The 144,179-nt window shown below is 41.0% G+C and overlaps 4 protein-coding genes across 4 annotated transcripts; 2 read left to right on the top strand and 2 right to left on the bottom strand.

Annotated features, from left to right (window-relative positions):
* Window positions 1-45,489: 45,489 nt before the first annotated feature.
* Window positions 45,490-122,428, bottom strand: snx7 (sorting nexin 7). Its single transcript, XM_083778595.1, has 9 exons — window positions 122,155-122,428; window positions 113,553-113,768; window positions 111,233-111,343; window positions 109,986-110,144; window positions 106,956-107,154; window positions 106,115-106,323; window positions 103,566-103,652; window positions 86,822-86,974; window positions 45,490-45,854 (listed from the first exon to the last, which is right to left on the bottom strand). Exons 1-9 carry the CDS (start codon window positions 122,299-122,301, stop codon window positions 45,777-45,779), a joined length of 1,359 nt encoding a protein of 452 aa, XP_083634721.1. The 5' UTR covers window positions 122,302-122,428; the 3' UTR covers window positions 45,490-45,776.
* On the top strand, window positions 57,207-58,337 carry LOC310868251 (actin, cytoplasmic 1-like; the record flags this gene model as incomplete). The annotated part of the gene is made up of 1 exon (XM_083778596.1): window positions 57,207-58,337. One exon carries the CDS (start codon window positions 57,207-57,209, stop codon window positions 58,335-58,337), a length of 1,131 nt encoding a protein of 376 aa, XP_083634722.1.
* Window positions 65,337-66,995, top strand: LOC310868120 (general transcription factor IIH subunit 1-like; the record flags this gene model as incomplete). Its single annotated transcript, XM_083778382.1, has 1 exon — window positions 65,337-66,995. One exon carries the CDS (start codon window positions 65,337-65,339, stop codon window positions 66,993-66,995), a length of 1,659 nt encoding a protein of 552 aa, XP_083634508.1.
* Window positions 122,429-138,404: 15,976 nt separating the features above from the next.
* On the bottom strand, window positions 138,405-139,358 carry LOC310867573 (chemerin-like receptor 1; the record flags this gene model as incomplete). The annotated part of the gene is made up of 1 exon (XM_083777688.1): window positions 138,405-139,358. The coding sequence occupies one exon, from the start codon at window positions 139,356-139,358 to the stop codon at window positions 138,405-138,407; it is 954 nt and encodes a 317-aa protein (XP_083633814.1).
* Window positions 139,359-144,179: the final 4,821 nt, after the last annotated feature.

Genomic DNA, 144,179 nt, shown 5'->3' with positions numbered 1-144,179 from the left:
AAAAACAAAAAAAAAAAAAAACATGGGTTATAGTCCATCGTTTTTTGAAATTTTGAAGAAAAATGTTAACCTCGTTTTTCATCATTTTCGACCATGGGCTATAGCCCCTACCGTACGGCATACTATAGCACGCCGTTTTTCATCATTTTTGAGGATTTGAAAAAAATGAAAAAAAAAACAAAACATGGGTTATAGTCCATCGTTTTTTGAAATTTTGAAAAAAAATGTTAACCTCGTTTTTCATCATTTTCGACAATGGGCTATAACCCCTACCGTACGGCATACTATAGCACGCCGTTTTTCATCATTTTTGAGGATTTGAAAAAAACAAAAAAAAAAACAAAACATGGGTTATAGTCCATCGTTTTTTGAAATTTTGAAAAAAAATGTTAACCTCGTTTTTCATCATTTTCGACCATGGGCTATAGCCCCTACCGTACGGCATACTATAGCACGCCGTTTTTCATCATTTTTGAGGATTAAAAAAAAAAAAAAAACATGGGTTATAGTCCATCGTTTTTTGAAAAATTGAAAAAAAATGTTAACCTTGTTTTTCATCATTTTCGACCATGGGCTATAGCCCCTACCGTACGGCATACTATAGCACGCCGTTTTTCATCATTTTTGAGGATTTGAAAAAAAAAAAAAAAAAAAAAAACATGGGTTATAGTCCATCGTTTTTTGAAATTTTGAAGAAAAATGTTAACCTCGTTTTTCATCATTTTCGACCATGGGCTATAGCCCCTACCGTACGGCATACTATAGCACGCCGTTTTTCATCATTTTTGAGGATTTGAAAAAAATGAAAAAAAAAACAAAACATGGGTTATAGTCCATCGTTTTTTGAAATTTTGAAAAAAAATGTTAACCTCGTTTTTCATCATTTTCGACAATGGGCTATAACCCCTACCGTACGGCATACTATAGCACGCCGTTTTTCATTATTTTTGAGGATTTGAAAAAAAAAAAAAAAAAAAAAAACATGGGTTATAGTCCATCGTTTTTTGAAATTTTGAAAAAAAATGTTAACCTCGTTTTTCATCATTTTCGACAATGGGCTATAACCCCTACCGTACGGCATACTATAACACGCCGTTTTTCATTATTTTTAAGGATTTGAAAAAAATTAAAAAAAAAAAAACATGGGTTATAGTCCATCGTTTTTTGAAATTTTGAAAAAAAATGTTAACCTCGTTTTTCATCATTTTCGACCATGGGCTATAGCCCCTACCGTACGGCATACTATAGCACGCCGTTTTTCATCATTTTTGAGGATTTGAAAAAAATGAAAAAAAACAAAACATGGGTTATAGTCCATCGTTTTTTGAAATTTTGAAAAAAAATGTTAACCTCGTTTTTCATCATTTTCGACCATGGGCTATAGCCCCTACCGTACGGCATACTATAGCACGCTGTTTTTCATCATTTTTGAGGATTTGAAAAAAATGAAAAAAAAAAAAAAACATGGGTTATAGTCCATCGTTTTTTGAAAAATTGAAAAAAAATGTTAACCTCGTTTTTCATCATTTTCGACCATGGGCTATAGCCCCTACCGTACGGCATACTATAGCACGCCATTTTTAATCATTTTTGAGGATTTGAAAAAAAAAAAAAAAAAAAAAACATGGGTTATAGTCCATCGTTTTTTGAAAAATTGAAAAAAAATGTTAACCTCGTTTTTCATCATTTTCGACCATGGGCTATAGCCCCTACCGTACGGCATACTATAGCACGCCGTTTTTCATCATTTTTGAGGATTTGAAAAAAATGAAAAAAAAACAAAACATGGGTTATAGTCCATCGTTTTTTGAAATTTTGAAAAAAAATGTTAACCTCGTTTTTCATCATTTTCGACAATGGGCTATAACCCCTACCGTACGGCATACTATAGCACGCCGTTTTTCATCATTTTTGAGGATTTGAAAAAAATGAAAAAAAAACAAAACATGGGTTATAGTCCATCGTTTTTAGAAATTTTGAAAAAAAATGTTAACCTCGTTTTTCATCATTTTCGACCATGGGCTATAGCCCCTACCGTACGGCATACTATAGCACGCCGTTTTTCATCATTTTTGAGGATAAAAAAAAAAAAAAAAACATGGGTTATAGTCCATCGTTTTTTGAAAAATTGAAAAAAAATGTTAACCTTGTTTTTCATCATTTTCGACCATGGGCTATAGCCCCTACCGTACGGCATACTATAGCACGCCGTTTTTCATCATTTTTGAGGATTTGAAAAAAAAAAAAAAAAAAAAAAACATGGGTTATAGTCCATCGTTTTTTGAAATTTTGAAGAAAAATGTTAACCTCGTTTTTCATCATTTTCGACCATGGGCTATAGCCCCTACCGTACGGCATACTATAGCACGCCGTTTTTCATCATTTTTGAGGATTTGAAAAAAATGAAAAAAAAAACAAAACATGGGTTATAGTCCATCGTTTTTTGAAATTTTGAAAAAAAATGTTAACCTCGTTTTTCATCATTTTCGACAATGGGCTATAACCCCTACCGTACGGCATACTATAGCACGCCGTTTTTCATCATTTTTGAGGATTTGAAAAAAATGAAAAAAAAAAAAAACATGGGTTATAGTCCATCGTTTTTTGAAATTTTGAAAAAAAATGTTAACCTCGTTTTTCATCATTTTCGACAATGGGCTATAACCCCTACCGTACGGCATACTATAGCACGCCGTTTTTCATTATTTTTGAGGATTTGAAAAAAAAAACAAAAAAAAAAACATGGGTTATAGTCCATCGTTTTTTGAAATTTTGAAAAAAAATGTTAACCTCGTTTTTCATCATTTTCGACAATGGGCTATAACCCCTACCGTACGGCATACTATAACACGCCGTTTTTCATTATTTTTAAGGATTTGAAAAAAATAAAAAAATAAAAAAAACATGGGTTATAGTCCATCGTTTTTTGAAATTTTGAAAAAAAATGTTAACCTCGTTTTTCATCATTTTCGACCATGGGCTATAGCCCCTACCGTACGGCATACTATAGCACGCCGTTTTTCATCATTTTTGAGGATTTGAAAAAAATGAAAAAAAAACAAAACATGGGTTATAGTCCATCGTTTTTTGAAATTAAAAAAAAAAATGTTAACCTCGTTTTTCATCATTTTCGACCATGGGCTATAGCCCCTACCGTACGGCATACTATAGCACGCCGTTTTTCATCATTTTTGAGGATTTGAAAAAAAAAAAAAAAAAAAAAACATGGGTTATAGTCCATCGTTTTTTGAAAAATTGAAAAAAAATGTTAACCTCGTTTTTCATCATTTTCGACCATGGGCTATAGCCCCTACCGTACGGCATACTATAGCACGCCGTTTTTCATCATTTTTGAGGATTTGAAAAAAAAAAAAAAAAAAAAAACATGGGTTATAGTCCATCGTTTTTTGAAATTTTGAAAAAAAATGTTAACCTCGTTTTTCATCATTTTCGACCATGGGCTATAGCCCCTACCGTACGGCATACTATAGCACGCCGTTTTTCATTATTTTTGAGGATTTGAAAAAAAAAAAAAAAAAAAAAAAAACATGGGTCATAGTCCATCGTTTTTTGAAAAATTGAAAAAAAATGTTAACCTCGTTTTTCATCATTTTCGACCATGGGCTATAGCCCCTACCGTACGGCATACTATAGCACGCCGTTTTTCATCATTTTTGAGGATTTGAAAAAAAAAAAAAAAAAAAAAAACATGGGTTATAGTCCATCGTTTTTTGAAAAATTGAAAAAAAATGTTAACCTCGTTTTTCATCATTTTCGACCATGGGCTATAGCCCCTACCGTACGGCATACTATAGCACGCCGTTTTTCATCATTTTTGAGGATTTGAAAAAAACGAAAAAAAAACAAAACATGGGTTATAGTCCATCGTTTTTTGAAATTTTGAAAAAAAATGTTAACCTCGTTTTTCATCATTTTCGACAATGGGCTATAACCCCTACCGTACGGCATACTATAGCACGCCGTTTTTCATTATTTTTGAGGATTTGAAAAAAAAAAAAAAAAAAAAAAACATGGGTTATAGTCCATCGTTTTTTGAAATTTTGAAAAAAAATGTTAACCTCGTTTTTCATCATTTTCGACAATGGGCTATAACCCCTACCGTACGGCATACTATAACACGCCGTTTTTCATTATTTTTAAGGATTTTAAAAAAATTAAAAAAAAAAAAACATGGGTTATAGTCCATCGTTTTTTGAAATTTTGAAAAAAAATGTTAACCTCGTTTTTCATCATTTTCGACCATGGGCTATAGCCCCTACCGTACGGCATACTATAGCACGCCGTTTTTCATCATTTTTGAGGATTTGAAAAAAATGAAAAAAAAACAAAACATGGGTTATAGTCCATCGTTTTTTGAAATTTTGAAAAAAAATGTTAACCTCGTTTTTCATCATTTTCGACCATGGGCTATAGCCCCTACCGTACGGCATACTATAGCACGCTGTTTTTCATCATTTTTGAGGATTTGAAAAAAATGAAAAAAAAAAAAAAACATGGGTTATAGTCCATCGTTTTTTGAAAAATTGAAAAAAAATGTTAACCTCGTTTTTCATCATTTTCGACCATGGGCTATAGCCCCTACCGTACGGCATACTATAGCACGCCGTTTTTAATCATTTTTGAGGATTTGAAAAAAAAAAAAAGAAAAAAAACATGGGTTATAGTCCATCGTTTTTTGAAAAATTGAAAAAAAATGTTAACCTCGTTTTTCATCATTTTCGACCATGGGCTATAGCCCCTACCGTACGGCATACTATAGCACGCCGTTTTTCATCATTTTTGAGGATTTGAAAAAAATGAAAAAAAAACAAAACATGGGTTATAGTCCATCGTTTTTTGAAATTTTCAAAAAAAATGTTAACCTCGTTTTTCATCATTTTCGACAATGGGCTATAACCCCTACCGTACGGCATACTATAGCACGCCGTTTTTCATCATTTTTGAGGATTTGAAAAAAATGAAAAAAAAAAAAAAACATGGGTTATAGTCCATCGTTTTTAGAAATTTTGAAAAAAAATGTTAACCTCGTTTTTCATCATTTTCGACCATGGGCTATAGCCCCTACCGTACGGCATACTATAGCACGCCGTTTTTCATCATTTTTGAGGATTTAAAAAAAAAAAAAAAAAAAAAACATGGGTTATAGTCCATCGTTTTTTGAAATTTTGAAAAAAAATGTTAACCTCGTTTTTCATCATTTTCGACCATGGGCTATAGCCCCTACCGTACGGCATACTATAGCACGCCGTTTTTCATTATTTTTGAGGATTTGAAAAAAAAAAAAAAAACATGGGTCATAGTCCATCGTTTTTTGAAAAATTGAAAAAAAATGTTAACCTCGTTTTTCATCATTTTCGACCATGGGCTATAGCCCCTACCGTACGGCATACTATAGCACGCCGTTTTTCATCATTTTTGAGGATTAAAAAAAAAAAAAAAAAAAAAAAACATGGGTTATAGTCCATCGTTTTTTGAAAAATTGAAAAAAAATGTTAACCTCGTTTTTCATCATTTTCGACCATGGGCTATAGCCCCTACCGTACGGCATACTATAGCACGCCGTTTTTCATCATTTTTGAGGATTTGAAAAAAACGAAAAAAAAACAAAACATGGGTTATAGTCCATCGTTTTTTGAAATTTTGAAAAAAAATGTTAACCTCGTTTTTCATCATTTTCGACAATGGGCTATAACCCCTACCGTACGGCATACTATAGCACGCCGTTTTTCATTATTTTTGAGGATTTGAAAAAAAAAAAAAAAAAAAAAAACATGGGTTATAGTCCATCGTTTTTTGAAATTTTGAAAAAAAATGTTAACCTCGTTTTTCATCATTTTCGACAATGGGCTATAACCCCTACCGTACGGCATACTATAACACGCCGTTTTTCATTATTTTTAAGGATTTGAAAAAAATTAAAAAAAAAAAACATGGGTTATAGTCCATCGTTTTTTGAAATTTTGAAAAAAAATGTTAACCTCGTTTTTCATCATTTTCGACCATGGGCTATAGCCCCTACCGTACGGCATACTATAGCACGCCGTTTTTCATCATTTTTGAGGATTTGAAAAAAATGAAAAAAAAACAAAACATGGGTTATAGTCCATCGTTTTTTGAAATTTTGAAAAAAAATGTTAACCTCGTTTTTCTTCATTTTCGACCATGGGCTATAGCCCCTACCGTACGGCATACTATAGCACGCTGTTTTTCATCATTTTTGAGGATTTGAAAAAAATGAAAAAAAAAAAAAAACATGGGTTATAGTCCATCGTTTTTTGAAAAATTGAAAAAAAATGTTAACCTCGTTTTTCATCATTTTCGACCATGGGCTATAGCCCCTACCGTACGGCATACTATAGCACGCCGTTTTTAATCATTTTTGAGGATTTGAAAAAAAAAAAAAGAAAAAAAACATGGGTTATAGTCCATCGTTTTTTGAAAAATTGAAAAAAAATGTTAACCTCGTTTTTCATCATTTTCGACCATGGGCTATAGCCCCTACCGTACGGCATACTATAGCACGCCGTTTTTCATCATTTTTGAGGATTTGAAAAAAATGAAAAAAAAACAAAACATGGGTTATAGTCCATCGTTTTTTGAAATTTTGAAAAAAAATGTTAACCTCGTTTTTCATCATTTTCGACAATGGGCTATAACCCCTACCGTACGGCATACTATAGCACGCCGTTTTTCATCATTTTTGAGGATTTGAAAAAAATGAAAAAAAAAACAAAACATGGGTTATAGTCCATCGTTTTTAGAAATTTTGAAAAAAAATGTTAACCTCGTTTTTCATCATTTTCGACCATGGGCTATAGCCCCTACCGTACGGCATACTATAGCACGCCGTTTTTCATCATTTTTGAGGATTTGAAAAAAAAAAAAAAAAAAAAAAACATGGGTTATAGTCCATCGTTTTTTGAAATTTTGAAGAAAAATGTTAACCTCGTTTTTCATCATTTTCGACCATGGGCTATAGCCCCTACCGTACGGCATACTATAGCACGCCGTTTTTCATCATTTTTGAGGATTTGAAAAAAATGAAAAAAAAAACAAAACATGGGTTATAGTCCATCGTTTTTTGAAATTTTGAAAAAAAATGTTAACCTCGTTTTTCATCATTTTCGACAATGGGCTATAACCCCTACCGTACGGCATACTATAGCACGCCGTTTTTCATCATTTTTGAGGATTTGAAAAAAATGAAAAAAAAAAAAAACATGGGTTATAGTCCATCGTTTTTTGAAATTTTGAAAAAAAATGTTAACCTCGTTTTTCATCATTTTCGACAATGGGCTATAACCCCTACCGTACGGCATACTATAGCACGCCGTTTTTCATTATTTTTGAGGATTTGAAAAAAAAAAAGAAAAAAAAAAACATGGGTTATAGTCCATCGTTTTTTGAAATTTTGAAAAAAAATGTTAACCTCGTTTTTCATCATTTTCGACAATGGGCTATAACCCCTACCGTACGGCATACTATAACACGCCGTTTTTCATTATTTTTAAGGATTTGAAAAAAATTAAAAAAAAAAAAAACATGGGTTATAGTCCATCGTTTTTTGAAATTTTGAAAAAAAATGTTAACCTCGTTTTTCATCATTTTCGACCATGGGCTATAGCCCCTACCGTACGGCATACTATAGCACGCCGTTTTTCATCATTTTTGAGGATTTGAAAAAAATGAAAAAAAAACAAAACATGGGTTATAGTCCATCGTTTTTTGAAATTTAAAAAAAAAATGTTAACCTCGTTTTTCATCATTTTCGACCATGGGCTATAGCCCCTACCGTACGGCATACTATAGCACGCCGTTTTTCATCATTTTTGAGGATTTGAAAAAAAAAAAGAAAAAAAAAAACATGGGTTATAGTCCATCGTTTTTTGAAATTTTGAAAAAAAATGTTAACCTCGTTTTTCATCATTTTCGACAATGGGCTATAACCCCTACCGTACGGCATACTATAACACGCCGTTTTTCATTATTTTTAAGGATTTGAAAAAAATTAAAAAAAAAAAAAACATGGGTTATAGTCCATCGTTTTTTGAAAATTTGAAAAAAAATGTTAACCTCGTTTTTCATCATTTTCGACCATGGGCTATAGCCCCTACCGTACGGCATACTATAGCACGCCGTTTTTCATCATTTTTGAGGATTTGAAAAAAATGAAAAAAAAACAAAACATGGGTTATAGTCCATCGTTTTTTGAAAAATTGAAAAAAAATGTTAACCTCGTTTTTCATCATTTTCGACCATGGGCTATAGCCCCTACCGTACGGCATACTATAGCACGCCGTTTTTAATCATTTTTGAGGATTTGAAAAAAAAAAAAAAAAAAAAAACATGGGTTATAGTCCATCGTTTTTTGAAAAATTGAAAAAAAATGTTAACCTCGTTTTTCATCATTTTCGACCATGGGCTATAGCCCCTACCGTACGGCATACTATAGCACGCCGTTTTTCATCATTTTTGAGGATTTGAAAAAAATGAAAAAAAAACAAAACATGGGTTATAGTCCATCGTTTTTTGAAATTTTGAAAAAAAATGTTAACCTCGTTTTTCATCATTTTCGACAATGGGCTATAACCCCTACCGTACGGCATACTATAGCACGCCGTTTTTCATCATTTTTGAGGATTTGAAAAAAATGAAAAAAAAAACAAAACATGGGTTATAGTCCATCGTTTTTAGAAATTTTGAAAAAAAATGTTAACCTCGTTTTTCATCATTTTCGACCATGGGCTATAGCCCCTACCGTACGGCATACTATAGCACGCCGTTTTTCATCATTTTTGAGGATTTGAAAAAAAAAAAAAAAAAAAAAAACATGGGTTATAGTCCATCGTTTTTTGAAATTTTGAAGAAAAATGTTAACCTCGTTTTTCATCATTTTCGACCATGGGCTATAGCCCCTACCGTACGGCATACTATAGCACGCCGTTTTTCATCATTTTTGAGGATTTGAAAAAAATGAAAAAAAAAACAAAACATGGGTTATAGTCCATCGTTTTTTGAAATTTTGAAAAAAAATGTTAACCTCGTTTTTCATCATTTTCGACAATGGGCTATAACCCCTACCGTACGGCATACTATAGCACGCCGTTTTTCATCATTTTTGAGGATTTGAAAAAAATGAAAAAAAAAAAAAACATGGGTTATAGTCCATCGTTTTTTGAAATTTTGAAAAAAAATGTTAACCTCGTTTTTCATCATTTTCGACAATGGGCTATAACCCCTACCGTACGGCATACTATAGCACGCCGTTTTTCATTATTTTTGAGGATTTGAAAAAAAAAAAGAAAAAAAAAAACATGGGTTATAGTCCATCGTTTTTTGAAATTTTGAAAAAAAATGTTAACCTCGTTTTTCATCATTTTCGACAATGGGCTATAACCCCTACCGTACGGCATACTATAACACGCCGTTTTTCATTATTTTTAAGGATTTGAAAAAAATTAAAAAAAAAAAAAACATGGGTTATAGTCCATCGTTTTTTGAAATTTTGAAAAAAAATGTTAACCTCGTTTTTCATCATTTTCGACCATGGGCTATAGCCCCTACCGTACGGCATACTATAGCACGCCGTTTTTCATCATTTTTGAGGATTTGAAAAAAATGAAAAAAAAACAAAACATGGGTTATAGTCCATCGTTTTTTGAAATTTAAAAAAAAAATGTTAACCTCGTTTTTCATCATTTTCGACCATGGGCTATAGCCCCTACCGTACGGCATACTATAGCACGCCGTTTTTCATCATTTTTGAGGATTTGAAAAAAAAAAACAAAAAAAAAAACATGGGTTATAGTCCATCGTTTTTTGAAATTTTGAAAAAAAATGTTAACCTCGTTTTTCATCATTTTCGACAATGGGCTATAACCCCTACCGTACGGCATACTATAACACGCCGTTTTTCATTATTTTTAAGGATTTGAAAAAAATTAAAAAAAAAAAAAACATGGGTTATAGTCCATCGTTTTTTGAAATTTTGAAAAAAAATGTTAACCTCGTTTTTCATCATTTTCGACCATGGGCTATAGCCCCTACCGTACGGCATACTATAGCACGCCGTTTTTCATCATTTTTGAGGATTTGAAAAAAATGAAAAAAAAAAAAAACATGGGTTATAGTCCATCGTTTTTTGAAATTTAAAAAAAAAATGTTAACCTCGTTTTTCATCATTTTCGACCATGGGCTATAGCCCCTACCGTACGGCATACTATAGCACGCCGTTTTTCATCATTTTTGAGGATTTGAAAAAAAAAAAAAAAAAAAAAACATGGGTTATAGTCCATCGTTTTTTGAAAAATTGAAAAAAAATGTTAACCTCGTTTTTCATCATTTTCGACCATGGGCTATAGCCCCTACCGTACGGCATACTATAGCACGCCGTTTTTCATCATTTTTGAGGATTTGAAAAAAAAAAAAAAAAACAAAACATGGGTTATAGTCCATCGTTTTTTGAAATTTTGAAAAAAAATGTTAACCTCGTTTTTCATCATTTTCGACCATGGGCTATAGCCCCTACCGTACGGCATACTATAGCACGCCGTTTTTCATTATTTTTGAGGATTTGAAAAAAAAAAAACAAAAAAAAAACATGGGTTATAGTCCATCGATTTTTGAAAAATTGAAAAAAAATGTTAACCTCGTTTTTCATCATTTTCGACCATGGGCTATAGCCCCTACCGTACGGCATACTATAGCACGCCGTTTTTCATCATTTTTGAGGATTTGAAAAAAAAAAAAACAAAAAAAACATGGGTTTTAGTCTATCGTTTTTTGAAAAATTGAAAAAAAATGTTAACCTCGTTTTTCATCATTTTCGACCATGGGCTATAGCCCCTACCGTACGGCATACTATAGCACGCCGTTTTTCATTATTTTTGAGGATTTGAAAAAAAAAAACAAAAAAAAAACATGGGTTATAGTCCATCGTTTTTTGAAATTTTGAAAAAAGAAATAACCTCGTTTTTCATCATTTTTGAACATGGGCTATAGCCCATACCGTACGGCATACTATAGCACGCCGTTTTTCATCATTTTTGAGGATTTGAAAAAAATGAAAAAGAAAAAAAACATGGGTTATAGCCCATCGTTTTTTGAAAATTTGAAAAAAAAAAATAACCTTGTTTTTCATCATTTTTGAACATGGGCTATAGCCCATATCGTACGGCATACTATAGCACGCCGTTTTTCATCATTTTTGAGGATTTGAAAAAAATGCAAAAAAAAAAAAAAAACATGGGTTATAGCCCATCGTTTTTTGAAACTTTGAAAAAAGAAAAAAAAACTCGTTTTTCATCATTTTTGAACATGGGCTATAGCCCATACCGTACGGCATACTATAGCACGCCGTTTTTCATCATTTTTGAGGATTTGAAAAAAATGAAAAAAAACAAAAAAAACATGGGTTATAGTCCATCGTTTTTTGAAATTTTGAAAAAAAATGTTAACCTCGTTTTTCATCATTTTCGACAATGGGCTATAACCCCTACCGTACGGCATACTATAGCACGCCGTTTTTCATTATTTTTGAGGATTTGAAAAAAAAAAAAAAAAAAAAAAACATGGGTTATAGTCCATCGTTTTTTGAAAAATTGAAAAAAAATGTTAACCTCGTTTTTCATCATTTTCGACCATGGGCTATAGCCCCTACCGTACGGCATACTATAGCACGCCGTTTTTCATTATTTTTGAGGATTTGAAAAAAAAAAAAAAAAAAAAAACATGGGTTATAGTCCATCGTTTTTTGAAATTTTGAAAAAAGAAATAACCTCGTTTTTCATCATTTTTGAACATGGGCTATAGCCCATACCGTACGGCATACTATAGCACGCCGTTTTTCATCATTTTTGAGGATTTGAAAAAAATGAAAAAGAAAAAAAACATGGGTTATAGCCCATCGTTTTTTGAAAAATTGAAAAAAAATGTTAACCTCGTTTTTCATCATTTTCGACCATGGGCTATAGCCCCTACCGTACGGCATACTATAGCACGCCGTTTTTCATTATTTTTGAGGATTTGAAAAAAAAAAAAAAAAAAAAAACATGGGTTATAGTCCATCGTTTTTTGAAATTTTGAAAAAAGAAATAACCTCGTTTTTCATCATTTTTGAACATGGGCTATAGCCCATATCGTACGGCATACTATAGCACGCCGTTTTTCATCATTTTTGAGGATTTGAAAAAAATGCAAAAAAACAAAAAAAACATGGGTTATAGCCCATCGTTTTTTGAAACTTTGAAAAAAGAAAAAAAAACTTGTTTTTCATCATTTTTGAACATGGGCTATAGCCCATACCGTACGGCATACTATAGCACGCCGTTTTTCATCATTTTTGAGGATTTGAAAAAAATGAAAAAAAACAAAAAAAACATGGGTTATAGTCCATCGTTTTTTGAAATTTTGAAAAAAAATGTTAACCTCGTTTTTCATCATTTTCGACAATGGGCTATAACCCCTACCGTACGGCATACTATAGCACGCCGTTTTTCATTATTTTTGAGGATTTGAAAAAAAAAAAAAAAAAAAAAAACATGGGTTATAGTCCATCGTTTTTTGAAATTTTGAAAAAAAATGTTAACCTCGTTTTTCATCATTTTCGACAATGGGCTATAACCCCTACCGTACGGCATACTATAACACGCCGTTTTTCATTATTTTTAAGGATTTGAAAAAAAAAAAAAAAAAAAAAAAACATGGGTTATAGTCCATCGTTTTTTGAAATTTTGTAAAAAAATGTTAACCTCGTTTTTCATCATTTTCGACCATGGGCTATAGCCCCTACCGTACGGCATACTATAGCACACCGTTTTTCATCATTTTTGAGGATTTGAAAAAAATGAAAAAAAAAACAAAACATGGGTTATAGTCCATCGTTTTTTGAAATTTTGAAAAAAAATGTTAACCTTGTTTTTCATCATTTTCGACCATGGGCTATAGCCCCTACCGTACGGCATACTATAGCACGCTGTTTTTCATCATTTTTGAGGATTTGAAAAAAATGAAAAAAAAAAAAAAACATGGGTTATAGTCCATCGTTTTTTGAAAAATTGAAAAAAAATGTTAACCTCGTTTTTCATCATTTTCGACCATGGGCTATAGCCCCTACCGTACGGCATACTATAGCACGCCGTTTTTCATCATTTTTGAGGATTTGAAAAAAAAAAAAAAAAAAAAAAACATGGGTTATAGTCCATCGTTTTTTGAAAAATTGAAAAAAAATGTTAACCTCGTTTTTCATCATTTTCGACCATGGGCTATAGCCCCTACCGTACGGCATACTATAGCACGCCGTTTTTCATCATTTTTGAGGATTTGAAAAAAAAAAAAAAAAAAAAAAACATGGGTTATAGTCCATCGTTTTTTGAAAAATTGAAAAAAAATGTTAACCTCGTTTTTCATCATTTTCGACCATGGGCTATAGCCCCTACCGTACGGCATACTATAGCACGCCGTTTTTCATCATTTTTGAGGATTTGAAAAAAATGAAAAAAAAACAAAACATGGGTTATAGTCCATCGTTTTTTGAAATTTTGAAAAAAAAAGTTAACCTCGTTTTTCATCATTTTCGACCATGGGCTATAGCCCCTACCGTACGGCATACTATAGCACGCTGTTTTTCATCATTTTTGAGGATTTGAAAAAAATGGAAAAAAAAAAAAAACATGGGTTATAGTCCATCGTTTTTTGAAAAATTGAAAAAAAATGTTAACCTCGTTTTTCATCATTTTCGACCATGGGCTATAGCCCCTACCGTACGGCATACTATAGCACGCCGTTTTTCATCATTTTTGAGGATTTGAAAAAAATGAAAAAAAAACAAAACATGGGTTATAGTCCATCGTTTTTAGAAATTTTGAAAAAAAATGTTAACCTCGTTTTTCATCATTTTCGACCATGGGCTATAGCCCCTACCGTACGGCATACTATAGCACGCTGTTTTTCATCATTTTTGAGGATTTGAAAAAAATGAAAAAAAAAACAAAACATGGGTTATAGTCCATCGTTTTTTGAAAAATTGAAAAAAGATGTTAACCTCGTTTTTCATCATTTTCGACCATGGGCTATAGCCCCTACCGTACGGCATACTATAGCACGCCGTTTTTCATCATTTTTGAGGATTTGAAAAAAATGAAAAAAAAAAAAAAACATGGGTTATAGTCCATCGTTTTTTGAAATTTTGAAAAAAAATGTTAACCTCGTTTTTCATCATTTTCGACAATGGGCTATAACCCCTACCGTACGGCATACTATAGCACGCCGTTTTTCATTATTTTTGAGGATTTGAAAAAAAAAAAAAAAAAAAAAACATGGGTTATAGTCCATCGTTTTTTGAAAATTTGAAAAAAAATGTTAACCTCGTTTTTCATCATTTTCGACCATGGGCTATAGCCCCTACCGTACGGCATACTATAGCACGCCGTTTTTCATCATTTTTGAGGATTTGAAAAAAAACAAAACATGGGTTATAGTCCATCGTTTTTTGAAATTTTGAAAAAAAATGTTAACCTCGTTTTTCATCATTTTCGACCATGGGCTATAGCCCCTACCGTACGGCATACTATAGCACGCCGTTTTTCATTATTTTTGAGGATTTGAAAAAAAAAAAAAAAAAAAAAAACATGGGTTATAGTCCATCGTTTTTTGAAATTTTGAAAAAAAATGTTAACCTCGTTTTTCATCATTTTCGACAATGGGCTATAACCCCTACCGTACGGCATACTATAACACGCCGTTTTTCATTATTTTTAAGGATTTGAAAAAAATTTAAAAAAAAAAAAACATGGGTTATAGTCCATCGTTTTTTGAAATTTTGAAAAAAAATGTTAACCTCGTTTTTCATCATTTTCGACCATGGGCTATAGCCCCTACCGTACGGCATACTATAGCACGCCGTTTTTCATCATTTTTGAGGATTTGAAAAAAAAAAAAAAAAAAAAAAACATGGGTTATAGTCCATCGTTTTTTGAAATTTTGAAAAAAAATGTTAACCTCGTTTTTCATCATTTTCGACCATGGGCTATAGCCCCTACCGTACGGCATACTATAGCACGCCGTTTTTCATCATTTTTGAGGATTTGAAAAAAATGAAAAAAAAAAAAAACATGGGTTATAGTCCATCGTTTTTAGAAATTTTGAAAAAAAATGTTAACCTCGTTTTTCATCATTTTCGACCATGGGCTATAGCCCCTACCGTACGGCATACTATAGCACGCTGTTTTTCATCATTTTTGAGGATTTGAAAAAAATGAAAAAAAAAAAAAAACATGGGTTATAGTCCATCGTTTTTTGAAAAATTGAAAAAAAATGTTAACCTCGTTTTTCATCATTTTCGACCATGGGCTATAGCCCCTACCGTACGGCATACTATAGCACGCCGTTTTTCATCATTTTTGAGGATTTGAAAAAAAAAAAAAAAAAAAAAACATGGGTTATAGTCCATCGTTTTTTGAAAAATTGAAAAAAAATGTTAACCTCGTTTTTCATCATTTTCGACCATGGGCTATAGCCCCTACCGTACGGCATACTATAGCACGCCGTTTTTCATCATTTTTGAGGATTTGAAAAAAAAAAAAAAAAAAAAAAACATGGGTTATAGTCCATCGTTTTTTGAAAAATTGAAAAAAAATGTTAACCTCGTTTTTCATCATTTTCGACCATGGGCTATAGCCCCTACCGTACGGCATACTATAGCACGCCGTTTTTCATCATTTTTGAGGATTTGAAAAAAATGAAAAAAAAAAAAAACATGGGTTATAGTCCATCGTTTTTTTAAATTTTGAAAAAAAAAGTTAACCTCGTTTTTCATCATTTTCGACCATGGGCTATAGCCCCTACCGTACGGCATACTATAGCACGCTGTTTTTCATCATTTTTGAGGATTTGAAAAAAATGAAAAAAAAAACAAAACATGGGTTATAGTCCATCGTTTTTTGAAAAATTAAAAAAAAATGTTAACCTCGTTTTTCATCATTTTCGACCATGGGCTATAGCCCCTACCATACGGCATACTATAGCACGCCGTTTTTCATCATTTTTGAGGATTTGAAAAAAAAAAAAAAAAAAAAAAACATGGGTTATAGTCCATCGTTTTTTGAAAAATTGAAAAAAAATGTTAACCTCGTTTTTCATCATTTTCGACCATGGGCTATAGCCCCTACCGTACGGCATACTATAGCACGCCGTTTTTCATCATTTTTGAGGATTTGAAAAAAATGAAAAAAAAACAAAACATGGGTTATAGTCCATCGTTTTTAGAAATTTTGAAAAAAAATGTTAACCTCGTTTTTCATCATTTTCGACCATGGGCTATAGCCCCTACCGTACGGCATACTATAGCACGCTGTTTTTCATCATTTTTGAGGATTTGAAAAAAACAAAAAAAAAAACAAAACATGGGTTATAGTCCATCGTTTTTTGAAAAATTGAAAAAAGATGTTAACCTCGTTTTTCATCATTTTCGACCATGGGCTATAGCCCCTACCGTACGGCATACTATAGCACGCCGTTTTTCATCATTTTTGAGGATTTGAAAAAAATGAAAAAAAAAAAAAAACATGGGTTATAGTCCATCGTTTTTTGAAATTTTGAAAAAAAATGTTAACCTCGTTTTTCATCATTTTCGACAATGGGCTATAACCCCTACCGTACGGCATACTATAGCACGCCGTTTTTCATTATTTTTGAGGATTTGAAAAAAAAAAAAAAAAACAAAACATGGGTTATAGTCCATCGTTTTTTGAAAATTTGAAAAAAAATGTTAACCTCGTTTTTCATCATTTTCGACCATGGGCTATAGCCCCTACCGTACGGCATACTATAGCACGCCGTTTTTCATCATTTTTGAGGATTTGAAAAAAAAAAAAAAAAAAAAAACATGGGTTATAGTCCATCGTTTTTTGAAATTTTGAAAAAAAATGTTAACCTCGTTTTTCATCATTTTCGACCATGGGCTATAGCCCCTACCGTACGGCATACTATAGCACGCCGTTTTTCATTATTTTTGAGGATTTGAAAAAAAAAACAAACATGGGTTATAGTCCATCGTTTTTTGAAATTTTGAAAAAAAATGTTAACCTCGTTTTTCATCATTTTCGACAATGGGCTATAACCCCTACCGTACGGCATACTATAACACGCCGTTTTTCATTATTTTTAAGGATTTGAAAAAAATTAAAAAAAAAAAAAACATGGGTTATAGTCCATCGTTTTTTGAAATTTTGAAAAAAAATGTTAACCTCGTTTTTCATCATTTTCGACCATGGGCTATAGCCCCTACCGTACGGCATACTATAGCACGCCGTTTTTCATCATTTTTGAGGATTTGAAAAAAAAAAAAAAAAAAAAAAACATGGGTTATAGTCCATCGTTTTTTGAAATTTTGAAAAAAAATGTTAACCTCGTTTTTCATCATTTTCGACCATGGGCTATAGCCCCTACCGTACGGCATACTATAGCACGCCGTTTTTCATCATTTAGAGGATTTGAAAAAAATGAAAACAAAACAAAACATGGGTTATAGTCCATCGTTTTTAGAAATTTTGAAAAAAAATGTTAACCTCGTTTTTCATCATTTTCGACCATGGGCTATAGCCCCTACCGTACGGCATACTATAGCACGCTGTTTTTCATCATTTTTGAGGATTTGAAAAAAATTAAAAAAAAACAAAACATGGGTTATAGTCCATCGTTTTTTGAAAAATTGAAAAAAAAATGTTAACCTCGTTTTTCATCATTTTCGACCATGGGCTATAGCCCCTACCGTACGGCATACTATAGCACGCCGTTTTTCATCATTTTTGAGGATAAAAAAAAAAAAAAAAAAAAAAAACATGGGTTATAGTCCATCGTTTTTTGAAAAATTGAAAAAAAATGTTAACCTCGTTTTTCATCATTTTCGACCATGGGCTATAGCCCCTACCGTACGGCATACTATAGCACGCCGTTTTTCATCATTTTTGAGGATTTGAAAAAAATGAAAAAAAAACAAAACATGGGTTATAGTCCATCGTTTTTTGAAATTTTGAAAAAAAAAGTTAACCTCGTTTTTCATCATTTTCGACCATGGGCTATAGCCCCTACCGTACGGCATACTATAGCACGCTGTTTTTCATCATTTTTGAGGATTTGAAAAAAATGAAAAAAAAAACAAAACATGGGTTATAGTCCATCGTTTTTTGAAAAATTGAAAAAAAATGTTAACCTCGTTTTTCATCATTTTCGACCATGGGCTATAGCCCCTACCGTACGGCATACTATAGCACGCCGTTTTTCATCATTTTTGAGGATTTGAAAAAAAAAAAAAAAAAAAAAAACATGGGTTATAGTCCATCGTTTTTTGAAAAATTAAAAAAAAATGTTAACCTCGTTTTTCATCATTTTCGACCATGGGCTATAGCCCCTACCGTACGGCATACTATAGCACGCCGTTTTTCATCATTTTTGAGGATTTGAAAAAAATGAAAAAAAAACAAAACATGGGTTATAGTCCATCGTTTTTAGAAATTTTGAAAAAAAATGTTAACCTCGTTTTTCATCATTTTCGACCATGGGCTATAGCCCCTACCGTACGGCATACTATAGCACGCCGTTTTTCATCATTTTTGAGGATTTGAAAAAAATGAAAAAAAAAAAAAAACATGGGTTATAGTCCATCGTTTTTTGAAATTTTGAAAAAAAATGTTAACCTCGTTTTTCATCATTTTCGACAATGGGCTATAACCCCTACCGTACGGCATACTATAGCACGCCGTTTTTCATTATTTTTGAGGATTTGAAAAAAAAAAAACAAAAAAAAACATGGGTTATAGTCCATCGTTTTTTGAAAATTTGAAAAAAAATGTTAACCTCGTTTTTCATCATTTTCGACCATGGGCTATAGCCCCTACCGTACGGCATACTATAGCACGCCGTTTTTCATCATTTTTGAGGATTTGAAAAAAAACAAAACATGGGTTATAGTCCATCGTTTTTTGAAATTTTGAAAAAAAATGTTAACCTCGTTTTTCATCATTTTCGACCATGGGCTATAGCCCCTACCGTACGGCATACTATAGCACGCCGTTTTTCATTATTTTTGAGGATTTGAAAAAAAAAAAAAAAAAAAAAAACATGGGTTATAGTCCATCGTTTTTTGAAATTTTGAAAAAAAATGTTAACCTCGTTTTTCATCATTTTCGACAATGGGCTATAACCCCTACCGTACGGCATACTATAACACGCCGTTTTTCATTATTTTTAAGGATTTGAAAAAAATTAAAAAAAAAAAAAACATGGGTTATAGTCCATCGTTTTTTGAAATTTTGAAAAAAAATGTTAACCTCGTTTTTCATCATTTTCGACCATGGGCTATAGCCCCTACCGTACGGCATACTATAGCACGCCGTTTTTCATCATTTTTGAGGATTTGAAAAAAAAAAAAACAAAAAAAAACATGGGTTATAGTCCATCGTTTTTTGAAATTTTGAAAAAAAATGTTAACCTCGTTTTTCATCATTTTCGACCATGGGCTATAGCCCCTACCGTACGGCATACTATAGCACGCCGTTTTTCATCATTTTTGAGGATTTGAAAAAAATGAAAAAAAAAAAAAACATGGGTTATAGTCCATCGTTTTTAGAAATTTTGAAAAAAAATGTTAACCTCGTTTTTCATCATTTTCGACCATGGGCTATAGCCCCTACCGTACGGCATACTATAGCACGCTGTTTTTCATCATTTTTGAGGATTTGAAAAAAATGAAAAAAAAAAAAAAACATGGGTTATAGTCCATCGTTTTTTGAAAAATTGAAAAAAAATGTTAACCTCGTTTTTCATCATTTTCGACCATGGGCTATAGCCCCTACCGTACGGCATACTATAGCACGCCGTTTTTCATCATTTTTGAGGATTTGAAAAAAAAAAAAAAAAAAAAAACATGGGTTATAGTCCATCGTTTTTTGAAAAATTGAAAAAAAATGTTAACCTCGTTTTTCATCATTTTCGACCATGGGCTATAGCCCCTACCGTACGGCATACTATAGCACGCCGTTTTTCATCATTTTTGAGGATTTGAAAAAAAAAAAAAAAAAAAAAAACATGGGTTATAGTCCATCGTTTTTTGAAAAATTGAAAAAAAATGTTAACCTCGTTTTTCATCATTTTCGACCATGGGCTATAGCCCCTACCGTACGGCATACTATAGCACGCCGTTTTTCATCATTTTTGAGGATTTGAAAAAAATGAAAAAAAAAAAAAACATGGGTTATAGTCCATCGTTTTTTGAAATTTTGAAAAAAAAAGTTAACCTCGTTTTTCATCATTTTCGACCATGGGCTATAGCCCCTACCGTACGGCATACTATAGCACGCTGTTTTTCATCATTTTTGAGGATTTGAAAAAAATGAAAAAAAAAACAAAACATGGGTTATAGTCCATCGTTTTTTGAAAAATTTAAAAAAAATGTTAACCTCGTTTTTCATCATTTTCGACCATGGGCTATAGCCCCTACCATACGGCATACTATAGCACGCCGTTTTTCATCATTTTTGAGGATTTGAAAAAAAAAAAAAAAAAAAAAAACATGGGTTATAGTCCATCGTTTTTTGAAAAATTGAAAAAAAATGTTAACCTCGTTTTTCATCATTTTCGACCATGGGCTATAGCCCCTACCGTACGGCATACTATAGCACGCCGTTTTTCATCATTTTTGAGGATTTGAAAAAAATGAAAAAAAAAAAAAACATGGGTTATAGTCCATCGTTTTTAGAAATTTTGAAAAAAAATGTTAACCTCGTTTTTCATCATTTTCGACCATGGGCTATAGCCCCTACCGTACGGCATACTATAGCACGCTGTTTTTCATCATTTTTGAGGATTTGAAAAAAATGAAAAAAAAAACAAAACATGGGTTATAGTCCATCGTTTTTTGAAAAATTGAAAAAAGATGTTAACCTCGTTTTTCATCATTTTCGACCATGGGCTATAGCCCCTACCGTACGGCATACTATAGCACGCCGTTTTTCATCATTTTTGAGGATTTGAAAAAAATGAAAAAAAAAAAAAAACATGGGTTATAGTCCATCGTTTTTTGAAATTTTGAAAAAAAATGTTAACCTCGTTTTTCATCATTTTCGACAATGGGCTATAACCCCTACCGTACGGCATACTATAGCACGCCGTTTTTCATTATTTTTGAGGATTTGAAAAAAAACAAAAAAAACAAAACATGGGTTATAGTCCATCGTTTTTTGAAAATTTGAAAAAAAATGTTAACCTCGTTTTTCATCATTTTCGACCATGGGCTATAGCCCCTACCGTACGGCATACTATAGCACGCCGTTTTTCATCATTTTTGAGGATTTGAAAAAAAACAAAACATGGGTTATAGTCCATCGTTTTTTGAAATTTTGAAAAAAAATGTTAACCTCGTTTTTCATCATTTTCGACCATGGGCTATAGCCCCTACCGTACGGCATACTATAGCACGCCGTTTTTCATTATTTTTGAGGATTTGAAAAAAAAAACAAAAAAAAAAAAACATGGGTTATAGTCCATCGTTTTTTGAAATTTTGAAAAAAAATGTTAACCTCGTTTTTCATCATTTTCGACCATGGGCTATAGCCCCTACCGTACGGCATACTATAGCACGCTGTTTTTCATCATTTTTGAGGATTTGAAAATTTTTTAAAAAAAACAAAACATGGGTTATAGTCCATCGTTTTTTGAAAAATTGAAAAAAAATGTTAACCTCGTTTTTCATCATTTTCGACCATGGGCTATAGCCCCTACCGTACGGCATACTATAGCACGCCGTTTTTCATCATTTTTGAGGATTTGAAAAAAATGAAAAAAAAAAACAAACATGGGTTATAGTCCATCGTTTTTTGAAATTTTGAAAAAAAATGTTAACCTCGTTTTTCATCATTTTCGACAATGGGCTATAACCCCTACCGTACGGCATACTATAGCACGCCGTTTTTCATTATTTTTGAGGATTTGAAAAAAAAAAAAAAAAAAAAAACATGGGTTATAGTCCATCGTTTTTTGAAATTTTGAAAAAAAATGTTAACCTCGTTTTTCATCATTTTCGACAATGGGCTATAACCCCTACCGTACGGCATACTATAACACGCCGTTTTTCATTATTTTTAAGGATTTGAACAAAATTAAAAAAAAAAAAAACATGGGTTATAGTCCATCGTTTTTTGAAATTTTGAAAAAAAATGTTAACCTCGTTTTTCATCATTTTCGACCATGGGCTATAGCCCCTACCGTACGGCATACTATAGCACGCCGTTTTTCATCATTTTTGAGGATTTGAAAAAAAAAAAAAAAAAAAAAACATGGGTTATAGTCCATCGTTTTTTGAAATTTTGAAAAAAAATGTTAACCTCGTTTTTCATCATTTTCGACCATGGGCTATAGCCCCTACCGTACGGCATACTATAGCACGCCGTTTTTCATTATTTTTGAGGATTTGAAAAAAAAAAAAACATGGGTTATAGTCCATCGTTTTTTTAAAAATTGAAAAAAAATGTTAACCTCGTTTTTCATCATTTTCGACCATGGGCTATAGCCCCTACCGTACGGCATACTATAGCACGCCGTTTTTCATCATTTTTGAGGATTTGAAAAAAATGAAAAAAAAACAAAACATGGGTTATAGTCCATCGTTTTTTGAAATTTTGAAAAAAAATGTTAACCTCGTTTTTCATCATTTTCGACAATGGGCTATAACCCCTACCGTACGGCATACTATAGCACGCCGTTTTTCATTATTTTTGAGGATTTGAAAAAAAAAAAAAAAAAAAAAAACATGGGTTATAGTCCATCGTTTTTTGAAATTTTGAAAAAAAATGTTAACCTCGTTTTTCATCATTTTCGACAATGGGCTATAACCCCTACCGTACGGCATACTATAACACGCCGTTTTTCATTATTTTTAAGGATTTGAAAAAAAAAAAGTAAAAAAAAAAACATGGGTTATAGTCCATCGTTTTTTGAAATTTTGAAAAAAAATGTTAACCTCGTTTTTCATCATTTTCGACCATGGGCTATAGCCCCTACCGTACGGCATACTATAGCACGCCGTTTTTCATCATTTTTGAGGATTTGAAAAAAATGAAAAAAAAACAAAACATGGGTTATAGTCCATCGTTTTTTGAAATTTTGAAAAAAAATGTTAACCTCGTTTTTCATCATTTTCGACCATGGGCTATAGCCCCTACCGTACGGCATACTATAGCACGCTGTTTTTCATCATTTTTGAGGATTTGAAAAAAATGAAAAAAAAAAACAAACATGGGTTATAGTCCATCGTTTTTTGAAAAATTGAAAAAAAATGTTAACCTCGTTTTTCATCATTTTCGACCATGGGCTATAGCCCCTACCGTACGGCATACTATAGCACGCCGTTTTTCATCATTTTTGAGGATTTGAAAAAAAAAAAAAAAAAAAACATGGGTTATAGTCCATCGTTTTTTGAAATTTTGAAAAAAAATGTTAACCTCGTTTTTCATCATTTTCGACCATGGGCTATAGCCCCTACCGTACGGCATACTATAGCACGCCGTTTTTCATCATTTTTGAGGATTTGAAAAAAATGAAAAAAAAAAAAAACATGGGTTATAGTCCATCGTTTTTAGAAATTTTGAAAAAAAATGTTAACCTCGTTTTTCATCATTTTCGACCATGGGCTATAGCCCCTACCGTACGGCATACTATAGCACGCTGTTTTTCATCATTTTTGAGGATTTGAAAAAAATGAAAAAAAAAAACAAACATGGGTTATAGTCCATCGTTTTTTGAAAAATTGAAAAAAAATGTTAACCTCGTTTTTCATCATTTTCGACCATGGGCTATAGCCCCTACCGTACGGCATACTATAGCACGCCGTTTTTCATCATTTTTGAGGATTTGAAAAAAAGAAAAAAAAAAAAAACATGGGTTATAGTCCATCGTTTTTTGAAATTTTGAAAAAAAATGTTAACCTCGTTTTTCATCATTTTCGACCATGGGCTATAGCCCCTACCGTACGGCATACTATAGCACGCCGTTTTTCATCATTTTTGAGGATTTGAAAAAAAAAAAAAAAAAAAAAAACATGGGTTATAGTCCATCGTTTTTTGAAATTTTGAAAAAAAATGTTAACCTCGTTTTTCATCATTTTCGACCATGGGCTATAGCCCCTACCGTACGGCATACTATAGCACGCCGTTTTTCATCATTTTTGAGGATTAAAAAAAAAAAAAAAAAAAAAAACATGGGTTATAGTCCATCGTTTTTTGAAAAATTGAAAAAAAATGTTAACCTTGTTTTTCATCATTTTCGACCATGGGCTATAGCCCCTACCGTACGGCATACTATAGCACGCCGTTTTTCATCATTTTTGAGGATTTGAAAAAAATTAAAAAAAAAAAAAACATGGGTTATAGTCCATCGTTTTTTGAAATTTTGAAAAAAAATGTTAACCTCGTTTTTCATCATTTTCGACAATGGGCTATAACCCCTACCGTACGGCATACTATAACACGCCGTTTTTCATTATTTTTAAGGATTTGAAAAAAATTAAAAAAAAAAAAACATGGGTTATAGTCCATCGTTTTTTGAAATTTTGAAAAAAAATGTTAACCTTGTTTTTCATCATTTTCGACCATGGGCTATAGCCCCTACCGTACGGCATACTATAGCACGCCGTTTTTCATCATTTTTGAGGATTTGAAAAAAATGAAAAAAAAACAAAACATGGGTTATAGTCCATCGTTTTTTGAAATTTTGAAAAAAAATGTTAACCTCGTTTTTCATCATTTTCGACCATGGGCTATAGCCCCTACCGTACGGCATACTATAGCACGCTGTTTTTCATCATTTTTGAGGATTTGAAAAAAATGAAAAAAAAAAAAAAACATGGGTTATAGTCCATCGTTTTTTGAAAAATTGAAAAAAAATGTTAACCTCGTTTTTCATCATTTTCGACCATGGGCTATAGCCCCTACCGTACGGCATACTATAGCACGCCGTTTTTCATCATTTTTGAGGATTTGAAAAAAATGAAAAAAAAAACAAAACATGGGTTATAGTCCATCGTTTTTTGAAATTTTGAAAAAAAATGTTAACCTCGTTTTTCATCATTTTCGACAATGGGCTATAACCCCTACCGTACGGCATACTATAGCACGCCGTTTTTCATCATTTTTGAGGATTTGAAAAAAATGAAAAAAAAAAAAAACATGGGTTATAGTCCATCGTTTTTTGAAATTTTGAAAAAAAATGTTAACCTCGTTTTTCATCATTTTCGACAATGGGCTATAACCCCTACCGTACGGCATACTATAGCACGCCGTTTTTCATTATTTTTGAGGATTTGAAAAAAAAAAAAAAAAAAAAAACATGGGTTATAGTCCATCGTTTTTTGAAATTTTGAAAAAAAATGTTAACCTCGTTTTTCATCATTTTCGACAATGGGCTATAACCCCTACCGTACGGCATACTATAACACGCCGTTTTTCATTATTTTTAAGGATTTGAAAAAAATTAAAAAAAAAAAAACATGGGTTATAGTCCATCGTTTTTTGAAATTTTGAAAAAAAATGTTAACCTCGTTTTTCATCATTTTCGACCATGGGCTATAGCCCCTACCGTACGGCATACTATAGCACGCCGTTTTTCATCATTTTTGAGGATTTGAAAAAAATGAAAAAAAAACAAAACATGGGTTATAGTCCATCGTTTTTTGAAATTTTGAAAAAAAATGTTAACCTCGTTTTTCATCATTTTCGACAATGGGCTATAACCCCTACCGTACGGCATACTATAACACGCCGTTTTTCATTATTTTTAAGGATTTGAAAAAAATTAAAAAAAAAAAAAACATGGGTTATAGTCCATCGTTTTTTGAAATTTTGAAAAAAAATGTTAACCTCGTTTTTCATCATTTTCGACCATGGGCTATAGCCCCTACCGTACGGCATACTATAGCACGCCGTTTTTCATCATTTTTGAGGATTTGAAAAAAATGAAAAAAACAAACAAACATGGGTTATAGTCCATCGTTTTTTGAAAAATTGAAAAAAAATGTTAACCTCGTTTTTCATCATTTTCGACCATGGGCTATAGCCCCTACCGTACGGCATACTATAGCACGCCGTTTTTCATCATTTTTGAGGATTTGAAAAAAAAAAAAAAAAAAAAAAACATGGGTTATAGTCCATCGTTTTTTGAAAAATTGAAAAAAAATGTTAACCTCGTTTTTCATCATTTTCGACCATGGGCTATAGCCCCTACCGTACGGCATACTATAGCACGCCGTTTTTCATCATTTTTGAGGATTTGAAAAAAAAAAAACAAAAAAAAACATGGGTTTTAGTCCATCGTTTTTTGAAAAATTGAAAAAAAATGTTAACCTCGTTTTTCATCATTTTCGACCATGGGCTATAGCCCCTACCGTACGGCATACTATAGCACGCCGTTTTTCATCATTTTTGAGGATTTGAAAAAAATGAAAAAAAAACAAAACATGGGTTATAGTCCATCGTTTTTTGAAATTTTGAAAAAAAATGTTAACCTCGTTTTTCATCATTTTCGACAATGGGCTATAACCCCTACCGTACGGCATACTATAGCACGCCGTTTTTCATTATTTTTGAGGATTTGAAAAAAAAAAAAAAAAAAAAAAAACATGGGTTATAGTCCATCGTTTTTTGAAATTTTGAAAAAAAAAATAACCTTGTTTTTCATCATTTTTGAACATGGGCTATAGCCCATACCGTACGGCATACTATAGCACGCCGTTTTTCATCATTTTTGAGGATTTGAAAAAAATGAAAAAGAAAAAAAAAACATGGGTTATAGCCCATCGTTTTTTGAAATTTTGAAGAAAAAAAAAAGAACTCGTTTTTCATCATTTTTGAACATGGGCTATAGCCCATACCGTACGGCATACTATAGCACGCCGTTTTTCATCATTTTTGAGGATTTGAAAAAAATGAAAAAAAAACAAAACATGGGTTATAGTCCATCGTTTTTTGAAATTTTGAAAAAAAATGTTAACCTCGTTTTTCATCATTTTCGACAATGGGCTATAACCCCTACCGTACGGCATACTATAGCACGCCGTTTTTCATTATTTTTGAGGATTTAAAAAAAAAAAAAAAAAAAAAAAAACATGGGTTATAGTCCATCGTTTTTTGAAATTTTGAAAAAAAAAATAACCTTGTTTTTCATCATTTTTGAACATGGGCTATAGCCCATACCGTACGGCATACTATAGCACGCCGTTTTTCATCATTTTTGAGGATTTGAAAAAAATGAAAAAGAAAAAAAAAACATGGGTTATAGCCCATCGTTTTTTGAAATTTTGAAGAAAAAAAAAAGAACTCGTTTTTCATCATTTTTGAACATGGGCTATAGCCCATACCGTACGGCATACTATAGCACGCCGTTTTTCATCATTTTTGAGGATTTGAAAAAAATGAAAAAAAAAAAAACATGGGTTATAGCCCATCGTTTTTTGAAATTTTGAAAAAAATAAATCCTCCGCAACACTCCGCAATTCCTCCGCATCCTCCGCAACACTGCTTTGAATGCCAGCATCAGAGTTTTGTATTCTGTGACTACCGGCCGTTAGCAAATTGCGGAGTGTTGCGGAGGAATTGCAATTAACCTCGTTTTTCATCATTTTTGAACATGGGCTATATAGCCCATACCGTATGGCATACTATAGCACGTCGTTTTTCATCCTTTTTGAGGATTTGAAAAAAATGAAGAAAAAAAAACAAAACATGGGTTATAGCCCATCGTTTTTTGATTTTTTTTATTGTATAGCAGTGGCTCACAGCCTCAGCCTGATGACCTCAAAAGTCTCATTTCTCCCCTGAGCCATAGGCAGTTGCTTTGGCTTAGTGGTTAAGATGTTGTCCTTCAGTGCAGGTGACCTGTGTTCGATTCCTGGGTGTTACACTCTGATGAACGTGATTCTATGTTCAACTCTTGATTCTTTCAACTTTACTATCTGAAGGCTAACATACAAAAGATCGCTTCAACAGTACAAAGAGGCAGATGTTACTGAGTGATGGTGTAGTAGGGGTTATTCCGCACAGAGAGTTCATTTTCAAATCCCACTCTTCCTAAAGTTTAATGCTAGTTATTGAGCTTCATTTACTGCTATTCTAGCAGTGGCTCACAGCCTCAGCCTGATTACCTCAAAACTCTAATTGTCGTAGTGGTTAAGATGTTGGCTTTCCACGTGGGAGACCAGGGTTCGATTCCCGGCTGTTACACTATCATATAAAAGAAGACCTCAACAGCGCTAAGAAACATCTGATTAATATGATTCTGTGTTATTTAAACTTTACTAACTGAAGGCTAACGAACAAAAGATCACTTCAAAATGACCAGGAGACTTTGCCTGAGACTTTGCCTGAGAGTGTCTGACTGATGGTGCAATGGTCTAATCATCAGGCTTTCAGTACAGACATTCCATGTTCAAGTCCTGTTCCTCCTACAGCTCAATGCTGCAGTAATTTGAACTTTTCAAGGCTTGAATGAAAAATAAAAACTCAAAAGCACCAGGAGACATCTGCTGAATGCCCAAAGGTGCCTTGGCGTAATGGTGTGGAGCGCTTGACCCGTTGCCTCTGCTACAGGCAGTTGGCAGGTTCAAGTCCCATGTCATGACATCAAGGTGCTGGAGGACCATCGGGAGAGGGTGCTCTCTCCCCCTGTTTCCTGAGATGTAACGGTTGGGGCTTATGTCTGAAAGAACCCTGTCCAGCTAACCTTTTACCATGAAAATGTCCAATTTAACATACTCTTACCACCTCTCAGTTTGCCCTTTTCCAACTGGCCTGGAAGCCAGACATAAAAGAGGGACTTTCCAACCAAGTTTTGGCCCAGTATGCAAATACACAGACTATTCTTTCTGTCAGATGATGGGCCAAATTGCTATTTTATTTTTAAACGTTTGACCTAATTCTTATCTGTAAAATTTTAGGTGGACAGGGTTCTTTCAAACATAACCCCCAACTGCTACTTTTCAGGAAACAGGGGGAGAGAGCACCGTCTCCCGATGGTCCTCACTAGTACCTTGCATGGGACTTGAACCTGCAGGCAGGTGGTAGCAGAGGCTACCGATCAAGCACACCACACCATTGAGCTAAGGCACCTTGGGGCAATCAGCAGATGTCTCCTGGTGCTTATGAGTTTTTATTTTTTATTCTAGCCTTGAAAAGTTCAAATTACTGCAGCATTGGTTGAGTATTAGTTTTGAACCAGTAACCTTTGGATTATGAATCTCAGATTTATCTTTTGAGCCACATCGGCATGTAAGGTACAATCGGGAACTTATATTTAACCAGCCGTTTAGAATTTAGATGGACAGTGAAAATGTTCTTCAGGAGAATTGAACCCGGAATGTTCTGCTTATAAACCCCAGGTTTATCTACGGTGCCACAGTGGCATGTGAGGTACAATCGGGAACTTATATTTAACCATCCGTTTAGAATTTAGATGGACAGTTCTGTTTATAAACGTCTAAAACAAGTCTAAAAATAGACGTGTTTTAGACGTCTGTTTTGAGGATATGAAAAAAAAACAAAAAAACATGGGTTATAGCCCATCATTTTATGAAACTTTGAAAAAAAAAAAAAACTCGTTTTTCATCATTTTTGAACATGGGCTATAGCCCATACCGTACGGCATACTATAGCACGCCGTTTTTCATCATTTTTGAGGATTTGAAAAAAAATAAAAAATAAAAAAAACATGGGTTATAGCCCATTGTTTTTTGAATTTTTGATTTTTTTTTAACATCGTTTTTCATCATTTTTGAACATGGGCTATAGCCCCTACCGTACGGCATACTATAGCACGCCGTTTTTCATATTTTTTGAGGATTTGAAAAAAAAGAGAAAAAAAAAACATAGGTTATAGCCCATCGTTTTTTGAATTTTTGATTTATTTTTTTTTACCTCGTTTTTCATCATTTTTGAATGCAAACGTCTAAAAATAGACGTCTAAAACACGTCTATTTTTAGACGTCTATTTTAAGACGATTTTTATCCCATTTTTAGACCCTCGTCTAATAGCCCATATCGTACGGCATACTGTAGCACGCCGTTTTTCATCATTTTTGAGGATTTGAAGAAAATGGGAAAAAAAGAAACATGGGTTATAGCCCATCGTTTTTTGAATTTTAGATTTTTTTTGAACATGGGCTATAGCCCCTACCGTACGCACGCCGTTTTTCATCATTTTTGAGGATTTGAGAAAAATTTAAAAATTCAAAAAACATGGGTTATGGCCCATCCTTTTTTAAAAAATTTTAAACGCCGTTTTTCATCATTTTTGAGGATTTGGAAAAAAAGAGAAAAAATAAAAGATCGTTTTTTGAATTTTTGAAAAAAAAATTAACCTCGTTTTTTATCATTTTTGAACATGGGCTATAGCCCCTACCGTACGGCATACTATAGCACGCCGTTTTTCATCTTTTTTTTTTTTTATTAAAAAAACATGGGTTATAGCCCAACGTTTTTTGAAATTTTGATTATTTTTTTTAACCTCGTTTTTCATCATTTTTGAACATTTTACCGTACGGCATACTATAGCACGCCGTTTTTCATCATTTTTGAGGATTTGAAAAAAAAGAGAAAATAAAAAAACATGGGTTATAGCCCATCGTTTTTAGAATTTTTGAAAAAAAAATTAACCTCCTTTTTCATCATTTTTGAACATGGGCTATAGCCCCTACCGTACGGCATACTATAGCACCCCGTTTTTCATAATTTTTGAGGATTTGAAAAAAATTCAAAAATTCAAAAAACATGGGTTATAGCCCATTGTTTTTTTAATTTTAGATTTTCTTTTTTAACCTTGTTTTTCATCATTTCTGAACATGGGCTATAGCCCCTACCGTACGGCATACTATAGCACGCCGTTTTTCATCATTTTTGAGGATTTGGAAAAAAAAAAAAAATTCAAAAAACATGGGTTATAGCCCATCGTTTTTTGAATTTCTTTTTATCCTCGTTTTTCATCATTTTTGACCATGGGCTATAGCCCATATCGTACGGCATACTGTAGCACGCCGTTTTTCATCATTGTTGAGGATTTGAAAAAAAAGAGAAAATAAAAAACATGGGTTATAGCCCATCGTTTTTTGAATTTTTGAAAAAAAGAATTAACCTCGTTTTTCATCATTTTTGAACATGGGCTATAGCCCCTACCGTACGGCATACTATAGCACCCCGTTTTTCATCATTTTTGAGGATTTGAAAAACAGAGAGAAAAAAAACATGGGTTATAGCCCATCGTTTTTAGAATTTTAGATTTTTTTTTCTAACATCGTTTTTCATCATTTTTGAACACGTGCTATACCCCCTACAGTACGGCATACTATAGCACGCCGTGTTTCATATTTTTTGAGGATTTGAAAAAAAATCTAAAATTCAAAAAACATGGGTTATAGCCCATCGTTTTTTGAATTTTTGATTTTTTTTAACCTCGTTTTTCATCATTTTTTAACATGGGCTATAGCCCCTACCGTACGGCATACTATAGCACGCCGTTTTTCATCATTTTTGAGGATTTGAAAAAAAAAAACATGGGTTATAACCCATCGTTTTTTTAATTTTTGAAAAAAAAAAAAAAAAAATGTTTTTCATCATTTTTGAACATGGGCTACAGCGCCTACCGTACGGCATACTATAGCACGCCATTTTTCATAATTTTTGAGGATTTGAAAAAAAATCAAAAATTCAAAAAACATGGGTTATACCCCATCGTTTTTTGATTAAAAAAAAAACATTTTTGACCATCCCACTGAGCAATAGCCGGCTATTAGACTTGCGTCTAAAAATGGGATAAAAAACGTCTAAAAATAGATGTCTAAAAAACGTCTAAAAATAGACGTCTAAAACACGTCTATTTTTAGACGTCTATTTTTAGACGTTTTTTATCCCATTTATAGACGCTCGTCTAATAGCCCATATCGTACGGCATACTGTAGCATGCCGTTTTTCATCATTTTTGAGGATTTGAAAAAAATCAAAAATTCAAAAAACATGGGTTATGGCCCATCGTTTTTTTAATTTTTGAAAAAAAGAATTACCTCGTTTTTCATCATTTGAGACCATGGGCTATAGCCCATATCGTACGGCATACTATAGCACGCTGTTTTTCATCATTTTTGAGGATTTGAAAAAAATGAGAAAATGAAAAAAACGATGGGTTATAGCCTATCGTTTTTTGAATTTTTGAAAAAAAGAATTAACCTCGTTTTTCATTCAACAGCCCATTGGGTACCACCGGTTTAGAATTTGCAAATAATGCAGGAGGCAGCAGGAGGTTGCTTTACTGATAACGAGTGCTTCCAAACTCTGACATTGATTATTTAAATATAATCATCTTCAAGGAATTTCTTGACAGGAAGTTTTTCATAACATGTCTACAGTGGATTATTATGAAACAAACACAGTAAGATGATAATTCAAGCTTTCCGTACAGCTGCAATGTTGGCGAGTTTGACGTTATTTAATACAATTAAATAGCACTTTTCTGTTTGGATGAATGGGCTGTCCATGGGAAGTTGCACCTAGGTAGCACCTTGCTGGCAATATGGCAGCTGTGTGCATATCATCAATTGGTTCTAGTTCTTGTGAATAGAAATAATAAATAAATAAGGCATAAGGCAACACAATGAGCAGAAAATAAAAATAAACCATGTAAATACAACACATTGAGCAGAGCACTGCAGGGAGTTGAACCCCGTTCCGGTAAACCAGAAGTAGGCCTACCACAACCAGTGCCTTAGTTTTTGTTTTGTTGTCATTTACAGGTCCAGTCATTGAAATGTAATTTTACATTTCAACAGTAATATATAAAGAAGAAAAACACAGAAGCACAAAACTAACATTTTCAAATTACCTGTATTTGCTATGACTTTTTAAATGTTCTCTTGCCAACCTTCCACTTTTCATTCGATGATTAACAAAAAAACAGTGTTGGGCCTGTAAGGGTCCATTTGGTTCCATGTGCACACTCTCAGTGTTACAGACCTTATAAGGATCCATTTGGTTACACGTGCGTGTGTGCACGCTTCGATGTACCATTTTTTTTGTTTTTAAGTGTACAGTTCCTCATGGGATTCGTGGTACTTGGTAGAGTAACAGAGGTTGTGTGAGCCACGTACAGGCCCACCAATGGTGCTATAATCATTAATTAAGTCACAATGTCACAAGAGTGCTCTCGTTTTGGCATCGCACGCTGTTTTTAACTCACATATTGAAAATGTGGATGCAGTGGTGGTGGGTATATACCCAAACTGCAGTTTGGACTCCTTGCAGCCACTGCGCCACTGAAGAATTAGGGCCCTAATGCTCTTCTAATGGCACGGCCAGAAGTCATCCAATATCATTATGAGGAAACAAATGGTTCACTCCTGCCTCTCTCTCTCTCTCTCTCGCCTCGTCTGGATTCTCACCAAGGCCCGCCGGCCTCCAGAGCCCTGAGGCCAGTGAGACGGCACAGCGGGATGTGTTGGCGTATCCATCTCAATAACCGTCGCCAGCGTCCACATCCAATCTACCCGCTCTCACTTTGTCTTGCTTAATGTTGGTATACAGTAGATTGTGGATTACTGCAGAGGGGAGCCGCCGCAGAGTCCGTAGGACAACAAATAGTGCTCCGTAACGGGCATAGGTAGATGTACTTGCGTATCCTACTGTACGCAAGTACATGTTTGGAGAATATACTACACTGTACTATTTCTTGGGATATATATATATATATATATAAATAGATTTCATTTCAAAGACATATATATTTGTATAAACATTGCACTAAATAAATATTTGAAAAACCACATATAGAGCCTACTTTTGAATTTGACTTCAGTTGACTAATATTATTTGACCAGTACCAATACTTCATTCAAGAAAGTGACGTGGTTATATCTGCATAGAACTAAGCCATTTCAACAAATGCATTTGATTCGCCAGCCAAATAAGTGGCAATACAAAGTAAAGCTATCAAAGTGCAATCTTCCCTCCAAGGTGGGGTTTTTGATTTGGATCACACACACAGAGACATGCTAGAATGAACTGGCACAGAGATGAGGTCATGTCACCGCATAGTGGGCTGTTGCTGCTGCTGCTGTGGTCATTACGTCCTATCATGTCACGGTGACTAAGGAGCTGCATGGGCACTCGACCTGCCTCGGGGCGCACAGCGCAGCGAGGGTCCTTCCATTCATAATATGACGGCAGAAACACAAAGAGAAGAGACAAGGTGGTCTGTGGTTGGCACTGAGATAACCGCATAAAGCACAGAGATTGGACGAGGTGTTGTCCTGAAGAGTGAAGATAGGCTATCACATGAAAAAGCAATAACAAAAAAAAGATATATCGTTGCTGCCGGGCGTGTATGTCCAAAACCCTTCTCAGGAAATGGAAAAAAAAGGATCAAATTTTATTCTTCTTCTTTTCACACACCTGGGGCCCCCTTTGGGCCCTGGCACAACACAATTATTTTCTGACAAGCTTCTGGAAGTTATATTAACTATATTAACTCATTTTGCTTTTGTCCCCTTGGAACCCGCTCCTCCCTCAAGGACCCCACTTTGAGAACAACAGCACGAATGCATTGCACGGCAGATTGGATTTGACCGGACACGCCCACAGGCCCTGGCGTCCGTGTCAGGTTCACACCAGCCGCTGCAGTAATTACATGCACCCGCACCTGCACCCGCACCCCCACACACACACACACACACACACACACACACACACACACACACACACACACACACACACACACACACACACACACACACACACAGCGTTAACTAGGAGCAGTGCATGGTTAATTTACTTGAGTACCGAAGTAAGTACACGGTAAAGACTTGAGTAATCATTTCAAAGGCAAATATTGTACTTTTGACGTTACATTATGAATTAACCACTAAAACAGTGAAAACTTACAGGCTCGTCTTTAGCAAAGAACATGGACAAGATGATGAGGAATAGAATAGAGGAAACATATTTTTCATTCCTTCCCCAGGGCCACACTTGTTCTTCTTTCTTTGTAGACTTTCCCTTAAAATAAGTATGTTTGACAAAATGTTTTACTCAAAACCCATTTCTTCTCCCTGGCTTTCAATGTTTGACCTAATTAACCTGTGTACTTTTTTGTGTTGCTTTGATTTTGTTTTACTATGTTACTTGTGTCATGTTTCCTGTACAGCACTTTGGTTGGCCTCCTGGTCTTTGAAAATGTGCTCTATAAATAAACTTTGATTTGATTTGACAAAGCTGAAGAATATATGCCTCTCTTGGGTCTTTTGTTTAGCGATGGATGAGGGAAAGAGATGCCTTTTTGCCAGTGGAATGACAAGAATCAATGGAGTGTGCGATGAAAGCCAGTGGGTACACTGTTCAGAACATGTAAGTGGCCAGCTTTGTGCGATCAATAGCTTTCGACTTTAAAATTATATTTTGCAGAAGCATTAGGTTTGGAATGGCGTTTTGGTTTTCCTTCTCTCTGTTGTGTTTTTCAATATTTTTATTAAACAGAAAAATACATGGACAGTACATGAACTTATGACACATGGACACAACATACGACACTTAACCCATTCTGGGCGGGAACCCCCTTTTGTAACAGTTCTTTTCCCTCTATCAAACACTTGAAGGTTCTCAGAGGGTTTAGATCAAGATCTATAAGACATTCATGAGATCAACCATAATCCCAAATGGGTTGACAGTACAATAACAGGACATAAAAACAAAAACAAAAAGTGTATGCAAATCATAAAATACATATGCCAAAGGACAGAAAGTATATACAAATCACAAGTAGGCCTACATATATTTACATTTTCACACCTAATTGAGTATATTAGACATCACAATATAGCTTCTACCATCATCTCTTAGTTTATGTAAGTCTAACCCCTACCTCCCCATTGGTATGTCATCTGACTGGCCTCCTCGGTCACTCCAATACACATAGCATCTGACCACTCCTCGGTCACTCCAATACACATAGCATCTGACCACTCGTCCCCGTATGGCAGCCATGCTTCCACAAATTCGTCCAGGTTGCCCCGAAGGACACATGAGAGCCTCTCCAGTGGCATTAAGCGTAGCACTTTTTCAAACCATAATATAACACTAGGAGGGCTGTCATCTATCCATTTATGAAGAATTGACAGCTGAGCAGCATAATGCAAGGCTTGTATACTAGATGTTGGTGACTTTTAGTTAGTGTGGTATTCATGTCTGCCCCTAAGATGTAGTGAATTGGATCTAATGGTATACAAATTCCAATCAGTTTCAGAATTTAATCTTGAATAATGCAGACAGACAGACAGACAGACAGACAGACAGACAGACAGACAGACAGACAGACAGACAGACAGACAGACAATACAGACACTAGTAGTAGACTCATCAACTCTACAGGACTTGTAGCAGGCGTTCTTAATCCAGAGCGATTTACAGTATATATATATATATATATATATATATATACACACACATCAAACAGAATTAACCCTGGACAACCAACAACAGGGTAAATACTAGTCACATGTACAGGCACGAACTGACCTCATGCTTTCCTTCAATGCACAAGGAGTCCAAGCCGCTTCTTTTTACTTGACAAGTTTCCCCGGTTGGACGTAGCAATACGTTATTCCGACCAGTTCCTTTCCCCTCCATCAGGCGCCCCGGCTGGCCAGGGGGAGGCAGTTTAGAGACCAGGATTACTCCATGTTTTTTGTGAGGGTACTTACCCTATAGGGGGACACAGGGAGAACATGTGAGGGTACCTACCCTAGGGGGACACAGGGAGAACATGTGAGGGTACCTATCCTAGGGGACACGGGGAGAACATGTGAGGGTACCTACCCTAGGGGACACAGGGAGAACATGTGAGGGTACCTACCCTAGGGGACACGGGGAGAACATGTAAGGGTACCTACCCTAGGGGACACGGGGAGAACATGTGAGGGTACCTACCCTAGGGGACACGGGGAGAACATGTGAGGGTACCTACCCTAGGGGACACGGGGAGAACATGTGAGGGTACCTACCCTAGGGGACACGGGGAGAACATGTGAGGGTACCTACCCTAGGGGACACGGGGAGAACATGTGAGGGTACCTACCCTAGGGGACATGGGGAGAACATGCAAACTCCACACAGAAAGGCCCTTTTGCCTTTCCACCACTGCCAGGAATAATAATATACTTTTCATGACACTCAAAGACGCTGTGTTGGGGGGGGGGGGGGGACGAGACGACAAGAATGCAGTGCAGTGCTATAGGTTAATCTGTGTCGAATATATAGCATCTGTCTGTCTGTCTCATTGAACCGTGGCTCTGTGTTAACTTGTGAGTGACATTATGTGACAGTTACAACTGCAGGAGTTAAATAATTACTTATTCTCTATGATTTGTCATCAGATTATTGGCTGTTATTGTTTGCTCGTTCTCGATGTCATAACTGAATAATCTATTTTGACGTTTTGAAGACCTGGCTGTATATAGTCTCTAAACTAAATTGGGTTGGATCATGTCAGTGTCAATAAAACGCCGGCGTTCAAACCACTCTGCATAATCTGCACACTATTCAGCTCAGGGATTTTATTATCCTAATGGGGGGGATTCTAGCTCACTCTGGGAAAGGTGTGGATTGAGCGCATCATTATGTGTGTATACGTATATGCATGCGTAGCAGCAGCAGCTATGTTTAACCCCCAAAGTGGGTTACCCCACTCGGCTTTAATAATCACATTCAATATTAAACCGAGTTATTCGAATGAAGCGCTGCCTTCGCATAAGCCCCCTAATGTGGAGCGATGCGGGGGCAGGGGCTGCCTTACGCCTCTGTGGGCATTTTAGCTGAATAATGCAGCCTCACTGAGGTTGGTGTAGTAGGCTACATTCAACACTGTGATAGCATGGCTGTCATGGCATGTAATAGCATGGCTCTCTCTCTCTCTCTCTCTCTCAAACACACGTTTGAATTTCTATACTTGTGAGGACGGTATTGGAGATAGTATTAAAAACAGACAATATTGTCCAAAAAATAGATAATCAACAAGCTCACAACAATAAGCGCAGTTGTTTGTTTTTGGCGTGTGACATTATAGCACATGACTATAAGTATAATGTAAAACGTATGTAAAACTACACCACCAAACAGAACCTCTATCTAAGGCTGGCTAACCCCAAGCTGAATCTTAAGGGGGGGGATTCATAATTTACTATGATGAAGAGGGGGGAAAGAATGAGAATCAAACGGAAGAGGCAGAATCCTCATTGGCTCTGCCGAGCATGGCTGAGCGTTGGCCATAAGGAAATGAATATTCCATTAGCCTAGATGAGCTCTCGCCAGGAGGGCGTACGTTCCACCCCCCCCCCCCCCCCCCCCCCCCCCATGCTTTGTGTTTGTGCATGCGTGCACTTGTTTTACTATGCTTGTGGACACACAGTGGAGAACATTCCTTTTGGGGCTTTTTTATTGATAGGACTATAGGATGGTAGACTGACAGGAAATGGGGAGAGAGACAGGGAGTGACACGCAGCAAAGGTCAGGATTCAAACTCGCGACACGCCCGCCGCGTAGTCAAGCTGGCATTGCAGGCCTAGGGGGGCCCGGACAATCACCGACCACCATATGCTCGTGGGCCGGGCCCATATTTCAACTATTTAAACAGTAGGAGGCTCTCAGAAACTCGCCTAACAGTGACATTTGAAACAAGATTATTATATGATTTTTTTTGAGTAGCCAATTTCTTTTCTCACTCCATTTTCTTCCCAATGTAGTCGTAATGCTTTAATTAATTCCTCACCACACACATTTCGTGTCGTCTCTGTCTTTATACCAACTCACCTGCCAGTAGCAGCTACGTATAAAGACACGTAGCTGTGTCTTTATATCCTACCCAAGCCATCTAATAGAAGAGTTACGATATAGAGGGGGCAGACACGAGTGCTCGAGCGCTGTTCATGCAGCCTGAACTGAGACAAGCTGGAGTTAGAAATACATTGTTTTCAACGCAAGTAAGAGCCATTGGACTGGCCCCATGAAGTGAACGCAGTTTGCGTAACTGTCTATATCTAAGGCTCTAATCCTACCAACTCATCTGCCAGTGACGAGCCCCCCCCCCCCCCCCGGGGTGGACGTACTTGTAGGCAAGTTTTTTTTTTCCTAGGATGGTTGCGGATTCGAGTCATTTTGGAGCACTGTGATTGGTTGTCAGTGGAGTATAGGAAGTGCTGGGCTGTGTTTTGGACCGCACACAAGTGTTTATGCCTACTAGTACTCTAGGACTATAGTACTAACCCTATCTCTAACTCTAACCTAAACATAACCGCAAGCAGGGGAGCAACGCATTCCCTCACCAACCTTAATACAGTCTTTTTAATGCACCCCTCACCAACCTCATTCCAAAAACTATTAACGTACCCCTCACCAACCTTAATCCAGTCTTTTTAATGCACCCCTCACCAACCTTAATACAAAAACTATTAACGTACCCCTCACCAACCTTAATCCAGTCTTTTTAATGCACCCCTCACCAACCTTAATACAAAAACTATTAACGTACCCCTCACCAACCTTAATCCAGTCTTTTTAATGCACCCCTCACCAACCATAATCCAGTCTTTTTAAAACAGTTTGACTGATTAAAACGCGTAACCCGCATTTTAATCAAATACCCTACGCTGCCGAGATTGTTGTATTACCTTTAGAGCATACGCTGAATTATTTGGGCTTTTGATCCGTGAAAATCCGGCGAAAAAAGGTTCCTCGGTTTGTTATGAACCGATCGCACCACCACCCATTTTGGTGCAACCGGAAGACGCAGCACAAGACCCGCCTCCATGAGGCGTTGTACCCCATTCATTTGCATTGGACTCAATTTCCCAGAAGCCCTAGCAGCCCACAGCATGTGTTGACTTCCGGTTTCGTCATCAAAACGAAACCATCTAGTCTCTAGCTCCGCGGCAAAGACAGAGTTTCTTTTTATTTATTACAATACGGCGGATTAAACACATAAAACAAAAGGCGGGAATGTCGTAAAAAGCAGCGCCAGTAACCTGGATTAAACAATTCCCGGCAGGCAAACTCTTTTAATCCAAAAACTATTGACGTACCCCTCACCAACCTTAATCCAAAAACTATTAAAAAGTCTGCGGTTGTAAAAACAGTGGCGGTGGGGCACGAACGAGCGAAGCATGTATTACAAGTCTGTGTAGTAGTCCACTAGGCTAGCGAGGCAGAACGGGGTTTGTGTTTATATTAGAAGGTGAGGTTCCGCCCGCACGGATGGCGCTTTCCTTGACTACTAATAGTGTGGTAAAACGAGCGCTCCTTTCCTGAGCTATCCTAGGAATAAAAAAACTTGCGTACTGTAGGGCCTTCGTCCTACTCCTCCCGCCCAACGCTCCCCACTGACAGGTGTACAATCAGCCATTATGGCTCCGTCAAGGCCCGCCAAAATACATAAATCAACTGTGGATTCAGTCGACTAAAATCTTATGATATTTGGTCAACTAAAAAACTAGTCCAACACTAAAACATTTCCCTGATTACCAAAATATGACAAAACATAGACTCAATTTTACTCAAGACTATATGACTAAAACAGAATCAAAATTTGCTGTAAAAAACGCTAACTTTCCACGAATAGAAAGCATGCACTTTGTATTCGTTTCAATTCCCCATCGATGATGTCACTGGTAGGGGGGGGTTCAGAACTGTCCAACAGCCCTCGAGTCGACAAAGAATGTCACCATATCATGAGGATCAGTGAGGAGTGATTATAATATATTATTATACAGTGGCTCAGGGGTAGAGACCGGATAGGAACCGCAAGGTTCCCAGTTTGAACCCGGGCTCCCCCAGAGTTAGTGTCAAAGTGTCCTTGAGCAAGAGTCCCAGGTAGATCGTGATCTACGAGTAGATCACACAGGCTGTGCAGGTGGGCCACATGTCTAAAAAGTGTGGGCACCCCTGAGCAAGACTCTGAACCTCTAATTTCTCCCCATGTGCAGGTGCATGGGTGCCTTGCATGGTTTCCTCAGTCATTGATTGATTGAATGAAATATTTATTAACAGTTTGCAGAATTACAGTAGGCTACAAACTCAACACAAAGACTGTTAACTGTGAGTGGACGACCCAATAAAGCATTACACTTTGTTCGGTGTGTGATTGTAAAGCCTCTTTGATAAAGGCGGTATATAAATGCACCATTTATATGAAAATGTGTTTGATTTTTAATGCACTGCTCGGCTCAATTCGCGCCAGCATTAATGAATCCCTTGATGGTGTATTGCCAAGGTTTTATCGCGCTTACTTTGAAGAGCCAAATATCCGTAATGGCATGTCACAATGACAAATTGCCATCATGCCCGGATGTTGTTGTGTCAGTCGGTGGTGGAAAAAGGCGTCCGCGAGTGTCAGCCCGCCTGCTACAGCCCGTTGAAAACCCTTGTATTCACCAGAAACGGCCCCCTCAATGTCGTTTCTGAGATACAGAGCTGTGCATGGTGGGCTTAGACTGGTAGTGGATGCGCGCGCATGTTCAAAATGGCCGCCGCCACTGTGTCCCAGTATGTGTCGATGCGGGTAGCAACATCAGCTAGCATTACGATCGGATCAAAAAATTGATTAAACAATTACAAACCCTCAAACCCGAGAATCTCGGGTTTGGCGGGCTAGGGTACTAATTTAAACCTTCGTGTTCCTCGTTTCTGGCGGACTCCGTGTTAGTTACTTCAAACCACTGGCAACAACCCACATACTGTACGTACTGTACTAGCTCACTGTACCAAATGTTTCTTTATTATCATCAAACACATGCTTCAGTCAGCATTGTTCCAATCATCATTCATTACATATTCAATAACAATAAAAGCCAAAAAAATCGAGCAAGAAATGTATACCAGTATAAAATATTTGGCATTATTATTAAAGTGTGGCAATCAACATTACTATAATTATTATTATTTTAATTTAATTAGCTATATAGTCATCATAAACAGGTAAACAGGAGAAAACCTCCGTCCGGATGCAGGCTTCAGACATCCCCGTAAACGGCAGCACCCATTTTGAGTTTGCCGGCTCCTATAGTAGCCCATCGAGGCCTGAGGACCCGATTCTACTGAAAAAGGTATATCAGTGGTGCACTCAAAGTAACCATTTCCTGTTGAGGAACCACATAATTATCTGTATTTGACCGTGTTCGTGGACCCCCCCCCCCCAAACTGAAAATATGACGTTCCAGATGCAAATATATGAGTTAAAACATTCGCCGTGAAAGAATATAATATAGTCAAAGATTTGCGCCACGTTTTCACGATTTTCTCAAAAACAGCAGACCTACAAGCTCGTAGCGCGGCACTCGGTGCCGCGCTACGAGCTTGTAGATCTGCTGTTTTTCAACAGCTAAAGTTTAAAGTGATGGCTTAAAGCCATAAGGTGACACAGACGCGTCCTCAGGTCTCAATGGGGTCGAGGTTTAACCGACTCCGTTCACGTGGCGGCCATTTTGTCCAAAATGCGCAATACGGTCAACATGGGAATCTGACATATCCCGCAAATGTAACCACTTAAACCCCCAGCATCCGTATTCTGCGGTTAAACTTTTTGCTGAAAGTCGCTCGCAGACAGGCCAAGATATATTTAACGTGGAGCGAAAACTGAAAAGGCATCGGCAAAGAGCCCTGAAGGACCCCACTTAACTAAGGATAGGGTTTAAGTGGTTTAGATTTAATTTTAATTTTTTTGGTAGATGCGCTTTACTTCTGAGAGAGAGAGAGAGAGAGAGAGAGTTTACTTCTGAGAGAGAGTTTACTTCTGAGAGAGAGAGAGAGAGAGAGAGAGAGAGAGAGAGAGAGAGAGAGAGAGAGAGAGAGAGAGAGAGAGAGAGAGAGAGAGTTTACTTCTGAGAGAGAGAGAGAGAGAGAGAGAGAGAGAGAGAGATCGAGAGAGAGAGAGAGAGATCGAGAGAGAGAGAGTTTACTTCTGAGAGCGAGAGAGAGAGTTGACATGGAATAAGGCACATACTACTACATACATACTAATACATACTACTGCTATAACGACACGTCAACGTCGTTCCGAGCTTCGGTCCCATAACTTCTCCTCTGGACCCGTCCGTGCACCTCCAGAATGTCCCTATAATCCCTGAACTATAGTTACGGGAAGCCCCCTTCCGAAACAGGATGATTTTCCGCGACGTCGGAAAGGAGTGCTTGTATGCGAGTTGGCCTCGAGGCCCATGGTGTGGGTGGTATTCATACTCCCATTTTAGGTGACGAGCAACTCACCGCCGTGTAGTTTTCTAAAGTCAGAGAACTACAACATTACGTCACTCTCACTCGTGGTGAGTAGCAAATCGACCCCCCCCCCCCCCCAAAAATGGCCGTTGAAGTCGTCTCCCTACTGGGTCAAAACCTGGTACTACAGGCAGGCTGGTCCCGCCTGTAGTACCATCACGTGGAGGTGTACCACAAGGACAGCACAGTATCAACGCTCGAGGTGGTACTACCCGGAATACTTCGTCGTTCTTCCGCGTCCTTCAAAACACCACTGAAAAGCGTGCGGGGGGGGGGGGGGGGGGTTCTAGGTGGTCCCCGCGGCTACATGACAGAGAGTTGGTAACCAAATGGACCCTTATAGATCTTTAACTCTTGAGAGCGTAAAGTCAGACCATATGGACCCCGTACGGGTCCATATGGTACAACATCTGCGTTACTTGATTTACAAGAAGTCTACACAATTAGAGAATGTAGAAGAATTGTTATCTTGATCAACGTTTGCCTGTTATCTCTCCTAATGGTGCCAGCGTCAATGCAGACAACAAAACATTGTACATTTTGGGTCCGATAGGCTAAATGTCATCAAATGGTGGTCCGTGGGGCTCAAATGTTCAATAGATAATGGGCCTTGATACAACAATTGAAAACCACTGACCTAAAAAGGTGAGTTGCCCATCAACTAAAACTGGAGTATGAATAGGTCTTTACCGTCGGTCATTGGGAGCTGGCGGTGAGGTGTAATCTCGTACAAAAACCTAATAATAACCACTGGAATGGTGCAAGCTTCAAGAACGTGGGATTTCTAACCCCGAAACGAGAGTCAACGACGACGTCTCTTTGGCTGGTGTGTGCTTTCTGTGCCGGATCTACGCATTGTGCAGAGTGAAGTTGTTGGAAGTCAGTAACTGTGTGTGTGTGTGTGTGTGTGTGTGTGTGCTCGCACGTGCGAGAGTTCATGGGAGGGCTGGGCAATATATCAATATCATATCGATATAGTGATACAAGATTAGATATGGTCGGGGATTTTGGATATCGTAATATTGTGATATGGCATAGGGGTTCTTTTCTTCCTGGTTTTAACGGCTGCGTTGACACTACAAAGATACAGTCTACTATTCATTTTCAATGGAAAAGGCAGCGACATGAAGATGCAAAAAGACACACCAGGCTGTGAAAGACACAAAGATAACAAAGCTACGAAATGAGTTGAGCTCGTTTCAATTTCAGCTACAAATACGCTGTGTAGCTTTGCATCTTCGTATCTTCATTATCTGCCAGTCTGAACATAAGCCCAATTTTATATACTTTCACAATTTGCCAAAATCAGCTAAACATAGCCCACAAAGCACACACACGCTTGCTAGCAAGCTCAAGAATCTTGTAGATCTGCTACTTTCACTATTAACCCATTTTGACCTGAGATCAGATTCTAAAAATATCTGTTTGAAAATGACAGTTTTCTGAAAAAGCTATGTTTCTATGTCAGTCGGCCTTCGATTTTTCAAAAAATAGCAGACCTACAAGCTCGTAGCGCGCGCTATGAGCTTGTAGATCTATTTTTAAATAGCTAAAGCATAACATAATGCTAACAACAAAAGGGGTTCCCGCCCAAAATGGGCTAAAATAAGTTGAGGTACAGTACAGTATTTGGTCAAAAATCAAGTTACATTTGATTTCGTCCACATCTCCCAGCCCTAATGGGAACTTGTTTGTGTGAATTATGAATGACGCATTGGCTGCACGCCTATTATTCAGAGGTACAGTATAACAGTGGTTTTCAACCGGTGGTCCGGGGGACCTCCTGTGGTCCTTGAGGGGGTTTTCAGGTGGTCCCCGGCTAAATAAATGATGAGAGTTGGAAACCAAATGGACCCATATATAGATCTTTACCTCGTGAAAGTGTAAAAACTAAACGGTGTAAAATGGTTTCATTTTACACTCTAAGGGCCGATTCATACTCCTATTTTAGAGCCGAATAAAAGTCGGTTCGGCGCTGTAGAGCCTACAATTTGACGTCATTTGAGGTTCGGGGGGGCGGGTACCGTCCTAAAGTCGGCTCTTCGGTGCTACTGAAAATTTCTGACGAGCCAAAATCATTTCGGCACTACAGCGCCGAAACAGCGGTAAAATAGGAGTATGAATCGGCCCTAAAGAGTTAAACATCTGCATTACTTCATTTTAAATGAATTGTTATTTTGATCAACGTTTTGCATGTTACTGTATCTCTCCTTTTGGTACCAATATCAATACAGCATGGCATTGTGGACAAAATCAAATGGTGGTCCGTACGTGGCTCCAAAGCCGAATAAATAATAATGGACCATGATATGAAAAGGGTTGAAAACCACTGCTGCATTACAACGGGGGGGGTCATTTTTTAAGCAAGGCGTGTAGCGAAGGAAGGAAGGAAGGAAGGAGGGAAGGAAGGCAGGCGTCTGGACGTTAGGAGTCATCCCTGTCGACGTCCTCGCTGGCCTCGTCCCTCTGCGACAGGAGGAAGGTCTCCCACACAGCCAGGCACTGGAAACAGAGAGAAAAACACAGTGATGGATTACATTCTGTCTTTAACACATCGAACGTGATAAACTTATTTTTTCGTTAGCCTTCAATTAGCCCTCGTCCGATGCGAGACACGTAGAAAAAAACTTTTCGAGCACCTTTTTATTGATTAATTTCAATCAACTTTCTACTATTTTTTCGATTGAAAAAATATATAGAAAAAATTTAATAATCCTTAACCTTTAAGATAAAATAATGATGACCGGGGACTTCAAATCATTGTTTTAATTGATGGCCTTCATGCCCTATAGCGGCATTGTGTCCTCAAAAAGTTGACCACACTAAAGGCCAAGTGGCCTTGCCGGCCTAAAAGGATGAAATTCCAGGCCTGGCTGTAGGGTCAAAATTACTTTTCTGTCGGAGTGTGTGTGTTTTACAGATTTTTCTGCTGTATTGGTAAAAAATCAAGCTGAATTTAAACTTTCAATTACTGACGAATGGTAGATGGGGTAAATGTAATTATCTTTTCTAATGAAAGCAGAGAGTCTCTTGTTCCATACTGTATATAGTATTTAACACACACACACACACACACACACACACACACACACACACACACACACACACACACACACACACACACACACACACACACACACACACACACACACACACACACACACACACACACACTTTCTCTCTTTGATCTGTCACTCTTTACCTCTTCTCGTCCCCCCCCCCAGCCCCCCTCCCCCCTCCCACCTCCCCAGCGATCTCATCAGCTTGGCAGCAGGCCAACAGTACACACATCACACTTTGTTTACGACGCCAATACAGTTCTATAGACCTGGTGGGGGTTGGGGTGGAGGCGATGGAATCAATTCGATCGCATGTCAATGAAAAAAGAAAAAAGAAAAGCCCAGCGATTTCTAATATCGGGCCACCGTGTTTACGAGGTGACAATAAGTCACTTCTCTCTCAGCCCTTCTATTTTAACCCGTTCTGACCTGAGATCAGTTTCTAAAAATGTCTTCTACATCCTGACAGTTTTCTGAAAAAGCTATGTTTCTATGTCAGTCGTTCTTCGATTTTTCAAAAAATAGCAGACCTACAAGCTCATAGAGCGCCACTCGGTGGCGCGCTATGAGCTTGTAGATCTGCTATTTTTCAATAGCTAAAGCATAACATAATGGTAACACCAAAAGGGGTTCCCACCCAGAATGGGTTAATCCATTAAGACCTGAGGTCAAATTCAAAATAAAAATATTCTAATTCATGACATAGGTTTTCTGAAAGAATCTATGTTTCTGTATCAGTGGTGCTCAAACTATTTCATTTGAAGGAACCCCAAATTTACATGTAATTTGGCCGCGACCCTAATCTGAAAATATGTTGTTCCAGGGACCCCCTAGAAGCAAAGATTTGAGTTAAAAAAACGTTCGCTCTGAAAGAATTGATATTCAAAGCAACATTTTCACGATAAAAAAAAAAATAGCAGATCTACAAGCTATGCACTTGTATATCTGCTATTTTTGAGTGGTGCAACCACTCCAAGGAACAGCAATGTCCGTCTTCACCTATGTGTTCACGTATGTATGTATGAGCACCAGTATGACTGACTACCAGTAGGGGCGCTGTTTGCCAGAAACAGAGAGAGTGAGATAGTATTAGTGCTGGGGGGGGGGGGGGGGGTTGCACCACTCAGTTCACACGGGTGTGATTTGTTTCGATAGCTAAAGTATAACACAATGCTTAAAAAAACAGAAGGGGTTCCCGTCCTGAATGGGTTAAAAGAGCCAATTCCGTTGAGCGGTTTGTGCCGGCTGCGGCTCATCCGTTTGTCAACACCGGGCAGGTTGTTGATGAATGCCGCGACCCAGACGACCCCTCCCTCCCCGCACGACAATCTGTCACTCCTTTCTCCACGCCGCTCTGCATCCGTTTATACCACCCGGTTATTATTTCTCATTTTCTCTTATCCTTTCCTTTCGCTCACTTCTTTGGTCTCCTCTCTCTCATACATACATGTATATAGTGTATATGCAAGGGGTAATGCATGACGTACGCGGCTGTACGTAGGTGAGAAATAATGACCGACAGGATGTTTAACCCATTTTGACCTGAATCAGATTCTAAAAATGTTTTCTACATCCTGACTGTAGTTCACCCCCTAATTAAAAAGAAAAACCTTGACCCATCTACCCTCTCAAACTTCATGCCCATCTCCCAACTACCATTCCTCTCCAAAGTCCTGGAGAAAATAGTATATACACAACTGCAATCATTTTTAACTACTCACGACCAATACGAAACATTTCAATCTGGTTTCAGACCCGGCCACAGCACGGAAACAGCCCTCCTAAAAGTTTTTAATGACCTCATTTTAACAGTGGACTCCGGTAGCCCTGCCATTTTAGTTTTGCTGGACCTATCCGCTGCCTTCGACACGGTCGACCACCAAATCCTGCTTACAAGACTGGAACAGCAGGTTGGCATCTCCGGGATGGCCCTAACTTGGTTCAGATCCTACCTGACAGATAGAACTTTCTCCGTCCAGCTGGATGAATTCTCCTCATCCGCTGCCCCCCTTACCTGTGGGGTTCCCCAGGGCTCGATTTTGGCCCCACTACTGTTTTTATTATATATGCTGCCACTCGGACCCATCCTCTCCAAACACGCCATCTCCTTCCACTGCTACGCTGACGACGTCCAAATTTACATGCCACTCACATCCGCCAGCAATAACTCACTCAACCCCTTAACCAACTGTTTAGAGGACATTGAAATCTGGATGGACGCAAACTTGCTTCACCTTAATGACAACAAAAATGAAATCAACACCCCATCCCCTCTGTCACCAACCTCGGCCCCCTTACATCTAACATCCATACCAGTGCAAGAAATCTTGGCGTTATATTTGACAACCACTTCAACTTCGACAAACAGATCAGCTCGGTTGTTAAAACTAGTTTCTACCATCTACGTCTACTTGCCAAAATCAAACCCTACCTTCCCCTCAAACAATTCGAAACTGTCATCCACTCATTCATCTCCTCTAGACTAGACTACTGTAACGCCCTTTATCATGGTATCCCCCAATCCTCTCTCAGACGACTCCAATTTATACAAAATGCTGCTGCCCGCCTCCTCACCGGTACCAAAAAATATGACCACATCACACCAGTCTTAATTTCACTCTATTGGCTCCCCATAAAACAGAGAATCGATTTCAAGATTATTTTATTCACCTTTAAATCCCTCAACGGCCTGGCCCCCCCATATATGGCCGAACTCATACACCAATACAACCCCATTAGAGCTCTGAGGTCTGCGGACCTGTCATTGTTGACTGTGCCAACATCACGCACCCTCAGAACAAGAGGTGACCGCGCTTTTGCGGTGGCAGCCCATAAGCTCTGGAACAACCTCCCCCCATATTAGAGCTGCTCAATCAATTAACATCTTCAAATCCCTTCTGAAAACGCACCTTTTTTCCCTTGCTTTTAATGGCACTGTATAGTATTTTAATTTGTTTATTGTTGTCTTTTGTTGTGAAGCACTTTGGTCAACTTCGGTTGTTTTTATACGTGCTATATAAATAAAGATTGATTGATTGATTGATTGATTGATTGACAGTTTTCTGAAATAGCTATGTTTCTGTGACAGTCGTTCTTCGATTTTTCTAAAATAGCAGACCTACAAGCTCGGCGCGCTATGAGCTTGTTCTGCTATAGATCTGCTATTTTTCAATAGCTAAAGCATAACCTAATGCTAACACCAAAAGGGCTTCCCAAAATGGGTTAAACACATTTAGACCTGAAGACGATTCTACAAATGCCTTCTAAATCCTGACCGTTTTCTGAAGAAAAAAAAACATGTTTCTATGTCAGTGGTTCTCAAACTATTTCATGTCAAGGACCCCCAAACATATATGTAATTGGTCGCCGACCCCCAATCTAAAATTATATTGTTCCAGGGACCCCCCCAGAAGCAAAGCTTTGAGTTGTTCGCCGCTGAAAGAACACAGCATAGAAGAGGCATCTGGAGCACATTGAAGAGAATAGAGGATGGGCCATGACATAGGTCATGATCTAGTAACATGCTCATACTTTCATACATAGTCGATTAAAAAAAAAAAGGTTTCTAAATCCTAATAGTTTTCTGAAAAACCTATGTTTCTATGTCAGTTTTGCTCAACCTTTTTCATGTCAAGGACCCCCAGCATTATCTCTATTGGGCCACGGACCCCCCCCCCCATCTCAAAATAAGTAGCAAATATTTGAGTTAAAATGTTCTCTCTGAAATATATATATTCAAAGATGGCGTGCTACGAGCTTGTAGATCTGCTATTTTTCAATAGCTAAAGTATACATACCATAATGCTTAAAACACCAAAAGGGGTTCGCGCCCCAAAATGGGTTAAGGAACATCCATCTCTCCATCATGCTAGTTCACTGCGGTGGCAGCCTGGACAGCGGCTCAAGTTGAGCACTCGCCGTTTTGATTAAAAAGGACAAAACAAACCATCAAGACGCTTAATGGCAAATGTCTGGCACTGGCACGACGCTACTATAAACGGAGATGACACGGAGCCGATCCGGGGGGAGAATTATAAGCGACACATAGAGCTCATTATCGCTGACCTTGTAAAAAATAATTGGCTCGGTCGTTTCATTCAAATGAAACCTTTGGGTGGAGGATCAGTTCCTGGTCACGGCTCAAAGAAGGGTTGCTCTTTATAAATACTTATGAACACTGGAGTCACTGTGGCGGGGTAATGGCTGCAAACGTGCAGTGGCATGAGCCTTACGTTTCAGAAACCACTCGGTGCACAGTAGTGTTGTTTTGTTCAGTTTTAGTCATAGTCTCTTGAATAGTTTTAACTTAGTTTCAGTCACATTTTAGTCACGCGGAATGTTTTAGTGTTAGTCTAGTTTTAGTCAACTAAATATCATAAGATTTTAGTCGACTAAATCTAGAGTTGATTTAGTCAACTAAAATGTATTTTGGCGGGCCTTGATGCTGTCATAATGACTGATTTTACACTTGCTGAAAATAGCAGATCTACAAGCTCTACAAAAATAGCAGATCTACAAGCTCACGTTATGAGCTTGTAGATCTGCCATTTTCAGCATGAAACAAAGCGTAAAATGACTTATACTGGATCTCTTGTCCACTAGTCCCTTCCTAACATTTTAGTCTAGTTTTTATCTGTTGACGAAATTGTCAATAGATTTAGTCTTAGTTTTAGTCGTCATAGCTTAGTTTTCATTTAGTCTCTGTCCGTGAAAAAAAAGGGGTTTTTTTTCGCCTTAGTTTTAGTCGACTAAAACAACACGGAACAGTGGTCCTCAAACCTTGTCATGTCAAGGACCCCCTGAATGAAGTGGCGGGGACTTTTTAAAACATTTAGACCCGAGGACGATTCTACAAAATGTCTTCTAAATCATTCATTCATCAAATTCATGGAAAACCTATAGTGTCCATGTCAGTGGTTCTCAAACATAATCATGTCAAGGACAAAGGACAAGATTTGAGTTAAAGACGTTCACGCTGAAAGAATAGATTCAAAGATTTGTGCCACATTTTCACGATTTTTCAAAAAATAGCAGACCTACAAGGTCATAGCGCGGCACTCGGTGCCGCACTATGAGCTTGTAGATCTGCACCAAAAAGGGTTCCCGCCCCAAAATGGGTTAAATATATTTTTGGAAACAGAAAACAGACAGACAAACAGTGGAATACATTTACATAACATTACTTAGGGAACACAGCATAAACAATAAACCTAAAACAAGATCACAAATGGTTGCAGCTTTGGTTTTCAAGCAACCATCTTTTCAGATTGAATTTAAAATACCCATGGAAATGTAGCACAATCCTGTGTACGCAGAGGAAGGCCATTCCATGCTACACAACCCTAGCCTGATTTTCATTTCGTTTCACTCCATTATTCAGGCTGAAAGCCCTCCCTACTACAACCGTTTCTGGGATGGGCGTTGCCAAAGAGGCAGTCTTCGGTGATTGGTTCATACCAACCAATCAGAATAGTAGGAAAGCAGATGGCATTGTTGTCAATCATGGGGCTATGGCTAACCCGTTTGCTAACCAAACAAACACAGCCAACGAGCGCTACTAGTATGTAAACAAAAGCGGTAAAATATGTCGGATGATGATGTTTATAAAACCTCTCGTAGAAACTATTTATCATACGTCGATTTAATAGCCAGATTGATACGGTCGTGAGTTACCGCAGTGGGGGCAGCCATGTTTGTTTGTGTCTGGACGGCGCTGTTGTTTGACGTCATCGAGTTGAAACGACGCTGATTCGTCGTACAGATTTCCAACCGAGTCTGAGAACTCCTTCGGGAGCGTCACCAGACCCTAAATCGCCTGAACATAATGTTTTAATGTGGCTAGTGATTCAGGGGCTGGAGCCAGGCTAACACAACCCTGTACTGAGAGGACATTTTGACCGAATGTTGTTTGCCGGTGCGGCACTTCGCAGTCTCCTCGAGTTGTTGCTCTGGTACTGATTCCCCCACTTAGGGGGGGCGGGCACAGACCATGTAGGGTCTTGTATGACCCGAACCTGTTTGAATTTCTTTAAGTTATCAAAGCTAAAAAAAAAATGGACCCTCCGGAGGATGTTATACAATGATTATATGAGTGAGGCTTTTCCTGTCTCAAGTTGTATACTTGTCTTTAGCCGATACAATCTTAATTGACGTAAATAATTAGCAAATCACACTTTACAGATACTTTTATCCGAGACCTTGAACGACAGAAAAGGGCTCAGCATTAGGTGCTGTCTTACGAGTACGGGGATATCATGTATGGTGCACTATGACACATAAACGGCCAAAACATCATGTTTTTTTTGTAATAAACGTTATTATTAACCCTACTATAAATTATACTTCTGCGCACATCATGTGAACAATACCGGAAATACCCCCAGCTTGTAAATCTGCTATTTATGCCATTTCTGTAAACCTTTTGGCAATAATGTCCGCCTTAACCCATTTTGGGCGGGAGCTCATAGCGCGCCACCTACGAGCTTGTAGGTCTGCTATTTGAAAATGTGCCTCAAACCTTTGAATATATATTCTTTCAGAGTTTCAGTTTTTGCTTCCGGGGGGTCCCTGGAACAACATTTTCAGATGGGGGTCGGCGGCCAATTACATATAATTTTTGGGGTCCTTGACATGAAATATTGAGAACCACTGATATAGAAACATGAGGTTTTTCAGAAAAAAGAATATATTTTTTAATTTGACGTCAGGTCTAAACGGGTTAAATTATATTGTTTGATTAATGTTACACCCCCCTAGCTAGTAGCGAGCGCTGCGGCTAAAAGATAACATTTTCCACCCCACATAATTCCCACAATTGAACTTGCATGGAACTATACCATTGGAGCATTGGCAGCATAATCTACTGCACAAAAACCTTTTCAGGAATTCAGTGGCAGAGATAAGGGTGGCAAACGATGTAACACCACGGATGTCGATGCCGTTTTTTTTTCCGGGGGGAAAGATAAAAATCCATTTCAGGAGCATGGATTTACCGAGGCTTGCCGAGGAGGCGGAACTCTCTAAGCCACGGCGATAACCACGGAAGCAGGACGTTGTAGCGATACAACTCGGTAGCAACACAATGCTACCGAGGAAAGACAGCAATTATTTGTTTCCACAGTATTTTTGGGGGCTTTTCTGCCTACATTGATAAGGACACAGTGAAGATATAATAGACAGGAACCAGGGAGAGAGAGAGAGTAACACGCAGCAGAGGTCGAATCCTCAACTGGCAGCCATATGGCCATGACTTAGCTAACATTTGCCCCAAACCTTTTTCTTTCACTGGTAATGCTTCACAATAACCTTTTCACATTATTTGGACCCTTAGTTACACTTAATTTCCGCTATGTCCAGCTTTGAGGGTTTGTGTAAACACAAACATTGTCCTAACACAAACATTGAATGCCGTCGACAACGCATGGCCAGTTTGCGTAAGCACGGACATTGAAGACAAAGGTGAGGACACAAATTGTGATTGGCAGGAGATGAGATGATGTCGTGCGATAAGAGCGCCCCTCACTTCACTCGGGTGTGATATTTATTCCAACTGATGCCTAATGCCTATATCAAAAACTGGAGCACGTGTGCTTCGCAAACAGAGGCAATGGTTAACCATTTCTGGGTACCAGAACTTTTACCCTATCCGGTATTTATGCATTTACAGTTAACTACAATAATTAGTTACTTTTTCAGGTTCCTCCTGTATGGACACATGCTGTGATAAAAAAAAATTACTTTTACTCCACTACAATTATTTGAAAACTTTAGTTAGTAGTTACTAGTTACTGACAAACTCTATTTCCCCCGCAGCTTCCTCGCGGAACTGCAGCTGCACAGATGACAAAGTCCTTGGGTAGGTAACCCAGCCTGGTGGGGATAATGTGCCACGACTAGTGCACTTCTGTATTATTGCTTGCGCAAGCAGAGCGCGCAAGTACTAGTTTCGCCCGGGACTCGTATGCACCATCCCAGCCGTCCCGCCAATTTTGATGTGTATGCACCGTCCCAGCAAATGACGTAATGACTAATTGTGCCTGCCTGATATGGCAGTGGTGCCAGATTACATACATGTATACATGGGAGCATTACCTTTAATCCTCCCAACACTAAAACATATCGTCATTATGTCACCATCGAAAACCAATTACACTCTGGCATTGGGTCCTTTAATCCACATCTTTATTACGTAATCATTGAGAGCTACTTATACGTGTACTATGTATATGTATATGTATAAAACCAATGGTTTCCGATGGTGTTGACGTAATGACGATATGTTTTAGTGTCGGGAGGATTAAAGGTAATGATCCTATGTATACATGTATGTATCTGGCACCACTGTCGTATCAGGCACAATTCGTCATTACGTCATTTGCTGGGACAGTGCATACTTATCAAAATTGGCGGGACGGCTGGGACGGTGCATACGGCGCAAAGTAAACACAGTATACCGCTAATCAACTTACAAATTACATATACATAGTATATGTATAACTAGCTCTCAATGATGACGTAATAAAGATGTGGATTAAAGGACCCAATGCCAGAGTGTAATTGGTTTTCGATGGTGACGTAATGACGATAATTATGTTTTAGTGTTGTGAGGATTAAAGGTAATGCTCCTGTGTATACATGTATGTAGTCTGGCACCACTGCCGTATCAGGCACAAATAGTCATTACTGAGATTTGACAGTTTGTAGAGGTCGAAAGTACTTGCGTGCTCTGCTTGCGCACTAGTAGGCCATTTATGGCCTACTAGTGCACTAGTGTGCAAGTAGCAAGTATGCAACTAGTGTGCAACAAGCAAGTATGCACTCGACGGAGTGCAGTTCTAGTTTTGTATCGTTCTCGTATGCGTGCCGACTGCCTTGCTCTAAGCTAAATGCTAATGAAGCTTACCCCAAGCTGCCCCGACCCACAGGTCAACTCTCATGTCATTAATGCTGTAGTTTGTCTAGTGAGTGATACAACTCTGTCTCAAGGTTCCAAAACTTAACATTTTGAGATTTAGTTTTGGCTCACCAACACATTGAAAGAAAGGACACCTTGTGATAAAGCTTTGTCACAGTATCTTCTTGCTCCGTTTTTTTCTTTGTTCTTTATTATACATTCTGAATTAGGGTTGTCACAATTGTTTCATCATTGTCTAATCGCAATTATTTTAGTTAATCACAATTATTTTGTCATAATCGTGTTCATGTTGAAAGATGCATTAAAAGAAAATCTGAAATCACATATCTACAAGGTTGTAGATTAGCTATTTCCCCTCCCCTGAAACAAACAGGAGGGGAGGGGAGGGGAGGAGGGAGAAACAGGAGGAGAGGTGGAGACAAGCCGTTCGAATGTTATGCGTGATTTTGTTGACTGGAGTTGTATGTACGCTTGCATGAGCGCCGCCATGAGAGGATCATTTTTTTTTATCAAGCGACTGGAGTGTTGTGGGCTGAATCGGGGCTGCTTGATCTATGGCCCGGGTGTGTAGAAAGGGGATTGAAAGTAATCAATAAAAAAGTGCTCGAAACATATAGATACATGTCTCGCAATTGGACACATGGCTAATTAAGGATGTATTCATACGCTTATCGCGGTCGGCGTGCTAAATGTGCAACCGTTATTTTTATTCTGATTAGCATTTGAATATGGAGCCATCCCTTTGACAGGCCCCAGGTGTGTGTGTGTGGCTCTCAGTGTCACTGCATTAGGTCACGCATACCGCCCCGTTGCATGGTGTCTGATATGGTGCCAGCTGTGGTTTGTGTGACAGCCCGGTGTCACAGAGCTGTGCGTGGCCCCATGTGACGGAGGTGTGAAGGTGTGTCATCCTGGAGCCTGGTGCTATACACACCTCGTCAAGCCCCACACAGAGGAGCTACTGTGCAGCGTTCGCCCCATAGGCCCAAAACATCCTGGCAAACACCTCCGTTACAATACGGCCTGACTGGCTGGCTGGCCTTGTGTGTCAATGTCCACTAACTCAATGGCACAGTAGGGATGGACAATTAGTCAAGAGAGTCACACTCGTGTGAAGTGAGGGGTGCCTGGGTAATGTTTGTTTAAAGTGCTCTCAACATTAAAAGTCCATAGACTTGCAGCTGCCATATGACGTGATTTCAAAAGCCAGACGGCTTGACCTATACATGACCTACTGCAATTCCCACAAGGCAGAGGCTGCGATTAACTGCATAGTAGAGAAAAGGTTCCAAAACTGACTTCTTAGAACACTTAGACTGCCGCCGTGTGGCCATTGGTGGCAGTTGGCTTGCGCCGGGCCGGATATGGGAACGTTACTACTCAAGCACTTTTTTTCCCGTCTCTGCAAATGAGAGGAGAAGAAAAGGCCCGATGTTAGCATTAGCACACGATGTCTTATCATTCTCCCGAAATGTTAATATTTTAATCGCAATCCCCGTGAAAAATCTGAAATCTGATCCAAACCTCTGCTGTCTGTTCAACACCACGGACAGTGCCGTAGTTTCAGAGAAAACGGCGAGAGCAGATTGAAATTTGAACGGGACTCTTAATGGATGTGCGTTGCCTAGCAACCGTATCAGGGCTAAAAGTAGATTTTCATATCCATATAAAGCGATATAAAACGTATATATACGTCAGTAGCAGACAATAGATGGATATTAAAAAACATTATGCAGACCATGTGTTAAACAAGGTATTCTAGTGTTTTAGGTCATATTTGGTCATTTCCACACCACGGCGACATCACGGCAACGATCGCATAAAAGGAACAGGGAAACGCCCCCCTATCATTATAACCCAACGTGCAACAAGAGTGCAGTCATGGAAGATGACATTCTCGCTATAGTTATTGACAACGGATCCGGCACGGTCCAGGCCGGGTTCGTCGGAGACGACACCCCCCGCTCGGTCTTCCCCTCCATCATCGGCCGCCCGCGGCACCAGGAGGTGATGGTGGGCATGATGCGCCAGCAGAGCAACTACATCGGCGACGAGGCCCAGGGCAAGCGGGGCATCCTGACGCTCAAGTACCCGATAGAGCACGGCATCGTCACCAACTGGGACGACATGGAGAAGGTCTGGCACCACACCTTCTACAACGAGCTCCGGATCACGCCCGACGACTACTGCATTATGCTCACGGAGCCCCCGCTGAACCCCAAGGCCAACCGCGAGAAGATGGCCCAGATCATGTTCGAGTCCTTCAACGCCCTCGGCATGCACGTGGCCAACCCCGGCGTGCTGTCGCTGTACGCGTCGGGCCGCACCACCGGCATCGTGCTGAGCTCCGGCGACGGCGTGACCCAGACTGTGCCCATCTACGACGGCTACGCCCTGCCGCACGCCATCCAGCGGCTGGACCTGGCCGGCTGCGACCTCACCGACTACCTCATCCGCTGCCTGACGGAGCGCGGCATGGTCTACAACACCTCGGCCGAGCGGGAGATCGTGCGCGACATCAAGGAGAAGCTGACCTACGTCGCGCTGGACTACGACCTGGAGATGGACACGTCCAGGTACTCCTCTGCGCTGGACAAGCGCTACGAGATGCCCGACGGGCAGGTGGTCACCGTCGGCCACGAGCGGTTCCGCTGCCCGGAGCCCCTCTTCAACCCGCAGATGCTCGGCATGGAGTGCTGCGGCGTCCACGAGCTCACCTTCAACAGCATCATGAAGTGCGACGTGGACATCCGCAAGGACCTGTACGCCAACACGGTGCTCTCCGGAGGCTCCACGATGTTCCCGGGCATCGTCGACCGGATGCAGAAGGAGATCACGGCACTGGCGCCGCCCTCCATGAAGATCAAGGTCATCGCCCCGCAGGAGCGGACCTACTCGGTGTGGATCGGAGGGTCCATCATGGGCTCCCTGTCGGGCTTCCAGTGGATGTGGATCAGCAAGGAGGAGTACGACGAGTCGGGCCCCAACATCGTCCACCACAAGTGCTTCTAAAAAAGCTTGATGTTCCAGCCTTGATCAGAACGCCGTTATAAAATGAAGGTTAAATATCGTGAAACGAGACCCGCCTTCCTTTTTGTTGCTTTCTTTGAATTTCCCACGAGAAGACTACGACCGTTGCCTGTGGAGACGGGCAAACGGTTTAGTTTTATCTTGCATTTTTTAAATATAGACCATTAGTACAGTTCCAATATGTTGTTAAATTCCTCTCGGATGTAACAATATAGACTTGAAAGAGAAATCCATAAGGAAAATCCCCCTGAATAAATGATGTCTCTTATTTGTATTACACGAGAAACATACCATGTTGCACTGTCTCCAGATTTCCACAATGATACAGTTCACCTAGATGCTTGCCTATGACATTCAAACAAAACTGATTAGACCACTGGTTCTCAACGTGCGGTCCATGGGCGGGTCCCCCGTTTAAATGATTGATTGTCAGGAACCAAATAGACTCTTGCAAAAGTCTGTAACCAAGAGAGTGCACACATGGAACCAGATGGAATCGTATTCGTCCATTCGGTTCCATTTGTGCACACACTCTCTCTGACTCGGGGGGTCTTAACCCATTTTGGGTGGGAACCCCTTTTGGTGTTAGCATTATGTTATGCCTTAGCTATTGAAAAATAGCAGATCTACAAGCTCATAGTGCGCCACGAGCTTGTAGGTCTGCTATTTTTTTTAAATTGAAGAACCACTGACATAGAAACATAGCTTTTTCAGAAAACTGTCAGGATGTAGAAGACATTTTTAGAATCTGATCTCAGGTCAAAAGGGGTTAATGCACACCAATCTGGGGTGTCCTTGAAAGTAAAATGTTTGAAAACCACCGAGTTAGAACATAATGCCCCCAGTCTCGTCCTGGTTAGAACAATACCGTCCATTCTCCTAGAGTTTGTCGTCCGTTTTCGACGGACGACCGCGCCTTGAATCTCCAAGCTTAGACGACTGCACAGCGCTATAATGCTGTGTGCGCTCCTGTCCACTCTTTTTGCCATCGGAGCTCTAGTTCTTTCTTTGCAAAACGCTAAAACATTCACATTTTCCCAGCCGAATAGGTTTCTTTCATCAGAGATGCCTTGACCTAATTTGTTAGATGTGACCCCCGCCCCAAGTGACGTTAAATAACCCACATGACAAGCCCATGTTCAGAATGGGCAGAATTCAAACGGATGATCTTTTCCATTGGTTTGTCTGACCATCTCCATCTACCCCTAGGACTCATAGAATCAGCAGAGAAACAGACATACAGAATGTGCCGCTGCACAGCTGAATCCAAACATTATCCACCCCGAACCCAGTGTCCCCCCCAATCCCGACAGGCAAAGATCAACCTCGGGGGCCCTTAGATGAAAGACTTCTGCAGATCTGCAAGAGTTTTGTTTACAGGATATGGTTATTTTTGCTAGATCGATGCAAATCCTCACGTTTTTTTGTTGGTTTGCGATGCTGAGGCAAGCCTCGGCGAATTAAGGCAGCCAGCACGACCAGAAAAGTGGATAAGGCTAAGCCGGATAAAAGTGTGACGTGTTCATTTTGTTCAGACCTCGTTCATTATAATGTGGAACATGAAGATATGAAGCCCTTGAGGATCATGATTAATCCAGAGAGTGCATGGAAGTAAAGTAAAACATTGCTGTCCACAGCTTTTTTTTGGAGGTCAGGTTTCACATCGTCCACCCCTGCTAACAAGTGTAAATGTATCACCTACTAGATGGGCTATAGTGTGTGTGTGTGTGTGTGTACACACACGTTAGTCAAGTAAGTATATAGTATGTAGAATGTGAGATATTGTCAATTTGAGGACCATTTTCTGGTGCTCCGTCACAACTAGGTTGTTTTATGTTTTAACATTGATTCAGGTTAGAATTGAGGTATTTGGCTTAGAGGTTAGTTGGGTGCAGAGACACGGTTCATGTACTCGCGCGAGCCCATAGACTCCAATGCATTCTGTAAACTTCCGGTTGTCCCCATTCAATAGAAGTCTATGTAGAAGACACTGGCCCCATGAAGTGAACGGAGTTGTGGTAACTCTGACTCTATCGCTCTGTTTGGTTGTAATGATTGATTTGCATTTGAATACTTTGCTTAAAACATACTTTCCCTTGCGAAATGATGGGTTGATATAGGCTGTGCTAGTTGTGCTGTACATGTCGACGTTGCATGCCAGTATCGCCAGCATTTTTTCATAATATATCTTATAATGTGGCAATTTCCGGCGCAAATGAATTGCATCCACTGTGCTGCCTCAGCTTTCTGTCAATAAGTGTCCCGCGCCCAGACTGCCGATATCTTTGGCCTCCAGACAACAGGGGTGGACAGCTTATCCACAAATCGAGACTTGGCTCTGCTGCATTAACCCATTTTAGACGGGAACCCCTTTTAGTGTTTATAGCATTTAGCTGTTGGAAAATAGCAGATAGCAGAAAATAGCAGATCTACAAGCTCATAGCGAGGCACTCGGTCTGCTATTTTAGAAATAATGGTGGCACAAATCTTTGAATATATTCTTTCTGAGCGAACATTTTTAACTCAAATCCTTTCTTCTGGAGGGTCCCTGGAACAACATATGGTCGGTGGCCTATTAGATATAATTTTTGGGGTCCTTGACATGAAATATTGAGCACCACTGATATAGAAACATAGGTATTCCAGAACACTGTCATGACATTTTTTTAATTTTGACGTCGGGCCTAAATCAGTGGCGTTTCCAGGGACTACATTTTGGGCTGGCAAGATGTGTAAATTGTCGTACCCCTGCGCACAGTCAGGAGCACTAAAGGTTTTCAAATATATATACCTGTCAGGTATATAGGCTGAAAGGATACAAAGGCTGAAAGGCATGCATTTACATTCAAATGGATGATTGAGGGTCACGCTTTATACGCGCAACGGCCAATCCGCTGTCCACTAATAGTTCTCAGGTCTTGTTTTTGTCCTCAGTGTATGGATTTTGGCCAGGCGTACCTACCTTATTGTAGATACGCCTCTGGCCTAAATGGGTTAATCAATTCATGTCAGTGCTGCGAGTTTGTGTTCGCTTTATTATGAAACAATGGCTACTATATATTGGGTGTTCAATTTGTAGTGGGAGATTCATGGCTATGCTTTTGAACCCCCCCCTACTCTATTCTGGTATGTGATAACAATGCTCCTGGTCAGACTGAATATTATTCAAGCATGTCCTTCATTTTGCGATGTGTAGACCAGTGGCTCCCAAAGTGGGGTCCGGAGACCCCCAGGGGTCCTTGATGGAGTTCCAGGGGGTCCCCAGCTAAATGATAGTTTGGAACCAAATGGACCCTTATTGTTCTGTAAGTGTACACTCATAGTTAACACCCCAATCGCCCAGGACGAAGTTCACCGTGCTTTCTATTAGTAACACCCAGCGCCCAGGACAGTTTTATCCAAAAGACCAAGTGTATTGATGTGAAAACCGATCGCATCGCTCCACGGCCTGGGAGCGCCTGTTGCGCAACAGTGGGACGTCATCGAAAAAGTGTAGCCGAAAATCTTAAACCGTTAATAACTCACAATCTAATTCATCCCGTCCAATTCTAAGAACAGATCCTGTGTTAGACGGCCCTCCGCTGTCCAGTCGCTAGTCGCGTTAGATTTAATCATGCCTCCCGTTGTTGTCGATCGCCTTTAGAGTGTTTTGGCTAAATTTAGCTGCTCCAGCCACATCCGGTATAACTTCCGGTCCGTCTGTAAAAGTTATCCGTTGCTATAAATCGATTGGGCGCTATGATTTAATGAATTAAATAATCCATCGTCAGTTAATAGTCAGGGGATATTAATACAATCTGGGAATACATTTCTTACCAAGAATTTTGTGTGTTTGTAAGGGTGTCTACTAACATAATTATCCCACATTGGTTCCTATTCAGGGGATTTTTTGACAGCTGCTGAAAGTTGGGGTACCATACAACCATTAAAAGGGAAAATGTTCTAAATTTCATTATGCTTTAAGTAGCATGTGACGTGTCAAACTATGGTGTTTTCTGAATCCATTCCAAGCATTCGTTTTGCACAAAAAACACTCATTGGGCTTAAAAAGGCCGTTTTTAGTGTTTTGCAAAACTATTGCTTGGAATGGATTCAGAATGATGAACCCCCTAGTTTGACACGTCACATGCTACTTAACCCATTCTGACCTGAGATCAGATTAAAAAAATGTCTGTTTGAAAATGACAGTTTTCTGAAAAAGCTATGTTTCTATGTCAGTCGTTCGATTTTTCAAAAATAGCAGACCTACAAGCTCGTAGCGCTAGGTATTGCAAAGGTGTAGGCAATTGTATATACTTTTGTCTTTTTGATGTTTAGAGTTTAAAGAGCAATGTGTATTTTGTGAAACTTTCAAAGTGTTTGCTTTCGGACGGACGGGCGCTGCTCCACGCATGAACAGTCAAGACACTTCACTCGGGGTAATTAAGGACTCATTACCTACACATGCTTATAAAACCAATACGGGCAGACACAGACACAGACACAGACACACACACACACACACCCCCACCCCCACCCCCACCCCCCTGGGCTGAAGGACTCATTACAAGCTTCATTAGGAAAGCTGTGGACAGCCTAGCTGTCCTTTGGGCTCTCATGGCCTAGCTGGTGAACAGGTAAACATAATCAGAAGAACATACACAGATGGCCGAGCACATATTGTAGCACAGTGGTTCCCAAAGTGGGGTCCGGGGACCCCCAAGGGTCCTTGAGGGAGTTCCAGGGGGTCCCCAGCTAAATGATAGTTTAGAACAAAATGGACCCTTATGGGTCTGTAACTCTGAGAGTGTACAAATGGAACATAATGGACCCTAACGGGTCAATTTGGTTCCATTTGTACACTCTCAGAGTTAAATTAACATTGATTTTTCAATATAAATTGGGGGATATAAATGCCATTAAATGGGGGTCAGTAGACTAATGCATGTCAAACTGGGGGGGGGGGGGGGGGGGGTCCTTGAAATTAAACTGGTTGAGAATCTCTGCTAGAGCCGTACAAATCTTCTCTCATGGGGGTCCCTGGCATATCTTTTCAAATGGGGGTCCGCGGGCCAATAAATGTCTATTTGGGGGACATGAAAAAGTTTGGGGAACCACTGCTGTAGCAGAACCTCTCACTCACTAATGTTTTTTTTTTAGCAGTGATGGAAAAAGTACTAGGCTAATTTTTTTACTCATTAAAAGTACCAATACTGCAATATAGAAACACTCAAAAAAATTGTTTTCACATTCCGAGTTAGATTTAGTTTTTCTGCCTCAGCCAAATTAAGCGTAGTATACGGTACCTATGAGATGTGAGTGGGATGTGAGTGGGATTGACATTCTTAACTAGTTCGGAAAGCAGCACATATTGACCGTAAGAACCACCACCCTCAGGGACCGTTTGAAATGGACGGGGTCAACTGCTTAGCCCAGAGGCAGTAACTAGTTGTTTTCTTGCTTGGTGTGAACACAACGTGCTAATCATATTATACCGCCGGTGAGAGACTGACGTTAGTTTGCAACAGACATCCCAGTGCCCTGTGCATAAAATGTAATGCAATGTGATGCCTCTTGGAACTGTGGTCTGGTGTAGCCTTTTGTTTCTTTTATCCCCTCTCCGCAAGAGAGGAGCTGTGAAGTATATTGTCAATGTATTGTGTGATCTTGTTTCGCATTGAATACAGCATATGTGCTGTTGTTTTGTATCCTGGGGACTGGTGAGCACAACACTAATTTCCGCAAGGTATCTATATTGTGTCTGCAGCATGGAGAGAGCGAGAGACGGTGACATGGAATAACAACGCAGACTCCTTCCGACGAGACGAGAGCGATAAATCACTTATGGCAGCATCAGCTCAGTGGACTTGGTATTAGTGTCCGCCCCTGACATTGGGAGGGTACACCAAAGGGTCATACCAGTGCCGACACTTAGCTTGGGGTTAGCTTGGGAGTGACACATTAGCATCGTGTCCAGGGGTTGCACTCGTGCATTAAACCGTGTCACGCAACTGACCTATGTGGGCCACGTGACCCGGGGAACTGCTGGTTCATCCCAAGGTGAGAGTGCCGGAGGAGAATTGCTCAAGTTAACCCATTTTGTACTGACGTCGATAAAAAAAAGGCTTCTAAATCCTAACATTGTTCTCAAAAACCTATGTTTCTATGTCAGTGGTCCTCAACCTTTTTCATGTCAAGGACCCCCAGAATGATCTGTATTGGGCCACGGACCCCCATCTCAAAATATGTAGTTCCAGAGTGGTGCAACCACTCAAAAAAGGAACAGAGAGAGAGAGAGAGAGGAGGGGGGGAGGGGAGTTGCACCACTCTGTTCACACAGGTGTGATTTGTACTCACTAGAGCGGTGCCCGTGTTGTGATGTCAGAACAGGCCATATTCATATATGCAGATATAGGGGTGATCAGGTATACAGAGCCCGGCTGGTTCATACACAGAGTTGGCGGTGCCCACAATGGAACCCGTTGCCTGCTGGTCGAATGGCTAGAGCTATACCGTCTGAGCTACCCAGAGACAAACACACTGTCCAAGGAGAAGCAGCCATGAAGATAAACAGCTTTCTCATCTTTGAGTCTTGTCTGTCCGTCTCCGTTTCTCCATCTGGACTCCCGTTGCTATGCGGTAACCAGGATAAACGTGTGCATTTGGTGCCTTTAGTTAAGGCTTTGTTCAACAACGGAGTGATGTCATCAATATGTTGACCTGCCAAATATGGAGTTCCACACAGCTCCAAATTTGGAAAAAAAGACCGATTTGTGGATCTGCAGGATGGTGGACGTGAGATTATAAATGAAAAGCCTCTTCGGAGATTTGCTTACATGGCATTTGGTGCTGAGCAGTGTAGTGGTTTGCACGAGTAGCCTGCAGACACACACGCACAACAGCTGAGGTGTACATGACAATGAGGCCCATGAAATCTGTGTTTCATGTTATCATGGTTTTGTTGTAAACAAGAGGATCATCAACTGAATCTGATGTGAAGTCATGGCGTCTCTGTCAGGCGGAGAACACTTGGTGGTGAAAAAGGTTTGCCACAGAAAACAGGACGGAACACTTTACCTGATGGCTGAAAGCATCGCCTGGGGCCCGGAGGGCAAAGGCGGCCACCAGACACTCAGCCACTCGTATGCGGATATCTATTGTCAGAAAATCAGCCCGGACGGCAAAGCCAGGGTTCAGCTGCAACTGGTCCTCCACACCGGCGAGAACACCACGTTCCACTTCTCCAGCGAGAGCAGTGCCCTGAGAGACCGCGACGCCACCAAAGAACTCCTGCAGCAACTCCTGCCCAAGTTCAAGAAGACGGCCAACAAGGAACTAGAGGAGAAGAACAGAATGTTGAAGGAGGACCCGGCGCTTTTCCAACTGTACAAAGACCTGGTGGTGAGCCAAGTGATCGGCGCGGAGGATTTCTGGGCCAATCGGCTGAGCAAGAACAACGCCGCGGAGCGCTCGCCGTCCGACGACAAGCAGGAGATCGGTTTATCCGGAGCGTTTCTGGCAGACATCCGGCCTCAGGCCGACGGATGCAACGGATTGAGGTACAACCTCACGGCGGACATCATCGAGTCCGTCTTCAGGACGTACCCCGCGGTGAGAGAGAAGTACGGCGAAAACGTGCCCCACAACATGACCGAGAAGGTCTTCTGGACGAGCTTCTTCCAGTCTCAGTATTTTCACAGAGATCGCACCAACGCCGGGACATCGCAGGACATCTTCTCGGAGTGTGTCAAGCAGGACGAGAAAGGTCTGACGTCGATGGCGCTTCGAAGGGTCAGGAATCCCCTGGTTGACCTCCTTTCGTTGGAGGACAAGACGTGGGACGAGGGCTACGGGACCGCCGCTCCGCGCTCCGTCAAGACGGCGAAAGCGAGCGGCAGCTCTGCCATCGTGAAGCGCTTCAACCATCTCAGTGCCATGGTGATGGCCGCGGGCTCGCAGGAACGGGACGGTCCGAGCCACCAGTCGAGCGGCGCGAGCTGCCGCACGGACGGGCACTCGGGGGAATCGGACTTTGCCCAGTCTTCCGTCAAGAAGGCGAGATTACAAGAAGCCATAGCGTACGAGGACCAGCGGAAGGAGAGCCAGACGAAAACGGTCGCGTTAAACCTCAAGAAATCTGACGGGTACTCGTACGGCCCCGTGCCTCTCCCGTCGCAACGGTGCGCTAGTAGTAGCGGTCAGGACGTCAAAAGCTCCCTCCGCCGTGTCCAGCGCGAGATGAGCCGCTACAAGCCCGACCTCACGCGGGCCTTGTCCAGCAGTGCGGCCGCGTCCGCCGTCGTGGCTCTGTCTCTGGGGGGCGTCCTGGCGCCGGCGGGGGCGTGGCAAGCCGCCACCACCACCGACCAGAAGGTGACGGGCGAGCTGCGGGAGGAGCTGAGGCATCTGTACGCGGCCGCCGCGGAGCTGCTGAGACACTTCTGGTCGTGCTTCCCCGTCAACACGCCCTTCCTGGAGCAGAAGGTGGTGAAGATGAGGTCCAACCTGGAAAGGTTCCGGGACACCAAGCTGTGTCCGTTCCAGGCCAAGGTCCAGCGGCAGCGCGTGGGTGTTGACCTCACGGGACATCTGGAGGAGATGATGCAGGCCGCGTACAACAAGTTCCAGAACTGGCAGAGCCATCGCATGTCAACCAATTAAACACTATATATAAGTAACTCCCCAACCTGAATTTATATTGGCCACATGATGTCTCACATTGTCATTTAATGCCCTAAACAAACATTAAAAGTCCATAGACTTGGCTGTCATATGCCATAATCAAAAGCCACGCATTGGGAGGGGCTAGCGCCCCTCAAAAAAAATACAAATCCTTTAATAAGAGCAGTGGTTTCCAAATGCCCAGGGCACCCCTCCGTGCATTTGTCTATAGGCCACGGAAATTAGTTTCACAATGTGACGCACAGCAGCACACTGCAGTCTTTCCATTTATCCAGGTCCTTCCTTTCAAATGCAACGGGGCTCATAAGCTACAGGCTTCCACTGAAAGCAATAGAAGCCTGTAGCTGAAGCACATACAAAGCTACAGGCTACCATTCATTAATTGTTCTTCTTTTGAAAATGAATGGCGACATGAAGATACAAGGCCACTGTACGGACTACCATTACATTTCAATGGAAGTCAACGACATACTGTACTGTATTTGTTTTAGACGGGACATTGCATATTAATGGACATTAATTATATGTATACCGTAATGTACATGCACCGGATTTAGCAAAGAGTCCCCACGGAAAATCAAACGGTCAGACGGTGGACTACATTACATCAGGAAACAAAGCCTAAATTCATACAAGAAAAAAAGTGCCCTTCTGGGCACAGGTCTCCACCAGGTTATCCACAGATCCGTGCAGTTAGAGGTAAAAACACTTTTGGGCCAGTTATAGCGCCACCTTGAGGCTTAGTTGAAATTGTTCATGTGGCATTTCGTCCTCGGCCTAGTGGGAATGTGCGTGCACAATTTCACGGAAATCACGCGATGTGTTCATGATTTGCAGCATTTTGTTTGAAACTGAGCACTCCTGTGAACTTTGGAAGCCAATCTTAACCAATCAGGATGGAGTCTGAGAAATCTGAAAGACCCGTTTCGTTGAATGGCTCTAGAGAGACTGTGTACTAATTTGCGTGATGTTTGGACAAAATCTGTAGGTGTACTGTGAAAAAACTTGTTTTGCACAAAGCGGCCTCCTGGTGGCGCTATAACAGGCCGTTCTGGAAAGTTTGGGGCAGAGGTTCATCGTTGGCATCCAGGGAGTGTGTGTGCAAAATTTGGCATCGACCGGGTTAACGGTGGCCGAGATTAGCTGTTCACGGACACACGGACGGACACACACACGGACGGACGGACACACACACGGACAGACGGACACACGGACGGACGAAGTGCAAAACATACTCTCCCCACATGCCTTCGGCCTGGTGGAGACAACAATGACCAAAAGGTGCATCTATGAAGGTCTACAAAGCGACGCGTTTGTAGCTGCTACAAAGTTACAATCAATGTTGAGCTGGCTTCGACTGAAACTATAAAACGATGTATGTAGCAAGCGTCTCTTCTCCCTTCACACGATTCTTGCTAGCAATGTGGGGGAATTAATTATTCCTGTCAGCCAGTTTCATGTTACGTTTAAACCCCAGGCTCTCCATTTATGTTTCTCTTGCTCATAAAACGCATGCTTGACATCAAAGAGCGTGTTGATCGACACTTCAACAGCCACTCTTGTGTCAGATATGCTTTGTTGCCGTGTAGCTTTGCATCTGTTGTATCTTTTGTATAGCTGCCAGTATGAACGCAGCATCATACTTCTATGATGAATAGTTCAGAAGTTACTACTTTACAGTGTGTTAATAACTGGCCTATACTGTATGGCATCTCCACATTTACTTGCGCAAGCAGAGCGAGCAAAAGTACTGCAATCGGCTGGGTATGTATGTATGCATGCATGCATGTATGTATGTTCGTGTAAGAACAGTGGTCCCCGATTGGCCGAGGGACAACACCGACATACGTGGCCGATTGAGATATGACAGTACGTTGACAGGAGTCAGCAATAGGTTACTCGCTCTGCTCGTGCACAAGTAGGCCATTCATGGCCAACTTGTGTGCAAAGCGCAAGTTGGCAGATCGACAGAGTGCATTTCTAGTTTTATATTTCTGTACACTTTTTGAAAAATGTGTAATCATAGTACCCGATGATCATATTTTAGGAGGGAAAGAAAATCACGGCACTCTATCTTTAAACAAACCTCCCTCACTTCATACTTTTTATGTTTGTTTGAGGGGCACTAGGCCCCTCCTATGCCCAGCGTTGTGCGTTTGCGTGCCCCACATCTGTGATGATTTGATTGGCTCATTTGTGTTTGCGTGTACCACACGACGATGATTTGATTGGCTGAACGGAATCTGTATGATCACAAGAGCACCCCTCACTTCAACACAAGTGTGTTTTTGTCAGGTGAAACCACCTGACTATAATAATGAAAGCGCATGAAAACTATAGACGACCTGTTCTAGCCCCTAGTCATACTGACGGCCTAGCCTGATTGGCTGCCATGTTGAACTAGGAGCCACACTAATTTAATGCTGGAAGTATAGACGGATCCACGGAGCCTTGCCCTGTAGGCCAGGTGTAGGCACTCAATGTGCTTAATGCGACACCTCAGCTATGGCTGCGCCCAGGGCACCCCTCCGTGCATTTGTCTATAGGCCACGAAAACTAGTTTCACAATGTGACGCACAGCAGCACACTGCAGTATTTCCATTTATCCAGGTCCTTCCTTTCAAATGCAACGGGGCTCATAAGCTACAGGCTTCCACTGGAAGCAATAGAAGCCTGTAGCTGAAGCACATACAAAGCTACAGGCCACTATTCATTCATTGTTCTTCTTTTGAAAATGAATGTCGACATGAAGATACAAGGCCACTGTACGGACTACCATTACATTTCAATGGAAGTCAGCGACATACTGTGCTTTATTTGTTTTAGACGGGACATTGGCATATTAATGGACATTAATTATATGTATAATGTACATGCACCGGATTTAGCAATGATGCAAATTGTGCAAGTCCCCACGCAAAACCAAACGGGCAAGACGGTGGACTACATTACATCAGGAAACAAAGCCTAAATTCATACAAGAACAATGACCAAAAGGTGCATCTATGAAGGTCTACAAAGCGACGCCCCGGCGTTTGTAGCTGCTACAAAGTTCGATGTTGAGCTGGCTTCAACTGAAACTATAAAACGACGTATGTAGCAAGCGTCTCTTCTCCCTTCACACGATTCTTGCTAGCAATGTGGGGGAATTAATTATTCCCGTCAGCCAGTTTCATGTTACGTTTAAACCCCAGGCTCTCCATTTATGTTTCTCTTGCTCATCAAACGCATGCTTGAGATCAAAGAGCGTGTTGATCGACACTTCAACAGCCACTCGGTGTCAGATATGCTTTGTTGCCGTGTAGCTTTGCATCTGTTGTATCTTTTGTATAGCTGCCAGTATGAACGCAGCATCATACTTCTATGATGAATAGTTCAGAAGTTACTACTTTACAGTATGTTAATAACTGGCCTATACTGTATGGCATCTCCACATTTACTTGCGCAAGCAGAGCGAGCAAAAGTACTGCGATCGGCTGGGTATCTATGTATGTATGTACATGTATGTATGTATGTAAGGCACATTTCTAGTTCAACTTGTGTCGCATGGCTTTTGAAAATGACGTCATATGGCAGCCAAATCTATGGGCTTATAAATGTGTGTTTAGAGCACCTAACGAAAATTTAAGGGCGGCCAAGTCTGTGGACCTTTAACTCCATCTCTACCGATAGCTGTTAGCATAAACCCCAGTTCCCAGTGCCAGCATACGCGTTCAGTAAAAAGTTAAAAAGTCGGAGTTTGCCCGCCCCCCCCCAACAAACTCTCGCTACACACACTCTATATAGTATCATTAGAACACGCACACACTCTTTACCTTTGGTCAGAAGCTTTTACATGGCGGCAGCGTCACGGTACAAAGGGCACAAATTAAATCAGAAATGTGGATGGCAGAAAATCCACGAGGACAGAGATCCAAGAATCCGATTTATGGATGGATCCTTTCAACTGCTTTGCACTGTGAATATATTCTCAATCCCATAGTTGTAACGGTGGGGCGTTGCTATAGGAACCGGACCAACGTTAAAAGCTTCCGTAGGACTAAACCGTTATATAGACGGAGTATACGTTGGGGTACGTATACGGACTTGGGGAAAAAAAGAGTTAAGGTGGTTGCACACTGGACGCGTTTTCCGGAAAACCGATGGAGAAACGCAGCTACAAATCCGAAAAATGCACCCTGTGTGCAGGGACTTTTAATTTGTGTTTAGGTCAGCAGTTAAAGATGTCATGAATTTTTTTACCTAACATTACGCTAGTCTAATAGACCCCCCAGGTGTGGTTCTAACATTCAATTAGTATAATAGACCCCCAGGTGTGGTTCTAACATTCAATTAGTCTAATAGAGCCCCAGGTGTGGTTCTAACATTCAATGAGTCTAATAGACCCCCAGGTGTGGCGCTAACATTCAATTAGTCTAATAGTCTCCCAGGTGTGGTTCTAACATTCAATTATGTCTTCCCTATGTATTTTCGGTTTCTTCCTGAAAGCTGAAAGCCATTGAGTCAAAAGGCCCAATCAAAATACACCACTTTAGTGACATCATAAAATCCTCGCTGTTGGTGAGGCTCGAGTTCAGGTTGGTGGCGCTAAGGGGAAAACCAGGTATACTTAATGAACTGGTGGGTGTGGCCAAAGTACTGTAATCGGCTGCGTATGTCGGTGGCGTCGCTCGACCAATCAGGGATCGGCTGATGACGTAACTAAGGTACGTCTGGTCATTGAGTGGGTGATCGGCTGGATATGTACAGTGTGTGTGTGTGTGTGTGTGTGTGTGTGTGTGTGTGTATGTATGTATGTTTGTATGTATGTTCGTGTAAGAACGGTGGTCCTCGATTGGCCGAGGGACAACACAGACATACGTGGCCGATTGAGATATGACAGTAGGTTGACAGGAGTCAGAAGTAGGTTACGCGCTCTGCTCGTGCACAAGTAGGCCATTCATGGCCAACTTGTGTGCAAAGCGCAAGTTGGCAGCTCGACAGAGTACAATTCTAGTTTTATATTTCTGTACACTTTTTTTGAAAAATGTGTAATCATCTTTAATTAAACAAACATTCACGACGTGAGACTCACGTGGCCGACAAAAATACAGTGGGAGTCCCTCACTTCATACTTTTTATGTTTTTTTGAGGGGCCCCTCCTATGCCCAGCGTTGTGCGTTTGCGTGCCCCACATCTGTGACGATTTGATTGGCTCATTTGTGTTTGCGTGTACCACACGACGATGGCTGAACGGAATCTGTATGATCACAAGAGCGCCCCTCACTTCAACACAAGTGTGTTTTTGTCACCTGACTATAATAATGAAAGCACATGAAAACTATAGACGACCTGTTCTAGCCCCTAGTTATACCGACGGCCTAGCCTGATTGGCTGCCTCGTCTGACTTTGCATCCATGCGCACTGCACGCACCTCTGGGCAATGGGATGGGACAGCAAGCACTCCTCCTGCTACAGGCGGAGACAATGCTTCCTACTGCAGCTATCCGGTCAGTCAGACGCAGCGCGCTGCAAGAATCACTCACAACATATTTTATACAGTCGGGTCCGTCGCCACGAGTGGACAGTTTGAAAATGCGGGCCCGACGTGCATTAAGCCATTCTGACCTGAGATCAGATTCTAAAAATGTCTTCTACATCCTGACAAGCTTTCTGAAAAAGCTATGTTTCTATGTCAGTGGTTCTTCGATTTTCCAAAAGTAGCAGACCTACAAGCTCGAAGCGCGCCACTCGGTGGTGCGCTATGAGCTTGTAGATCTGCTATTTTTCAATAGCTAAAGCATAGCATAATGCTAACCCCAAAAGGGGTTAAGCCATTAACGCGAGGCTGTGACACACAAACATAAGTTACTAAAATAATAAATCTGACTAATATGCGGGGGGGGGGGGGGGGGGGGGGGGACAGCGCAAAGAACTGCCGCGAGGCGCGAGGTTGTGCCGCACAAACATACACGTTGCTAAAATATTAATAATTATACTAATACGGAGGCAGCGCTTCTTTCACCTGACAAATATCACTATGTGATCATTTCTTGTTTTATTTCAAGCAATTCCCTTCTTCGTCATACTATAGTGTCACACAAAAGTAGCAATAAATAAGCTGATCTACAAGCTCACAGCGCTTTGCATTGTGCTGTTGTGAGCTTGTAGATCTGTTATTGTTTGCTATTTTAGAATTTTCTTACAGTGAAAGTGGCTAAGTGTGTATATCGAATCAATGAAAAGTATTAACAAGAGACTACATAATAACTACATTTGTTATAGAGGGGATGCGCGTGACATCATCGTATCTGGAAGTTATGCGGGAACGCCCACTGAGTGGCAAAAAACGACTTTCTGGCCTTGACAGCCCATTCATCCAAACTAGGGCTGGGCGATATGACAAAATCTCATATCACGATATATAATTTATTTTATCACGATAACGATATACTCACGATATAGCATATTTTTTACGATACCTATTTCTTTATCTAAAAAAATTGTTTTTTGTTCAGGTCGAGTACTTTACTGTACTTGGCCTCCCTGGCCTCTGTCTGTGTTAGGCTGCAAAACAGTGACACTTGGTGGTGACAATAATTATGCTATTTCCGTGCTCGGATACAGGGACATGGACACACACATAGCTGTCTATAGACCGATTCCGTACCGGTTTCATGGTCGCAGCCTACGTATTTCCTGTAGGCGGACTCGACATAGCTGCGGGAGTAAAACCCTCACCAGACGCACCTCTTCCACTACAGTGAACGGCAGAGTGACTGATGTTAGTTTGCCTCAAACTTTACTCCTTTACCTGCTTTTTTACTAACACTAACATTACAAAGATGCCCAGAACATCGAGATGAACCTGTGTAGTTTATGGCTGCTCCAACAGTAGTGGCAACATAACAAATAAATAAAACGGAATGTCTAATATCCACCGCGATGGCTGAGACCAGAGCCATTGAGTAATGGTTGAGACAAAGCAGTGAAGAATCCTGCAAGATACATAATTTCAGTCTTACCCAATACCCAATCTTTCTGTTTTATGAACACAAGGCTGCTGTATTTTATACCTCATACTAAGCATTTAAAGTATGAGGTATAAAGTACAGCAGCCTTGTGTTAATAAAACAGAAATATTTGGTATTGGGTAAGACTGGCGTTATGTATCTTTCACTGCTTTGTCTCAACCATTGCTCAATGGCTCTGGTCCCCGCCAACGCGGTGGATATTAGACATTCCGTTTTTATTTTATTTGTTATGTTGCCACTACTGTTGGAGCAGCCATAAACTACACAGGTTCATCTCGATGTTCTGTGCATCTTTGTAATGTTAGTGTTAGTAAAAAAGCAGGTAAAGGAGTAAAGTTTGAGGCAAACTAACATCAGTCACTCTGCCGTTCACTGTAGTGGAAGAGGTGCGCCTGGTGAGGGTTTTACCCCCGCAGCTACGTCGAGTCCGCCTACAGGAAATACGTAGGCTGCGACCATGAAACCGGTACGGAATCGGTCTATAGTGGTTGCACCACTCAAAAAACAATTAAATTCACATTATCCAGTCTATGAATATAATACTGATGCCCTGCCCATGCACAGACAGGCCCAAAGCAAGTACAAAACTATTACAAAATAAAATATATAATAATTAGAGGCTGAACTCAATTGTTCAGCCTCTGTAGACATTTTTAAAGCACAGCTCAAGACCCACTTCTACAACTTTGCTTTTAATTGATCTTTTATTTTTTGTTATTCATGTCCTCACTGTATTGCATTACTGCTTGTTTTTCAATGTCGTTGCCTTGCTTTTCTTTTTTTCTCCATTGCTCTGTAAAGCACTTTGAGAGCTGCATTTCATGTCATGAAAGGTGCTATACAAATAAAGTTTTATTATTATTATTATGAATAATAATAATTATTATTATGACAATTAAAAAGAAAAAAATAAGACGTTGCCATTCAGACACAGAAGTACAGGCCTGTGTCTGCATTAAATTGGCTTAAGGAAAAAATAAATACCTCATGTCACAGTTTGTCACTAAAGTTGTTTCAGTTCATGTTAAGCTCTGTATAGGGAATCAAAATGTTCTGTTGTAGTTATAGTTTAGTTACTCTAAGGGCGCGTTCGGAAATAGCGCACTGTGCAATGCAAACTGATAGATGAGTGCACTCCGGTGTGGTATTTCCGAACGTGCCCCTTACACCGCTCTGAATCTCGTCAGCCATCACATCTCCCTTCATGTAATCCAAACCACTTCCATATCCATACAATGAAGACGTTGCCCCTCTTTTAGGTGCAAGCACCCTTGTGTTGTGGTCGTGTTGGCCTTAGAGTATATAATAGAGAAGACATCCGAAAGGTGTTGGCTGAGCTCACTGTTTTCAGTGCGGTGGGCTGCTGGGCATGCCGTATATAAGCGCTGTGACGTAAAATACTGCCGTAAACACTGCCGTAAAACGAAACGGCGATATAAGCGATATAGCTTATTTTTCGTGATAGACATTTTCTATCGAAAATACGATATATATCGTCATATCGCCCAGCCCTAATCCAAACAGAAAAGTCCTGTCTGATTGCATTAAACAATGTTAAACTCAACAACATTGCAGCTGTACGAAAGGCTTGAATTATCCTCTTTCTATCTGCAAAGTTTTTGTTTCATAAAAATCCACCATATAAACGTTATGAGCTACTTTCTGTCAAGAAATGCCCTGCATTTGATTATTTTTGTGTGTCAAGAAGTGCTTGTTTTCAATAACACAACATTTTGCTGCCTCCTGCATTATGTGACATTTAGAAACAGGTGTTACGCAGGACGGTTGAGTGGTTTCCAACGAGCGCTTCCAAACTCCAACACTCCATGCTGCTCAATGTTTTGCCACTCAGTCTAGATGAGGGGGGCGTGTCCTGATGGGAAAATCATGCATGTGCATACTCTCTATTATTACTACTACATTAGCGTCCTGACGTCACTCGCTCATCCCCTGGTTCCAAGGGGTTTGCATAAGTTTGTCTCTTTATGGAGAATAACATGGGGTCATCTTAACATCGTCTCAGTACACAAACCCGTGGACTTAGCGCCCTCTAACGATATTGGCGTCAGACTTCGGTACTCTCTCTATAGAGCGTCACAGTCCCGCCTGCTCGAGAGACCCGGAAAATAATTCCCCGTTCATTTTCATTATAGACTTTTCAAAAAGTATTTATTTAAAACTCACTCCACGCCACATGACGCCTATCCCGTATAGACGTTTACGCTACAGACAATGCCGACTCGACAATAAACACAACGTTTTGGGCCGAACAAATAATTAGAAAGAAGAAAGAAAACGTTGTTTTTCTTCTTCTTCGTAATTATTAGTTTGGTCCAAAATATTGTGTGTGTTGTCATGATTTGTCATAACTCGAGTTGGCTTTGTACGACACTTAAAAGGTCTTTAAATAAATACTTTTTGACATTTCTGTGGGAAAAGTTAAAGGTGGCGGGACTGTGACGCTCTATTGCACAATATATAGTTAATTTCTCTCTGAAAAGTCATACAAATTTTCACAGATAGTGGCAATGTTCACCCCAGCTGTAATCAGCTGTTAGTCTGCTGATTGCGTATACGTGTTTCCAATCAGTGTTGATTTCCTACAGTGCCCTCCAATCACCGTTCATTCAGGCTCACAATCAGAATAATAAGCATTTGCATATTTTTTATGCAATACTTGCAAAATCACACCCCGTCAGGGTTTTTATTCTCCTGAATAGATGGCTTGGTTGAATGCTTGATTCTGATTGGTCAATGTGTGTTATGAATAATGACCGATCAGCTCGATAACAGACCGCTGTCTAATCAAAGACTGCTTGGATTTTAATTTCTCTCGAGAATGTTTTTGAAAACATTTCAAGCGAGAAATAGACACAAAAGTATAGGCATTAAAATGTACTTAAAGTACCAAAAGTACTCATTAGGCAGAATGTCCCATTTCACGTTTTCGAATCAAGTGCATGCGTCACACCGTGACGCATTGTGAGCTTGTCGATCAGCTACTTCGAATGGCCGAAATGTACGGTAATGTAATGTATGGTAATGCAACGTGTTTTGTAATAATAATACGTCTAATAATAAATAACAATAAGTCCACAAGGTAAAAGTAACTAAAGTTTTCAAATAATTGTAGTGGAGCAAAAGTACAATATTTGTCTCTGAGATGTAGTGGAGTAGTCAAAGTCAAAGTATTGGAATTGGAATTACTCAAGTAAAGTAGAAATACCTCAAAATTGTACTCGAGTACAATGGTACAATGGTCCTTTCCACCAGTGGGTAAGCACATGCATGAAGTGAGTGGCGTTATGACGTTGTTTAACCCATTTTGGGCGGGAACCCCTTTTGGTGTTTTAAATATGTTATAATTTAGCTATTGAAAAATAGCAGATCTACAAGATCATAGCGCGCCACCGAGTGGCGCGCTACGAGCTTGTAGGTCTGCTATTTATTTTTAAATCGTTAAAATGTGTCGCAAATCATTGGATATATATTTCAGAGCGAACATTTTTAACTAAAATATTTGCTTCTGTGGGATCCCTGGAACTACATATTTTGAGATGGGGGTCCGTGGCCCAATAGAGATAATTCTGGGGGTCCTTGAAATGAAAAAGGTTGGGCACCACTGACATAGAAACATGGGTTTTTCAGATTTCTTTTAGGATTTAGAAGCCTTTTTTTTTATCGACCTCAGTCCAAAATGGATTAATGCAATCAGACATGGCTTTGTTTAAATGTACTCTCAAGAATGTTTTTTGAAAATAAAATGGGGGTGTGAAGTAGACAGTGACGTGACAGTGAAGTAGACAGTGAAGTAGACAGTGACGTGACAGTGAAGTAGACAGTGACGTGACAGTGAAGTAGACAGTGAAGTAGACAGTGACGTGACAGTGAAGTAGACAGTGAAGTAGACAGTGACGTGACAGTGAAGTAGACAGTGAAGTAGACAGTGACGTGACAGTGAAGTAGACAGTGACGTGACAGTGAAGTAGACAGTGAAGTAGACAATGCAGTGAATGAAAATGTAATCCATAAACACGTCACGTTTTCCCGAGGCGACTGCGTTAAACTATAGCCTCACCTGTCATAAATAAACAGACTTCGTTCATTACCGAAATCAATGACATCCTTGTGTTTTACTGTTACTTTTGGGTCTCTTTATCAATTAATTTATTTAGTGGCCGTGTGATAAGCAGGATAATCAATGGGGTAATAAACTCTTTCAGCTATCGCGTCAAGGTCTAATCACCCTGTCGGGTTTATTTATCCATAATGACCTGCTCCCCATTGATTATGCCTTACATAATGAATATGTCTCCTCGTGGAGGGCAGCTCTAGCAGGCAGAAGGTCTCAGAGCGCTCTCCTTTCACCCTTTTTATGAATTATGAACACACTCTTCTAAATCCTAAAAGTTTTCTGAAAAACCTGTTTCTTTGTCAGTGGTGCTCAACCTTTTTCATGTCAAGGACCCCCAGAATTATCTGTATTTGGCCGCGGACCCCCATACGAAAATATATTTCAGCATGCAGGTATATGTTTCATGCTGCATTGATAACCAACTCCCCCTATAGGACTCATCACTGTACTCTGTATGCCCTGGCCTAGTGGGTTGGCACTACTCCTTAACGTCTCGCAGGTTGCTACATTGGTATATTCTCACTTATAAAGCCATTCTTGGTAATCTCCCACTTTAAATTTGTACTAAATTTGAACTTGTCCAAAACTCTCTCAACCTCAAAATGCTTGGGTGCCCCAAAACAAAATTGGAGTCTGAAAAAAAAAAAAAAGCCTTGCTTTTTTTTGGACCCTGCGGTCTTGGAATGACCTACAGACTCGACTCAAACTGGCTTCTGTGATTGATTCCCTTAGTGAGCTTTAAAGGGATTGCCACGGGCACACTTCCCATACATTGCTTACGTATAGTAAATGTTTGTTCTCTTGCTTTTTAGTTTATTACCACATTTCTGTGCTTAGTTTTTATATATTAGCCTTTATTGATTGTGTTACTATAGACGTTCTCTGAGCTTCTTCGGTAGTGGGTACTGTATTTATGAGCGTTGCATGTTGTCCTGTTATTGTCTTGTATTTATTGTTACTGGCAGAGCTGTGTCACTTACTTTGCCTCTTCTCTTGGTAGTACAGCAGATAATAGGAACGATCTTTCACTTGGTGATACAAGCGTGAAATTTGGCATGAACATGCCTCCGGGTCACCTCTTTCACTTTTTTAACCCAGCCAACGAAAAATCCAATATGGCGGTCATTTTTCAAGATGGCGCCAAATAAAAAAGGCCTTTTGTGGCGGTTCTGGACAACCATGGCTGACTCGAGACCGGGCACTGCACTCCCTGTGGGTGTGTGGAACGTGTGTGTCGAATTTGAAGTCGGTGGGGCGAACGGTTCTCGAGTTACGTGGATTACAGATGTACACACGCACACAAAATTCGTGCAATATAGCAGATCATTGGAACGGTTGTTCGCTTGGTGATACAAGCGTGACATTTGTCATGAACCTTCCTTTGGGTCAACTCTTTAACTTTTTTAACCGAGCCATCCAAGAATCCAATATGGCGGTGCTATTTCAAGATGGCCGCCACATCTAATTGTTAGCCTATGTCTAAATTTCTTACACATTTTAGGAAAAATTTCACCATTATAGATAGATAGATAGTTTTTTTTTTTAAATTATTATTCTTTATATATATATATTTTTTTTTTGTTATTATTTTTAGTTTTCATACTGAAAATGGTAGCATGCTAATGCTAACATGGTAGCATGCTAATGCTAACATAATAATGCTAACATGGTAATATGCTAGCATGCTAACATAGCATGCTAACATGATAATGCTAACATGCTAATTAGCATTAGAAAACTAAAAATAATGACAAAAAAATAAATATAAAGAATAAAAAAAATATATAAAACAAATTAAATAAATCTATCTATCTATCATGGTGAAAATTTTCCTAAAATTTGTAAGAAATGTAGACATAGGCTAACATTTAGATGTGGCGGCCATCTTGAAATAGCACCGCCATATTGGATTCTTGGATGGCTCGGTTAAAAAAGTTAAAGAGGTGACCCAGAGGCATGTTCATGCCAAATTTGTATCACCAAGCGAACAACCGTTCCAATGATCTGCTATATTGCACGAATTTTGTGTGCGTGTGTACATCTGTAATCCACGTAACCCGAGAACCGTTCGCCCCACCGACTTCAAATTCGACACACACGTTCCACACACCCACAGGGAGTGCAGTGACCGGTCTCGAGTCGGCCACACCCATGGTTGTCCAGAACCGCCACAAAAGGCCTTTTTTATTTGGCGGCCATCTTGAAAAATGACCGCCATATTGGATTTTTCGCTGGCTCGGTTAAAAAAGTTAAAGAGGTGACCCAGAGGCATGTTCATGCCAAATTTCACGCTTGTATCACTAAGTGAAAGGTTCTCTCACAATATGGCTGTTAGCCGCTGTACTATGGCCAGTTCACACTGTGTCAAAGATTTGCACACATTTTTTGAGTGGTGCAACCACTCCCTTACGGAGCTATGTGTGTGGCTGGGTGGCTGGCTGGGTGGGTGGGTCTGAGGCAGCACGAAAACAGCATGGTTGTTTTTCACCACCTGTGCGCAACCTAACACACACACAAACACACACGCACATATTAACTGTATTATGATGATTCCGGGTGTGCCAGTACAGTGACAGTACAGTACAGTAGATGGTATACAGTAGAGGGTACGGTAAAGCTGTCATTTCTCAACCTTTTCGGACGTAAGGCGGCTCGACGGAATCGGCCAGGCCCCCTGGTCGCGTTCCTGGGGGTTTGGAACGCACAGAGTTGCAACACTCACTTCACACGGGTGTGATTTTTCAAAAATAGCAGACCTACAAGCTCATAGCGATATATGAGCTTGTAGATCTGCTATTTTTTAATAGCTAAAGTGGAGTAATTTCACTCTCTGTATCAGAGTTGTACTGCTATGCAGATGTGCCCTCCCAGAAACGGTCTACTTCAGGGGTGCCCAAAAAGGTAGAATGTGATCTACCAGTAGATCACAAAGACTGTGCACATAGGTAGATCACATGGCATTCCCATAAAGTAAATGGTGCATTTATATAGCACCTTTATCCAAGGCACTTTACATAGATTGTGCATTACATTCACACATTCACACACCGTATAACCACCGTGTCTCTACTCTCCGGAATAATCATTATGCTTTCTTGCTATGCTGTCAAGGAAAAGGAGTCCGTGTTGCAGAACTGGTGATTTAATGAACAAAATAATAATTCAAAAAGGACAAACGTGATCAGGGTTCTAATTCTGTATCCAACCTCCGTAGTGAACAACAAAGTAATATCTCTCTTCCTCTCAATAATGCGACTCTTCCCTGCACACCAGAACAGAAAGTAAACACAAGATATCCCATAATACTCCTCGCCCCAGACTCAGCCCGCCAACACAGTTAAAGGAACAATCCCCCTGTATATACATTAGGGTTACAACCGATGGCGGCGGAAACCATGCAAGGCACCAACCAGCACATCAGGAGCAATTTGGGGTTCAGTGTCTTGCTCAAAGACATTTCGACACTAACTCTGGGGGAGCCCGGGTTCGTACTGGCAACCTTGCGGTTACCATCCGGCCACTCTACCTCTGAGCCACCGCCGCCCAGAAGTTTACCACTTGATTGATTGACATCCAAAAGGGGCCTGTCAGCTCAAACCCACAATGCAATTATTTGTTTTCAAGAGTGTTGTTGTTGCCGTGCACAAAAACCTCAGTGGAATTATAATTTAAAGGTTTTATGACATTAATTTTCATTTATTTTTCTTTTTTCTTTTAGGTTTTATGACCTCAATTACACCCAAAAAACCTGAACTTTGAACATTCAGTGGATTTTCTGTGGTCTGAAGTTTTCTTTGGGTTTTTTGGGGCCTTTTGAGCTACAATGAAAACAGGCAACACAGTGAAACAGTGACATCTGCTGGCAAATCCCATTGACATATATGGGATTTGCAGTAAGTGATGTCACTTACTGCCGGCAAATCAGAGCACCTGTTTGAGCCAGAAAACCCCAGATCACAGAAAATCTACTGAATGTTAAAAGTTCATGTTTTTTGGGTGCAATTGAGATTAGAAAACCTAAAAAAAACAAGAACAATTCCAAAACCTTTTTTTTTATGTCACAATCCCTTTAAATCCAAAAAAAAAACATCCATTTCTCCCCCTGTTTCCCATTCCATGTGCATTTGTCTTATACAGTATGCAACGCCAGCTCCTCTATTCCAATATATAAATATTTATTTCCAGCAGTGGGATCATGTTATCATATCACATTCTGGGGGGGGGGGGGGGGGGTTGGTAGATCTTGTTGAGCTGGTCATTTTGAAAGTAGCCCTCGGGTCAAAAGAAAGTGTGTGCAGCCCTGGTCTACTTAACCCATTCTGGGCGGGATCCCCTTTTGCCGTTTGAAACCTTAGCTATTGAAAAATAGCAGATCTACAAGTAGCTATTTTGTTTTACTAATCGTGAAAATGTGGCGCAAATCTATATTCTTTCAGAGCGAACGTTTTTAGCTCAAATCTTTGCTTCCGGGGGGGGGTCCCTGGAATAACAGATTTTGAGATGGGGGTCGGTTAGTAGATAGTTTTAGAACCACTGACGTAGAAACACAGGTTTTTCAGAACACCGTCATGATTTAGAAGACATTCGTAGAATCGGTCTCGGTCGATAAGGGTCTGTCTGTCTGTGCTCGGGATCCATTAATCATTAATTGAGCCCTGCAGCTGGTTCAACACGCACACACACACCTGGCCAGCGAGGTGACGATTTCTCTCTCTTTCTCTCTCCAGCTCAACATCCAACGAGGTCTGGATGTGATTTGTGATTATTTTTTGATTGCATTCATGTTTCTGGCGAAAGACAAAACATTGTGAGCTAATTCTAACATTAATAAAAAAAGAACGGTGGTCTCCATGCCGGGAAACCGAAAATTAAAGTACCCAAATATGGGAATATAGACATGGCTTACCTACCCTCTGCTGCCACCTAGTGGCAGATACATAATTAAGGGAAGTGAACTGCTTCAGGCTACAAGCAGAATAGATTTAAGCAATATTACACGAGAGGGGTGTGGCTTAACGTGATTATTGCCACGACGGTAAGGAACGAGACGTAGTCGAGTTCCGTCGAGTTCCGCAAGCATCACTGAAGTCACTGAAAACTCAGTTTTCTAGCGCTCTGGGAAAACAGCAGCTGAAATCTTTGTTTTGATTAGGTGGTGAATGGTGCTGGTTTGATCCACGGCTAGAAGCCGTTTCAACCATTCATTTCTGCTCCTCATCCGTCTCTCCCGCAAAATATAAAACGCTTTTTGGATCATATATCGTATAAATTAAAATGATAGCAATGTAAGCTAGCAATGTAAAGTCATTTTTTTTAGTAGATTGTTAACGGGTCATGGCTTTCAGAGTAAAAGCGCTGAGACAACCCCGGCCACCCAGAGCTCTTATTTTGAAGCACTTCCGGCACTGGTAGTGTTAACACCTCAATTGGGGACCTGATGTACAGGTTAGGGATGTCCAATATTTACATTTCAGCTGATATCCCGATACATTATGCCTAATTGTAGTGTGATGCCCCACTGGATGCATTCATAAATGTAAGCTTTTCCAAATAAAAAATAAACATTATCATAAATTCAAAATTATGAGCTTGTAGCTCTGCTATTTTTCAATAGCTAAAGTATAGCATAATGCTTAGTTAAAACACCAAAAGGGGTTCCTGCCCAAAATGGGTTAAATTAATTAAAATGGATACATTTTAACCGATAACGTAATTTTCCCGATATTAAATGTATATGCAAATATCGGCCACAAATATCCCCAGTGCAGGTGTTTCATCTTTTATTACATCTCTTTAAAGATTTTAATGCACATGTTGTTGACGCTCTGAATCATTGCACGGCTCATGTGAATTTTTAAACTTTGAATTGTCTGTGTAACCAAATAAAGTTGACATGAAAAAAACAAAAACAATGCTCAATCGCATCGGGTCCCTCTCTCTCTCTCTATGTCGCTCTAATTAATTAGTCTCATGTCGTGCAGCTGCGTCTAGATTATGCCGTCCACTTTGCTTTGATTGTCAGGACACAACACACCAAAGTCACCTGCATTTACACCGTCAAAGTCCTTCCGAGGACCAGAACTTAAGAGGTAATTATTTGTGATTATGGGTGGCCTCATTAAACTGAGGCATTGCTACCATCTGCTGGAAACATGCCAGGCTAGAAAGCCCCCCCCAAAAAAAAAACCCTGTAGCCACCCGGCCCTGAACGAGTGCTAATGCCCAATTTATATTCCGTCGCACGGTTGTGACGCCAAGCTAACGAGTTGCTCCACGCCGCATTGTTAGCTCGTGCTCGTCGGCGAGTCTCTGCCTGCGTCTGTCTGTCTGTCTGTCTGTCTGTCTGTCTGTCTGTCTGTCTGTCTGTCTGTCTGTGTGTCTGTCTGTCTCTGCCTGCGTCTGTCTGTCTGTCTGTGTGTCTGTCTCTGTCTGCGTCTGTCTGTGTGTCTGTCTCTGCCTGCGTCTGTCTGTCTGTGTGTGCGTCTGTCTCTGCCTGCGTCTGTCTGTCTGTGCGTCTGTCTCTGCCTGCGTCCGTCTGTCTGTCTCTGCCTGCGTCTGTCTGTCTGTCTCTGCTTCCGTCCGTCCGTCTGCGCGTCCCCGCCACGCCGCCTCCCTGCCATTCCCCAGCGGCTATAAGGGGTCTAAAGAACGGCGTTTTTTAGGGGTTAAGAAAATGTCTCGCCTCCCGTTTGTTTATTCATGTATGTATGTAGTGCATAATGGAACTCTGAGAGCACACTCAAGTGTTCCATTATAATAATAATGTTCTGTTGACCTGCCAAAAAAAACAAAACCAAAAAAAGAACACGAGGATGATTCATCTCCGCTGATGACAAAAGCCAGGGCCGAGTTTATTGAAAAAAAAATCAGAAATAAGAATGGCGCAACGATGATTATGAAGAAGGCAAACATCCCGCTTCCAACCGCCTCCAAGCCACCCAATTACTCGGAATAAGCAAACAGCAATTTCTGTTCTCCTATCCTCGTGTGTGCGCGCGAGACAAGAGCAATCTTTATTTCCATTCCATTCCAAAAATATGGAAATTTAAATAAAATGTCATATTCTTGGGGCATTTCGGATTTTTATTATTATTCTTTTTTTTGTATTTTATCTCCAGCAAACACAGTACATAGACGGTGTCGGGGAGACTAACCTCGTATGTCCATATTTCATCTTTCTGTGTGTGTGTGTGTGTGTGTGTGTGTGTGTGTGTGTGTGTGTGTGTGTGTGTGTGTGTTTTTGTCAATTTTACACCAGCAACAATAACCTCATGACTTCCCCACGCCTACAGAGCTGCTTCAGACTATACAGCTGAGCTTAACGAGGATCTGTCTAGTGTGTGTCATGCCCCTAGATAAACATTCTGGGACTTATCACACACACATTACATGCCAGACTGTGTTCCACACTGTTGGCTCTGTGTGTGTGCTGTGTGGGTGTGTTGTTGTCAGTCACGTATACTGGCCTCGGAAACCCAGGCGTTTTTATTTCCACGGAGAAGAAAATAAGCCTGGGTCTGAGTCCACTTCAATTCGGCATGGAGTATAGCGCAAACGTCGCTCACTCTCTGATTTCTGATCGTCTGCACCTTTGTTAAATTGATGCACACACGCACACATATTGTACACACAAACACACTCCTCTCTCTCTGTCGCTCTAATGTCGCAGCTGCGTCTAGAATATTCCGGTGGATCCTGCCGGGAGCTGCCTATGCCATAGAAAGCATAGGCGGACCCCAGGCTAGTCATATAACAACCCATGGATTTCTGAGGCTGCTCCCTATTGTGAGCATTTCAGTCAGTCAGTGTTGGGCTAAGTTACTTTATAATATCAACGTGGTTACTGAAATGGACTACTAACTAGTTGCATTACCAGTTACTTAAGCAATGTTACACGAGAGGGGGTGGTTTAACTTCTGCGTTGCTTTCGGAAACTGCGGGCTCGTTCCTGCAGCATCGCAGGCATGCATTAATGACGTTAAACCACCCCCTCGAGTGTAATATTGCAATTATACTTGCAATTAACAGTTGCCCTTAAGACTAAGAAAATCGCTGAGCACCCACTGCCTCAACCAAATTGTGTATTTGGCCACGGAACCCCATCTAAAACTATATGAGAACTATACGACAAAAAGAGGACTCCTGCACATAAAAAAAACCCTGTGGGAGGTGCAAGTCTAATTAGCAGCAGGCATACACTTCAAAAAAAGGGAAATAAACCATCCAAGGAAGGGACTGCACACTATAGGGAATAGAGACGGACAACTTACTGCATCATCAACTTTTTTTAGCACATACATTTGACTAAAACACTAAATATATTGACAATTTCGTCAACAAATACAAACTAGACTAAAATGTTAGAAAGGGACTAGTGGACTAGAGATCCAGTATAAGTCATTTTACACTTAGTTGCATGCTGAAAATAGCAAGATCTACAAGCGCGGCGCATCGTGAGCTTGTAGGTCGGCTATTTTCAGCAAGTGTCACCATTGCGACGGCATCAAGGCCCGCCAAAATACATTTTAGTCGACTAAAATCCCATGACATTTAGTCGACTAAAACTAGACTAACACATTCCAGGTGACTAAAATGTGACATCCCAAAAACCAGTTTTGGCCGACAGAGAGAGAGAGAGAGAGAGAGAGAGAGCTGACCTTCTCATAGTAGTCCACGTTCTTCTGGGCGGCGGAGACGAAGGCTGACCTCAGGTCAGTCCTCATGCCGTCGTGCCAGCGGCTCCAGTCTCCCTTCAGGGCGCTGTTGGCCGACTCCACGCGGTCCTCCAGTCTGTCCACCTCCTCCTTCAGCTGCCAAGCCCCCCCAAGCACAATCATCCTTATCGTCAAGTTCAAGTGTATTGGTCATTTAAAATAAAACACACCTTATACAATGTATTTGGGTTTTTTTGTTGACCAAAAAGGGAGTGTTGGCAGAAGCCTCGGCTTATATAATGCCGGCCCTTTTAATATTAAAAATAGCTAAGCAAGTATGGGAATACAACAAAAAAAGTAAAAAACTAAACGAGACAAAACAAGCATAAGAAAAACAAGACAAAAACAAAACAAGACATACAGACAATAAAACGGAAAAGGACAACAAAATAAACTAGAAAAAGTGCCCTTCTGGGCACAGGTCTCCACCAGGATAGGAATGTAGGACATTGCAGCTTGCCTTCATCTGGTGGTTGGATAAAAGGGCAACAAAAGTAAATTAGAGGTAAAAACACTTTTCGGCCAGTTATAGCGCCACCTTGAGGCTGAGTTGAAATTGTTCATGTGGCATTTCGTCCTCGGCCTAGTGGGAATGTGGGTGCACAATTTCACGGAAATCACGCGATGTGTTCATGATTTGCAGCATTTTGTTTGAAACTGAGCACTCCTGTGAACTTTGGAAGCCAATCTTAAACAATCAGGATGGAGTCTGAGAAATCTGAAAGACCGGTTTCGTTGAATGGCTCTAGAGAGACTGTGTACCAATTTGCGTGATGTTTGGACAAAATCTGTAGGTGTACTGTGCAAAAACTTGTTTTGCACAAAGCGGCCTCCTGGTGGCGCTATAACAGGCCGTTCTGGAAAGTTTGGGGCAGAGGTTCATCGTTGGCATCCAGGGAGTGTGTGTGCAAAATTTGGCATCGACCGGGTTAACGGTGGCCGAGATTAGCTGCTCACGGACACACACACACACACACACACACACGGACGGACGGACGGACACACGGACGGAGTGCAAAACATACTCTCGCCCCATGCCTTCGGCCTGGTGGGGACAATAATAATTATCAGTCAGTCAGAGGTGGGAAAAGCACTTAAAGGAGCATTCAGTGATTTGGGTGATTTGGAAACATTATAGTCACCTGGAATGTTTTAGTGTTAGTCAAGTGTTAGTCGACTAAATATCATGAGATTTTAGTCGACTAAGTCTTAGTCGACTGATATGTGTTTTGCTTTGCCTTGATGCCGTCGTAATGACTGTTTTTACACTTGCTGAAAATAGCCGATATACAAGCTCACAACACGTCGCAGCGCGACGCGTTGTGAAGAGAACCAAGTGTTAATGCTGGATCTTTTGCCCACTAGTCCCTTCCTAACATTTTAGCCTAGTCTTTATTTGTTGACAAAATCGACAGTATATTTAGTCTTAGTTTTATTCATCATGGCTTAGTTTTTATAATAGTTTCCATTTGGTTTTCGTCAGTGAAAAAAGGTAGTCGAATATTTTCCGTCATAGTTTGTCGACAAAATCAACACTAGTCCTCGCTTTGAAGAGGCTTGGTGGGTATGGTTCCCGCGTGGAGGGTCAACCAAGCAACACATGAATCCGATTGGCTCTCGCCGGACGAGATCATCCAAAAGATTTCATATTTTCACGTTTTGTTTTTTTAATTTGAACGACGTTCCTCCGCCCGCCATTCGACTATCGCCTCTTCGCCTGCTATCACCAGTAGTTGCCGGGGTCCCATAAGACAATAAATAACGCACTTCGGGAAAATACAGCCTTAAAATGTACTGTCAAGACTTGCCCGCACCTCTCGACCCGCCCGCTCACCTCTCATTGAAAAGAGTTATACGAGGGAAAAGGCCTTCAACACTGACAAGTGCATGCTGACTGCCGGCCTAGCACTCTACGGCCCGGGGAGGGACACACCTGCTCCCCATCAGCGTTGATGGATGGACGCGCTGCTCGCTCTGCTACACTGCTTTGATAAGGTGACTCAATCGATAACCACCGCGGCTCAGCGACGACAGGACATACGAGAGCTCTCTGCAGCGCGCAAGTGTGCGTGCATGTCGAGTGACTCTTCATGTGTGGTATGTAAAGTAACTAAGTACTAAGTACTTTTACTCAAGTACTAAGTAATTTTAAGTTAAATTAAAGTACTGTACTGAAGTACAATTGTGAGGTAATTTTACTTTACTCGAGCACTTCCGATGTCCAGTACTTTTACTTCTACTCCACTACATCTCAGAGGCAAATATGTGACTGGATCTGGCATAGACTTTGGTGAAAGTCTTTTCTCCAGGCTGGGAAGCGTCTCTCTTTCCCATCTTCTCTAAAATGCACTATTTTTGTCATGAAATAAAATGCATCCAAGTGGATTGGATGCAGGCGCAACCAGGGGGGCAGTCAGACAGATATTTTGTGAAGCCACCAAGGAAATCGGGATTTCCTGAAAGTTCATATAATGGCCTGTTGTGGCGCTGTCATTGGGCCCAAAAAAACCCATAGCCCCATAGAAGTCCATGTATTTGGGCCCAACTTCACCTAGACTGTATTACCTTAATAAACATGGTCATGAATACTTTCTGCTTCCAGTCACTAGTTTAAAGTCTCATTTCTAATGTCATAATATTCTTTTTGGAAAATGATGGTCCCATTTGTTAAAAGAATGACCATAAAGTGGCGTATGTTCTGAGGGGCGTGGCTACCGTTACAGTCTATGATCGGGATTCCCCACCCACTCGAGTCAAAATAAAAACCAACTAAGAAGAAGGGGGGAAGTCCCGCCTCGTTGTCTGGGCCAGCCAATGGGCCAGCTGGGCCCAAACGGATCTAGAAAGATGGCGATTTACAATACAAGGACTGACAGGCTTCATTTTACGTTCATGTTAGACCCGGGGAACACTTTGTCCATATTCTTTACAGTCTATGGGCGCAACCCTGAAATGCCGTAGTAGAAGAAGTTAATCTGTCACGGTACATTATTTTATTAAAATGGCACAAAATGCATTTCATGGAGACACTGGGGACCTGAGACGCTTCCCAGCCTGGATGATAATAGACTTTGTCCTAGGTCTAGCAGGCTTTGTTTCGGTGACTTATGTTCTGAGAATTATGCGTGTCCTGGTCCATTATTCATTACTACAGTGTGTACACTGTTCATGTTTTTTTAAGGCTGGTTTCAGTGCTATTTGGCATGACCCTGTACCATACTGTAAAGTTGCAAAAGCATATGACGCTGCATGTACTGTATGCATTAGGGACAAAAGAAGAATTTTCACAATACGGCAATTTTCATTGGCTCATAAAACCTTAATTTCTTCCACTTCCACAAAAAACGTACTATACTTTCCCATGTCCGTATAGGTCCAAAGTTCACGTGTAGAACTTGTCGTGCATTTTGATCAAAGATCCTGGGCGGAGATGCATTTTAATTGATTTTCATATAATTCAAAATGGCGGGTGGTCTAGAGGTCAGAGGTCAAAAGTAAGAGCACGATACTTGTTCGGCATGAGGAGACGCATATGTGTGTCAACGTTTCATTGCCGACGGTCAAACGGTTCATGAGCTACGCGTGGTCAAAGTTAGCATTTTCAATTGAATGCTATAGCGCAACCTTTTGACGAATGGTTGTGGCCATACCGTTTGGCATGGCCCTCTACCATATCTCCAAATTTCGCGAAAACCAACTGCACGGTTCAGCCAGAACTGCTATTTTTGGCGTAAGAAGAAAAAAAGAGACAAAAGCAATAAAGGACTGCTTGGTCCTTTAATTATATTGAATGTCCCATTTCATTTCAAATGCATAAACACTTTTTGAAAAGGTTCAAATGGCCAACAAAATATATACTGTAGTGCTGAAGTGCTTAATGGGTATAATACAGATTTGACAAAGTAACTAATGTTTTCAAATGATTGTAGTGGAGTAAAAGTACAATATTTGCCTCGGATATGTAGTGGAATAGAAGTAGAATAGAAGGAATTGGAAATACTGGAAAAATGTACAAATATCTCAAAATTGTACTCAAGCACAGTACTTGAGTAAATGTATTTAGTTACTTTAAACCACTGGTTATGACCAAGCGCTCACTGGAGCCTCAGCAAACTCACTCGCACATACAGTCGAACAATAACAACCTGCCATCGGGAGAAGGATGGATAATAATTGTAATTAAAAGACAACTGTCCCTCCATTGATTGAAGCGTGCGGTGTCCAGCTGTGACACAGGCAGCAGTACAGGGCTAATGGAAGACGCCGGAAATGACACATTTCCCTGTGCTAGTGTCGACGCACCGGGAAGTGTGGGCGTTAATAGCTCGTCAATTGAGGCACGCAATGAATTGCAGCTAAATCACACAGGTGGTCATGCATTGTTCTCAGAATAATAAAGCACTCACGTCTTTGCCTTAAGTATAGCTCTCAACATGCCCAATCCACATTTGTTTGGGCTTTGAGGGGAATCTGAGGGGCACTCTCGAGGTGCCCATAAGCAGGTCGTGGCTTCTCAGTCTGCAGTGCTGGAAGTAGTATCTTTATTACATGTTTTACTTGACTAAAAGTACTGGCATCAAAGTAACAGTACCAATGTACTTTTTGGGGGGGAAACTCTGCTCCATGACATGGACCGACTTGCGTTTATGGTGACGTCAGGTTTATAGACGTTTCATAGAAAAAGCTAGTCTCAACTCCTAAATACCTCTTGAAAGTTAACTTATAAGCACTATGAAATGTTCAAAGATTACAAGATCCACAAGCAAGCGTTGTGAGCTTGTAGACTAGCTATTGCTGCAATGTTGTGCACAGTGGTCAAGTGTGATGCGAGGTATATATTGACTGCCGAGTGTGACCTTCATGGAGCCCATCAGAAGTGTGACCGTGGACCCGGCCTCACAGAGCACGACCTGGACCGGGAACTACCCATAGATCCGAAGTCCCGTTAGTCCGAACATGCACTGCTCCCGTGCTTGCGGTTAGGTTTAGGTTTGCTCCCGTGCTTGCGGTTAGGTTTAGGTTAGGGTTAGAGATAGGGATAGTAATTTCGGAACAATGAACCTTCTGACTAATGACACGGCACCCGTGGACCAGGCCCCTCCACGGAGCCCACCCTATCTATCTCTCTTCTATTCTTTCTTCCTATTCCCCCTCTACTACCCCCCCCCCCCCCTAGGGTGGGCAGATGGCCGCCCACCCTAGAGTCGGGTTCTGCCTGACGTTTCTTCCCAAAGGGGGAGTTTTTCGTTACCATTGTCACAATATTGCTTGCTCTGGGTGGATCTTTGTTGGTTGTAAAGTGTCTTGAGAAAACTTGTGATTTGACACTTTAATAAAAGGGGCAAAATCATCCTAATTAATGTGGGTCGTCAATCCTTCCGTTTCCCTTTTCCTGGCCTTTTTCAGCGTCTGTCAGAAGTGACTGAGATGGATTAAGACGTCTCACTCTGTCACCACAATTCACACATCAGCGGCTTCCTCCCGGGGGCCTCCGTGGAGAGACAGACCGTAACCAGACTCTTCCATCACGCTTTGAAACCCCCACGAGTCATATGTCACCTCTCTGACTGCATTGTTTAGAACAGTGGATGTCAAAGCTGTCAAATTGTGACGTGACAAATTAACCCATTTCTGGCCCGAGATCAGATTAAAAAGATGTCTTCTACATCCTGACAGTTTTCTGAAAAAGCCATGTTTCTATGTCAGTCGTTCTTCGATTTTTCAAAAAATAGCAGACCTACAAGCTACATGCTAGCGCGCCACACCAAAATGGGTTAACTGATTCAAATTTAAAAAAAATATATATATATATATAGCCCCGATGGCCATACTGTACAGGACACTGTATATGACACATAGGCTATTTTTTAAGAACTATAAGAAAAGAACAAATCAGATCCGCGAAGGCCATCTGGCACTCCCTACTGTACCACGATGCGTGCCGTTTACATTAAATAAAGTCATCAATTAAGGCAGACAAGACAGACAGACATTGTGCATGGCACGCCAAATGTTTCAAGGGCTCCATCTTGCGCCACCCTTATCCCTTTATCCCTAAACTTATTTGCCATTATTTACTATTTTGAAAATCATTTTAAAAGTTCAACTAGCCGATCTACATCTACACATTGTGAGCTTGTAGATCAGCTATTTTAACCCATTCTGGACTGAGGTCGATAAAAAAAGGCTTCTAAATCCTAACATTTTTCTGAAAAACCCATGTTTCTATGTCAGTGGTCCTCAACCTTTTTCATGTCAAGGACCCCCTGAATTATCTCTATTGGGCCACGGACCCCCATCTCAAAATATGTAGTTTCAGGGACACCTCAGAAGCCAATATTTTAGTTAACAATGTTCGCTCTAAAATATATACTCAAAGATGTGCGCCACATTTTCACGACTTTTCAAAAATAGCAGACCTACAAGCTCGTAGCGTGCCACTCTTTAGATCTGCTATTTTGCAATAGTTAAAGGTCCGCTGACACGCCCCGAAATTAATATGGGTGGTACAGCACATCACGTGGTCTGACTGAAAACAGTTTGAAATTGTTTGAGACAGGGCTACGGCGCGCCGCGCTAGCAACAAGTGGCTGCTAGCTAGCTCAGGCTAGCGTTTTTGACGGTACATTTAGGTCATTTTGGCTATAAATGAAATTGAAAAAAAATATTTTTTCGCTCTAAAATATTCGTTACAATGACATTGAGTTGACGTGTAAGTTTGAGGGGATACTATTGCATACTCGCAATATCGCCTGACGAGTTCCAGAGAGCTGGGATGCAGCTCTCTGTAACCCCGCTAACATGGCCTCAAATTCAGCCTTGTGCAGAGCCCTGTTCACAGGTTCACTGCCTGTCTATAGCAGCATTGCACCGGGCTAAAATGCATATCCGTCTTCAAATATCTTATGTACCGCAGCATTGTTCAAGTGAACTGTGTGTTTATGCTTGTTCTTTGTAATAATCAATATCGCTATGATGATTTATCGCCGCGTCACTCGAGTGACGAGTCCCGTCCCGTGGCCGGGCCATCCAGTCCTATGTCCCCGCCGTGGCGCCGTCATATAGTGCCTCTGCCCGGGGCAGTGGGGCACTGCTGCCGGCTCAAGTAACCTGACCGCTCTCTCTCTCTCTCTCTCACACACACACACACACACACACACACGCTCTCTCTCACACACACCGATATGGGGGGGCAGTCTCTCTCTCTATCTCGCACACACACACTGCGTCTTGCATACGGAGTGCCTTACGCGGGTGCAGTACTTAGTTTAGACAGTTTTTGGTTTAGACTAGTCATTGGTTAGTCATTAGTCCTACATCTACAACCTATCTCAAACCCTCACCCTAAACCTAACCTCCCACGAGGCAGCACACCTAAACCTAACCGTAACCCATGTCTAACCAATGCTATGTCTAACCAAAGTATGCCTCCCCCTTACGCACCGCAATTCTCTCCCTCCGTATCTCTCTCTCTCTCTCTCTCTCTCCCCCTCTCTCTCTCTCTCTCTCTCTCTCTCTCTCTAATAATAATAAAACGCATCACAGCGCGACAACTTGTGAAGATTAGATATATTCGAAGAAACTAGCATGTATGGAACCACTGGAAAAAATAACAAGTATCCGTGCGCAACTTGGAGGTCTCCAATAGCCACACTCAGAAGGCATGTGATGTCTTCGTCACCACCAGAAGTATAATGAAACTTTCATCTCATTAATCATTGACATAGCGTTATGTAGGCTATAATGATCAACTTGTGGGTGATTCGTGTAATAATAAATATCGCTATGATGAATTCAAGCCTGGTTGTCCGAGCCGAGTTGAGGCATAGTCTTGCGGACGAGATCATGAGCCTCCGGGGGACTGGGCAGTGGGCATGTGTATACTATACACACACACACACACACGCACTATAGCCACGGCTAAAAGTTGACAGGTTGAGTACACAATACACGTAGGCTACACACACCGCCCCGGTTGTCCGAATGCCTCTCTCTCTCTCTTCGGGCATACACTCACTGAGCCGTCAGCCAAATAAATATACGTAATTCTCATAGATATATCCACCATCCATATATGTGAATGAACTGTATCTGTCTGTGGGCAGGCATATGCCCACATATGAATACATGTGTGTGTGTGTGTGTGTGTGTGTGTGTGTGTGTGTGTGTGTGTGTGTGTGTGTGTGTGTGTGTGTGTGTGTGTGTGTGTGTGTGTGTGTAGCTGTGTAGTGACACATGCCCAGTTCAATATGCGCCGGGGACCATAGAGGCTATACGTTCCCCGTGTGTGCAGCCTGCATGACCACTGACCAGAAGAGGCTCAGTGCCCCGGCGGTGAGAGGGGCATTTTGTCATGCGGAGCGACGCGGCGATAAATCATAAGTTCACTTGAACAATGTTGTGGTAGCTATTTGAAGACGGATATGCATTTTAGCCCGGTGCAGTGCCGCTACTCAACCTGTGAGAAGGGCTGAGTGTATGCCGTGGCTGAGTGCATGTCAGCGGGGGAGACCGAGAGAGATGGCCGGGGAAATTCGCCCGGTGCAGTGCCGCTACTCAACCTGTGAGAAGGGCTGAGTGTATGCCGTGGCTGAGTGCATGTCAGCGGGGGAGACCGAGAGAGATGGCCGGGGAAATTAGCGAAATTGCGAATATGCAACAGTTTACCCTCAAACTTACACGTCAACTCAATGTCATTCTAACGAATATTTTAGAGCGAAAAGATAATTTTTTTCAATTACATTTATAGGAAATATGACTCTAAATGTGACACCAAAATAGTAGCATAAGTTGCTATGCTACTACGGCCACCAAGCCCGGCGAGCCCGCATAGAAGTCGATGGAGAAAGCTTGTCACAGTCTGACGTCACAATCATGATAGCATTGTTTGATATCCTTTATTAGCTCCCGAGGGGCGTGTCAGCGGGCCTTTAAAGTAGAACAGAATGCTTGAAACACCAAGAGGGGTTCCCGCACAAAATGGTTTAAACGTTTTCTTTAAATAGTAAAAATAAGGGTTATGGGGTGGCGCAATATATAGCCCCAAGTTTGTTTTGAGCCGGAGTATGTGTGTAAATCGTCGCTGCGAGTATGAGTGAAAACAGCCGACCTACAAGCTCACAGCACATTGCGACACGTAACACGTTGTGAGCTTGTAGGTCTGTCGTTTTCACTACTTTAGCTCGACACTCTTATGATGAAGTAGGGTCTATTTCACAAGTTGTGAAACAAGGCCATACGAGTGTGCGTTGCCAAAGGAGGGCCAAACCATTAACACGGTACTGTGCAATATCAGCAAGCTGTTCAATTTGGAGGAGGCGTCGTTTCCTTTTAACCATGATTGATGTCTACCGTTTCTGACAAGTATGCCAACTGTATTTTATGCAACAACGTTCTGCCGTCTAGGCACTTTGCAACTGGCAACTTCTCCTATTGTCTGACTCACTGGTACAGTAATCAAAATCATCGTTATCGTCACATCACAGTTTTTACGAGTATTTTTTTGTTGTTGGGAGAAATGTGTTTTTTGTGCACAGTTCCCATTGTGTTATTTTCCCAAGAAAACAAAGGGAAGAAGAGGGGGGGGGGGGGAGATGTGCACACTACAGTGTGGGAAGACACACGACAGGCCAACAGCACACACACACACACACACACACACCAACGCCCGCCCCCGCTCGATCACGATTGGTGGAAGGCCCCTCTCTATTCTGATTGGATGAAGGCTGGGCCACCTATAGCCAAAAATGAAACCTACGTTTTTTTGACCCCCAGGGGTTTCCATTTAAAAAAAGAGAGAAGCCACAGGCTTGTCGGCCCTACCCCTGGGTTAACTGAGGAAAGGGAGGAACTCCTTATATGGTCAGCACACTCTATAGTAGTAGGGAGGATTATCACGACAAAACCAAAGAAAAGTGACATTTGAATTAAGTGAAATCACTATAAATATACCTTTAAATATCTCAGATATTTAGAAGCTCGTTTCATAACACATAGCACAAGCACACTCGTTGCGTCTCTCTTATCTCATTCACAAACAGCACAGCTGTAGCTCATTTACAATACGTTGCTGTCCGCTGTACAAGGCATTCCTGTACTTCCTTTCATGTGGATATAAACCATAAAGTGTCGAACGCGCAAAACAGGGGTTCACAGTCTTGCTCAAGGACACTTCGACACCAAGTTACTCTGGGGGAGCCCGGGATCGAACTGGGAACCTTGGGGGGGGGGGGGGGTCCCATCCAGCCGCTCTATTGCCCACTCTACCCCTGAGCCACTGTGTGTGTGTGTGTGTGTGTGTGTGTGTGTGTGTGTGTGTGTGTGTGTGTGTGTGTGTGTGTGCGCGTGCTAGGGATGCCAGAAAGTGACCATCAGCCAAATCAAATAATCGACAGCTACTTGATTTAAACAGAAAACGTTCAGTTCACTAGTCTACACTATATTCTACAACTGCCTTCATTTCATCAGATTGTCTGTCTGGCAGGCACTTAACAAGCGATGGTTAACTGTGTCTGTTAGAGAGAGGGGCAGAGAAGAGTGGCTTTGCTCAACTTGATTTATACTTATATTCTCCACTCTGATGAAGGTACATGTTCGATATATCATGCAGCCTTATTTATTGGCCTATATATATACACGACTGTGGCTCAAGAGGTAGAGCAGGTCGTCCAATGATCCATGGGTCGGCGGTTCGAATCCCGGCTCCTCCTGTCTACATGTCGAAGTGTCCTTGGGCAAGACACTGAACCCCAAATTGCTCCCGATGTGCTGGTTGGTACCTTGCATGGCTTCCGCCGCAATCGGTGTATGAATGTGTGTGTGAATGGGTGAATGTAATGCACAATCTATGTAAAGCGCTTTGGATAAAGGCGCTATATAAATGCACCATTTACCATTTACCACTTTCTTGATTTTCGATTATGATCGATGATGAATATTAAAATCGATTTCGGAGACACTTGTTGCATCTTGTGTGCGCTCTGTGTTGTGGAAGAGGGAAGGTGTCATTGTTGCGTTTGTCTGTCACGCTCTATTGCAGGGGTTCTCCACGTCTTTGGCTGGGGACCCCCGCACAAGCTTTGGCCATGTTTCGTGACCCCTCGTGAAAAAAAGTTTATTTCTTTATTTGGGGACCCGTCGTAATAAGTTGGCGACCACCCTATAGGGTCGCAACCCACGGGTTGAGAACCCCTGCTCTATTTCAGCGTTGCCTTATATTTTAAATAATACTAAGGTTATATTATCATTACAAAAGGTGTTTTGCCAATTAGCTGTTGGGGTCCACTTGCAATATTCTCAGGTTGAGAGTCACTGTACTAAACATTTCTGCACGGTGTAACAGCAACCATCAGCTCTGAGCTGCTACATGGAACATCACTGACCTCTGCTGGCCACACACTGACATGACAAATGTGTACCAGCTCTGCCCGTCAACTGAACTGTGTGAACAACTAAAAAATAAAACACTATATAATGAAACATAGAACAATTAAAATCTATATAAATAAATAACTATTGATTGAGGCAGGCAAACTGTATCACAGGACGTTGTAATTATATTACATTATATTAGATGAGAAATTATCATGGAAAAATCATATAGCATATATAAAAGCCAAGGTGGCCAAAAGTATTTTTATTTTGAACAAAGTAAATTGATTATGTTACAAAAAAAGAGCGTTAAGAATCATGTATAAAGAAGATTTCAGAACACACACCAATAGGCTTTTTATGTTATCAGGTGTTTTGAAAATCATGGATTTGGTTGAATTACGAACATTATTAGTGGTGTTCAGAGCGAAAAACAGATCATTAGTTACAGTTACAGAAGTAATTTGTGTTTAGCTCAGAGGATGAGGACCATAGAAGAAGACATGATTTCAAACATCTGTTCGCTCGGACTACACTAAAACTTCTGTTACAATTATGGAATTCACAAAACCAGGAGTTGAAGAGTTTTACAACAGTGTTTACATTTAAGGAAGTGTTTAAAAAGGAAAAAAAAAATTAAAATATGAATTAGAAGGTTAGATATAAGTGTTCTTTTGTTCCCTGCGTTGTTTTGTTTGTTCTCTTGTTGAGCTCTATATTTGTTATTTTTCTTTATTTTTTATTTGATGTAATCATGGTGATATAAAATGTATGGTTGGTAGCAGCCTCAATTTGATGATTTTTTTTAAATGATAGGGGCAGGTATAAATAAGATATATCTTCTTCCTTTTCTTTTCTGGTATGGAATATATAAAAAAATAAGTAGAAAGTAAAATGTTTGTGTAATAAATATGAAATGAAATAATTTGCCAATGCCAAATAAATAAAACGTTTAACCATTAAAAGAAGGGAGAGGGTATATTTCAGGGTTGATCTTCACGTCTACTCTGGTTTTGATGTGCACCTCAGACAGTTTTAAACGACCCGTGTCCTTTTAATGCTCACAACTAGGGCTGTCGCGGTTACATCCTTTAAACCGCGGTGCAATCAAGTGGATCAGAAGCGTGATATGCGATACTGTGCGATATAGTGCCCACTAGGGCTGCAACTAACGATTATTTTCATAATCGATTAATCTGCCGATTATTTAAACGATTAACCAGATTATGACACTTATTTAGCTATCACCTTAAAATATATATTTTAGGTTATTTTAGACATGTTCTAACTAACACAATTTAAATTAATGAAAGCAACTCATGGTGTCTTTAGGCTTATTCTGACTGCAGATACATTTGATTTAAGAATAGCTACACATGTGTCTTAACAGTTTGACTGTTTTACACACTTAACCCGCATTTTAATCAACCCCCCTTCACTGCCGAGATTGTTGTATTACCTTTAGAGCATACGCTGAATTATTTGGGCTTTTAATCCGCGAAAATCCAGCGAAAAAAGCTCCCTCGGTATGTTGTGATCCGAGCGTATCATCCACCATCTTGGTGCACCCGGAAGACGCACACAAGACTCGTCTCAATGAGGCGTTGCACCCCATGCATTTCCATTGGCCTCAATTTCCCAGAAGCCCTAGCAGCCCACAGCATGTGACGATTTCCGGTTTCGTCATCAAAGCGAATGCATCTAGTCTCTATCTCCGCTACGAAGACGGATTTTCTTTTTATTTATTACAATACAGCGGATTAAACACATAAAACAAAAGGCGGGTATAGCGGGGTTGGCAGCGACAGTAACCTGGAGTAACCCATTCCCGGCACGGAAACTAGGAACTCTTCTGAACTCAAATAGGTCATTTAAAAATAAATATTCAAGCGATATGTTTTGTTCTTGATACTATAATCGTTATGTGTCATATTTTGCTTTGCAGTTGCTACTGTGCAACTATCATCAGATTGTAAGGGAAGAGAGATGGCTCAATCCTCAAATCATCTATGATAAATTGCAAAAAACTCCAGTGATTAGTTGCCGATTTGATTAATCAATTACTAAATTAGTTGACAACGAATAATCGAGATGGCAGTGTTTAAACCTGTATTTAGAAATACTTTTCAATTAGTCCTGGTCTTCATTAATTTAATAATGGTGTAAAACTGAATGCAGTAATGCAAATGAAAATGGAACACACATCATACACCTGTCTGTTATTCGTCTCCTCCACCACCCCCAAAAAACACGAAGCAGACAAAAGCACACAAATGCAGTTTAGGCGGCTGTAGGCCATTTCATAGAAGTGCAAATGTATGTAACTTACGGCAAGTTATACGGCCTGCCGCCCAACAACGGTCTAACAGCTCTGCGACATTAGACATCATCTTAAGTGAACGAGGTAGGTCCGTCTATTTGTCAAACTCGAACACAAATGTGCAATGAATGCAGCAGCATTATAAAACTTAGGAGTTAGTAAAACAGAAATTATTTATTAATACAAAATGACCCGTAGGCTACCTGTAACTCATGGAACAACGGGGCCATGCGGCTCAGAGGCCTCACGACGCGACACATCAGTCTTAATTAGGTATTTGTCAAACGCAAAGTCACATGCAGCATTAAGTGCTATAGAAGAAACACGGTGCAAACCAAAATGAAATGAAATTGTGCAAAACAACAGAATCTTATAGTCTTAGACTTGTGAAATAAAAATGAGAGGCGGTCAACACTTGAGCCTCTCAAGCGCAACACTTGATAAGTCTTCATTTAGTCAAACGCAAATTCACAAATGATAACAGATAAAGGGGGGGGGGGAATCAATATAAAGCCCTGTATAGGCTAGGCTCAATCTTTTAGGCCTAATTGCAGTCGCAAATGTCAACGGAACTCTTTTAATGTATTGAAAAGAATGCACAACAAAACTATTTCACCCATTTTGGGTGGGAACCCCTGTTGGTGTTTTAACCATTATTTTAAACTTTAGCTATTGAAAATAAAATAATCGTGAAAATGCGGCACAAATCTTTCATAGCAAACGTTTTTAACTCAAATGTTTGCATCTGGGGGGGGGGGGGGTTCCCTGGAACAACATATTTTCAGATGGGGGTCGACGGCCAATGACATACACTTTTGGGGGTCCTTGACATGAATGTATGAGAACGACTGACATAGAAACATGGCATTTAAAAAAAAGGGATTTAGAAGACATTTTGTAGAACCGTCGTCAGGTCAAAATGGGTTAATAAATAGCCGTGGTGCGTTTGGAGCTTGTGGATCGGCTATTGATTAAATGCACTATGACAGAGCAGGCTATTCCATAACACTTGCTTCTTTAGCAAAAGAATAGGCCTACATTTCAGACCTGGATGACGTTCTTGTTATACACGCGAGGAAAACGAGCATCTTCTCCTTACGTGGCTTCAGAGAGGAATGCAAATTGGTAACGATATTCCCCGCTCTGCCCCGCTGCACTGGAATATCTCCTGCGATTTTAGAAAGCAGAGGGAATTCCAGTCTGGTTTTCACGCCACCAGACAAGAGGATGGTACCAGCTCAGTGGCCTTGTGGTTAGAGTGTCCGCCCTGAGACTGGGAGGTCGGGGTTCAATCCCCGGCCGGGTCATACCAAAGACTGTAAAAATGGGACCCAATGCCTCCCTGCTTGACACTCAGCATCAAGGGTTGGATTGGGGGTAAGTCCCTGTGACATACTAGCGTCATGTCCAGGGGGTGTACTTGTACATCAAGCTGCCTCACGCTACAGAAACAGGAGATAGGCTCCTGCCCCTATGGGCCTCATGGCTACAGAAACAGGAGATAGGCTCCTGCCCCTATGGGCCTCATGGCTACAGAAACAGGAGATAGGTTCCTGCCCCTATGGGCCTCATGGCTACAGAAACAGGAGATAGGTTCCTGCCCCTATGGGCCTCATGGCTACAGAAACAGGAGATAGGTTCCTGCCCCTATAGTTCCCCATTTCACCACTACTCTGCCTTTCTGGGGGGCTTGGGCCTCGTCTGCACCGTGACTGTGCGGACCCGACCACATTAGCTTCTGTATTAGCCTCTTTTCTCTGAAAATACGCCGCTGTCCGTAGTTTTGAACAGATCGCCGATGTTCGGAGGTCATTTCTGATTATCCGGTGATCGCCATTAGAACATTGTCGTTTTCTGCTACTTGCTGTATAGCTCGCTAGCATTGGCGCTATCACCGTTAGCACTTTTGTCCATTCCATTGTCAGTGCTGCAACGGCAGGTCGCAGATTTTACTATGAAAGCCTGCAAAACCTGTCGCTCAGTCAGTCACGCCTCCATTATACAGTATGGCCATTCAAATAATTTGGGGACCCCCACAAATAATTGTCGCGACCCACAGGGTGAGAACCCCTGAGTTAAGTCATAAGTCTGCAGGGGGAATAAGACCTTTAAACAAAATGGTGTACATAAACCTCACAGATGTCAAGTAAACTCTCCATCCTCCCTCCATGCGCTGCGTCCGTCTCTCTTAACCCATTTTGGGTCGGGAACCCCTTTTTGGTATTTGAAAACATTGTTATAATTTAGCTATTGAAAAATAGCAGACCTACAAGCTCATAGAGCGCCACCGAGTGGCACGCTACGAGCTTGTAGGTCTGCTATTTTTGAAGAATCGTGAAAATGATTCACATCATTCACATCTTTGAACATATATTCTTTCAGAGTTTCAGTTTTAAACTCCAATCTTGAAACTAAACTACATATTTCCAGATGGGGGGGTCGGCGGCATATTACATATAATTTTTGGAGTCCTTGACATGGAATATTGAGAACCACCGATATAGAAACATGAGGTTTTTCAGAAGAAAAAAATGAATGGCGTCCCCATGACATTTGCAACCAGCCGTCATCAAAAGAGGAGGCACAGGATTTTTCATTAGAGTGCGATTAGCCACCCGTGGGGGGGGGGGGATTCACGGCTTCATGAAATAATATCGAGCGCCCTTTATTCTATAAGATGAAGCTATATTATATAGGGCCTCCTGACAAGCCTGGGATATTTAACTAAATCCTCCCCAGGTGTGTCTCCAACACAAGCCCTGCCACCGAGCTCAGAGTGCATCTCTGTGCCTCCTTCGCTTTATTACAAGAATCTGGGAGGATGACTGCAAGCCCCCGAAACCTGTGTGTGTGTGTGTGTGTGTGTGTGTGTGTACTTTGTACAGTACATTAGCTCGTGCATACTGTGTGTACTGTGCCTGTGTGCGTGCGTGCGTGCGTGCGTGCGTGCGTGCGTGCGTGCGTGCGTGCGTGCGTGCGCATCGACGTTCTACTCACTGCCTCTTGGTCGACCTTCTTGGCAGCGAGGGCTTCGTTTTTGGCTTCGAACTCCGCCTGAATATTGTCTCTTTTCCTGAGCACAGCCTGGCAGACAATAGAGATATTATACATGCATTATATATGATGTCTATATCATTCATACACAGTGCACATAACAGTATAAATGCATTGTGTTGCAGTAGATTTCATTTACGGTACACACACACACACACACACACACACACACGTGTACGTGCATTGCATACAGTAACATAAGGCACACATCATTTGCGGCTATACTGTATGTTACCAGTTCTAACCCATTCTGGGCGGGAACCCCTTTTGGTGTTTTAACTAAGCATCATGTTCCACTTTAGCTATTGAAAAACAGCAGATCTACAAGCTCGTAGCGCGCCACCGAGTGGCGCGCTACGAGCTTGTAAGTCTGCTATTTTTGAAAAATCGTAAAAAATGCGGCACACGTCTTTGAATATAACATAATATATTATTAGTGTATAATTATATTCTTTCAGAGCGAACGTTATTTTTTTTTTTTTCGACGTCAGGCCTAAATGGGCTAATACACATGCCGTTTTCAGCTCTCCCAGGCTCTCGTCTTCATCACTTGTCTAATGAAAAGCACTGTTTCTCCCGTCAACATGTCAAGTTTATTTTTCTGTTCTTTTTTTGATTGATTGAAATATTTATTAACAGTTTGTAGAATTTACAGTACATTTTAAGCACAAACTCAATACTTTAAAGATATGAGGGTGGTGACGAGGTTGTTTCAACAGAACTGCCGGTTACAGTAAAGCTTGTTATGTGCTGCGTTCAACGGTAAATAAGAAAGGAAGGTATATATACCTCAAACGTTGTAGTCGACACTACTCGTACAGTGCTTGACTAAATGTATTTGGTTACTTTCTGCCGCCGGCATTGTGGATTTTGCTCGTGAGACGGAGGCTTGTCAAGGAGGGGAGATATAACAAGTAGGTAAGGCAGTTTTAGTCTGTAGTAGGGCTGTCACGATTTTGACAATTGTTGCAAAAAGTTGATGATTACTAGTCACAATAATAATTGTGAATAACGATTTAATTGTGTTTTTATTTGCACTGCAGTGTCACACAAGAATAGCTCAAAACATACGTTTTTTTGTTTATTTTAATCTCACGATATTGCAAGCCATTCTTTTGACCCAGACTGACCTCATGCTTCCTTCCATGAATGAGTAGTCAAAGCTGCTTCTTTTCACCTGATAGTGGGGAGTTTCCCCGGGCCGGATGTAGCGCGTGGAAGGAACACGTTATTCCGACCAGTTCCTTTCCCCTCCACCAGGCAGCCCGGCTGGCCAGGGGGAGGCAGTATAGAGACCAGGATTACAGCATGTTTTTTGAGGGTACCTAGTGCTACCCTAGGGGACACAGGTTTTGAGCTTGTAGATCGGCAATTTTGGCTATTTTTTTAAATTTGATTCCTGAAAACAAACACTTGTGGTTTTCCCCCCCGACAGCGACACCATCTTATCTCCTGCACGAGGAACCACAGACTTCCGGCGTTAGGTTCTCCCTAAAAATAGAAGTGGTGGAAAGTAGCCAAATACATTTACTCGAGTACTGTACCCATTCAGTGCCACCTGGTGGACAGCAGTTTTGGCCCTCGTTGCCACCGAAGCCCATTATATATATATTTTTTTAATATATTTTTTATCCCACAATTTTGTAACCCATTTTTCACCCCTGTGTCAATCATCTAATGTGATCCTGGGCTCTACACACCCTCCACCAACCTAGTCCCCATATATGGGGGACAAGGGGAGAGCAACGGACTTGAACTCATGCTTCCTTCATGCCTGAGTGTTCAAGTTGCTCCTTTACACCTGACAGGGGGGAGTTTCCCTGGTTGGACGAAGCGCGTGGAAGGAACACGCTATTCCAACCAGTTCCTTTCCCCTCCCCGAAGCCCATTATAAATAAAATGAAGAAATTGTAATTCTATTGTGCATGAAATGTGCATATGATCACCTGCACACCAGATTAGAGGATTCTAAAGGCGCCATTGGCACTGTTGACCACCAGGGGGAGGCGTCCAAAGGCGTCATGTGGCACTGAGACAGTTTTAAAGGCACAATTTCAAGATGTTTTGGTTAGTATAGCAAAAACGTTATTTTTATTTACGCTAAAGAGGAGAGGCTGGTCCGATTTCGATTTGAGATTCAAAAGTGAAAGTCCCAACGCCTTATACTGAAGCAGTAGAAGGCTATGGACCAGAGCTATAGGTTCCGCCGCATGGCCGCCGACCTACATTTTATGTTATGCTTTAGCTATCGAAAAACAGCATATCTACAAGCTCATAGCGCGCCACTGAGTGGCGCGCTACGAGCTTGTAGGTCTGCTATTTTTTGGAAAAATCGAAGATTTTAGGAACACGCATACCCAAGGCCTTTCCTCCGAGGTGGAAATCCTTGTTGACGCGGGGTTCATGCTGCTAATGCTAACATGCTAATGCTATCATGCTAATGCTAACATGCTAATACTAAAACAGGTGCATGGCCGGTCGGCCGACCTTACCTTGAGCGTGTCGGCGCAGAGGACGTACTCGTGCAGGGCGGGCACCAGCACCTCAGCCAGGTGGTCGATCTGCTCCTCCGTCTCCCTGCCGCAGAGCTCGGCGCAGGCCGCCACGCCGCCCAGCGGCTCCGCCAGCGGGCCCTCCTCCCCCTCGGCGCCGGCCCACTGGCTGTAGGTGGGCCCGTACTGACGCAACTCCTCCAGGTACTCTGCAGTATAGAGGGTATGCGCGTGACATCATCATCAAACCAGGAAGTTATGCAGGAAGGCCAACTGAGTGTCAAAAAACTACTTTCTGGCCTTGACAGCCCATACATCCAAACAGAAAAGTCATATCTGATTGCATTAAACAACGTTAAACAATGTTAAACTCACTTTGCCTGTTGCTTTGCCACTCGATGTGCCATTCACTTTAAGCATGCGCATACCCTCTATAGGGACGATGGGTGGTGGGCCCCACAACTGTTATTATTAGGGCGACGATTAATTCATGTCAGTCACATATACAGTACGATCGGAATTTGCGTCTCGACCTTAAGCAATGTTTGTGTTTACACGAACACTCAAAAATTGTCCATTCATTGTCAATGCATTCAATGTTTGTGTTGGGACAAAATGTGTGTTTATACACACTAAAGGCCTGACATAGGAGGGGCTATTGCCCCTCAAAAAATAATAATATATAATATAATGTATATATATATATATATATTATATATTTCACGACTGCTATTTTTGAATATACAAAAGCATAAAATAATTGTTCAAGTATTCATCTAAAATGACACGGATTGCTTCTCCCAGTTCGAATGGGTTTCATGACCAACCGTACGGTACGTACCCCTCTGTTCCTTGATGATCCTCTGGGTGACCTTGTCCAGGGAGGACATCTTGTTGCTGAAGGCGTCGGCGTACTCCTGCATGGCGCCGAACTCCTCCGGCCGGCTCCGCACGCCGCGCACAGAGTGGGCCACGGCCCGCACCGTGTCCCCCATCCAGCTCAGGAAGCCCGGGCCCTGCTTCTTGTGAGGGTTCAGCTCCTGCAACAACAAACAAAGACCATTTTTTGGGCGGGAACCCCTTTTGGTGATTTAAGCATTATGTTAGGCTTTATAGCTATTGAAAAATAGCAGATCTACAAGCTCTTTAAAAATTGTGAAAATGGTGTAAATCTTTTAATCTATATTCTTTCAGAGCCAACGTTTTTAACTCAAATCTTTGCTTCTGGGAGGTTGTCCCTGGAACAACATATTTTCAGATGGGGGTCGGCGGCCAATTACATAATAATTTCTGGGAGTCCGACATAAAATAGTTTGAGAACCACTGACATGGAAACATAGGTTTTTCAAGAAAACTGTCAGGATTAAGAATACTTTTCTTTTTTATTCATTTTTTTTTAAATCGGCATCAGGTCTTAATGGGTTAACCCATTATAAGACCTGAGGACCCGATTCTGCAAATGGCTTCTAAATGATGACAGTTTTCTGTCTGTTGTTTCTATGTCAGTGGTTCCCAATCCATTTCACGTAAATTGGCGGCGGACCCCCATATGGAAATGTGTTGTTCCTGGGATTGCTCGTCGCATTGCCATTTTGCTAAAAGTATTTGTTTAAGTGGTTAATCGCATTCTTCTGAGTGACTTCTCATTCAACAAAAGTTGCCGGCGCTATTTTCATTTAGCTTCCTCCTGTCTTTTTTTTATTGTTTTCGTTCTGAACCAATCAGAACTAAGTATTGTGCTGTGTCAGTCTGTCGGCCAACCAGAAACATGTTTTGAACATTGGTGGAATTTAATTAGTCGTATAGAGCCCGCCTACTATATCTGGTCAAAAATGTCGTTTTCCGTATCCTCTCTATACCGGATTTCCAACCTGCAACGTGAACTGGTATTGCCTGCACCGTGCTTCACGCACGCATGCACACATTGACGCAAGTCGTGCAAGCCGAAGGGAGAGAGACACTTCTCTCTCCAGTCCGTGCGGTGGCGGGATCATTACGCTGACTGACATAAACACACGATTCAGAAGCACATCAATTAAGAAAACTCAACTAATAACAAGCAAAATAAAAGCAATGCCGTTTCAGCCCATGCATAAGGTAAAATTAGAAAGTACGCTTTTATTTAAAAATTTCCGAGTAACCTCTGACTTTGAATTTGATGTAATGCCCAGGTCTGTGGTAGACTATGGACGGACAAAGAGTGCATTCAAGCACACATTCAAAGTCTTAAAGCATTTAGATAGTAATCTGATTAACTGGGAACGTACAGTTAGTGGAAAACCAGTGCCGGAAATTAACGACACCCAACCTATAACCCAGCGGTGGCCTAAAGGTTCATTAAGAGGTTAAAGTTTAGACGTCAAAGGTCAGGGGAGCGGATGACCGGATCGGTTCCTAGTAGTGGTGGAAGAAAGTACTCAATTGTTTTACTTATGTAAAAGTATCAATACTGCAATTTAGAACTACAAGTGAAAGTGCGGAATTAAAAATGTACTTAATTAAAAGTATTGCAATTCCAAGTACCAAAAGTAGAAAGTACTCATTATGCAGAATGTCCCATTTCAAGTTTTCAAATGTATAAAGATCTAAATTGCAGATCTACAAGCTCACAATGTGTCACACTGTGACGCATTGTGAGCGTGTAGATCGGGTATTTTCTAATGGCCTATAAACAGCTAACAAACGTTAAATAAAACATTATGAATTCTGGATTAAATGGACAGCACAGGGTGTTCATTACCTGACCCGTGAGGAACACTTTGAGGTGTGCGTAAAAGGCTCATACATACTCCAGTTTTTGGTGATCGCTTATCACCGCGGTGTAGTTTTTAAAGGGTTGGAAAACTACACCATTACGTCAGTCGCGGTGATGATCAGCTATCACCGCGGACACAGACCCATCTCTCTGTTTTTACTATCAGACAAGTATTTTCACTCTGGAGCTATCACCTCGTTCACTGATTGGTCTAGAAGTTGGGTAAACCACAGGGAGGCGGGGTCAATCCTTAGGGACATCACACCGCGAGTATGATGGCCTCAACTCTTATCACCGTTTTAGGTGATAAGCCATCACCTAAAACGGTGATAACCCATCACCAAAAACTAGAGTATGACAGGATGGGGTGTTCGAGGAACACTTTGAGGTGTGCGTTAGGCATGTAACGATTCACTCAACTCACGATACGATTTGTATCACGATATGAGGTTCACAATACGATTTTTCACGATATTAAAAAAAATATATATTTTAAAGAAAAAAATGTTTTTTTAAAATTTTAGAGAATTTGTCTTCCCCCCTGAGATTTTTTATTTAACTACATTGCAAAAGAAGTAGCATTACTTTTGACAGTGCAGAAACGTAATTGCCTTCCTTGATGAGCATCAACGACCATCATCACCTGGGCACAGTCACAGACACACACAGCTCCCCTCTACAGTCACAGACACACACAGCTCCCCTCTACAGTCACAGACACACACAGCTCCCCTCTACAGTCAGACACACAGCTCCCCTCTACAGTCACAGACACACACAGCTCCCTCTACAGTGCTCTACTAAAGTGCTCACTACTGAAAGTGACTCATTTCTCTCCAAAAGCACTTGAATATGATGGAATATGACTAAAGCTCACATTTCACATCACACACTAACCCCCTTAAAAAATTGTTTTAAAGAAAACTTTTGAAAATCGATTTTTTTATTTAAATGAATCGATTCATATCGTCAAGATTAATATCGATATATATCGATCTACGATATGTCGCTACATGCCTAGTGTGCGTTAAGAGGACAGGATGAGGTGTTCGTTACCTGAGCCGTGAGGAAGACTTTGAGGTGTGCGTTAAGAGGACAGGATGAGGTGTTCGTTACCTGAGCCGTGAGGAAGACTTTGAGGTGTGCGTTGGAGGACAACACGGGGTGTTCGGCGACACGGTTCAGGAAGCGATGGAGGGCTCTCCTCCTGGTCTCGATGAAGTCGTTGTTGAAGCGCTCCACCATGCCTTTCATCACAAACTTCTCCGGCAGCGGCTGTGACGACGGGGATGAAGGAAAAACAAACAAAAACACCATGTCGCTTTGTTTATTCCGCTCCGATTCATTGCCAGACTAGACTACCGTTAATAGTCCTTGGTTAGCACATCGCACGCGGACGATTCCCTCAGCCTGGCTACCTCCGACGCCGACGCCGATAGCATTGGACGAGCAACCTTTCCCAAGGCCGACAAAGCAAATGTTCTCTTATAGCGAGAAGCACACCGCATACCTCAAAAGAAAGCTTAATTTGTCCACTCCAATTATTGTTATTTTCTTTTTTTACCATCTTCCATTTTGGAGATATTTACCTTTATGTCTTGAACAGAAAGCCTAGTTAGGGACCGTTTTATGTCAGACATAAATTTATATACATACATATATATAGGCCTACATACCAAATATGTTTAGATGTTGTAGGGTCCTTACAGTACAAATACAGTACTCTGGGGAACTCAATGGTTTAAACAACATCAGGAAATGAGCCCAAATAAGCGACTACACTTAAGAAACAATCCCCAAAAACGCATGCCGCAACTACAATTATTACAAGCAGCTTTATAGAAAAACAAGCACAATGTTGATTATAATTAGCGGACATGGCAACACTGCTGAGGCGACTCCATTATAGCATTATTTATATATATATATATATATATATTTGATGGAGTCGCCTCAGCAGTGTTGCCATGTCCGCTTATTATAATCAACATTGTGCTTGTTTTTCTATAAAGCTGCTTGTAATAATTGTAGTTGCGGCATGCGTTTTTGGGGATTGTTTCTTAAGTGTAGTCGCTTATTTGGGCTCATTTCCTGATGTTGTTTAAACCATGCCAGATTTGTGTTTGTGAAAAAATAAAATAAAAAATATTCCACATTTGTCACTTTTTTCCCCAATGTTTCTTTTTTCTTTTTTAAATAGCAGATCTACAAGCTCACAACGCTTCGCCACACGTTGTGAGCTTGTAGACCGGCTATTTTCAAATCGCCTATAGTCGCTTCTTTGGGTCTTGTTTTCATGGAACAGGTCGCACATTTCCGTCACAGAATCTGGCAACACTGCTCCTCAGCCGTATAATACGTACATTGATGATGAGCGTGGGGTGGGCTTCCTCCAGCTTGCCTTTCAGCCACAGAAAGTCTTGGTATCGCCGGCGCACCTCGTAATCGCTGGAGTCGAACTCGCTGCGCGTGGTCTGCATGGGCGACAAAGACCGTTTCATATGTGGGCTTTTGAGACACATGTCCTGCCATTGGCAGTTCACCCTTTGTCAGCCTGACTGACTAACCAGGAGGCTCTTTCTGCCTCGTTCTGCCCTGGTTCCGCCTTGTTTATGTTGAATTTGCTAAAACATATTTTTTGGAAAAAAAACCTAAAAACAAACATGATATATGCCCAGTCACCATGCTGTACCTGTGGTGTTCCTTATTACTGACACCAAGTTAAAAATAAGAATACCAATACGAAGCAACTGAAAAACACGTTATTTCAATCATAGTGGATGGAGAGAGAAAGGATTTCTGTCCAACCAAGAGACGGCAACCAATGGGTGAAGAGGGGCACAACCACGGGCGGGACTTGACAAAGTAGATTGTCAGTGCATTGACAGAAACAGAACATTGTCAGCGAGAAAGGGGGGCATTTGCCAAGGTGTTACATGTGAATTAAATTAGCCCTTCGCTAAATCTCACCCCAAAAAGCGATTGTCCAATGCCAATCCAAATAGTTTAGCAACTGTTGCTATGCAGGTCAAGATTTCACCACGTCATAGCTGTCAGTGTTATTTTGCATGGCTGTGTTGTTGAACACATACATGGCTTAACGTCTGGAAAGTTACACGCCTGACGAACCCAGGTGATGCCAATAATACTAATGACCGTAGTCTTACCCTGCAAAATGAAAACTCCTGTCGGGTGGTCGATAAAAGTTAATTTCTCCCTCTGTCATTTCCTTGTATTTGTATAAATAATGTCATGCAAAAATGTGTCCAGTGCATAGCCTACTACAGGCCCGTTGAATGATTTAGAGGACATTGTGATGCTCTTGCTACTGAAATGATCGATTATTTATATGGAGAAATGCCGTCATTTTAACAAAATCCCGTCATTTAAGATGCATCTCTATGGGGGAGAAGGACAGCTTGCCCCGTCTCCTCGCTGCCAACGTGCCAATTGGCCAATTGGTTACTTTATGGAATGAACTTCCGGAAGAGATAAAACAAAGCAATAGTATGCCGCAGTTTAAACATCAATATAAGAAAAGCATTTTTAAGAAGTACAGAAATGAGGAGGGAAGCCAAAATGTATGATGCTGATGGAACGTTTTGTGAGTACTTCAACACCACTTTGTGAAGTGGTGTTGAAGTACTAATGTACAGTATGTGTAATTTTTCTATTTAACATATACCGGTATATATATTTTTCATTAAACTTTTGTATCAATATAAAAACGTTATGAAGGCGTAGGAATTTATAAGCATCCGCTTCTACCTGCTCCTTTTCAAACACACACTTACCTATTGTCTATCGACATATATATATATATATTTTTTTTAAAGGTATATTCAGTGATTTCACTCAAAAAACCTTAGGTTTCGTTTTTGGCTGGGACCTAAGCCTTTCATCCAATCAGGATAGAGAGCCAAAAGCGAAACCTAAGGTTTTTTGACCCCCAGGGGTTAACTGGGGACAGGGAGGAACTCCTTATATGGTCAGCACACTCTATAGTAGAGAGGATTATCACAACAAAACAAAAAAATAAGTGATATTTTAATTAAGTGAAATCACTGAATATACCTTTAAGATATTGTGTATCTTTACTTTTGTTTTATTGTGATGTTTTATTGTATGGTGTTTGAAAGAAAATAAAAAGAAAGAAAGAAAGAAAGAAAGAAAGAAAGAAAGAAAGAAAGAAAGAAAGAAAGAAAGAAAACATTCAGGAAAAAGATCAGGAAACTGTGAGGGGTTTGATTGACACATCTGTAACTTGAACGCCTAAAAGCCCAACCTCTAAACCCGACTCAGACCTGAATATTTTGGTCCCAATTGTAAACCTGGGATTTCATCTTGTGAGGAACATGAAAAATGTTTATTTCTCAAATTAACTAAGTACATTTACTTAATTAGTACAATGTTGAGGTATGTGTACTTACTTGAGTATTTCCAATACTTTTACTTCTACTCCACTACATCTCAGAGGCAAATATTATACTTTTACTCCACTACATTTATTTGAAAACTTTAGTTACTAGTCACTTTGTAGATTTTGATTATTATTCCAAAACATACATTTCAACCACTTCAACACTATATACATTTTGGCCATTTGAAAATAGCAGATCAACAAGCTCACAACGCGTGCGTGCGTGTGTGTGCGCACACACACACACACACACACACACACACCTTGGTTTCTACTCTGTAGACGATGAAGGTCTCGATGGCGGTGACGTGGCTCTCGGGGTTGTCGACGGTGATGAAGATATCTTTGGCGTCGTCGTCGTGATGGTCGGCGGCGGTCTGTTCCTCCTCCCCCTCCAGCCTGTACTGGTTGACCATGGAGCCGGGGGAGCGAGGCATGCTGGGACACGGCACGGGACTGCCGTCTGTCAGGGACGTGTTCTGGAACGCATGGAATGAAGCAAAGAAAATTATCTCAAGGGGATCGGGACATAAAAAAACGTTTTTAAGGATTTTCTGAGCTCAATTGCACCCAAAAAACCTGAACCGTTCACGTTTAACATGCAGTTATGTAAATAGTACAGTACAGACTAGTACAATATTGCATCCCAGGACCCCCGGAGGGTGACATGATTGCGTAGTTTCTCAATTTAGTGAGTCTAAAAGGATGCAGGATGCAGGCTATTTACACAAGTAAGACGCGCAAACGCAGGAAGCGAACGCAGCTCGTAAATTGCAATAACAATTAGAATAAATTACGTACTTTTTTAAGTTCTTTTTTAAAGTGTTTTTTAAGGGTTTTTTAAGGTTTTTTTAATTATTTTTATATTTATGGTTTCATGACGTGTTCCTTCCACGCGCTACGTCCAATCGGGGAAACTCCCACCTGTCAGTGAAGCGGCTTGGACGCCTCATGCAAAGAAGGAAGCATAAGGTCAGTCCGTTGCTCTCCCCAGGTTGGCAGAGTATAGCGCCCAGGATTACATGGGTTACAAAAATCTTGGGATAAAAATGTAGAAAAAAACCCCCAAAAAAACATGAAAATATATATTATGATGATTATGCAAAAACAATTGTGACCGCCTCACATAATTGCCATTAGACGATGATGTAATCATTGTGTGACAGGCCTTTTACAAAATGCCAAAAGAAGACGCCAAATAAGACGCTAAATACTACAAAACCAGAATAGTCAGTCCTAAAGAAAGTGAAGGTTTGGTTCCGACCTCTGGCAGCGAGCTAACAGTATATACAATCATGTTGAGTGATCCGTCTCGGCAACAACAATACATCGTGACCTCAAAGCCCACGATAGCATCTCATGCTAGCTGGGTGGATGGCAGCGGCCACTCCATACAATGGCTTTGATTCCGTCTCCCTTTAACTGTGCTCTTGAACACAATGGTTGGTTTTGTGCAGAAACCTGCATTTGACCGCATTGCGAACCCAAACACACTAAAAAAGCACCGTGTCCCCCTGGCTCCCTGGCTGGATCGGACTCACATTGTCCCAGAATAGACTGCCCGGAACATTCTGGTGGCCCTATAACTGGGTCCTGGGGCGATAGGAAAATCAATATAGCCAAACCAGTGTTGTTTTCGTCGACTAAAACAAAGACGAAAAATTTCCTTTTTTCACTGACAAAAACAAATGGAAACTAAATGAAAACTAAGCTACGATGACTAAAACTAAGACTAAATATACTGACAATTTCGTCGACAAATAAAAACTAGACTAAAATGTTAGGAAGGGACTAGTGGACAAGAGATCCAGTATGAGTCATTTTACACTTGGTTGCATGTTGCAAGTGTAAAACCACTCATTACGACGGCATCAAGACCCGCCAAAATACATTTTAGTCGACTAAGTCAACTGTAGATTTAGTCGACTAAAATCTTATGACATTTAGTCGACTAAAACTAGTCTAACACTAAGACATTCCAGGTGACTAAAATGTGACGAAAACTAAATGAAGTTTCAGTCCAAAGACTATGACTGAACTAAAATAGAAATTTGATGCCAAAAACAACACTGAACCAAACACGATTACTTCAAACTTTTGACCATGGTAAATTTGAATTATTTCCATCTACAAAAATAAGTGGAAATAGCCGATCTACGAGCTCACGACGTGTCACGTTGTGAGTCCACGATGTGAGCTTGTAGATCTGCCATTTGCACTATTTCCATACAGCAAAATTGCACAACGCAGTGTAATACACACTAGAGAGTGACCCGTCCCGATCGGGAATGAAAGTCAACAGGAGCGTGCAGGAGTGGGAATGACATCTATCTAGAATCATAATGATCATTTTCAGCTGGTCGTGGCGCCAACCAAAAGAACAGAAGCACCCATATTTGTAGTCATCTTTCAGTGAGACAACGCTCTTTTGACTTGCGTTAGCACAATGCGGTATTAAAAAAAAAAAAAACAGGAGCGGGATGGTAGTGGGAGTCATCTCGAGTGGGAGCGGGATCAGGAGTCATTCTACAGGAGTGGGACAGGACAGGATTATTTTTTTTTTACCCTGGTCCAGGATTGGGACAGGACAGGATTTGTTCTGTGGGAGTGGGACAGGAGTGGAAATCCACTCCCGTGTCAGTCTCTAATACACACGCGGTTAAATCGTAAATCGATTCAGTTGATTTGAAATATGCGTCGATCTTTGATGTAAGAAATAAAATAAAAACCTGCTTCTCGATTAGTCTTATAACCTACATGAGCAAGATTGGTTCTAAATATGGGAAATTATGTCCGTCACTTTGTGACGACCGCTTCCATATAGAAAACCCTCCTGCAGTGCTGCGTGCATTTCCTCTGATGTTTCCACTGTAATCATGGTCGCCGTCACAGACAACTGGACGACACCACACTGTCCGCCTTTGTTACGAGTTGATCTTAATACAGTATGTCACAGTCAAATGATGTGTTTGTCTTTGTGCAGCGTGTATCTATACAGTATGCAAACGTCCAGGGAGCCAGCAGAAACTGAACTGTTGGAAGGTTGTTTTTGAGTGGTGCAACCACTCCTACAACCAGCACGAGTATATGACTTATTAGTACCAGTAGGGGGCACCAGAAACAGAGAGGGATAGTGCTGTGCCTGCTGCCTGCTAATTACAATTTACAATTTAGGCATTTAGCAGACGCTCTTAATCCAGAGCGACTTACATTTAGGCAAGAACAAAAGCATGGGAATACAACACATAAAAGCATTTATCATGAAACATGCGTAAGATAAGAAGGTAACAGTGGAATATCTATATGATGAAACTATACATACACTATACATAATAAACTATACATATTCACTACTATGCTATACATATGTACTATGGTGTGCTATGACTATATACAATACAATTATAGTGCTGTCTACATAACATGCTATAAGTCTGTGTCAAATGCTATCTAAGCCAACAGAAATGCTATCTAAGGGGTTAGGGTAAGTGCTATGGGCCATGATGGAGTCTGAAAAGGTGGGTTTTCAGGTACTAATTCAGTAATGAGAGAGAGAGAGAGAGAGAGGTGGGGGGGGGGGGGGAATTGCAGCACTCAGTTCACACGGGTGTGATTTTTTTTGTATGTAACTTTGCCCTGTGTTTTACAATATCCACCAATCCAATAGCCACTCCACAAATGAGTAAGCCTAATTACGGACGGACGGACGGACAGACAGACAGACAGACAGACAGACAGACAGACAGACAGACAGACAGACAGACAGACAGACAGACAGACAGACAGACAGACAGACAGACAGACAGACAGACAGACAGACAGACAGACAGACAGACAGACAGACAGACAGACAGACAGACAGACAGACAGACAGACAGACAGACAGACAGACAGACAGACAGACAGACAGACAGACAGACAGACAGACAGACAGGTCCATGGCACAAAACAGATTGGGCTCCATGTGGACAAATTCATGGGGGTCCTCCTCGACGTGAAAATGTTTTGAGAAGCACTGCTTTAAACAACATTAGGAAAACAATCCCCCAAAAAGTGCAACCAATTATTTGCAGCAAATAAAAAAACAAGCCCAGAATCGCTTATAATAAGCAGACATGGCAACACCGGTCGTCGTCATCCACTGCAGTAGTGTGGGGTGGTGATTTACCTGCAGAAACACCAGTGGTGGAAAGTACCTACCGGTAAGTACATTTACTTAAAGTACTGTACTTCAGGTACAATTTCGACATAAGAGCAGTGTGTTTCTCTCTGCAGGTAAACGAAAACGCAAATGACTGGCGTCCTTCAAAACAGGCCTGAAAATGAAAAGTCCACCTTTCAGCACGCCAAAAGGGAGAGGAAATGATCGCTCCGCCCATATTAGTCGAGTGACTAACCCCATTAATTTCCCCCGCCCAACCTGTACATATCTATTTTTTTTATTATTACTTTGTATGGTGTTTTGAATTTTGTTGTTATTTTTTGTCATGATTATGAATTGAATACCCAGGACCTGATCATCCTTTTGGACGCGCTGTGTGACCGTATTCTGTAGCGTTTACATGTATGCCAATAAAGTATCCGATCAATAAAAACACCGCCACACTACTCCAGTGGCTGGTATGGAGGGAAATTAAACTAAAACTATACTGTATATATTGCTTTGTCATGTAAACACAGGGAAAGGTTACATACAATGTCTTTAACCCATTCTGACCCGAGATCAGATTCTAAAAATGTCTTCTACATCCTGACAGTTTTCTGAAAAAGCTATGTTTCTATGTCAGTCGTTCTTCGATTTGTCAAAAATAGCAGACCTACAAGCTCATAGCGCGCCACTCGGTGGCGCGTTATGAGCTTGTAGATCTGCTATTTTTTAATAGCTAAAGCCTCCTGGCCCCCCTTAAACCAGGCAATTATCCCTGTGGCAACTGTGCCCAGTGTAACAACACTTTGAAAACTAATGTCTTCAGACATCCCAGAACAGGTAAAGCCTTTCCAGTAAAGGGTGTCATCACATGTAACACAATTCTTTTTATATATTTGTTGAAATGTGATTAAATCTATATTGGTAAAACTATCCGTCCCCTAAAACAAAGGATCAGTGAACTGTGAACATAAAAGTTCAATCCGTAGCCTGTCACTTTAATAATCACTCTCATCCTATCTCCTCCCTTAGGTTCCAGGGAATAGAGCAGATTACTCTTCAGAGAGGGGGTGATGTCGACAGAAGGTTATGCCAGAGAGAGCTCTATTGGATCCACACACAAAGTTTACAACCCTTAGGTCTCAATGAAGATTTCGATATGTGTGTTGTTCTATAAACAGATAACAAAAGATTACATTTGCTCTTTGCTTTATGATGGCTATGTGCCTGATGTTTGCATTTGATTGCATTATTGGCTTTTGTTTTTTTCTGTTTTTCGTTTTTTGTTTACTTCGTTTGTAAATAATTGTAATAAAGTTTTTCCTCGTGATGTTTTCTCTTGTCTAAATGGACACTTGGTGTCTTTGGGTGACTTGTAGTTCACTGAGAACTACAACTCCCATGAGTTATCATTCAAATTGAAATGTTTGACATAGGTGTGATCAATCAATAGCAAAAAAATAGCAGACCTACAAGCTCGTAGCGCGCCACTCGGTGGCGCGCTATGAGCTTGTAGATCTGCTATTTTTCAATAGCTAAATTATAACATAATGTTTAAAACACCAAAAGGGGTTCCCGCCCAAAATGGCTTAACTTGCTTTCCACCACAGCTGAAGCTTTCGCCCCTTTTTGTATCGCTTCTGTTTCCTGTATAAACAACTGGGAGAAGATACTGTGGTCAGCAGAAAAAACATGCACACGCGCACACACACGCACGCGCACACACACAGCTATCAGAGTGGTCCAGTCCTCCTGGCCTCCACACACACACACACACACAGACACACACACACACACACACACACACGCACACACACGTGGAAACTTTACAAGCATGACCCATGTTTTCCAAGTACGCTGACATCAACACATCAATTTTGCCCATGACTTCTGACAATAGCTTAACAACTTGTGTACTTGCTATTTTCACAACTACTATAATAATTGGAACTTTTCAACCATAATCAACATGCCCAATAGGAATTCATTGAATGGATGAATCAAAAATGTAATTATTGATTATCGACTAATTTTGATTAAGTTGATTAATTTGATCAGTTTGAAATAAATTAAATTGATCAGTTTTATTAAATGCTGCCTGCATCCCTAAAAACACCATCAACCCCAAAAGAATGTAAATTTAGCAGCACATTTAAATAATATAGCAAACAAGCCGTCAGTGAACTTGTAGATCGGCTATTTCCAGTGAAAGGTTGGTGTAGTAGTCCTCTCGCCAGAATGTGAACCCGTTTAAGGTGGCGGCCATATTGGATTTGGGCGCTATGGCGACCCCGAAGGGCGCCGGCTCGGGCGCCCTAGCTAAATCATTAGAGCATGCCCTAGGCTATAATGCAACTGGGCCATATTTGGTGATTTTAGATTGATTGGCGCGGAAATAACCGTAAGGCCCGGGACTATTGCTGAAATATTGTCCATATAGGTGATTATGCTAATTAAAGCTAACTGTGCTCATTATGGAAATTGCTCAAGTTAGCATACAGCAGTTTCTACATGCTGGGGACCCGCATACTTAACATTTTTAACATCCACCTTTGGTGTAGGCCTGTACATGTCCGGGTTCACAGTGGGGCTCCATGGGCTGGCCAGTGTTGTTTTCGTCGACTAAAACTAAGACGAAAAATGTCCGTCGACTACCTTTTTCTACTGACGAAAACTAAATGGAAACTACATGAAAACTAAGCTATGATGACTACAACTAAGACTAGATAGATATACTGACAATTTCGTCAACAAATAAAAACTAGACTAAAATGTTAAAGGAAACAAATAAAAACTAGACTAAAATGTTATGTTAGGAAGGGACTAGTGGACAAGAGATACAGTATAAGTCCTTTTACACTTGATTGCATGCTGAAAATAGCTGAATGGGCTATTTTCAGCAAGTGAAAAAATACAGGCATTACGACAGCATCAAGGCCCGACTAAACACATTTTGTTTGACTAAATCAACTGTAGATTTAGTAGAGTAAAATCTTATGACCTTTAGTCGACTAAAACTAGACTAAAACATTCCAGGTGACTAAAATGTGACTAAATGAAAACTATTCAAGAGACTATGACTAAGACTAAAATCTAAATGTAGGCCTACTGCCAAACACAACACTGGGGCTGGCAAGTAGAGTATAGATGGGAAAAGGAGCACAGCAAGTAATACTAATAGTAATACTAAGTCAGTATATAGTGGGTCTCTAGTACTATCTAGTCCAGTGGTTCCCAAACTTCTCAGCCCGTGACCCAAAACAGAAATGAGTTAATTTGCCCGTGACCCAAACTAGTGAAAATAGCAGATCTACAAGCTCACGCCGTGTCGCTTCACGCCACGTTGTGAGCTTGTAGATCGGCTATTTTCACTACTTCTTAAATGTGTGTTGTAATTTATGGAATTTCTTGGATTTTTCTTTAATTTCTGGGAATGTTCTTTTTTTTTTTTATGTTTTGAAATAATAATTAAAAACAGTTGTCTGTACTGATCTGGGGTTTTCCACACTGTGTCAAAAATAACCCACACATTCAAATCCCTGGTGTTATTTGAAATGTACCACAAATGGACACGTACAATTCCAAGAGTGTTTTAACACAACCTTTAACCTCTTTAAACGGTTATCTTATTCGTTGCCTATTCGAAAATAGCAGATATACAAGCGGGGGATTTAAGAAGACATGTAGAATAACTACAAGATGTGTGCGTGTGCGCGTGCGTGCGTGCGTGCGTGCGTGTAACCAAACGTATATATGGACACACTCTTGGGTGTTTGTGTCAGGTCAGGTCCTGTCAGGCGTTTAAGAGGAAAATAACATCACCTGATTCGAGTGAACTTTGGTTCCATTTCTGTTGAATAAAGCCCAGCGGCTGTGCATCGCTGATTCATGCTTAAATGATAACAAAGTAGTCCTTAATGTCCCCTTGATCCCTAGCTGGGGATCAAGTATCAATGCCATCAGCTGATGATCAGCATCATTGACACTGAACAACTTAACTTATAAACAGGCAGACAGAGAAAATGGAGAAAATGCAAACAGTCACTCAAGTGTGCTGTACTTTCACTTTAGTTTCTATAGTATACTTTATCGTTTATACTTCTACTGCCTGCCTCCACCACCATCTCAAAGGCAGATATTGTACTCCCCCCCCCCCCCTACAATTACTATAGCTACTTTCTAGATTTGTATTATCATTAAAACATCCCTATTTGATACATTGACACAAGCACACACGTATTGCAAAGCAACATGTTGCTATTTTCTAAAATAAATTGAAAGCATTGAAACATATAGCTTGTTTTTAAAAGTGTGCATAATATGGCGAATACTTTTATTCATGTATTGGTACTTTTACTACTTTGGGTACATTATGTCATGCCAGTTTAGCACTTTGTTTACTTAGGTAACAACATTTTGAATGCAAGCCTTTTTACTAGTAACAAACATTTTGAATACAACAAGCTTTTTACTGGTGAGACAGTATATCGGTAGGCTACACTGTGGTATTGCTACCTTATACTTATAGTAGTAATAAAAACAAGTACATAGCCACCACCGTTTCCTTGTAGAACTTTGTCTTACAGTAATAGTTAATTCATAGGGGACTATACATAACATGTCACAGCTTGACTGCATGTCCACGTCGCAGTAAAGTTTGTAAAACTATTTTTGAAGTCCAAAAAGAAGGAAGGAAGGAGGTGGCAGGCATTCCTCACCTTACTGAAAACTTCCAGGTCATCGTCCTCCTCATCCAGATCCAGCATAATGTTATGGTTCTGTCCGTGCGCGTCCACCGGCTCCGTGCGCGACAACACACACGGCTGCTGCTCTCCCATGGTGGTGGTGGTGGTGGTCGCGCTCATCACTGGTGATTATATTAGAAGGACAGATTTTGTGGATGAGAGTGAGACACACGGAGCCTTCATCGGTCTGTCAGCAGATCTGCTGATGTTGTTGTGAATAAAAAAAACTACTTCCAGCTCAACTCAACTTCTGTCCACAGTGCAGGGAGAGCTCGAGCTCGTCCCCAGTGCGCAGGAACGGAAACGTTGCCAGGGAAAATAAATTGAAAAAAAAAAAGAGAAATCCACGCAAGAAGACCAGAGAAGAGAGCAGTGTTGCCAGGTTCTGAGAGGGAGGGAGAGGGAAACAAGTAACCGAGTCTATGAAAACCAATCTGGGTGGGTACAACAATGATTTGAAAGGAAATTGAAAACAAGCCCAAAATAAGTGAGAGTTGCCACACAGGCAGCCGAGGCAGGTCAGTCAAAGAACAAGATTCCTTTACAGCATCTCCTCACTGGTAAAAAAACAAACACCTTGAAGACAGGCACAAACAAGCTGGACTAAATTATTTTCGCTCCTATGCCACCAAAATAGGCTATACCATCAGTCATTACGACATGCAAATCCCTTGACTCCTTCAAAACCGCTCTCAAAGCTAGGGCACCTACGGACGGCTGCAATTCAAAACTGGCACCCGTAAAATCTTGTACTTTATTATAGTGATGGGAGATTAATCGGCAAACACATTGGTATCGGCCGATATTTGTTGTTTTTACATTAATCGGCATCGGTTCGATTAATCAATCAGACCGATCAATTAATCGGTCCAATTAATCGGTCTATCTTTACAGATAAACAAGCCCAAAGTAACAGCTTGAACAGATCTACAAGCTCACAATATTAAATATAAAGGTATTTAAGTTAAATCTGACTTGCCTAAGTCGGGTTCAGTACCTCGTTCAAGTCTCTAGTGCAGATACCCTGTTACATGTATTTTTCAGAATGGACAAAATTATTATGATTTTTCAATACAGAATGAGATCATATCGACATCGGTAATATCAGTCATCGGCCATAACAGCAATTAATTATATCGGATATCGGCCAAAAATCGGCACATCCCTACTTTATTAAGTTCACAGTGGTGGAAAAAGTAGGCTACTCACATTTTTTTCAAGGGTATGCATGCATAGTGAGTGGAAAATCGAGTGGCAAAGTGCAGTTTAACGTCGTTGTTTATTTAACATTGTTTAATACAATCAATCACATATAGGACGTTTCTGTTTAGATGTGTGGGCTGTCAAGGCCATATTTCTTTGTTTTATTTTTTGCCATTCATGCAGTAGGCGATAATTGTAACATAAAACAAAAAGATTGAAGAAAGGAAGAGAGTGCAAAAGAGAGCAATTATTATAGATTCAAGAGCATCATCAAATCAAATGTACATGTGCATATAATATTGGTACAATGTATTTGTATAGTATATGAGTCATTCCACGAAACCGATACGATTTGCAGTCCCAGTTTCTTAACATTTTATGAAAATGTAATTAATGGTTATTGAACTATGTCAGAAATGTTTAGAGCAATCATAAAAATATATTCTTTTGTCAGATGCTATAGTCGATTTTGTATCCATTTTTGAGAAAAGAAAGCAGGTCCCCATCAAAAAATTGGCACATTCAAGCTGTAGTATAGCAAAAGTGGGAAAATGTATGTACTTTTTATATTTCTATTTTTTTTATTAGTGTGAGGGCCATTTGATGAATTGAAAAATGTTTGTTAAATTTTAAATAGAGTTCACAATCATATTCAAACAGCTTCCAGAGTGTCCATAACGGGGTTGAGAAAATATATTGCTGTATCATACAATAATGACCAATAATAATAGGCATTTAATGCCTGAGATGGGAAAATATATTTTTCTGTAAGTTAAATGTGTACTTAATGTCATGGGGTTTTCAGAAAAGAAAAACATTTGGGTCATTTCCAAAAAAAAAAATCCAAATCGTACCGGTTTCGTGGAATGACTCATATAGCCTATACCAGCAGCTTTTTTCTTTTTCTTTTTTTTCCCAGTATATGCATTAAATACACAGGACAGGTCCACAATGGAAATAAGTCCTCATCTCTGATTGGACCCTCGTCTGGTTCTGACAGACTGGTAGAGTGTGCAGGCTGGGTGGTGTGTGATAATCCAGTTGAAGTATTCCTTTGGTACGACGACTGCATCGGCGGGCCCGGGAGAACAAATAACGAGACACGAGGCAGTGTCACGCTAAAGGTTCACAAAGTCTATTACACAAATAGGAACATATATAGTGCTGGATCATAATGACGTGACAATAAGATATGATACAAAGTACCAGGGCCGGTTGTAGCCTGGCCCACTAGGGTGGGCAAGACCAATAATGGGCCTAATGGGGGGGCATCCCTGCACATACCGCATAGCGTAATAACCCCCCGAAATGCATAGAAAACCACGCGATCATCATATCAGATTATCTATCTATCTTCTCCTTCTTTAACCAACAGTAACCCAATTCCCATCAGCACCCTGTCGGTTAACAGCACTGATGGCAAACAGAGCTCAGATGCTCTAAATTTCTCTAAAAATGCTGAACACCCAATCAGAAATGATATATGGTACTGATATTTTGTGGTATTCTTTTTATATTGGCTAAAAATAAATATTCTCCATAACATTTGATTGAGTCTGACGAGTGCCTCAGTGAGGTGCATAAAGTTCATGCTACAGTACCATGCAAGGCCAAAACAAACTTATTATGGAATACTGTAATCAATTAATTGTTATTTTTGTATGTCTTCTTATGTCAAACTGTGAATATCAGCAGTCAAAGGATTTTTATTGCAGATGATTTAAGTACAGTGTCCTTTGTCCTTTTGATAATTATGCTTTTATATTGTTTATGCAGTATATATTAATCTGTCCAACAGTGAACAGCAACACAGTTCCCTAAAAGATGATCGTCCGAGCCAGTATATATTAATTTGTCCGACAGCAACAGTTCTCTAAAAGATGATCGTCGTGCTAGTATATATTAATCTGTCTGACAGAAACACAGTTCCCTAAAAGATGATCGTACGTCTCACCAGGTCCACTCCTGCTCTCACCAGGCCCAGGACCTGTGCGTTGCACCAGACTCCCAGCACCAGGCACTTCATTCAGGAGTGGTGGATTATAATGGCCCTCCTAAAGGCCTCACCGAGGTTTCTTGGGCTTCCTCCTCACGGAGGACACAGGCTGGTGTGCTAACCCATACTGCTCACCCGGTTGCCGTCTACATTCCGGCTGTCACCCACCCGTCTCGCCGGTGGTCACCAGACTATACCCGGTTGTCACATATTCCTATATGAGTCGCTAAAAAATAGAATAACTATAACAAAAAATACATGGCATGGATGCACCTGGGATGTATCCTCAGTGATGTATCCTGAGGTCAACAGGGTTTCGGGTCTACCAACATCATACCCCTCACTCAGGCGACCCAGCCGGGGTTGATCAAATCCCGACTTACGTCCCAGTAGCTACCCTCGATCAGTCCATCAGGGAATGAGCAAGGCCACACAATCCATTGCTCCGGAACTACTCTGCCTCTCTATATATATACACACACACACACACACATGCACACAAACACACACCATAACCTTTGATTGGGTGGGCAAGACGCACGTTTGGGTGGGCTTTGCACCCAAACCTTGCACCCCCTTAGAATCGGCCCTGCAAAGTACCGTGACTAATGCAGCAAGGCTGACCTTGCTGGTGCTGAGATGTCTCTCTCAGCCTATATCTATAAAGTATGCTACAGTACAGGCAGTACACAATACATATCAAGTACACTGTATCTCAAGTTCAAGTACACATACTTAGATGCACATGGGCAACTCATAATATAACACTCATATCAGTTCTCAATCAATCAATGATATGGTAAGGGTATGGAGCTAATAAAGCTGACTTGGCAACACTGCAAGAGAGAGGATCCATGCAGCTGTAACACAGACACTTGTTGCTCTATCAAATACTGTGACTACAGAGGGCGCTGTTTTGCGTTTTCTACAACTTTTCTACAGAGCACCGAAGTCCTGACGTCACTGTCAGTAGAGTCCCTTCATATAAGAACTGTGTTTGAAAAATAAACCGATCATCCCGGCCTTTTCACTCATATGGATATGAAGCATCAACTGAAGGTGGAAATGTACAAATATACCCAAAGAGTAACACAATAAGCGCTAGAAACGAGTCAAACAACCCAGAGACTACATTTCCGGGTAGGCGGGGTGGCTGCAGCTGCACAACAGAAACTGATGTTAATTACATTTTTCTTTCTTCAAACTCAGCTGATTTTGTATCTTCAATATATCCTGGAAGTTTAGAAAATGGCCTGTACAGTATGTCCACCATTGACATCCTATAAGGCAAATATTTTCTATATTTCCTTTTGCTTTAAGTAGCATGTGACATATCAAACTAGGGGGGTTTCATGATTCTGAATCCAGTCCAAGCATTAGTTTCGCATAAAAACACTCAATGGGCTAAATTTGGCCAAATAAATAAAGGGTGTGCTTCCTCTGGAGACTGTCCTTTGTTTAAGGAAGTATGGGTGCTCAGCTTTGAAAATAACTTAACTCATAAACCCCATTTATTTGGTTTATGAGTTTAGATTTCTTATCAAAATTGACAATTTGGCCAATGTTTGACTTTTGTATAGCTTTGTTGATTAGGCTATACGTTTGGATGCAGTAGGCCTATAACCGGTCTTATATTATCCCTTTTTTTTAGGTATTACAAAGGTCATAAAAGTCACTTTACTGTCATCTCTCAAACCCTTGAAATCATGTCAAGGTCTATTATTGATTGGGAATTTGAGCCACTGATTTGATGAGATTTAGCCTCTCGGACCAAAAACATATTATTATTAATATTATATTTTGTTGTCGTTTGATACGATTATGTCCACAATTCCATGTTGTATTGACGTGGTACCACGGGAGAGATAAAAGGGCAAACAATGTCTTATACATTATCTTCCTTATAGATTAAGTAATGCCAGATGTTTAACAACAATTAAAACGCTTGAGAGCGTAAAAATGATATGGTATGTTAGAGCTTTAATGTATACGGGTCAATTTGGTTACAAAACCCTCCTTCATTTTCGCTGGGGACCACCTGGGAACCCATCAATGACCACTCGTGCAGGTCCCCGGACCCCTGGTTGAGAACCACTGCTATAATAATGACAAACTCTGCACAGCGACAGGTCAGTTACATCTTAAACACGTTCAACATGCACCATGCATGCATTAACGATCGCAATAAAACACCCCCAAGTGATTCTCAGAACGTATGCGTTCTGCTGCACTTCAATCATCACATGTGACACCGCATGCGCTATTTAGTCCAATCCGTCCCGTCGGTTGCCTGAAGGACCCGATCGTTCAAATGATGCTTTACATAGAGGTTATGACATCACTCTTAGCGAAGGGGGGGGGGGGGGGGGGATTAGCACTATTAATATTTACTGTAGGCAGGCAGTGATGGAAAGTAACTATAAGTACATTTACACAAGCACTTTACTCCCAAGTTTTCTTTTTACTTTGCTGGACAGTGGACTTCTTCCAATTTGAAATACTTATACTTTACAAATACCTTACAAATAGTCTATTGTAGCCTAGGCCTACTTTTATGCCTATACTGTAATTATTTGAAAACTTGTCACTAGCCACTTTGGCAATTTGCGTCATAGCAACACATTGTGGGCTTGTAGATCTGCAATCATCAAAGGATTGTTTTATACATTTCATTTACGTTTTGAAACTTTTACTTTTGTACAATTTGATTCCAATGCGTTGTGTAGCATTTCGAATACCAAACTTTTACTTGTGACGAGTATAGGCTACTGTGCTCCACTCACGCCATGAGACACAAGTACCAAGACCAACCAGTAGATGTCACTGTTGCACAACTGGTAGGGAATCACACTCACCATAGTTCAGTGTGTCACTGATAGACCGGCTATCACTGCAGTTCACAAAGGCCACAAATGATTACATACAAGTGGAACCCTTACGGGTCCATTTAGTTTAAAAAATGGGAACCGGTTTGGGAAACAGTGCCTTTTTTTTTTAACAAATACAAATAATAATAATAATACCACCACCATGTTATTTGTTTTATTTGTTTTTTATTCGCCGGCCCTCATATTTGCTATTTTTGAATAGCCAAAGCGTCAAAAATGGTTGGTTCAAAAGATTGTGACGCGCTATACAATCTATGCAAAGCTGTATGTGTGTGTGTGTGTGTGTGTGTGTGTGTGTGTGTGTGTGTGTGTGTATGTAATGCACAATCTGTATACAGCGGCCTATATGTCAGCTGTTAATTTACAGCCAATCTGCAAGCATGCTACGCTTCGCAACATGACACGTTCTTCCGATAGATCGGTATTTCGGCTTTAGAGTTAATTAGGCTAAAAATGCCCCCCCCCCCCCCCCCCCCATGAAAGGCGCTATATAAATGCACCATTTACCATTTCCCAATGCGATATAGAGAACAATTATGCTTCAGTGTATACCGTATAATTATGTATGTGATCGCGAAGACGAAAAGTACAAGGCCAGACCGCCCCGTGCAGCCGCGATTGATCCAACGGCAATAAAGGCATCAGATTGTGATGTATCAACTGAAGCCTGCACTGTCAACAATTGTTCCGTCGCTGCTCGCGATCAATTCATAGGAGGTGGGGTTTTTTTGTTTTGTTTAAACTCACTCGATTCCCACCGCCCCGGTTCCGCTATATCGTCTTGCGCCATCTCATTGCTCAGTGAAACGTCAACAATTATTCCTAATGGACATGCATGGGATAATCAATTGAAAGCGGTCGAGTTTCTCCCTCTCTCTCTCTCTCTCTCTCTCTCTCTCGTCGATCTTCTTCGAGATGCTTCCTTCAGGCCTTGTATTGACAACAACACACAAAGGAGCGTCCACTCTGAAGTGCACAAACACCCATAGTCACACACACGCACGCACGCGCGCACACGCACGCACGCACGCATGCTCACACACACATGCTCACACACACAAACCTACACACACACGCATACCCCCCCACCCAGTTCAGATTAGAAGCTTCTATAATGGTTATCCAAAAGGTCAGGGTTTTTCTCAGTGTGAGGAGGAGGATTCCAGAGGCATGGCGCTGAAGCATGCGAGCATGTGCAAAGGAAAGGTCACACACAGACACAATCGCATTATCTCTCTGCCATTTCATACCAGTATGGCTGTCTGATTGATTTTTCCTTTACCAAATAGGAGCTTCATCTAGCCTTCCCATGCTGCTTACTGACTGTCTACGTTCAGGGAGTCTCCCCCCCCCCCCCCCCCTGCCTTATTTTTGTGTTGTCGTTGTGTGCGTGCGTGCTTTCGTGTTGAAGTCACAGTAGAAACAGGTTAATGTTCACCGTCTTATCTGTGATTACATGGAGATCATGTACGTGTCGTACTCGTACATGGCATGCAGCCTTATTTCTTCTTATTGCTAGGGGAAAAAAAGAAAACCATGCAACGCTGCACTATATACAAATGCCAGTGTATATCCATCAGTTTATCCTTTATCATTGTTTATTTTTTATTTTTTTTATGAAATGGTGGAATGGCCTTCTCTATGTGTACCGGTGTACCATAGACACTTACATGTGTGTTGGATTTATCTGCAGTCTTAAAATGCGTGTGGGGGAGGGGGGGGGGGGGTGGGAGGGAGAGAGAGAGAGAGAGAGAGAGAGAGAGAGAGAGAGAGATTAAATGGGGGGGGGGGGGGGGGGTGGAGGGACATGGCCACCTGGCTGTATATGGATGATGCGGGGACTGAACAATTAAAAATCAGTTTAGCGTCAAAAAGCTTTGCTTCCTAATTAGCGCTAGCTGCTGCTGCATGCGGGCCAGAAGCACATGCCTCTCGCACGTTGGTGCACGTTTGTGCAAAAGAGGGGGGGGAAAGCGAAAAGCTTGGGCTCCCCGCTATAACTGTCCCATTGTCTTTCCATCCACTGCTCACACAACGATAACGTACCAAGCCCATTCAGACGACGAAGGACTTAAAAAATGGGTTGCGTGCCAAATTGAGAGAGAGAGAGAGAGAGAGAGAGAGAGAGAGAAAGAGAGAGAGAGAGAGAAGAAGAAGACATTTTCTTTTTTCATTCAGACACAGGTGTGTTGTCCCGTGACGGTGACACGATGGAGGACACAGCTGCCGGTCGTCAGGGAGCAGACAGTGGTGGGGGGGGGGGGAGCACTCAAATGTTTTACCTAAGTAAAAGTATCAACTCTGCAATATAGAAAAGTCATACTCTGTTACAAGTAAGAGTCAAAAATGGATTAAAAGTACAAAAGTATTGGCATTGATCAAAGTGTATTTCATCAGGTATATGACGAAGACCCGTCGAGGATGTAAGCGTTGTGTCCTTGTGCTTTAATAAACTATACAGTAAGTAACCTGGGAGCTGACAGTCTATATGCACACATGACTGTGCCATCCAGGCAGATATAGACACACATAGTAGACTCAAACTGTACACCCACTGCACACACCTATGTGTGTGCAGTGGGTGTACAGTTTTCGCAGGCATTCTTTTTAGATTGAGCCAGTCTTAGTCTTTTGGACGAAATGCTTATTAGATTTAGTCACTCTTAGTCATTTGGACAAAATGCTTAATTAGTCTTAGGCACATTTTGTCATTTATATCCTTGATAGTAATAGTTTGATGCGTATGCGCCGTGCCAGCGTATGACGTAATGTCTACTTATGCTTGATATGGCAGTGGTGTCAGATTACATACGTTTATACATAGGGGCATTACCTTTAATCCTCCCGACACTAAAACATATCGTCATTACGTCACCATCGAAAACCAATTACACCCTGGCATTGGGTCCTAATCCACATCTTTATTACGTCATCATTGAGAGCTAGTTATACCAGTTATACCCTGACGTCATATGCTGCTACGATACGGGAGGGCGGCATGATGCATTGTGACTTAGAGATGTATAGACATTATGTGCAAATATAAAATAGCTGTGATACTTATGTAACTGGTTATGGTGAAATAAACCATTAACACTTCATGAACAAATTAGTTTGGAGGGGACGAGGGGACTATGACATCACCGGGACAGGAAAGAGACCGCATTCGCTGTACACACAGTTTGCCCCTCTGGGAGGTGGTTTCAAAAAGGGCCGGTTAAGTCCCCAAAAACGCCGTCTCCGTGTGGCAGAAAGGGCATATCGGCTAAATACTTTCCCGGGTAACGAGGAGTACGTCCTTAGGCTGTACAGTACGTCTGTGGGAGTGTTGTTCGGCTGAACTTCAGCGAAGGCTTTCTCCAGAACCTTTAGGACGGAGTCACCGCACCGCCTTAGACGCCCACCCGTGAACATGTACAGCAGCGGGTTCACGCAGCTGTTGAGAATCGCCAGGGCGTGGGATATGGGGACCCCGAACTCGAGCACAACACCCCGTGTCTTACTGGGTGTCGCCACAACAGAAATAATTCGTATGATGTGAAAGGGGGCCCAGCACAGGAAATACGCGGCGGCAACAGCTGGAAGGAACTTGAGGGGGCCATTTGATAGCCATAGGCTCTTCCTGATGCGGTAGATGAAGACAGAATAGCAGGAGACGATGACGAAGAAAGGAAACACGAATCCCACGACGAGGTTAGTGATGACCAGGGAGGGTTCAGGATAGTCCCCGCAGAATCCAAAATCCAACTCCCTAGAGATTACGTGAGGGATGCTGAGAGCCAAAGCCATCACCCAAACACTCAGACTGACCAAGGATGCGTTTCTGACGTTGCGGTGCCGGTGACCGAGCCACACGAAACCGATCCGGCAAAACAAACCGTCCACACTGATCAGCACCAGAAGGTAGATATTGGCATACATTCTAAAATAGAAAACCATACTGTCCCATTTGCACATGAACCAGCCAAAAGGCCAGCGGTTGTCCAGAGCTCTCTCTGTGATGTTCAGGGGCAGGAAGACTGTACCCAGGAAGTCGGCCACAGCGAGGTTGAGGAGCAAAACATTTCAGACGGTTTTCCTCATCCTGAAGCCCGTCACCCAGATGACCATACCGTTCCCCAAGACGCCGAGCACACACACCAGGCTGTAGATGACCGCGGACATGACGTCGACGGATTTGAAGAATCTATCCCAGTCATATTCTTCATCCTTAGCCCCAGCATCGTGATAAACAGCAGGTGTGGTCATATTCTCCATCGTCCTGAAACCTAAACGTAACAAAACAATTAATATAAGGTACATGCTTTGTTTTGGAACAAGGATATTTGTACTGTTAAAATGATTATACACACACACACTATATAAATACACTATATATATATATATATATATATATATATATATATATATATATATATATTTATATAGCAAGCACACAACGTTGTGAGCTTGTATATCGCCTATTTTTATCATATTGGGTTGAAGTGATATTGATTATGACGCTGTATCAACACGTTTAGCTGGGGACCCCCTGGAGCCCCCTAAAGGACCCGCTGCAAATGTGTTTGTTCCCCATTTGTGTGTCATAACATGAGCTGTGAGTGGTGTCGTAAGGCCTGATTTTACACCTGGTTGATGCTGAAAATAGCAGATCTACACACGGCCGCGGGAAGGTATTTACAGTAGGATGTACTGAGCGACAGTGTTGGGTAACGGACGTTATGTAACGTACTATTACGTAATATATTACCGAAATGCGGTAACGTGTAATATATTACTGAAGAAAAAATATTTAATGTATTATCAAAATCATTCGCCGTTAACGCGTTATTTCTGCGTTACAAACTTAGAATTCATCCACCAAAAAAGCGCATTATAGCCGCAGCGTCAGACACTACAGTCACCTAGTGGCAGCAGGCAGCAGTGCCGGTCCGGGACAACAACTACAAAACCCAATGACCTGGTCGGAGTTCTGGAGTGGACCATTATTTCCTTCCTGTCCCGCAACAACAATATTATCATCACGCAGAATGGCGGCCCGTTGACACTGTCACTAACAGAAGGAAACGAAAATCAGATGGCACCGACACTGAGCAGCAAACTTGCACAACCAAAAATTGATTTCACGCGTCGGATTGAACGGCTGGACCACCGAGAAGTGAAGAGGCTTGTAGCAGAGTATGTCGTTGAGGATATGAAGCCGCTGTCAACAGTGGAATCGGCAGCGTTTAGAAAGCTTGTGGGTAAAATCCCCGTCAAATCTGAGGTAAGATTCCGTTGCCAATTAAAAATGTTAAGAGACAAACTTATCAGGCCAAGTCCATGATTAAAACCTGTCACCCGTGGCTCATTGAAACACATATCGTGTGTGTGTGTGTGTGTGTGTGTGTGTGTGTGTGTGTGTGTGTGTGTGTGTGCGTGCGCGCGTGCACTTGTGCTTGCTTGTATGTCTGTCCCATTGTCTGTCTGTGTCATTGCCTTTTTGTCTCCACCAGGCCGAAGGCATGTGGGGAGAGTATGTTTTGCACTCCGTCCGTCCGCGTGTCCGTCCGTCCGTCCGTCCGTGTGTCCGTGTGTCCGTGTGTCCGTGAACAGCTAATCTCGGCCACCGTTAACCCGGTCGATGCCATATTTTGCACACACACTCCCTGGATGCCAACCATGAACCTCTGCCCCAAACTTTCCAGAACGGCCTGTTATAGCGCCACCAGGAGGCCGCTTTGTGCAAAACAAGTTTTTGCACAGTACACCTACAGATTTTGACCAAACATCACGCAAATTGGTACACAGTCTCTCTAGAGCCATTCAACGAAACGGGTCTTTCAGATTTATCACACTCCATCCTGATTGGTTAAGATTGGCTTCCAAAGTTCACAGGAGTGCTCAGTTTCAAACAAAATGCTGCAAATCATGAACACATCGCGTGATTTCCGTGAAATTGTGCACCCACATTCCCACTAGGCCGAGGACGAAATGCCACATGAACAATTTCAACTCAGCCTCAAGGTGGCGCTATAACTGGCCGAAAAGTGTTTTTACCTCTAACTGCACGGATCTGTGGATAACCTGGTGGAGACCTGTGCCCGGAAGGGCACTTTTTTTCTTTCTTTCTGTCTGTCTGTCTAATTGCCCATGGCTCTGTCTCTGTCATTTATGTGACAGCTACAGGTGTTAAGTATTAAGGGCAGTCCATACTGTCTCCGACCACCGAACCTTTCGTCGTAAAGATCAGACTTAATTTTTTTCTCCGAAGTAGAGTTCGGAGAGTCACAACATCTGGGAGTGCAGCTTTCAGAACAAAAATTCTGAGAAATGCGTTTCAGAAGTTGCGAGTGACGTCATGTTGTAGTTGTACCGGAGCTTTCCGACGAAAAGTTTGATGGTCGGAGACAGTATGGACTGCCCTTTACTTCTGTTCTTTATAAACATTGGTTATTATAGATGTATCTATCTGGAGAGACAGACATTTATTATGGTGGTACTTGGAGAGACAGATATTTTTGTGGTGGTACTTGGTATAAGGTCGAACCACTGCCCTAGCAGCAAATAGTAACACTTTTTGATTATATGCTATTTACAAATTATGGCATTACCGTAAATCCTCCAATACACTCCTCCTTTCTATTAATTACCGGGCCCCTATTAATCACCGGGAATGGCGTTGAATTAAGTAATAAATTCCGGCCTCCTTTTATGAGCCGGGGTTTTTTGTGTTGTTTTTTTCCCAAGTGCCTGTTACTTTGCCTGTTACTTTCGCTGCTCTGGCTGGCTGTGCCTGTCACATCAGCGTCCACTGTCCAGATGCCGTGGCCGCGGTGCTCGGCTCGCACACAATGCAACAACAAAGTAAACTTCGGGAGAGAGCCCCCACAGATCTGCCCTAAATGCAACGAACGTTGGTTCTATAAACGGCAGATCGAGGAGCGCATGGGGGGTTTTGCAGCCTGGCGCACTGGCGCAGCTCCATGCGCGTTGTGGATCTCTCATTTTATGGAACGAACGTACCACCGGTATGCTGTTAGCTTGTTGCTAACGGGACCCTGTTAGCAACAAGTCTCTCTCTCTCTCTCTCTCTCTCTCTCTCTCTCTCTCTCTCTCTCAGACGCTCTAGTGGAGCAAAGCGTAGCTACTTTTGTGAATTTAATAGTTTTATCAGGTTAATATTGCTATATGTTTGTAACCGTTTTAGAAAAGCAATAAGCCACTCGAGGCCACTCGCGTCGGGTCTGCCTACGCTCCCAGCCAGTGTAGCTCTCGTGGCTTATTAATAAAGCTTAAATAAAAAATCGTATAATTCATCTGCCTGCACAGTGCACATCTGTGTCCATTCTGTCCAATATATAATACAAAATATTTAATTGTTCATAGTTTAATTGTTTAATTGTTCATAAAAATAGCAGTTCTAAAACGGGTAGTCCCAATACTTAATTCTGATTGGCTGGTTACCGTCTTGCAGCCTTGTAGCTGAACTGGGGAAGGGGAGCGCTTGATTGCTCTAAAAACACATGCCGTGCGGGCGTCTAAGCACCGCCCGGCTCATATGACTGTGAATGTGTGGCTCCAGGCAGCCCCGTAAATACATCAAGCGCTATTCTCCCGTCACATAGGCTACTTGCGAGCACAACAAGGATGTGTTGTGGCTCTGGCTCGCTCGCTCTAGTGGAGCAAAGCGTAGCTACTTTTGTGAATTTAATAGTTTTATCAGGTTAATATTGCTATATGTTTGTAACCGTTTTAGAAAAGCAATAAGCCACTCGAGGCCACTCGCGTCGGGTCTGCCTACGCTCCCAGCCAGTGTAGCTCTCGTGGCTTATTAATAAAGCTTAAATTAAAAATCGTATAATTCATCTGCCTGCACAGTGCACATCTGTGTCCATTCTGTCCAATATATAATACAAAATATTTAATTGTTCAATTTGAGCATTTCAAAAAAGAAATATATATATATGTACCGGTAATAGTAATATTAATATATTACTCTTGCTCAGACAGTAATATGTAATATAATATATAACTTTAAAATCAAGGTAATAATTAATAAGTAATATATTAAAAATATAAAGTAATATACCCAACACTGCTGAGCGATTAGGAGCGTGCCCACACATTTACACGTTTACTTTCCCTCTCTCCACACGCAAGTTCTATGAACCGACCAGAGGTCATCAGTGTCACCATGCCAGCTTGTGATGGACATTTTGATCAATATATTATTTTACAAAATTACAATGGTCAAAATGAATGGTCAATAGCCAGAAACCCAAATAGCTATAGCCCTAAATGTATACGAATGGACTCATAATGTGTCATATAGTGCCTGTGTGCTACACATTTTAAAGGGAGGCCAATTCAAGAAGAACAGTAGGGCCTGACATCTATTTAGCCCTTGCCCTCTTATTATAGACCGCAAATTAAAATGTGTAGGCTATAATTATGAAAAAAGTGTAATGCACATCAAACAATATAAAAACTTTATTTATGATTGACATACTGATGATTGCGCCTGACTTGATATCCAGATAATCCAGGGTACGATACGTGCTTTTTATGACATCCCCGCCTTTTGTTTTATGTGTTTAATCCGCCATATTGTAATAAATAAAAATAAACTTTGTCTTTGCCGCGGAGCTAGAGACTAGATGGTTTCGTTTTGATGACGAAACCGGAAATCAACACATGCTGTGGGCTGCTAGGGCTTCTGGGGAATTGAAGCCAATGCAAATGAATGGACTACAACTCCTGATGGAGGAGGCTCCTGTGCTGCGGTCTTCCGGCGCACCAAGATTGCGGGTGGTGCGATCGGTTCATAACAAACGGAGGAAGCTTTTTTCGCCGGATTTTCACGGATAAAAACTATCTCGGCAGCGTAGGGTATTTGATTAAAATGCGGGTTACGCGTTTTAATCAGTCAAACTGTTAAGGCAAAATGGTTGAAATGTCACTTCCTTTTCTCAGTTAAAGTCTGTGCTGGAAATGTCTAGTCAAATGACTTGTGGTTTGTCCGCAAATGTCTTTCCAACTTCATTTTATGCCTAGGGCATCATGAGGGGAGGGGGGGCATCCACCAAGCAAAAAAAAACAAACACAGTGCTTTAGAACACAAGGGGGCCGTGGTCATTTTTCAAGGGGGCATCACGGAAAATCCTGCCTAGGGCACCAAATTGCTCAGGGCCGGCACTGATTGTGAGCACGCACGCATGCACACTTCTTTCCAGACCCCCCTAGTGACTGAATTAGTGAACAGCTTCTGGCGAGAAATCTAGCTACTTTCTCTGGTGAATTGAGGACAAATCGTGTTGACAGGCGTCGGAGATAAAACCCTCATTTTTCTTAATTTTCCTTCTCAGCCTCAAATCCGCTATGTTGGCAAAACGTGGTCTGGCTCAGTGGCTTCTCGGCTCGGTTATGTGCACAGACTGCCACAGTGCTTCCTCCTTTCTTGCTCTTTGCTCTGTGACAGAGCAAGAAAGGAGGAAGCACTGGCAGCTCACTTTAGTCTGCTAGTAAAATTAAAATACACACTCAAATGCATTAAGTATTAACCTTCTAATTCCTGTATGGATTGGAACAAAATAGCGTTCTAAACGTTAGTTGAATTGAGGTATGTTTTTTTTTATTACAATGCGTTTAAACGAGCAGTGAATTTTCCGGGTTCAGACCACAGCACAGAGAGTGCCTCAGTGTCGAAAAATGTTTTTCTGGGCTGGCTACATATTTCCGTTGCTAGGGGCGCCTAAAAGTCGCTAGGGACGCTAAAGTCGCTAGGGCATATCCCACCCCTAGCGACTTCTAGCTACTTTTCAAGGAGCCACTAGCTACTTCCGTTACTGGAGAGTTGGCAACACTGCACTGAACTCCAATTCCAATGAAATGAGAGAGAGGGAGAGAGAGGGGGGCTGAAATGAATTAGGCCACATATCCGTTACTTCTAAATATACAGAAGATATACATTTAATGGTAACATGTCATTATTCCAACCTCCCCTTAGTCTGACCATTACTAACATTATCCCAAACTGTTACATTCCCTTAGCTGTCTAGGGGTTATTAAAGGATGCAACAAGGCTGGCAAGTGAACTGATGTTTATTCACGGCAAAATAATAAGTTTAAATACAATAGGCCTACAACAAAACTGGCTAAATGGGTGAAGTTTTCCGGTTAATGAGGAGTACGTCCTTAAGCTGTATGTCTGTGGGAGTTTTGTTCGGCTCATCTTCAGCGAAGGCTTTCTCCAGAACCTTTAGGATGGAGTCACCGCACCGCCTTAGACGCCCACCCGTGAACATGTACAGCAGCGGGTTCACGCAGCTGTTGAGAAGCGCCAGGGCGAGGGATATGGGGACCCCGAACTCGAGCACAACATCCAGTGTCTTACTGGGTGTCGCCACAACAGAAATCAGTCGTATGATGTGAAAGGGGGCCCAGCACAGGAAATATGCGGCGGTAACAGCTGCTAGGATCTTGTACAGGCTGCTATACCTGTACATCAGGACAGAATAGCTGGAGACGATGACGATGAAAGGAAACACGAATCCCATGACGAGGTTAGTGATGACCAGGGAGGGTTCAGGATAGTCCCCGCAGAATCCAAAGTCCAATTCCCTAGAGATTACGTGAGGGATGCTGAGAGCCAAAGCCATCACCTGAACACCCAGACTGACCAAGGATGCATTTCTGACGTTTCTGATCATGCAATACCACCACACAAATCTGTTCACACTGAACAGCACCAGCATGTAGATACTGGCATACAATCTAAAATAGAAAACCATACTGTCCCATTTGCACACGAACCAGCCAAAAGGCCAGCGGTTGTCCAGAGCTCTCTGTGTGATGTTCAGGGGCAGGAAGACTGTACCCAGGAAGTCGGCCACAGCGAGGTAGAGGTGCAAAACAGTTCCGACGGTTTTCCTCATCCTGAAGCCCGTCACCCAGATGACGATACCGTTCCCCAAGACGCCGAGCACACAAACCAGGCTGTAGATGACCGCGGACATGACGTCGACGGATTTGAAGAATCTAACCCATTCATATTCTTCAGCCTTAGCCGCAGCATCGTGATAAACAGCAGGTGTGGTCATATTCTCCATCGTCCTGAAACCTAAAAGTAACAAAACAATTAATATAAGGTACATGCTTTGTTTTGGTTTTTGTTCCCTTTATTCCCTGTCACTGCATAGTTGTACACTATATGTCTTTTGTGTCATGCCGTCTGTTCCCAAACTCATTTAACTGATGTCTTGTCTCATTAGTAGTAGCTTAATAAACAGGTCAATCCTGTGTTAATTCGCTGCCTCTATCACACTCATTTGTTAGTTTCAAGAGTAGTGGTTTCCGTTAAGGTGAACAAGTATTTAAAGGAGAATTCCATACTAAAAGGCTTTCTTACTTTTATTTGTAGTTGTTACGTCCCCACCAAAGAGGTCCAGGTGTTATTTTGTGCAAAAGTGCATTATTGGCTATTTCCCGTACCTTAAGCCCTCAATGGGGGTTGGGTTTTTGTGCTAATTTGCTTATTTCCATCTAAATAAGTAGTAAAGTGTGCCGCTTGGGATACTATTTACATTATGATGAGAGGATATATACAAAAAAAAAAAATTTGAGCGATGGAAATAAGCGAATTAGCACAACACCCCATAGCCCCATTCAATTCAATGCAATTCATTGAGGGCTTATGGTAGGGGAAATAGCCAATAATGCGCTTTTGCACAAAATAACACCTGGACCACTTTGATGGGGACGTAACAACTACAAATAAAGCTAAGAAAGCCTTCTAGTATGGAATTCTCTGTTGATGATAAAGTCTTAGACCATGCATACCAGCGGCGGTAGGTGGTGTGATGTAAGTTTGATGAATTGAAAATGGTGGGCCCTATTGTAAACAAGTGTAATGCTTTATGGTGTCGTCCCCTCACAGTTAACAGTATTGAGTTGTACTTGAAATGTACTGTAATTCTGCAAACTGTTAATAAATCAATCAATCAAAGTTATGCCAGTGGAACAATGAAAGAGCAACAATGAAAGGCAGCTATTAGCAAACATTACTTCTAGCTGTCTTGCATCCTCACCTGGCATTAATGAGCATGTGAACATTGCTCTCTGCCCTTATGATTCTATGTATGTAATTGTATTTTATTTTTTTGTCCTGTGTTTTTTGTCAAATATATGTATATCTGTTGCATACAAGGACGCTGGGTCGCAAAACAAATGTCAGTGCAAACTGACAATAAAGTACCATATCATATCATCCCGACACACCAAAATAATTCAAACAAATTATTTTAATATTTTGATATATTGTACACATTATAACCAACGTAAAACAAATGTCACAGACATGGACAAGTCTTGCCAACATGCTGATGACCCCTGGATCAAACGGACACAGGCAAGGCCGGATAAGGGGGTTACTACATACTTTAATCCGACGGAGCATTGGTCCGATCGACAACCTACCTCAAACCCTCACCCTAACCCTAACCTCCCCCGGGGCAGACACCTAAACCTAACCCCAACCCTCTCCCGACCCCCAGCGCACCTCGGACCAATGCTCCGTCGGATCATATAGTATGCCTCCCGGATAAGGGGCCAATACTGTGATACATACAGCATATTATTTATATTAGGCATAGAAACAGAAATCCTTTTTGAACATATCAATGAAATTATTATTTTTGTATTATTTATTTTTTTCCCCCTCCTGTCCGAGGGGGGGGGGGGGGGGGGGGAAGCACCCCTACAAGCTCACAATGTGTCGCGTGAGCAAGTACGTCTGACATTTACAGAGCTCCAAATCAACCAGTTCTACTGGATCTCTTACCCATGGAAGTGAAGTGGGTATAATAACAGTCAAAGTAGTAACTTTGATTGCAACTTTTGTAGTAACTTTTCGTAGTGGAGTAATTTAGTAAAAGTACCGTACAATATTTGGATTCAAGAAGTAAAAAATATATATTGCAAATTTACACCATTGTGCGTGTGTGTGGTTCTTGCGAGAAGCAAACATACAAGCTCACATGCACGTCACTTAGTGCCACTCTGCGTGCTTGTACATCTGCTATTTTTGGAACATTTTTGTAAAGAAATTGAAAAGAAATCATCATTTTTGCCTTGGCAAATTGTGTAGAATGATTTAGAAAGCTTTTTGAAGAATCAGGTCTTATCAATCATTACATGTCATAATAACAATAACATAAAAGCATAGTTAGCCTACCTATTTCAAAGTGTTGAAGAGACGTCAGCCAGAGAAGAGTCTTAAAATGTGGACCTTGAACAGAGAGGAGGCAACTTTTGCCAAACTTGTCAGACTTGTTCTGAATAATTCCAAATATTTAAAACTGTCACAGATAGCAACAGACTGGGCACTTATTGTGAGCACACACACACACACACACACACACACACACACACGCACACACACACACACACACACACACACACACACACACACACACACACACACACACACACACACACACACACACACACACACACACAATAATACATAATATACAGAAGAGATCAATTTAATGGTAACATGTCATTGTTCCAACCTCCCCTTAGTCTGACCATTACTAACATTATCCCAAACCCTAACCTCAATCTTAACCGGCCACGCATGGGTCACGGCGGCTATTTACTTGCGCAAGCAGAGCGCGCAAGTACATTTAATTTAACATTGAAATTAAATTTAAAGCAATTGACAATTTAACATAAATAATTAAATAATTATACTGCATACGTGATAACATATTTTATTTCAGTTTATAAACCTTTTTTTTCATCGGATATCGATGATTTATTTGTCTTTGAAAAACTAAAAAGGGATCCAGAATAATTCTAAATCGACAAAACTGTATTTCTTTTATAGATAGAAACTTAAGAAAGAGAACTTGGAAAGACGTTTGCGGACAAACCACAAGTCATTTGATTAGACATTTCCAGCACAGACTGTAACTGAGAAAAGGAACTGACATTTCAACCATGTTGCCTTAATATCAAGTCAGGCGCAATCATCAGTATGTCAATCATAAATATAAAGTTTTTATTATTATTGTTTGATGTGCATTACACTTTTTTCATAATTATAGCCTACACATTTGAATTAGCGGTCTATAATAAGATGAAAAGGCAAGGGCTAAATAGATGTCAATTACTTCATAATTCTACTTTTTTACATGCATAAAGTAGGTAGGTAGCAAATAGCTAAACCTAATAATTCAACATTTCAAACGTTCCTTCACAGAGAAGCTGATATTTGACAGTTTGTAGCGGTCGACAGTACTTGCACACGCATGGCCTACTAGTGTGCAACAAGCAAGTAGGCACTCGACAGAGTGCAGTTCTAGTTACTTGCGCAAGCAGAGCGCGCAAGTAATAGTTTCGCCCGGTCCGTATGCACCGTCCCAGCCAACCCGCCACTTTTGATGCGTATGCAAATAAAACAGCAAATTGTGCCTGATTTGCTGGGACCAGATTACATACATGACCATATTTCTTCTATGATGATATGTTTTAGTGTTGGGAGGATTAAAGGTGGTCCCAGCAAATCAGGCACAATTTGCTATTTTATTTTCATACGCATCAAAAGTGGCGGGTTGGCTGGGACGGTTTTTGGCGCAAAGTAACCACAGTATACCGCTAATCAACTTACAAATTATTATATATAGTATATGTATGACTAGCTCTCAATGATGACGTAAGAAATATGGTCATGTATGTAATCTGGTCCCAGCAAATCAGGCACAATTTGCTGTTTTATTTGGATACGCATCAAAAGTGGCGGGTTGGCTGGGACGGTTTTTGGCGCAAAGTAACCACAGTATACCGCTAATCAACTTACAAATTACATATATATAGTATATGTATGACTAGCTCTCAATCATGACGTAAGAAATATGGTCATGTATGTAATCTGGTCCCAGCAAATCAGGCACAATTTGCTGTTTTATTTGCAAACGCATCAAAAGTGGCGGGTTGGCTGGGACGGTTTTTGGCGCAAAGTAACCACAGTATACCGCTAATCAACTTACAAATTACATATACATATAGTATATGACAAGCTCTCAATGATGACGTAAGAAATATGTGGATTAAAGGACCCAATGCCAGAGTGTAATTGGTTTTCGATGGTGACGTAATGACGATATGTTTTAGTGTTGGGAGGATTAAAGGTAATGCTCCTGTGTATACATGTATGTAATCTGGCACCACTGCCATATCAGGCACAGTGGTGGGTTGGCTGGGACTGCGTACGGCGCAAAGTAACCACAGTACAGTATACCGCTAATCAACTTACAAATTACATATACATATATATAGTATATAACAAGCTCTCAATGATGACGTAAGAAATATGTGGAATATGTGGATTACAAATTACATAATTATACATAGTATATGTATATGTAATTGGTTGACAGTTTGTAGCGGTCGAAAGTACTTGCGCGCTCTGCTTGCGCACAAGTTGGCCATTTATGGCCTACTAGTGTGCAACAAGCAAGTATGCACTCGACAGAGTGCAGTTCTAGTTACTTGCGCAAGCAGAGCGTGCAAGTAATGTTTTCGCCCGGTCTCCTCCGTCGTGACAAATCTGTGCCTGTTTTGCTGGGACCAAATGACCACAAATGACCATATCTCTTACGTCATCATTTAGAGCTAGTCATACGTATACTATATAATCAGTAAAAATGAGATAGCAAATTGTGCCTGATCTGCTGGGACCAGAGTACGTGGTGTGTATGTGTATGACTAGCTCTTAATGATGACGTAAGAAATATGGTCATTTGTGGTCATTTGGTCCCAGCAAACCAGGCACAGATTTGCTGTTTTCTTGCATAAACATCAAATGGCGGAACAGCTGTCACGGTTTTTGGTGCAAAGTAACCACAGTATACCGCCAATCAACTTAC

The sequence above is a fragment of the Protomyctophum parallelum genome, assembly GCF_964188405.1.
Source record: "Protomyctophum parallelum genome assembly, chromosome: 12".
Taxonomy (NCBI): domain Eukaryota; kingdom Metazoa; phylum Chordata; class Actinopteri; order Myctophiformes; family Myctophidae; genus Protomyctophum; species Protomyctophum parallelum.
The sequence above is the reverse complement of the archived record's forward strand: the minus strand, read 5'-3'. Positions and strand labels throughout refer to the sequence as shown.

What these genes read in the sequence shown, in the direction of transcription:
- snx7 (XM_083778595.1), bottom strand. Translation starts at nt 122,301, where the DNA reads ATGAGCGCGACCACCACCACCACCACCATGGGAGAGCAGCAGCCGTGT. An exon ending in TCTGCGCCGACACGCTCAAG is followed by an intron (nt 103,653 to 106,114) that starts GTAAGGTCGGCC and finishes ATTGTCTGCCAG; the next exon opens with GCTGTGCTCAGGAAAAGAGA. An exon ending in ACGTGGACTACTATGAGAAG is followed by an intron (nt 45,855 to 86,821) that starts GTCAGCTCTCTC and finishes CTCTGTTTCCAG; the next exon opens with TGCCTGGCTGTGTGGGAGAC.